The following is a 144179-nucleotide window of genomic DNA, read 5'->3' as shown; positions in this document are numbered from 1 at the left end:
ACTCAATCCTTTTCAGGTAGGTTTTGCAAAGCTCTCTGTGCTTAAAGTATAACTGTTTGTGAATTATTGACCAGAATAACTCTGGATGTTTGAGGCTCCCCACCATCTGTCGGCCGTTAGCATAATTGCTGCTGCGTTGGGTACTTGTTGTTGATGTGAATGTAAATACAGACCGAGGCTCCTGGTCCACCGCCCCCCCCCCCCCCCCCACTTCCACCAGTTACCCACCGAGCTGGGGCCTTGTGGTGGGAGGGGAGAGAGGGAGCAACATGAAGTAGTGGTCGGTCCCATGGTGCACCACGTGTGGGCCGGCTCCCAGCCTGTGCATTCCCACTTGTTTAACCCCTCATTACGGTAATTGCTCCTTTCTTATTTTGAGCCCAATCCATAACGCCTCGGTAGACGTGCCCTCAAGTACGTCGTCTCTGAGTACCGCCGTTACATTCTCCCTCATTAGTAAAGCAACTCCTCTTTTACCCCACCTGTAACATCGAAACCCAGGCACATCGAGCTGCTGGTTGTGTTCTTCTCACAACCAAGTTTCCATAATGGCCACAACATCTTCATTACAAACACTAATCCAGACTCTACTTTCATCAGCTTTATCCACAATACTCCTTGCATTGAAATAAATACATGTTAATCAGCCCTTAATTATCCCCCATATTCATGAACCTGGCCTTCCTTTGAAGCTTACTTGTCATAAGCACTTTCTCATCATGACCTGTTGCTCTGCTTCCCACCCCCTGCCATTCCCACCCTGCTGCCTGCAGAGAAGGCTCCGCTCCTTCAACCTCCGCAGTAAGATGCTGCAGATGTTCTACCAATTGGAGGTAGCCAGTGCCATCTTCCTTGCTGCCGTGTGCCGGTGCAGCAGGGCGGACAACAATAGAATCATCAAACTCATCAGGAAGGCTGGCTCCATCCTGGGGGTGGAGTTAGATTCATGGGGGGGTGGTCTTGGAGGGGAGGATGCTCCTCAAACTGCGGAGCATCTTGCCTCACCACCTCCATGACACACTGGTCAACCTGAGGAGTACCTTCACCAACACTGGTTCCACCAAGATGCAGCACAGAACGCCACAGGAGATCCTTCTTCCCTGTGGCGACAACTCCCACTTCCATCGTGGGGTAGACTGAGACTGAGATTGAGACTGACCCCCTCCCCCCCCACCTCCCCAATCTTTGCACATCCCCCAAGCCTTTCCACTCGTCACTTTAATTTCATGTTTCATGTATTTTGTATTTGTAATGACTGTGGGCAGATCAATTTCCCTCCTGCGATAAATAAAGTTCTATTGTATCATATTCTAGTTTAAACCCTCTCAAGTAGCACTAGCACACCTCCCTGCAAGGATGTTGGTGCCCCTAAAGATCAAGTGTGACCCATCCTTTGCGTACAGGCCACCTCTGCCCCAGATGCCACATTCCTCTGCATCTTTCTTATCCATGCCCTGTCTGAATGCTTTGTTAACATCATGATGGTCCTCACTTCAACAGTTTTCTCTGGCAACGTTCCATATAACCACCATCCTCTGCAAACGTTATCCCTCACATCTCTGAAATGTTCCTCTCAGTTTAAATGTATGCCCTCTAGTTTTAGACTCCCCACCCAGCAATAAAAGAGGTGACCACATGATAACATCCTGGTGAATCTCTTCTACATGTTTCTCCAGCTTAATCCCATCAGCGTGACTACAACTGCAGTGCCCCTCAATGACTTGTACAATTGCAGTCTGACATCGCACCTCGCAACTCAATAAGGGAAGCATGCCAAATGCCTTCTTCACCTTCTTGTCTACTTGTGCCGTTACATTCAACTAACTATATGCTTATACCCCTCTGTGCTTCTGCTTTGCAACACATCAGAGCCCTCCCATTTACACTGTGAGTCCTGCTGATTGTAATTTACCAAATTGTAACACCCAGCACTTGTCCAGGTTAAATTCCATCTGCTGTTCCCTCCTACCTTAGTACATCTAAATCTCGTTGTAATTTTCGAGATCCTTAGAAAGAGATAGAAACATAGAAAAATAGGTGCAGGAGTAGGCCATACAGCCCTTCGAGCCAGCACCTTCATTCAATATGATCATGGCTGATCATCCAGAATCAGTACCCTGTTCATTGGCCGCTACACTAAACCCTTTGGTGTCATCCGTGAACTTACTAACAACGTTGTCATCTTGATGATGGGCAGCACGGTGACACAGCGGTTGAGTTTAGTTTAGAGATACAGCGTGGAAACAAACCCTTCGGCCCACCGGGTCTACGCAGACCAGCGATCCCCGCATATTAACACAATTAACCCACTAGAGACAATTTTTACATTTACCAAGCCAATTTACCTACAAACTTGTACATCTTTGAAGTGTGGGAGGAAACCGAATATCTCGGAGAAAACCATTCAGATGCTGTCTGTACGGGGGAGAACGTACAAACTCCGTACAGACAGCATCTGTAGTCTGATTCGAACCCGGGTCTCCGGCGCTGTAGAAACATAGAAAATAGGTGCAGGAGGAGGTCATTCGGCCATTCGGCCCTTCGAGCCAGCACCGCCATTCATTGTGATCATGGCTGTATGTCCCCAATCAATAACCCGTGCCTGCCTTATCCCCATATCCCTTGATTCCACTAGCCCCTAGAACTCTATCTACCTCTCTCTTAAATCCATCCAGTGACTTGGCCTCCACTGCCCTCTGTGGCAGGGAATTCCACTAATTCACAACTCTCTGGGTGAAAAGTTTTTTCTCACCTCTGTCTTAAATGACCGCCCCTTTATTCTACGACTGTGGCCCCTGGTTCTGGACTCGCCCAACATTGGGAACATTTTTCCTGCATCTAGCTTGTCGAGTCTTTTTATAATTTTATATGTTTCTATAAGATACCCCCTCATCCTAAACTCCAGTGAATACAAGCCTAGTCTTTTCAATCTTTCCTCATATGACAGTCCCGCCATCCCAGGGATCAATCTCGTGAACCTACGCTGCAATCTCAAGGATGTCCCTCCTCAAATTAGGAGACCAAAACTGTACACAATACTCCAGATGTGGTCTTACCAGAGCCCTGTCCAACTGCAGAAGAACCTCTTTACTCCTGTACTGAAATCCTCTTGTTATGAAGGCCAACATTCCATTAGTTTTCTTCACTGCCAGCTGTACCTGTAAGCCAACTTTCAGTGACCTGTGTACAAGGATGCCCAGGTCTTGCTGTACCTCCCCCTTACCTAACCTAACCCCATTGAGATAATAATCTGCCCCCTTGTTTTTGTCGCCAAAGTGGATAATCTCACATTTATCTATATTATACTGCATCTGCCATGCATGTGCCCACTCACTCAACCTGTCCAGGTCACCCTGCAACCTCCTAACATCCTCTTCACAGTTCACACTGCCACCCAGCTTTGTGTCATCTGCAAACTTGCTAGTGTTGCTCCTAATTCCCTCTTCGCTGTATTCGCTGTAAGGCAGCAACTCTACTGCTGCGCCACCGTGACCCCACTGCCTTATAGCACCAGAGACCCGAGTTCGATCCTGACTACGGGTGCTGTCCGTGTGGAGTTTATACATTCTCCCCATGACTTGGCGTGGATTTTCTCCGAGATCTTTGGTTTCCTCCCACACTCCAGAGACGTACGTTTGTAGGTTAATTAGCCTGGTATAAATGTAAAATGTTTTTAAAAAATCCCTGGTGTGTGTAGGATAGTGTTAATGTGTGGGAATCGCTGATTGGTGTAGGCTCGGTAGGTCAAAGGACCATTTAGAGCTGTATCTCTAAACTAAACTAAACTAAACTAAAATAACAGAGGACCAAGGAACTGATCCCTGTGGCACACCACTAGTCACAGTCTTCAATCTGAATGACATCTTTCCACTCACTACCGTCCGACCACCAAGCCCATTGCCTAGCACATCGTGAATCCCAATGTAATTAACCTTCTGGACTAGCCTACCATGTTGAACTTGATCAAAGTCTACCTCTTCCACAGCCCACAATGGCCCATTGTGGGCTCCACCATTCCGTAGTCATCGGTGCCGGCTCTGATTTGTTTTGTACATTTTCATGCCTCCAGTTTCCCTCACCCCTGACTCTCAGTCTGGAGAAAGGTCTCGACATGAAGCATCAACTATTCCTTTTCTTCAGAGATGCTGCCTTACCCTCACTTTGTGGCTATCGTCTGTTGACAATATCAACTGCCCTGCCCTCCAGATCACTTCTTCAAAAAACTCAATCAAATTTGCGATTTACATACAAAGCCATTCTGGCTTTCCCTAATCCTTCCTCGTCTTTCCAAGTGCAGGTACTTATGTCCCTCACGATTCCCTCCAGTAACCTTCCCACCAATTTTGCTCCAGCAAGAATTGTACTGTCTAATTAACAATCTTCCCATTCTAGTGAGCATACTGTCTACTTGCATCAGGCAAGGCAATAACTCAACTCTCTGCAGCACCAGGAGTTCCATCATCTGGATGTTATACTTGTACCCTCCTAGCCAAAGCTTCCCCGAAGATCAACTATAAGTGCTGGAGTAACTCAATGGGTCAGGCAGCATCTCTGGAGATAAAGTGATGGGTGACTATTTGGGTCAAGACCCTTCTTCAAACTGAAAGTAGGGGGTGGGGAAAGAGGGGGGCGGGGTGAAGAGCTGGAGCCGAGGAAAGCCCACGAGATTACCTCAGGCTGGGTGGACCCATTGTTAGAGAAGTGGCTAGAGAAGGTATGATCTCAAGAGGAAAACAATGTGGAGCATTGTAGGACTGGTAAAGTGACGAGAGTGGAGGCAGGTGGCAAGGGATGAGAGGAGAAATTACAAGTTACTTCAAATTAAATACTTAATACTTGTGCCCCCCTTTATCACCTACTTTCAGTCTGAAGAACAGTCCTGATCTGAAACATCATCCAACATTTTTCTCCAGAGATGCTGTGTGACTTGCTAGGTGACTCCAGCATTTTGTGTCTATCTTTGGTATAGACCAGCATCTGAAGTTCCTTGTTTCTATATTTCAACTACAAGAGTGTTGTTGGTGGTTGAAGAATGATGTAGCTTTCAGTAAATGCTGAACAATGTTAAGGCTTACCCATTATTTATCTCCCCATGGAACTAACGGGTCTTGTATTTCACACACTGTTCTTTTCACTGCCCACAGGAAGCTGTGCCCGGTCAGTGCCGCCTGCTCCCTGCCCAGACTTGGCTCAAGTGAAACAAAATGCTGGAGTAACTCAGTGGGTCAGGCAATATCTCTGGAGAAAAGAAATAGGTGACATTTTGGGTCGAGACCCTTCTTGAGTCTGAAGAAAGGTTTCAACCCAAAACTTCACCTATTAATTTTTTCTGGAGATGCTGCCTGTCCCGCTGAGTTACTCCAGCATCTTGTGTCTATCTTCGGTGTAAACCAGCATCTGCAGTTCCTTCCTACACATTTTGGCTCGTGAGAGCTGATTAAGCTGACCTGGCAAAGCTTACGTCTGCTTGTTGGTAGACACAAGCTGGAGTAACTCAGCGGGTCAGACAACATCTCTGGTGAAAAGGAATAGGGACGAAAAAAGGAATAGAGAAAAAAAAGTGACGATGATAAAGGAAACAGGCCATTGCTAGCTGTGGGCCAGGTGGGAATGAGTATGAACAATGAGACTCAACAAGACAACTTTGAAGCTAGTACAACAACTTGGGTGGGGGAGGGATGGAGAGAGAGGGGATGCAAGTGAGAGAAATCAACTAATCACACCACTGGGCTGTAAGCTGCCCAAGCAAAAATATGAGATGCTGTTCCTCCAATTTGCGTTTGGCCTCACATTGACAATGGAGACCTAGGACAGAAAGGTCAGTGTGGGAATGGGAAGGGAAATTGAAGTGTTTGGCACTCATTGTTTCATTAACTGTACTCGTTCTCACCTAAGCCACAGCGAACAATGGCCTGTTTCCTTTATCATTGTCACTATTTTTGCATATCTTTCATTCATTTCTTCTATATCTCTCTACATCACTTGTTTATATCTCTTGTTTCCCTTTCCCCTGACTTGCAGTCTGCAGAAGGATCTTGACCTGAAACGTCACCTATTCCTTTCCTCCAGAGATGCTGCCTGTCCTGCTGAGTTACTCCAGCATTTTGTGTTTATCTTCGGTTTAAACCAGCACCTGCAGTTCCTACACATTTCGCCTGTTTGTTGGTTCTCAGTCTTACCTTTCAACATCCACTCATGGCTAACAATCCTGTTATTTGTTATTATTGATCTACTTCATTGAGCAGACAGTAAGTGTGCACAGTGTTTATATTGCAGGGTGGTGGTTTGAGCCGTGCCATAGTGTTAATGAACTACCATTGATACGTGTCAAATTAGCGCGTGGCTTGCTTAAGCCAAATTCATTGATGAGGTATGTGAATCTAGCTGGCAAGTCCACAATACTTGTGTAAGAAGGAACTGCAGATGCTGGTTTAAACCGAAGATAGACACAAAAAGCTGGAGTAACACAGAAGAATGAGTGACATTTCAGTCTGAAGAAGGGTCGAGACCCGGAATGTCACCCATTTCTTCTCTCCAGAGATGCTGCCTGTCCCGCTGAGTTACTCCAGCTTTTTGTGTCTATCTAAGTCCACAATACTTTATGGACAAGATCGAGCCACAGCTCGAAGTCCTGTTCAGCAGTTACAGCAGTGTGATGCCATGTGGCATAAAGGGTTCAAGGTTCACTAAAGGAGAGCAACAGAACTGAACACAGGGGTCAGCCATCGAGAGAGGTGGATCGGAGGCCACCAACATCACACAACTTCACAATGAACTCAAAGATAAGACAAATATCTCACAAGCGAGTGCAAGATAGCCACAAGCCATTTATGGCCAGGGAGGAACACTCATTCACGTGAAACAGTTTTGAGGCTGTGGTAGTACAGGAATTGCAAGGCAAGATAATGTAAATTAAATTCCACATGCCACAATGGCAAAGGGAATGTAAGGGCCTGTCCTTAATTCACACTTTTTTTATATTTAAAGGCAATATTTGTACAAAATAGGACAGAGTGCAACACAATTGAAGAGACCCTGAAGAGATCTTTATTGATTTATTTGGGAGGGAGCCTCTCAAAGGCCTTGGGATGCAGTTTGGAGGGGTATGTATCACGTTACTTAAATACTTCATGATATCTTACATCAACATGTCCATATGCACTGTGTTGAGTGCATAATACTGCATGAAGTCACAGTAGCCTAACTGCATAGCTGTGCTTATATACCATACCACGTCATCTGCTATCTTCATAGAACCTGGAGATCGAGGTGGATTCATGTTTCTAATCATCTACACCTCCATTGAACGACAGCACAGACACTAGCCCTTCCAGACAAGAGGCTGGTGTCAGAGGGGCATAGAATTGGAGGCAAACCATTGACTTGGATAGGGAATTAGTTGTCTGGTAGGCGGAGAGAACAGGATATATTCCATGTATATGTGGGAAGAATGGAACTTCCTGGAATCTCACTCCGAGACAGAGCTTTTCATGGGAATTATCAATAATTTAGATGAAGAAATCAAGAACTATCCCTCTGTGTTTGTGTCACTATGCTTGGCTGGCATTATACAATAGTTACATTTCATTACATTATGCAAGGTTGATAGTTGGTCCATTGAATGCTTGCCATTGCATTGTCCCATTCTCTCTCATTGCATAGAGACAGAGAGGGCAATGCAGCATCGACACAAATCCTTTGGACCACCAGGTGCTGAGCATCAATCCTAATTTGCACTAATTACACACTAATCCTGTTTTATTCTCCCTCGTTCTCATCCACTCACCTACATACTACAGGAGCACCTGTGGACACCCATGCATTCACGGAGAATGTGCAAACCCCACACAGACAGTACCCGAGATCAGGATCGGGTATCTGGGTCGCCGGAGCATGCAGGCAGTGGCTCAGACTGCTCTATGATTGTGTTACTGATGGTTGAAAGTGTAAAACTGTGGTTAATGGAATTTGGAGGAGAATGAAGTCGTGCATTCTGAGGGCAAGAAAGACCAGAATATTTTTAAATGGTGGAGGAGCAACAAGATTTTGAGGTTAAATATAAAATCCATTAAAACCAGGTAGACAGGTATTAAGTAAAAAACACAAGTGCTGGAAGAACTCAGTGGGTCAGGCAATATATCAGAGTCATCGAGATTCATTCTGTGGAAAGAAATGGGCAGATGCTGTTTTGAGTTGGGACCCTTGTTCAGACGGTTTAAAATGCAGATGCAATGCTGGCCTTGCCTGCAGGCCAGTGTAGAACAAATAGTTGACAAGACTTGAAGCACACACGCTTGGTACAACAGCCTGCAAAACTGTAGATAGACACAAAATGCTGAAGTAACTCAGCAGAACAGGCAGCATCTCGGCAGAGAAGGAATGGGTGATGTTTCGGATCGAGACCCGTCTTCAGAAAGCTGTGTTCGATTTGAAGGGGTGCAGAACAATGTCTAGCTGTATAATAGTGCAGCTGAATGAACAGGCAAGCAAGCTTCAACCACATATTCTGTGTGTGTGTGTTCACCTTCACTGAATAACTTCAAAGATAATAGACAATAGGTGCAGGAGTAGGCCATTCAGCCCATCAAGCCAGCACAGCCATTCAATGTGATCATGGCTGATGTGTGCAAGTTTGTGAGCACCTGCTTAACTAGGGTGGCACGGTGGCGTAGCAGTAGAGTTGCTGCCCTGCAGTGCAAGAGACCCGAGTTTAATCCTGACTACGGGTGCTGTCTGTACGCAGTTTGTACGTTCTCTCCATGACTCGGGTGCTCCGGTTTCCTCCCACACTCCAAAGACGTACAGGTTTGTAGGTTAATTGGCGTTGATAGTGCTGTGGGATTGTTGTTCAGAGTTGACTCGGTTGGGCCAAAGGGCCTGTTTCCACGCTGTGTCTCTAAACTAAACAAAACTTCTCATCCTGGCACCTCATCACCCACACAAAAGCCACTGATTTAAAGAAATGGAAGGATGTGATACATGCCAACATGAGAGAGAGAAGAACTGGTCAGGATCATTGCTGATCTTCTTCCTCAGTAGTTTAGTTTTGTTTAGAGGTTCAGCGTAGAACAGACCTTTCGGCCCACCGAGTCCGCGCCGACTATGATCACATGTACACCTGTTCTATTCTACACATTTGGGACAATTTAAAGAACCTACAGAAACTTCAATTCAGATGCAGATAGATTGTTAGAAATCAACAAATATGTGGATTGTGCAGGTAAAGGATTGTGAGATAGAAGGTTAGCCATGATGTTATTGAAAAATGGAGTGGGCAAGATGGTCTGACTGGCGACCTGCTGCTTCTATTGCTAGTGCACGACATTACAAAGGCTTAGCAAGAGAAGCAGAAACATTGATACAGCGTGGAAACAGACCCTTCAGCTCAATTCTCCAATAACAACCAACATGTCCCATCTACACGTCCCACTTGCCTGCAATTGACCTATATCTAAATCTGTCCTATCCATGTACCTGTTTAATTGTTTCTTAAGTGTTGCTGCCTACTACCTCCTCTGGCAGCTTGTTCCATACACCCACCACCAATTGTGTGAAAAGGTTACCCAGATTCCTATTAAATATTTTCCCCTTAAACTTAAACCTATGTCCTCTGGTTCTCGATTTCCTTAATCTGGGCAAGAGACTCTACGTCTACCCAATCTATTCCTCTTATTATTTAATACACCTCTATAAGATCACCCCTTATCCTCCTGCACTGCAAGCTGATCATCAACTTTAGAAGGTCACAGGATGATGAGTACGCTCCAGTCTACATCAACGGGTGGAGGGAGTGTCCAGCTGCAGGTTTCAGGGCACACACATTTCATAGGACCTCACGTGGTCCAGTAACACCACTGCACTGGTCAAGAAAGCACAGCAACGGCTGGTTTTCTTGAGGATGCTGAAAAAAGATGGTGTGCCCCAACAGATGCTGGTGACTTTCTACCGCTGCACCACAGAGAGCATCCTAACATACTGCATCTCTGTGTGGTATCTTAGCTGCACAGCAGCGGATAGGTGAGCTCTTCAGCGGGTCGTCTCCAGAGCACAGAAGATCATTGGGATACAGCTCCCAGCCCTGGAGGACATCTACAACGAACGCTGCCTCACAAAAGCCATCAGCATCTGTAAGGACTCCACCCACCCATGCCACTGTCTGTTTGAACTTCTTCCATCTGGAAGACGTTACAAGGCCTTTTACACCCGCACCTCCAGACTGAGAAATAGCTTTTTGCCCAGAGCTACAACTGCACTGAATCAGTCTGCTAAACACCCCCCCATAATCTGTCTTTTCCCTCTGCAATCAACTGGCACAACTGACTTATCTCAACACAGTGACAGCTGCTGTAATTTTTAACCTCAGTGTAAATGGACCTATTTGTACTTTAACTTTATTTCTTCATTTTATAGCATCGCAACGGAGGTTGCAATCTTAATCTCGTTGTTCTTGTACAATGACAATAAAGATATTATTATTAAAGTGCTAGCCTGCTCAACCTGTCCCCATAGCTCAGACCCTCGAGTCCTGGCAATATCCTTGTCAATTTCCTCTGTGCCCTTTCCAACTTAACAACATCTTTCCTATAACATGGTGCTCAGAATGGAACACAGTACTCTAAATGCAGCCTCACCAACCTCATATATAATCGCAACATGTCCTCCCAACTTCTGTACTCAATACTCTGACTGATGAAGGCCAACGGGCCAAATGCTATTTTAACTACCCTATCTACCTGTGACACCACCTTGAAGGAACTATGTACCCTGCACTTCTGGATCACTCTGCTCTATAACACTCCCAAGACCCCTAACATTCGCTGTGTAAGTCCTGCGCATGTAATGTCCTGGCCATGTTAGACTTTGCAAAATGCAACAACTTCCATTTCTCTTTATTAAATTCCATCAACCATTCCTCAGCCCACCTGGCGAACCGATCAAGATCCTGCTACAATTAGGCTGCGGCTGGTCTGTGGCATTTATCATGGTCATCTTAAGGGGGGGGGGGTGGGTGGGGGGGGGGGGGGGTGGGTGGGTGGGGGGGGGGGGGGGTGGGGAGGAGCATAAGAAGCATGTGTGTCTGAAGCAACAGGTCTGAGCAAAGATCAGAACAAATGAAACTCTTCAGCTTTGAGAAGGCGGCTGGCTGCCTGTGCAGCTGCAGATGTTATCGTGGCCTCTTCCAATCACACTAATGATTGCAGGTCACAGTGGTCATTGGCAGAGACAGATAAAATAAGAACCGAGATTGCCATCAGCTATAATTTCTTCAGAGTGACCAGCATCTGTGGTGATTTTCCAGGCTGGGATAACAGAGAGAGGAATGAGCTCAGTAGCATTTCGGAATAGAAACATAGAAAATAGGTTCAGGGGTAGGCCATTCGGCCCTTCGAGCCATTCAATATGATCATGGCTGATCATCCAACTCAGTATCCTGTACCTGCCTTCTCTCCATACCCCCTGATCCCTTTAGCCACAAGGGCCACATCTAACTCCCTCTTAAGTGGTGGCATGGTGGTGCAGCAGTAGAGCTGCTGCCTTACAGTGCCAAAGACCCGGGTTCGATGCTGACTATGGGTGCTCTCTGTATGGAGTTTGTATGTTCTCCCTGTGACCGCATGGTACTCCAGGGTACTCTGGTTTCCTCCCACACTACACAGATGTGCGGGTATGTAGGTTAATTGGCTTCTGTAAATTGTCCCTAATATGTAGAATAGAACTAGTGTAAGGTGATCGCTGGTCACCACGGGCTCTGTGGGCTGAAGGGCCAGTTTCCACAATGTATCTCTAAAACTAAACAGAGATATGTGATTCCCTCATCCATTCTAGCCATCTTTGCAGAGAGATTGGATTGCAATATCACCACATTGACTAAAACATGTAGGCCTTTAGGGACCCCAGAGAGCATCTGCAACCTTTCATTCTATCGTTACCTTTATTTTGAAACCCCAGTACTCTTTATAGAAGAAATGTGTCATCCATGTTGTTATTCTTTACAGAAATGAGTGCACCTTCACCCAGTGCCCCAACGCAACCCAACTCCAGGAGTGACGTCTTTCAGACCCAACACTACTTTACCAGTGCTCTAGCTGGGAACCTTCAAGCCGTTGCCCAGGCTGAAGACCCATCAATGGCCCACAGGCTGGAGGCTGCCGTCACTGCGCACAACTCGGAGCGGCTACTGCAACCTCCGGCTGTCATCTCACAGGACTACCATGATGGTGATGGGACAAGGAACCGAATACGAGCTGTGGAGAATCAGTATTCTTTTTACTAACACAAAGGAGTGCAATAAGGCAAACCTGGGAACAAACTCGAGGACAGGGTTCCCTGCTTAGCAAGGAAGTGATATGTTGAGGATCAGTCTCCCTCTTTGACTACTGGTGTTGAAAGTCAACATTCTGCTCAGACCAAGTGTTTAATGTGAATTGCAAGGTGATTTATGCCATTTCTGGTTCAGGCCCAGACGGCAAAGATTAACTTGATTAAATCCGTTCTTTCTATATATTGGTTTCAACGTTGACTGTAAAGAAGCAGCTTTGATGGACTGTGTACACAATGGATAGGGTTGAAATGTTTTATATCATAATTTGTGTCTGATGTTGATCTTTCCTGTGAGCTGATAAATTATTGCTAGTGCTGCAACTGGTGAAATCCTCCATTGGTATGACATTGTTCCCTTTGTTTCATTTTAGTGGTGCTGCTGATGGGTTTTGAACCCAGTGGTCATTTTCAAATCGAGCAGTAACTCCAGCTGTTTGACCATGCCATTTGAGATTGAAAATTACTTGTTTAAATATGAATAACTATTTAAATATTGATGTGCATTGATACACTGAATTGCATAGCTATCTCTGTACTTGGATTACTGGACTCCCTGCAGTCAGCTGTGCAGTCCATCGTTCTGCAACACTGTGGCAGGCATGCAGAGCAGGATGGTTGCTGGTTGGTGTCATTCCCAGTGGAGGAGGCGATCGATACATCGAGCTCAACGATCAGGGTGCAATGAAGAGGAAATGGCTTTGAGAGAAGTGGTTACAAATCTGCACAATCCAGCTTGGGATATGAGCTGCTTGTGGCATTGATTGGAAGAGAAACTAGAATCAAAAAGAGAAGTCAAACAGCAGGGGATGATTGATTGCGAGATGCATCAATAAATATATGATATAACCATATAACAATTACAGCACGGAAACAGGCCATCTCGGCCCTTCTAGTCCGTGCCGAACACTTACTCTCCCCTAGTCCCATCTACCTGCACTCAGACCATAACCCTCCATTTCTTTCCCGTACATATACCTAGCCAATTTATTTTTAAATGATAAAATCGAACCTGCCTCCACCACTTCCACTGGAAGCTCATTCCACACAGCCACCACTCTCTGAGTAAAGAAGTTCCCCCTCATGTTACCCCTAAACTTTTGTCCCTTAATTCTCAAATCATGTCCTCTTGTTTGAATCTTCCCTACTCTCAATGGAAAAAGCTTATCCACGTCAACTCTGTCTATCCTTCTCATAATTTTAAAGACCTCTTTTGGTCTTGCCGATGTAGAGAAATTGACACCTGGAACAGCGGATACAGTAGATGAGGTTGGAGGAGGTGTAAGTGAACCTCTGCCTCACCTGGAAAGACTGTTTGGGTCCTTGGATGGAGTCGAGGGGGGAGGTAAAGGGACAGGTGTTGCATCTCCTGCGGTTTCAGGGGAAAGTACCTGGGGAGGAGGCGGTTTAGGTGGGAAGGGACGAGTTGACCAGGGAGTTTCGGAGAGAACGGTCTCTGCGGAAAGCAGAAAGGGGTGGAGATGGGAAGATGTGGCCAGTAGTGGGATCCCATTGGAGGTGGTGAAAATGTTGGATTATATACTGTATGTCACGGCTGATGGGGTTGGAAGGTGAGGACAAGGGGGACTCTGTCCTTGTTGCAAATGCGGTAAGGGGTTGCAACTTCCAGGAGTCAACTTCTCTACAACGGCAAGACCAAGCGCAGGCTCGGCGATCGTTTCGCTGAACACCTCCTATCAGTCCGTCTGTACCTACCTGCTCTCCCGGTGGCCCGGCACTTCAACTCTCCCTCCCATTCCCAATCTGACCTTTCTGTCCTGGGCCTCTTTCATTGTCAGAGTGAGGCCCAGTGCAAATTGGAGGAACAGCACCTCATATTTTGTTTGGGTAGTTTACACCACAGCGGTATGAACATTGACTTCAATACCTTCAGATAGCCCTTGATTTCCCTCTTTCTCCATCGTCTCCCCCTTCCCAGTTCTCCCACTAGTCTTACTGTCTCCGACTACATTCTATCTTTGTCCTGCCCCCTCCCCTGACATCAGTCTGAAGAAGGGTCTCGACCCGAAACGTCACCCATTCCTTCTCTCCAGAGATACTGCCTGATCCACTGAGTTACTCTAGCATTTTGTGTCTACCTTCGATTTAAACCAGCATCTGCAGTTCTTTCCTCACCATTCAGATAATAATCTGCCTTCCTGTTCTTGCCACCTCACATTTATCCATATTACACTGCATCTGCCCACTCTCCCAACCTATCTTAGTCACCCAATATCCTAATAGCATCCTCATCGCAGCTCGCACTGCCACCCAGCTTTGTGTCCTCCGCAAACTTGATGTCACATTTAATTCCCTTGTCTAAATCATTAATATATATTGTAAATAACTGGGGTCCCAGCACCGAGCCTTGCGGCCCCCCACTAGTCCCTGCCTGCCATTCTGAAAACGACCCGTTAATTCCTATTCTTTGCTTTCTGACTGCTGTTGTGGTTTAAATTGCTCAAATTAATTCAGATCACGTGGAGAATTCTTCAAGAAGTTCAAACCTTTATTTGCAAATAAGAGCTCGTTCCCCACGCATCAAATCACGTGGAGCTCTCTCCCGCGCTCTCCCCAAGACAAAGGATCATCGCTTTTTATACCATTTTCAAATCAGCATGCCCCACCCCTGTTACATTTCCACATCCAATCATTTGCTAACATTCCCTTATTACCAGCCAATCACTTGCTCCCACTTCCCAGCACATTCCCACATTTGGAACTGATGTAGGTGTCACATGACTCCTTGTGGCCCCTTCCCTTGCCATGTGCGTTTAACTCCTTTGTTCAGATTTCATTCCAACAAAGTGAAATTCACAAAAAATAGACACTTCCCAGAACCCACTTCTCAAAATACCAAAGATACAGTGATCACACAATTTATATATACAAGACATTGTTCGAATTAAACCTATACATCTTGGGAAATAATGTAACTTCTTAAACTACAGATCCAAACACAAAGATCTAATGTAAAATGAAAATACCATATATTTCCCTAATTAAAAGACAATATATATCCCAGATGATCTTCTTTATAAATCATGTTTAAACTAACATTATCTTACGTTACACACTTTAAAATAGAAATTTACTCTGTCTTTGCAAACTCACATCTCCTATTTCGCCAGCATAGCCAGGATCATAAAAATGTCTAACTTGACTAATGATAATTGTCTCTTGGCTATCTTACACGCCCTCCCCCCTTCTTGTTATCTCTAGGGACGGCATTCCAGCTCCATCCTTGGGCCTCTTTACGACTTTGCATTCACACTGACAACATTATTCAAAGGATTGTTACATTTCCAGACCACCATCTCTTTCCCAACATCTTAGTCCCCTCAGTTTGTATAAACAAAAGAAATCCAACATACAAGTCACATACTCCCCACCCAACGAACTTCTACCCATCTCTGTCTTTCCTCTTATCCCAACATGAGTATAATTAAACGTAGCTAGACTAGTTCACAGATCCTGAGACGCCTTGCTATCTAAGACTAATATAAACAGTTGCCAGTCGTAAACGCTGAGCCCTTTGTGTTACAGAAAAGCTGAGGAATGTGTCCTCATGAAAAAGCATGTGGTCTGTGACCAAATGGCCTGTAACCTGAGAACGGCCACACTAACAAAACTACTTTTAACTACAGATTATATAAGATACATTTACTACAGAAAATAATATCTACTACACTGCCAACCAGTCCGATACGATAAAACTTTATTCATCCCCGGAGGGAAATTGTTCTGCCGAGTCACAACACACAAGGTACACAAAAATTTGAAATTAAAAGTGAAAACAAAAAGACAAAGACAAGCGACTGTTGTCTGGCTGCCGTGTGCACAGCGCCTTCACTGGCTTCCCCAGGGCAGAGGATTCTAAACAAGAGTGCCCCCCCCTACCCCACACCGGGTCCCCTATGTTCTCCCACCGTCCCCCGTCCCCACGCCGATTCCCCCATTGTCTTCCCCTTCCCCCTCACGTTCATCAACCACGAGGCCCCACCGCCACCGAGGCTCTTACTGCTTTCCAAATGCACTGCTATAACATCTTTAATAATCAGTTCAAGCATCTTCCCCACTGTCCATGTAAGGCTAACTGGTCTATAATTCCCAGTTTTCTCTCTCCCTCTTATCTTAAAAAGTGGGGTTACATTGGCTACCCTCCAGTCCACAGGAACTGAACCAGAGTCGAGAGAACATTGGAAAATGATCACCAATATATCCTTCTCTCCAAAGATGCTGCCTCATCCGCTGAGTTCCTCCAGCATTTTTGTCTACCAATATATCCACGATTTCTTGGGCCACCTCCTTGAGTACTCTGGGATGCAGACCATCAGGTCCTGGGGATTTATCTTCCCTCAGTCCAAATAGTTTACCCAACACCATTTCCTGACTAATGTGGATTTCCTTCAGTTCCTCCCTCCCACTAGATCCTCGGCCCATAGTTTTTCTGGGACTTTGTGTCTTCCTTAGTGAAGACAAAACCAAAGTACTTGTTTAACTGTTCTGCAATTTCTTTGTTTCCCATTATAAATTCACCTGTCCCTGATTGTAAGGGACCTACATTTGTCTTCATTAATCTTTTCCTTTTTAGATATCCAAAGAAGCTTTTCAAGTCACTTTTTATATTCCCCATTAGCTTTTTTTCATGCTCTTTCCCCCCCTCGTAATGACCTCTTTATCCTCTATTGAGTTCTAAATTTCACCCAGTCTAAATTTCTCCCAGTCTTTGCCATTGCATCTCCACTGTCAACCCTTTAAGTTTAATTTGCCAGTCTATCCTAGCCAATATCCATCTCATGGATATTGGCTAGGATATTGGATATTGGCTAGGATATTGGAAAGATATTGGAAAGTCTCCTTTCTTTAAGTTGTCTCTGAATTAACCGTGTCACTTCCCATTCTGATGCAGAATTCCACCATGTTATGGTCACTGTTGCCCAAGGGGCTTTGCACAACAAGATTGCTAACTAATCCTCATTGCACCAATGGGGTACAGGAGCTTCAAGAGTGAGACAGGGGTGAGGGAAAGAAAGGAGGGAGGTTGCATTGTTGGTTAAGGAGAATGTCATGGCTGTGTTCAGAGGTGACATTACGGACGGTTCTTCTAGTGAGGCTATATGGGTGGAGCTGAGGAACAAGAAAGGGGTGATCAGCTTGTTGGGGGTGTACTACAGACCCCCGAATAGTCAACGGGAATTAGATGAACAAATGTACTAGGACATTGCAGACAGTTGCAGGTCAAATAAGGTTGTTGTAGTTGGAGATTTTAACTTTCCCAATATAGACTGGGAAAATCATAGTGTGAAGAGTTTAGATGGGGGGCAATTCCTCAAAAGTGTTCAGGATTAGATTAGATTAGATATGATTTATTGCCACACAGCCAGGCTGGTGGAAATTTGGGTTGTCTGCAGCGATACAATAATAAAGAACACACAACCACAATAAAACTGTAACACAAACATCCACCACAGGATTCATCACTGTGGTGGAAGGCACAAAATTTGGCCAGTCCTCCTCCATTTCCCCCCCGTGGTCAGGACCAGAGTCCAGAGTCAGTCCAGGATCGGCTCTTCCTCACCGGAGACCGCGGCTTTAAGTTGTTGTAGGCCGCAGGCCGGCGGTCAAGATTTAAAGTCCCCGCCGCAGCCAGAAGCACCGCAGACTACAGGGCCGCCCGTAGAAGCTCCCCTCCAGGGGTGATGGTAAGTCTATGCCGGACCCGCGGTAGAAGTCGGCCGCGGGCCGGCAGTGATGGCTTCTTCTTCCCCCGGGTCCCCAACGTGAGATCCCGGGCTGTAGACGCCGCACCAGCTGGAGCTCTGCCGGCTGCCCCGGGCCAGCGAAACGGAGCGCTCCCCTCCAGCGAGGGCTCACCCGCTCCACGACGAGAGTCCACGCTGCGCCCGCCGCTGAAGCCCCGGGCGCGTCTCCGGGAAAGGCCGCGTCGATCTTTGATGTTAGGCCACGGGGGAGGCGACCTGGAAAAAGTCGCCTCTCCGTGGAGGAGGCGACCAAAGCGGTTTCCCCCTTACCCCCCCACACCACCCCCCACACAAAACACACAAAGAAACATTAAATACAGACTTTAAAACATACTAAAAAAAGTTGAAAAACTGACGAGCTGCATGACATGGCTGCTGCCAGAGCAGCGCCCCCTCCGTTTGGAGAGTTTTCTGAAGCAGTATTTGGAAGCCCCCCACACGTGAGAGGGCAACGCTGGATCTAGTATTGGGAAATTGAGAAGGGCAAGTGTGTGCGGAGGAGTCTTTTGGGACATGTGACCACAGTCGATTAGGTTTAAGATAGTTATGGATCGGGACGGTGAGGGTCCACGTGTTAAAATGCCCAACTGGGGTAAGGCCAACTTTGAGAGTACGCGAGAAGGTCTCTCAAGTTAACTGGAGCAGGTTATTTGAGGGGAAAGGAACTTCGGCCAAGTGGGATGTTTTTAAAAGTGTACTGACGAAAGCTCAGGATATGTACGTCCCCGTTAGAGTGCAGGGCAAAGCAGGCAAACGTCAGGAAGCTTGGCTGACGAGGGAAATTGAGACGTTAGTCAAAAATAAGAAAGATGTATGGGACAGGTATAGGGAGCTGGGATCAAGTGCATCCCTGGAGGAGTTTCAGGAACTAAGGAGTAAACTAAAAAAGGAAATCAGAAGGGCAAAAAGGGGCCAGGAGATAGCTCTGGCGGGTAGCATTAAGGACAATCCCAAAAGATTTTATAAATACATAAGGGGGAAACGGGTAACTAGAGAGATAATGGGACCTCTCAGGAATCAAAGCTGTCACCTCTGTCAGGAGATGGGCAAGGTCCTCAATGAGTATTTCTTCTCTGTATTTACCGAGGAGAAAGACAGTAGGACGGAGGAAATTGGAGCAGTCACTGGAAGTGTCATGAGAGCAGTCAGGGTTACTGTAGAAGAAGTACTGAAGGTACTGTCGTGTTTGAAGGTAGACAAATCTCCGGGGCCTGATCAGATAGATCCGAGGACATTGCGGGAAACTAGAGAGGAAATTGCGGGAGCACTGATTGAAATTTACGAGTCGTCCTTAAATACAGGTGAGGTGCCGGAAGACTGGAGGGTGGCAAATGTTGTGCCTCTTTTCAAGAAGGGCTGCAGGGAAAATACTGGCAACTATAGGCCAGTGAGCTTATCATCTTTAGTTAGAAAGTTACTGGAGAGTATTTTGAGGGATAGGATATACAGGCATTTGGATGGGCAAGGGCTGATTAGGGACAGTCAGCATGGTGTTGTACGTGGGAGGTCATGTCTCATAAATCTGATTGGATTGGATTGGATTGGATTCAATTTATTGTCATTGCACTTTTCAGTGCAACGAAATGGTTTAGCCTGCAGTAATAACATAGAATAAATAACAAACACTCAACACAGTTTAACGTCCCAAAGTCATTGTCTCTTCCCTCCTTGCTCTCCCTCTGCGCTGAGGCAATCCAAGCCTCCGATGTTGTGACCCCGCCGGGTGATGGTAAGTAAGTCCCGCGGCTGAATCCGTGCTCCGCAAACGGGCCGGTTCAAACTCCGCGGCCCGGGGCGGTCGAAGCTGCCGCCCTCCAGTCCAGCGGACGCAGCTGTAGTTGCGGGAGCTCCGAAAAACAGGTCACCACCTGTGACCTGCGAGCTCCCGATGATGTCGTCCACTGGCCCGCGGCAGAGCCTCTGAGGCTCCAAAGTCGGGTCGGAAGTTAGGTCGCACCGCAACCACAGCCCCGAAGTCGGCCAGCCTCGCGTTGGTAAGTCCTGGCTCTGCCTCCGCAGCCTCGAGGTCGGTCGCAGTTGGAGGCCGCCAGCTCCGCGATAGGCCTCAGCGCAGACGGACACGGAGACGGGGGATACGGCAGGAATGGTCGCATCTCCCCGAAGGAAGAGTAAAAAAACATGTTACACCCACCCCCCCACACATACACAGCTAAATAAACCGAAATAAACTGTAAAAACGGGACAAGAGAAAACAAAAAAACAGAAAAGACAAACGGACTGCAGGCGAGCCACAGCTGCAAGGCAGCGCAGCCACTCCCGGAACAACTGATTGATTTATTTGAAGACGTGACCAAAAAGGTTGATGAGGGCAGAGCTGTAGATGTTGTGTACATGGACTTCAGTAAGGCGTTCGACAAGGTTTCACATTGTAGGCTACTCTGGAAGGTTAGATCTCATGGGGTCCAAGGAGAGATAGCTGAATGGATAGCAAATTAGCTCCATGAAAGGAAGCAGAGGGTGATGATGGAAGGTTGCTTCTCAGAATGGAGGCCTGCGACTTGTGGTGTGCCTCAGGGTTCAGTGCTGGGCCCGTTACTGTTTGTCATCTACATCAATGATTTGGATGAGAACATACAGGGCAAGATTAGCAAGTTTGTTGATGATACAAAAGTTAGTGGTTTTGCAGAAAGTGAAGATGGTTGTGAACGATTGCAGCAGGATCTGGATCCATTGGCCAGGTGGGCGGAGGAATAGTTGATGTAATTTAATACAGAGAAGTGTGAGGTGTGGCATTTTGGGATGTCGAACAAGGGCAGGATCTACACAGTAAATGGTAGGCCTCTGGGTAGTGTTGTAGAGCAGAGGGATCTAGGAGTACAAGTGCATGGCTCCTTGAACGTCGAGTCACAGGTAGATAAGGTGGTCAAAAAAGCTTTTGGCACTTTGGCCTTCATCAGTCAGAGTATTGAGTATAGAAGTTGGGTGGACATGTTGCAGTTGTATAAGATGTTGGTGAGGTCACATTTAAAATATTGTGTTCAGTTCTTCCACCATGTTATAGGAAAGATATTGTCAAGCTTGAAAGGGTTCAGAAAAGATTTACGAGGATGTTGTCAAGTCAAGTTTATTCATCACATACACATACGAGATGTGCAGTGAAATGAAAAGTGGCAATGCCCGCGAATTGTGCAAAAAGACAAACAAACAAACAACCAAACAAACTACAAACAGAATGCAACAGAATCACATATTCTTTTTCGTATTAAATATTGTGGGCCGAAGGAAAAAGAGGAAAAAACAGCAATTTTTAAAAAAAGCTGTAGAGTGGCACAGTCAAGTTAGTCCCTGGTGAGATAGGAGTTTACAGTCCTAATGGCTTCTTCTCAACCTCTCCGTTCTCACAGCATGGCAACGGAGGCGTTTGCCTGACCATAGCAGCTGGAACAGTCTGTTGCAGGGGTGGAAGGGGTCTCCCATGATTTTATTGGCTCTGGAGTTGCACCTCCTGATGTATAGTTCCTGCAGGGGGGCGAGTGAAGTTCCCATAGTACATTTGGCCGAACGCACTACTCTCTGCAAAGCCTTCTTGTCCTGGGCAGAGCAATTCCCAAACCAGATTGTAATATTTCCGGACAAGATGCTTTTCACAGCCACTGAGTAGAAGCACTGGAGGATCCTCGGAGACACTCTGAATTTCCTCAAGTGCCTGAGGTGGTAAAGGCGCTGCCTTGCCTTGCTCACGAGTGCGGCGGCGTGTGATGTCCATGTCATATCCTCAGAGATGTGGACTCCCAATGTGGATGTTGTCAGAACTAGAGGGTGTGAGCTATATGGAGAGGTTGAGTAGGCTGGGTCTCTATTCCATGGAGCACAGGAGGACGAAGGGAGATCTTCAAGAAGTATACAAAATCATGAGAGGAATAGTTCGGGTAGCACAGTCTTTTACCCAAAGTAGAGGAATTGAGGACCAGAGGACATAGGTCAAGGGGAAAAGATTTAATAGGAATCCGAGAGGTAACTTTTTCACACAAAGGGTGGTGGATGTATGGAATAAGCTGCCAGAGGAGGTAGTTGTGGCTGGGACTATCCCATCGTTTAAGAAACAATTAGACAGGTGCATGGATAGAACAGGTTTGAAGGGTTATGGACCAAGCGCAAGCAAGTGGGACTAGTGTAGCTGGGACATTGTTGGCCGGTGTGGGCGAGTTGGGCCGAAGGGCCTGTTTCCACAATGTATCACTCTATGACTATGACTTTAATAGCCTCGGATGATAGTCTAGGATGGCCTGTCCTCTAGTCGGTTCCTCTACATATTGGTGAAAAGGACCATCCCGTATACACTCCAGGAAATCATCCTCCTCAGCACTGTTACCTATTTGGTTGGCCCAATCTATATGTAGTCATCCATATTCCTGCTTGATGTTGTCCCCAACCTCTCTACTGCTGTCTGGTGGTCTGTACACAACTCCAACAAGCGTTTTCTGCCCTTGTCTATTTTGCAGTTCTACCCGTACAGATTCTACAGCATCCAAACTAATGTCTACAACTGTGCAAGTGTGTCCAGGTTCAGCTCCTGAAGGACCGTGTTGGGACACTGGAGAAAAAGCTGGATGACCTCAGGGCCATCCGGGAAAACGAGAGTTTCCTGGATAGGAACTACAGTGAGGTTGTCACGCCAAGGATACGGGAAGAACAAAGGTGTGTGACTGAGAGAAGGGGTGGTAACCGTGGAGTGCAGGGGACCCAGGTGGCTGTGCCTAATGAAACCAGGTACACCCTCTTGGGAACTGTCGGGGGAGATGACGCTTCCAGTCCGAGCGGCGGACATCGGTGACTCCCATCCTAGAGATGGGACTCGACCGGCGAGACCAACGTCGGGCAGAGCCATAGTGGTGGGTGACTGGAGATTCTGTGGCGGCAGGCGAGACGCGAGGATGGTCTGTTGCCTCCCTGGTGCCAGGGTTCAAGTCATGAACCGAATTCAGAACATTCTCGAGAGGGAAGGTGAACAGACGGCAGTAGTAGTACACGTAGGCACAAACGACATTGGGAAGAAGAGGAAGGAGGTTCTGCAACGTGAGTTCAGAGAGTTAGGAAGTAGACTGAAAAGCAGGACTTCTAGGTTGGTTATCTCTGGATTGCTTCCAGTACCTCGTGCTAGTGAGGACAGGAACAGGGAGATAGGGGATTTGAATGTGTGGCTGGGGGGCTGGTGCAGGGAGCAAGGATTTAGATGTATAGACCACTGGGATCACTTCTGGGGTAGGGGTGGCCTGTACAAAAGGGACAGGTTGCACCTTAACTGGAGGGGAACCGACGTTCTGGCAGGCAAGTTTGCTAGGGCTACACGTGTGGGTTTAAACTAAATAGTGGGGGGGAGGGATTGACAAATTGGGAGTATAAAGATGGAGTTGAAGAGGAAGTGAGTACAAGAAAAGTTACAAAAGACTCCCGAATTAATGGGAAGGAAAGTTCGAGAAGGGATAACAGAGTAAGGTTCGGGCAAATTGTGAGCGGTGTGAGAGGGGAGGTGAATACCGAGGTCAAAGTGTCGTAAATGAATGCGCAAATTATAAGAAATAAAGTGGATGAGCTTGAGGCTCAGTTAAAAATTGGCAAGTATGATGTTGTGGGAATTACAGAGACATGGGTGCAAGAAGGCCAGGGCTGGGAACTGAATATTCAAGGGTATACCTCCTATCGAAAAGACAGACAGGTGGGCAGAGGGGGTGGGGTAGCTCTGTTGGTGAGGAATGAAATTCAGTCCCTTGCAAGGGGTGACATTGAAACCGGAGATGTGGAGTCAATATGGATAGAACTAAGGAATTGTAAGGGTAAAAATACCCCAATGGGACTTATCTACAGGCCCCCAAAGAGTAGCCTGGATGTAGGGTGCAAGTTGAATCGGGAGTTAAAATTGGCATGTCGCAAAGGTAATGCTACGATTGTTATGGGATGTCTACGATGCCCTACCATGCCCAGCAAACTTCCACGTCTGGGGCAAGAGCGAGACACCTTCCTGCCCACTTTGCTCTGGAAGATGATCATTAGAACATCTCCTCAGCAGCTGCCCAAAGTCCCTTGGGGAAGGTCGCCATCGGTGGTTCCATGACCAGGTGCTCAAGGTGGTTGCTGAGAGCATAGCCACTGCCATCGGTAACAGCAAACACCACCATGCCCCAAAGAAATCAATCACTTTTGTCAAAGCTGGAGAGAAGCCCGGACCACAACCAAAAACAAGGACGGGCCTCCTCTACACAGGCACTCACTGGCAGCTGCACGTCGATCTGGGCAAACAGCTGAAATTTCCACAGCACATCACAGCAACATCACTCCGGCCAGACATGATCATCACCTCCGAAGTGACAAAACAGCGGATCACTCTGGAGCTGACAGTGCCCTGGGAAGAGCGTATTGAAGAGGCTAACGAGAGGAAACGCGTAAAGTACCAGGAACTGGTGGAGATGTGCCAGGGCAGCGGCTGGAAAACATACTATGAGCTCATGGAGGTGGGCAGTAGAGGTTTTGCAGGACGCCCACTCTGCAAAGTCCTCAACCAGTTGGCAAAGAAGAGGGCCATTCAATCCGCAAGCCAAGCCGCAGAGAAAGCCACTAGGTGGCTTTGGATTAAGAGGCTGATCCGTGGGCTGCTGGGACACGTCGGGGCTTGATCAATCCCGGCAGGATCGCCTGGGCGAGGGTGTCTGATGTTGTGAGACCCAAAACACCCGATGACCCCAGGTCACATCACTGAGGATGCGTCCCAGCGCATCTAAAAGATGGCTCTTTCACACTGGAGATTTCAACATGCAGGTAGACTGGGAGAATCAGGTTGGTACTGGACCCCAAGAAAGGGAGGTTGTAGAGTGCCTCCGTGATGGATTATTGGAGCCTATCAGGAGGAAAGCAATTCTGGATTTAGTGTTATGTAATGAACTGGATTTGATAAAGGAACTTGAAGTTAAGGAGCCATTAGGAGGCAGTGACCACAAGATAACTAAAAAGGCAATACGGGGAGAAAAGATGAGGTACGAAGGTAAGCTAGCCAAAAATATAAAGGAGGATAGTAAAAGCTTCTTTAGGTATGTGCAGAGGAAAAAATTAGTTAAGACCAAAGTTGAACCCTTGAAGACTGAAAAAGGTGAATTTATTATGGGGAACAAGGAAATGGCAGATGAGTTGAACAGGTACTTTGGATCCGTCTTCACTAAGGAGGACACAAACAATCTTCATGATATAGTAGTGGCCAGAGGATCTAGGGTGACGGAGGAACTGAAGACAATCCACATTAGGCAGGAAATGGTGTTGGGTAGACTGATGGCACTGAAGGCTGATAAATCCCCTGGGCCTGATGGTCTGCATCCCAGAGTACTTAACCCCGGAAGTGACTATTTTGATGAATAACATCGACCGTGGAGAGTGTGTTTTCCTTGGGGGAGGTTTTAATTGTACCTTCGAGGCGAGAGATCGCTCTGGCGTTCAGCGTGACCCGGCAGCAGTCAAGACTCTAAGAGAGCTGGTAGACTTTTCTGAGCTGGTTGATGCGTGGTAAAATTTCCATCCTGACTCTAGTGCCTTCTCGTACAGGCTTGAGGTGGTGGTTCCCGTATTGACCACTTGTACGTTTCCAAGGCCGATGTCTCTTGTGTCTTGGCGGCCTCCATGTGGCTGGTGCCTTGCTCGGAACACTGCCTGGTGCGAGTGGACATTATCCCAGCGCGCACATGGGCAGGGTCCGCGTACTGGCATTTTAATAGCCGGCTGCTAGAGGATCGCCGATTCCGGGATTCATTCAGGAAGTTCTGGGTGAAGTGGAGAGAGGCAGGGGCGTTTCCATTCCCTAAGGCAGTTGTGGGATGTGGGGAAGGACTACGTCTGTTTGTTTTGCCAGGACTATGCGAGGGTGTCGCCCAAGTGGCGGGACTGAGCTCAGTTGGCTTGAGAGAGAGTTGCTCGACTCAGAGTCTCGCCTGGATTGGACTGGTGGGGACTCGTGCGAGTGGCGGAGTACCAGGAGAAGAAGGGAGCACTGAGGAACTTGCAGCTTAGGAGGTCCCGGGGCACGTATGTGAGGTCACGAGTCCAGATGTTGCACCATTTTCTTCTCTCTGGAGAAGTGGCGAGGAGCCCGCAGGCAGCTCGTTGAGTTGCTTGCGGATGATGGCTCCTCTGCCACGGATCCAGAGCATCGGTGCCTCGGTTCGGTCTTTCTACAGGACTCTGTTCTCCGCAGGTACATCTAGTGGGGATGCACAGGGGGTTCTGTCGGAGAGCTTACCCGTAGTGTGCAAAGAGGCGGCTGAGCGCCTCGATGATCCCTTAACTCTGGAGGAGCTGACTGCTACCCTGCATCAGCTCGGGGGGGGGGGGGGGCAAGTCTCCAGGACTGGATGGGCTGACAGTGGAGTTTCTTCGAGCCTTCTGGGATGTCCTGGGGGGTGACTACATGAAGGTCCTTGGGGAGAGCCTGGAGACTGGGGAGATGCCTTTCTGTCGTTGTCCTGCTGCCCAAGATGGGTGATCTCCAACTTTTGAAGAACTGGCGCTTGGTCTCTCTCCTCAGCTCAGAATACAAAGTCTTTGCACGGGCAATGGCGAATCGCCTGGGTTCCGTACTGGCCCAAGTGATCCACCTGGTTCGATCCTACACGGTCCCGGGACGGTCCATCCAGGACAATATCCATCTGGTGCGGGACCTGATCCATCTGTGCCAGGGGGATGGACAGTCAGTCGCCTTTCTCTCCCTTGACCAGGAGAAGGCGTTTGACAGGGTGGATCACGACTACCTTCTTGGGACTTGGCAGGCGTTTGGATTTGGACCGCACTTTGTGGTCCGAGTCCGGCTTTTGTACGCTGCTGCGGAATGCCTTGTTAAGGTCAATGGCTCTTTGTAGGCCCCCATTCACTTTAGGAGGGGAGTACGTCAGGGATATCCCATGTCCGGCCAGCTGTATTCAATCTGCGTGAAGCCATTCCTGTGTCTTCTCCGGAGGTGGTTGGCAGGCCTGGCTTTGGGTCTGGGTGGAGGTGGTTCTCTCGGCCTAGGCCGATGATGTCCTTCTGATGTTCACCGACCCTGTTGACCTGCGGAGGATGCGTGAGTGCCAGCAGGTTTTCTCAGCTGTATCCTCTGCCAGGATCAACTGGGGGAAGTGTTCTGGTCTCTTGGTGGGTCAGTGGCAGGTGGACTCCCTGCCGGAGGAGATGGCAGTTTATGCGTGGAGCACCACATACCTCCTCCAGCTGGGGGTCTACCCGAGTCCCACTGAGGGGGCTTGGCCAGCGAACTGGCAGGAGCTAGAGACGAAAGTCATCGCATGACTAGGGCGTTGGTGAGAGGTGAGAGCATTGGTCATAAACCAGTTGGTGGCCTCTATGTTGTGGTACCGGCTGGCCACTCTGGTCCTACCCTCTTTATTTGTCACCATGATCCAGAGGAGGTTGGTGCACTTCTTCTGGGGAGAGAGGAATCACTGGGTCTCTGCTGGAGTTCTGAGTCTCCAGTTGGAGGAGGGTGTTCAGGCGCTGGTTTGCGTCCATACCCAGGCGGCGGCTCTCCGTCTCAGAACCCAGCGGAGGTATATGTATTCCGAGATGGCACGCGCTGGCAACGTACTTTTTCTGCCTGGGGCGCTGCCTCCTGGAGGGCACACAGTCCCGGCAGCGGGCATTAGTCGAGACGCTGGGCGGGAGTTGCCTGGCTTTTATTGAGATATACTTAAAGCCAGGAATCTGGTCACCTTCAGCTAAGGCGTTGCTCCACAGAGTGAGGGGGGTGTTGTGACTGCGAGGGTTACTGGTCCTCACCCTGCCAAGGTGGGTATCGGCGTCCGTGCCCGGGTGCGGATGGAAAGGGAATACGCCCTGTCTACGGGCACCCTGAGGGAGTTCCGGGACCGCTGTGCACCGAGGGGGGTTGAATGTATCCTTGACAAGGATTGCAATATAATTGTTTAGCAGTTGCTGAGCATATTTGTTCGTCTTGTATTATGGTGGTGTTTTGTTTTATTGTAGTGTCAATACTATTTTAATATTTGAATAAATATTTTTGATTTAAAAAAAAAAAAAAAAAAAAAAAAGTGGGTATCGAGGATGGTACGTGGAGCGATTCCGGCCGAGGTCACCCCTGCTTCATCGGAATTGCTCATAGGACCTACGGCCCGGGTCCCTTCCAGAGAACCGGCCCCACGCAACATGAGCCGCCTTTTCGAAATACCCAGCGTAACATATAAGATCGTGAGGGGCCTTGATTGGGTGGATGCACCGAGGATGTTCCCAATGATCGGGGAAACTAGAACTAGGGGACATAGTTGCAGAATAAGGGGGGGCTCTTTTAAAACTGAGATGAGGAAGAACTTCTTCACCAAGAGGGTGGTTAATTTATGGAATTCACTGCCCCAGGGAGCAGTGGAAGCAGAAACGTTAAATATATTTAAGTCTAGAATAGATGGTTTTTTAGCTGCCGAGGGGATAAGGGGCTACGGGGAGAGGGCAGGGATATGGACCTAGGTATGGTTAGTATAGTAAGACCTGAGTGATCTCCTGGACAAGTGTCGATTGCCTGGATTGGGGTCGGAGAGGAATTTCCCGGATTTTTTTCCCCGAATTGGACCTGGGTTTTTATCCGGTTTTTTGCCTCCCCCAGGAGATCACGCGGTTCTTGGGGTGGAGAGGGGTGATAGCGGTATGAAGGGGAGGGTAGTGTCTTGTGTTCTGTGTCTTGTGTCTACTGTTTGTGGGTAAGTGTGTCTGTTTAGTGTTCAGCCATGAGCGAATGGCGGTGCGGGCTCGACGGACCTGGTGGTCTACTCTCGCACCTACTTTCTATGTTTCTATGTTTAACGCTGAGAGCTGCGTACTGTACAGGCTGCTCCTGCACACCTTACAGCGGGTTCATTGTTTCGACTTTTTTGTTTTTTTTAGTATGTCCAAAAGTATGTTTTCGTGTTTCTCTGTATGTCTTATGTGGGGGGGAATAGGGGGAAACCGTTTTCAGGCATCCACCTCGACAGAGAGGTGACTTTCTTCCTTGTCGCTTCTTCGCCCCCCTCCTTGCGGCCTTACAGCTGGTTTGGTGTGGCCTTTCCCGGAGTCGGGCCCGGAGTCGGGCCCAGAGCTTCAGCGGCGGCGTAGCGGGACTTTAACATCGCGGACCCCCTTCGCGGAGTTCGCCTACGGCCTACAACATCCTGGAGCCTCTGTCTGTGGAGCTTCTGGCTGCAGGCGTGGAGCGGACCTTTCATCGTGGAATGGGCGATCCCTCGCTGGGGGTCGCCAGAGAAGAGCTCCGACCGCCGGCCTGCGGCCTACAACATCTGGAAGCCGCGGTCTCCGGTAAGGAGATCGGCGATTTGACCTGTCCCGACGTCGGCGATCCGACCGTCCCGACCAGAGGGCCCGAACATCGGGCCGTCCATAGCGGCGACTATGGATGGTCAGGGTCCCGACCATGGGTGAACAAGGATAGAGGAGGAGGACTGTCTGAACTGTATTGTCTTCCACCACAGTGAAGAATGCTGTGAATTATGATGTATATTATGTCCTTTCTATTTGTAACGCTGCATGGTAAATTCATTTCACTGCACCTGATGGTGCATGTGGCAAATACATTTGAACTTGAACTTGCTTACCCTCGTCATCTGTCCTGTCACGCCCTGGCGGTCCGTGTTACCACCTGACGACGGGAGCGGACCCCAGTGGAGGTCTCTCTATAAGGGAGCCCTCCCCCTTTACATCGGGGACCTGGGGTGGAGAGTGTAACTGTGGCCTGTAACAGGTACTTGAGCCGGTTCATGGACTCGCCAGCCGCCTGTCACTTCTGCGGCGAGGAAGAGACCGTGTTCCACGCGTACATGCAGTGTGAGACGTTGCAGCCCCTGTTCGACTATCTGAAGGGGCTGCTCCTCAAGTATTGGCTGCATTTTAGCCCCACGCATCTGATATTTGAGCACCGGTACAGAGGGGAGAGGGTCGGGATGGAGAGGGGGGGTCTCCCTGTTGGTCTGCTCCTGGGCCTGGCCAAGATGGCCATGGCTGCAACGGGGTTGGCTGTCTGCCCCTTTTCCTGGACTATGTCTGTGCTCGCGTATCCCTGGAGAGGGAACATGCGATGTCCATGGTGACTTTGGAGGCCTTCCATGAACGCTGGTCACCGCGGGAGGTCGAGTGCATTGTTGATAGAGTTGGCAAAATATTAATTTGATGACCGTTTGTTTGTAAACTGTCAATATAGGCAGCCTTTGATTGTGTTAATAGTCCGTATGTTTATTTTAATTTTTTTGAATAAAAGTATTTGTATGATTAAAAAAAGGAGTGGGGGAGTACATTGTGACGTCATTCCTTTTTAAAAAAAAATTTAAAAAATGTGTAAACTGCCGTTGGAGCGCTGGAGTGCCCTTCCCTCCCGGATTAGGGAATGCATCGGGACGTAATTCAGATTTTTTTTCCCGAAATGGGTTAGTTTTTGGGGCTGTTTTTCAAATTTCAAGGAGTAATAACTTCGGAAATATAGGTGGGAATGCAACGGGAAGATGTTTATCGCCACCAGGGGAAAAATGTAAGTAGGGTGTGTGAAAATGGGAAGGCTGTGGCCTCGCGTTGGGAAGAAGATAGGAAAACCAGATTGACACAGAGACACGTCGTGGCACAAACACAAATAATAGAGAGACTTTTAGTATTATAGAGATTGGGTCAGGTACATGAATTAGATGGAGCGCGGAAACAGGCCCTTCGGCCCACGGAGTCTGCACCGACTAGCCTTGCCCCGTACATTAACACTATGTTACACACATAAGTGTCAATTTACACACACACCGCCAATTAACCTACATACCTGTATGCTTTTGGAGTGTTGGAGGAAACCGAAGATATCGGAGAAAACCCATGCAGTCAAGGGGAGAAAGTACTATTTCCGTAAAGACAGCACCCGCAGTCGGGATCGAACCCGGGTCTCTGGCGCTGGATGTGCTGTAAGGCAGCAACTCTACCACTGCACCACCGTGGCCCCCCCTTTGATCATATTGAATGGCGGTGCTGACGATCCCGTAAATTGGCTTTGAGCTTTATGCCCCGTGGACACCTCCTGCAACAGACCTGGAGTGCATGAAAGGTAAGACCCCCAGTTCTCCTTACCGGTCCTTTGTCCAGCGTTTGCTGCCGTTGTTGATTCCCTCCACATTTCTCTCTGGTTCATGGACATGGGGTCGAGCAAGGGAGGAGCCTCGGACAAGTCTCCCACACCAGGCAGGTTCCCAGGCCTGATGCCGAGGTATGGCAGCGGCCTTCGGGAGATTCTGCCGAAGTGTGAAGTAAAGGTCCCGACCCGAAACGTCACCTCCCCAACTTCTCCAGGGATGCTGCCTGACCTGCTGCTTTACTCCAGCACTTTGTGTCTTTCATACATGTCCAGTAAGTGTAAGGTACGATGAAATGTTAATAATCGAAGAGATCTTCTCACTATCACTGAAAGTAATAACAACTGGGTGAAGCTGGCATATGACATGCTTGTTTTAATAGGTTGGGTTATCAAATGAATGAGGAGGGATTTCATAGAACCTTACCGATTAGTGAAATGCGTGGATAGAGTGGATGAGGAAAGGATGTTTCCAAGCGGGAGAGTCCAGGACCAGAGGGCACAGCCTCAGAATAAAACAATGTACTTTTAGAAATGAGATGTTGGAATTTCTTTAGTCAAGAGGTTGGTGAATCTGTGAAAGTCATTGCTACAGGCGGCTCTGGAGGCTAAGTCATTGGGTATTTTTAAAGCGGAGATTGATATGTTCTTGATTAGTAAGGGTGTCAAAGGTTATGGGGAGAAGGCAGGAAAATGGGGTTGAGAGGGAAAGAGAGGGTAATGCCTCCCACGCCTTCAACTGCAGGACACAATGATGGATGGACGAGAAACGGGAAATTGGTTGGTGGGAGATGCACCAGTACATCGAGCACATGGGCCCACCGGACATTGGAAATGGCGCTAAAACATGGCGGCGCCTTCATGTGTTTTATATGCAAAAATAAATTCACTGTGCAGTTGCATAGGTGACAAATAAAGCACCATTGAACCCAAGAATGGAACTCACTATCAAAACATGGAGAGGACGCAGGACACAATTTTCTGGAGTCCGCGCGCGCATGCGCACACTCGCGAGGCTTCGGAGGCTCAATCCAGCACTAAATGCAGCTCAACTGCCTGCCTCACCGGGTTAACTAACAGCCCTGCCTGGACTGATGGGATACCAGCGCTGCTTCTCCGTACTGGACATATTTCCCGCAAGCCCAGGCAGGTTAACCTGGCGGGGATGTCGCCCACCTCTCAAAACATGGGGGGGACGTGTCACCTCTGGCCCCCCCCGGGTTTTCCGCCCCTGATTGAACCATGTGCAGGAAGTAACTGCAGATGCTGGTTTACACTGACGATAGACACAAAATATTGGAGTACCTCAGCGGGACAGGCAGCATCTCTGGAGAGAAGGAATGGGTGGCGTTTCGGGTTGAGACGCTTCATCAGACTGAGGGTCCGGGGAGAGACAAACAAGAGATATAGAAGATACATAGAACAAATGAATGGAAGATATGCAAAAGACAATGAAGAAGGCGACATGACATTGCACCTTGACAGAACCCTGGTGCATTTGCAGGGCTGCCCACATTGGGTGAGAGTTGAGTGAGAAATTGCGAGGGAGCGCAACGACCAAGCCCGAGGGAGCATAGCGACTGAGGGGGGAGGGTGTGGGAGGCTACGGTAGGGAGCTTTTGCATTTTTCAGCTTAAAACTGTGCAATCTGGTACATACTATAGCGAGTCTTTTAACTTACACTTGAATGCAACATTTATGCTTTAAATTGGATTAGGTATGAATAAGGTTAGGCTAAATTACATTCCTAATTACATTCCACAGTAGAGCCAGGCTCTGATCAACAGGTGCAGCACATGAATGACCTTAGTATATTCATGTATGGAAATCAGATTATAATTCATGCTGTTATGCATATATATAGAGAAAGAAAACATAGAAACAAGGCAAGAGGAGTCAGACTTCCATCACTGTTCTGCACAAATAAATTAATTAACCTTACCCTTTGACTATAGAAATAAGATGAAAATAATGCCAAATATTCAAACAAGTATATGGTTCAATGAAATTAATATATATGGAAACAGGCCCTTCTGCCCACAAAGTCCACACCGACCAGCAGTCTAACATACACCAGTTGTATCCTACACGCCAGGGACAATTTAAATAAGCTGATTAGCCTACAAACCTGCACTTCTTTCAAATGTGGGAGAAACTGGAATATCTGGAGAAAACCCATGTTGTCACAGGGCGAATGTACAAATTCTGTACAGACAGCACCCGTAGTCAGGATCAAATCTGGGTCTGTGGTGCTGTAAAGCTCTAAAGCAACTCTACAGCTGCGCCATCGTGCCACCCCATTAAATTATTTTTTCTGTAATATATTTATTATGGTGTCACATCAATAAAGATGAACACATGATTCCGATTTCTTCCCATTAGTTGGATAACACACATCTCCAGTCATTGTGTTTTATGGCTGGTTTTCAACCTCCTCAGTCTGAAGGTCTCGACCCGAAACATCACCCACTCTTTCTCTCCAGAGATGCTGCCTGACCCCCTGAGTTATTCCAGCTTTTTGTGTCTATCTTCAGTTTAAACCAGTACCTGCAGTACCTTCCTACATTCTTTGTTGAGCGAAACAGGTCCTATTCTCATAATATTATTCACCTCAACTAAGTATTTTCTTCACCTCTGTTGCTGCAGAGAATACAATCCCAGTTATCAAATCTTTCTTCAAAGTGAAAAAAAATTCCAGTCCTGCCAACATCTTAATAAATCGCCCCTGGATTCTCTCCAGAGCAATTGCACCCTTTCTACAATGTGTCATAGACTTACAGCATGGTAACAGGCCCTTCATCCCAACGTGTACATGCAGATCAAGATGCCTCATCTAAATTAGTCCCATTTATCCGCATTTGGCCCATATCCCTTTAAACTTGTATGTGTTAGGTTGTGTGTTAGGTTGTGTGTGAGTGCGTGTCAGTGAAGCGGCAACAACACCCGGAGTGAGCGGAAATCCGGAGACTTGGCGACGTCCGGGGAACGTTTCCCTCTCCCCCACCTCCCCCCCCCCCAACCCCCATCTCTTCCCCCCGCCCCCCCGCCAGCCCAGGTGCACTGTGTCCAGCTGGTGTCAGGGAAAGGTGAGGGTCAGTGACCCGAGGGTCGGACATCGGAACGGAGCCTTAGCCCGAGATTCCGGAGGCGGTACCGACCCCTCCTCTCAATGGGTCCGCTCCTGGCTCCGGGCAGGGGTTAAAACTCCATGTGGTGTGGGCAGAGCGGCCGACGGACACAGAGCCGCGGAGGTGAGGGTGGGAGGTGTGAGCGGTGCCTCAGGGGTCGGTGCTGGGACCACCGCCGTGTCTGGGTCTGGGTCTCACCTATCACACCATCTGCACGGGAATGTAAACTACTTTTTTTCCCCCAAATCATCCCATGGGCCGGATTGGATTGGCTGGATGCGGCCGGTAGTTTGACACCCCTGCTTTAAACCAATGCCCATGAATCACATATCCCGGGAAAGACTATGCATTCACCTTATGTTTAAGGAAGAACTGCAGATGCTGGAAAAATCGAAGGTAGACAAAAATGCTGGAGAAACTCAACGGGTGAGGCAGCATCTATGGAGCGTTTCGGGTCGAGACCCTTTTCAGACTGATGTAGGGGTGGGGGGGGGGGGAAGAAGAAGAGGCGGAGACAGTGGGCTGTGGGAGAGCTAAGAAGGGAAGGGGAAAGAGGGAGAAAGCAAGGACTACCTGAAATTGGAGAAGTGAATGTTCATACCGCTGGGGTGTAAACTACCCAAGCGAAATATGAGGTGCTGCTCCTCCAATTTGCGGTGGGACTCACTCTGGCCATGGAGGAGGCCCAGGACAGAAAGATTGGATTCGGAATGGGAGGGGGAGTTGAAGTGCTGAGCCACCGGGAGATCAGGTTGGTTATTGCGAACTGAGCGGAGGTGTTGGGCGAAGCAATCGCCAAACCTACACTTGGTCTCACTGATGTAGAGCAGCTGACACCTAGAGAAGCGGATGCAATAGATGAGGTTGGAGATGATGCAGGTGAACCTCTGCCGAACCTGGAAAATTCACATGCACATGCATTCACCTTATATATTCCCCTCGTGGTTTTTACTCACCTCTAAAACATTTTTTTGCTTTATTTTGAATTTCCAGCACCTGCAGATTTTGGTTCCATGAATGTCAAATGGCATCATTAGTACTGCAGTTACATTGCCATTTTAAATAGTGTGCATCAATACAATCAAATTGCTTGTTCTTTACAGGAAACCTGCCGACATAAACCTATTATCATTAGTGAGTGTGGAGGAGATCTGGAAGCTTTGGGCGAATTGAATTGTTCGTGACTTTCTTTATTATGATTATTTTTTGATCAGCGTGAGAATTGCGCGAGTCTCACGCTCAATGCGTGAGAGTTGACAACCCTGCATTTGGAGGGTTGTTGACCGGTGTGGGCGCCCCCGAGGAGGGGCGTTGTCTGGCCTGAGGGCGGAGAGGAGAGGCCGGGCCCAGGGTGGGTGCTGACCAAAGATCGCTCTATGATCTTTGGTGGTGACGGACAGAGGGGTGCGAGCGAGGCCGCGGGGATGCGCGTACCTGAGGGCCGCCTCCACCGCCGTGCGCACTCCCGCCTCCGTCCCGCCTCCACCGCTGTGCGCGTTCCCGCCTCCACCGCCGTGCGCATTCCCGCCTCCACCGACGTGCACGCTCCCGCCTCAGTCCACGCGCCGTCGGCCGTGCGCCCTCCCCGCGGCGCCATGACGTCCTCATGTGCCGCCGCCGCAGCTTGCCACTGACGTCACTGTCTATGGGCGGGCAGCAAGATGGCGGAGCGGGGCGCGCGGGCCGGCCGTGGGGCGCAGCCGCTCGTCATCCCCCGCAACGCGGCCGAGGAACAGCGGCTGAAGCTCGAGCGCCTGATGAGGCACCCGGTGAGGGCCCACCCTCCCTCCCCCCCCGAGAGAACCGTGGTTCACAACCCCTTCCCCAGAAAAGGGAGAGACGATCCTCGCCCCTCCCCGTCTAAGGGGGTCTACTCTCCCCTCACCATGTCTGAGAGACAGTTGGTCGACCCACTACCCCCGCGCCCCCTATGTTGGGGGTCAACCCACCCGGGGGGGGGGAACTATCACCCCTCGCCAAGGGGTGAGTGGGATTGGGGTTAAGGGCAGACCTAGCTGGTGCTAGAGCAGACCCAGGCCAGCTGTGAGGTTACTTTGGGTTAAGATATTCAGCTTAAGTTTTGCTTATTTGTTGTAGGAGAAACAAGTATCCATCGCTGAAAAACCCAAGGAATGGGCTCCACGGCCACCCCCAGAATTTGTTCGAGATGTTATGGGTAGGTGGTGCTTTTACATTAAAAACTCTGCTTTGGTATTGGGTAATGAATGGTCCTGCTGTTAACTGTATACTTTTTCTGTTGCATTTGACAAACCCAAAGCAACACTTCACACTTGTCTGGGTTAAACTCCATTTGCCATATCCAGCTGGGCCAAGTCCTGCTGAATCCATTGACAATCACCTCAATCTGAAATTTATATTTTAGTTTAGTTTTCGTCTAGAGATACAAAGCGGAAACAGGCCCTTCGGCCCACTGAGTCCGCACATTAACACTATCCTACACGTACTAGGGACAATTTACACATACACCAAGCCAATTGACCTACATAGCTGTACATCTTGGAGTATGGGAGGAAACCGAGGAAAGAAAATCTCGGCGAAAACCCACGCGGTCACGGGGGGGACAGTGCAAACTCCATGGGATATGAACGTAGACTCCAAGATCCCCCTGCACATGCTGTTCAGAGTCTTGGCATTGACTACCATACAACAGCACCTGTAGTCAGGATCGAACCCGGGTCTCCGGCGCTGTGAGCCAGCAACTCTATCGCTGTGCCACCGATAGTTTGATAGTTCCAGTTAATACACACCCCCAATAAGCCAGCTGGACTTTTTATTTTTACTTTTATTTTACTTTTTCAATAGTCTGAAGAAGAGTCTTGTCCCAAAACGTCATCCTTTCCATCTCTCCAGAGGTGCTCCCGCTGAGTTACTCCAGCTTTTTGTGTCTATGGCCTTTTCTTTATTTGTACTTGGGAGCAATGATTCCTAAACTTAGTTTCCCACCTGCTAGTCTCCCTCCCCCAATGATTTCCGCCTGTGGTTCCCTGTAGCTCGCTTTCGCAACTTCCCATTGGGAGGATTGCCTGAGATAAGTTTATACTTATTTGAGAAAGCAATGACAAGCCAATGTAAATTCTGCCCCGTTTTATCCTATTGGGGTACAAATGATGACGTACTGCTCATTCATGGTGCAGTAAGCCTGACAGCAGAAGTTCTGCAATTTGCAAATGAGCAGATAGCACAGGAACAATGTTTGTGCCGATCATGATGCTGTTAAACTGATTTCACGTGCCTGCTAATCTCATCTGCCTGTACATGATCCATATCACTCTTTTCCTGCACTTCCATGTGTCTATCCAAAGTCTCTTAAACACCATTATTGTATCTGCGTCCACAACCACCCTTGGCAGTGCATCCCAGGCCCCCATCACTCTTTAAAAAGCTTGCCCCTTACATCCCCATTAAACTTTCCCCCTCTCACCTTATTGCTACGCCCCCTAGTGTTCCCCTCTCACCTTATTGCTACGCCCTCATTTCCACCCTGGGGAAAAAAGGTTCTACCTGCCTACCCTATCTATGCCTCTCATAATTTTATATACTTCAATCAAGTCTCCCCTCAACCTCTGACGTTTCAGAGAAAACAATCTAAGTCTATCTAACCTCTCCTTGTAGCTGAAACCCTCTAATCTAGTCAGCCTTCTGCACCAGGTCCCAAGCCTCCAAATTATTTTCTGTAATGGGGCGACCAGAACTGAACATACTTAAAATGCGGCCTAACCAAAGTCCTGTAGAGCTGCATCATAGCTTCCCGACTCTTATATTCGATGCCACTAACAATGAAGCTAAGCATACCATATGGTTTCTTTACCACCCTATCTATTTTTGCTGCCACCTTTAGTGGGCTATGGACTTGGAGAGGTTTTGCCTTTTCTCAAACGCTGAGTGCTATCTTGACTGTACAAACCCGATGTCCAGCAAATTGAGTGTGACATTTGTGCCGTGGTTGCAGGGTCAAGTGCCGGTGCAGGGAGTGGAGAGTTCCATGTCTACAGACACCTACGTCGCAGGGAGTACATGAGGGAGGAGTTCATGGAGAAGCAAGCAATCCAGGTAATGGAAAAATGAGAAACAGACGTGTGTCATTGACATTTAGTAGGAAAAGTGGGACCCAGTGAATGTGTATTTCAGAAGTCAGGTAGGTTAACATTCCAAAATATAGCATTTGGGATTGGGGGTAATATACTGGCATGGACTGAGAATTAGTTGGGAGACTGGAAACGGTAGGAATAGACAGGTTATTTTTCTTAGGAACAGTCAGAGTGGAATTGATTGGGTAAACAGTCAGAACCCTTTTCCCCAAGATGGAAATGTCCAACACTGGAGGGCATAGCTATAAGGTGAGTGATGAAACTTTGATGGAAATGTGTGGGACAAGTTTCTAAACAGGCAGTGACTCCTGTGCGGGGCAAGTTTTTTACAGGCAATGCCTACAGTGATACTGCAGGGAGGCAACAGTGCTGGGCCCAGCTTGTCACTATTTGCTAGATTTGGATGACAGGAGCTAAATGTAACAACTTGCAAATTTTAGGGTACTGTCAAGAGGTTGCAAAGAGGTTCCCAACTGATTTAGACAAGTTTTTTGTTGTTGGCAAATGCATGGCAGATGTAATTTAATGTGGACAATGTGAGGTTGTCCACTATGGTTCTAAAATCAGAAAGAGCTTCTATTCGGAATGGTGATTTGAGAAAATGGGACATTCACCAAGAGCTGGATGTACTTTATACCATTTGTTAAAAGCAAGCTTTAGTTGCTGCAAACATTTAGACATTCAGACGATGGTCAGGTGGCCTTCATTGCAAGAGGCTTCGAGTACAGGTGTATGCACACCTTGCTGCAGTTGTACAAGGGTTTGGGGAGATCTTGTCTTGAGTGTTGTGTGCAGTTTTGATCCTCATGTTATGAAGGATGTCCTTTGCATCAAGAAAATGGAACGCGGGTTTATTGGACTGATTCCTGAGTTGGAAGTACCGATGCATGAAGGGAGTTTAATTCACCTATATAGGATTATGTATTTGTAATCAATACAGTGACATTATAAGATGACGTTTTGCCACCTAGTGCATTAGCCCATTTAAACTAATTGCTATTTTAGCTGCATGTTATTAGTTTCCTTTTTTTTTAGAGATACAGTGCCGAAACAGGCCCTTTGGCTCATCCAGTCCGCACCGACCATCTGCAGAACCGGCTTATTCATAGAATACAGAGGGTTGTGGTGGAAGATAGATGGATGTGTGTGACCATCCTGGGATATATATAAATGACCTAGACAGAAATGTAGATGGGTTAATGACACGAAAATTGGAGGAGTTGCAGACAGTTATGAAGATTGTCGGAAGAAGGGTTTCGGCCCGAAACGTTGCCTACTTCCTTCGCTCCATAGATGCTGCTGCACCCGCTGAGTTTCTCCAGCATTTTTGTGTACCGTCAGAAGATACAGCAGGATATACTGTGGAAATGAGCGAAAAATGGCAGATGGACTTTAATCATGTGGTTAAATGGCATGAGGTGTTGCACTTTGGGAGGTTAACTGTAAAGGGAAAGTATACAGTTAATGCCAAGACCCGTAACAGCATTGATGCGCAGAGGGATCTTGGTCTGAGTTCATAGCTCACTGAAGGTGGCAGCACAAATAGATAAAGTGGTAAACAAGGTGTATGGTATGCTTGCCTTCGTTGCTAGGGGCATTGAGTATAAGAGTTAGGAAGTCTCTAGGTAACGTTGTTACAATCCTTGTAAAACTGCCCTTGTGACAAGGCTTGTCCTCGATCACAGCTTTTGATTTTAGTCAATAGGGAACAAGATGCTAATTTCCTAGTATGAAAATGACCATAACATTTTTAATACTGAAGATATGAAAGGTAAATATTAACGTTTTTTTAATGCTTTATCTGATGGGATAAATTACAGGCTTGATTTTTTAAATCTCAAAATTTTGTGACATTCCAACTAGCGTTTTGATTAGGCCGCATTTGGAGTATTGAATGCCGTTTTTGTTGCCACATTACAGGAAAGATATGGAGGCTTTAGAGAGGGCGCAGAGGAGGTTTACCAGAATGCTGCCTGGATAGAGAGTTTCAACTACATAGAAAGGTTGGATAGACTTGGATTGTTTTCTCTAGCATCAGAGGTTGAGGAGAGACTTATTAGAAGTATATATATATTACTAAACTAAGTGGGACCCGTTGGGTCCCATGTTCACACGGGAGGGCTGGTCCCCCGACGCAATATTCCACCTCTCCACCAATTCCAATATTGGTGGCCAGTGGGGGGGCTTTCTGGAGCGCTGGTATGGGTTCTTGGGGTGGCAGCTCAGTCCCTCAACCCTGATCTGCTGGCACCTCACTCACAGCTGGTGGGTTGGCAGTTGACTCATGGCTATTCCTTGAAATTCCATTTCAAGCAGGGTGCAAGGTCACCAAATTCAAATCCATTTACCTACCATTTCAAGTAGGGTGCAAGGACACCAAATTCAAGTGCAGTTTCCTACCACTTCAAGCAGGGTGCAAGGCCACCAAATTCAAGTGCGGTTTCCAACCACTTCAAGCAGGGTGCAAGGCCACCGAATTCAAGTGCAGTTTCATACTACTTCAAGCAGGGAGCAAGGCCACCAAATTCATGTGCAGTTTCATACCACTTCAAGCTGGATCCAAGGCCACCAAATTCAAGTGCAGTTTCATACCACTTCTAGCAGGATGCAAGACCACCAAATTCAGTGCAGTTTCATACCACTTCAAGCAGGATGCAAGGTCGCCAAATTCAAGTGCAGTTTCATTCCGCTTCAAGCAGGGTGCAAGGCCACCAAATTCAAGTGCAGTTTCATTCCATTTGAAGCAGGGTGCAAGGCCACCAAATTCAAATGCAGTTTCATACCATTTCATGCAGGGTGAAACCACCATAAAACCACACAAAACACCAAACTCACAGTTCAGTAGACATTCAGTGTGTTCAGTTGATTCACAGCTCAGACAGTCGTGACCTCTCCCTCACCCATCATGCAGAGACTGAGCCACACCCACACTTCCGGGTTTTATAACCCCTCCCCCTCCCACCGGAAAAGGTGTGGCCTTCATGGCGTGATTGACAGGAGAGAGATTCTCAACATTTTTTAAACACTAATAACACTTTTATTTTTCATTGATGGGAAGAATTCTCTGCCCCTGCTCAGCAGAGGGGGACTGAGTAAGATGGCCAAAAATCACAGACGTAAGTGGTAGCGTTTTATCTAAAATCAATATACAGTGCAAACAGGAAGTAAGTGCATTTGCAGTAGGGCCTTTTAACTTCAAGCCAAAGCACCCAAGCCACCATTTGCAGTAAGTAGTGCCTTTCAACTTCAAGCCAAAGCACCCAAGCCACCATTTGCAGTAAGTAGTGCCTTTCAACTTCAAGCCAAAGCACCCAAACAACCATTAGCAGGCAGTGCCTTTTTACTTCAAACAAACCATATTTTCATTTTCAAACCACATTAAGGGGACTCACAGTTGAGTAGGATATTTGTTCAGTGTTATTCAGAGCTCACAGAGATGTGACCCTTTGGCTTCATCCATCTTGTAGAGACTGAGTGAGGCACACCACTTCCTGGTTTTATAGTCCCTCCCCCTCCCTCCAGCAGGGGCAGCAGAGAGAATGGTGAATTTTTAAAAAACATTAATATCTCTCTGATTTGTCATCGATGGGAAAAATCCTCCGGTCCCGGAAGGGGGAGGGGGGCTCTGGGCGAGGTGGCCAAAAATGACGGCCGTAGGTGGCGGCGTTCTCTCAGAAATCGCAGCACAGCGAGCCAAAAGTGGTCAAGATCAGACTTTTAGTAATATAATAGATGTAAATAAATGTTGAGTAATTTCCCTTGGGCATATTGCTGTATAATGTATATTCTGTTGAATAAAAAAATAGTCATCGTTGTTTGCAGCAAGCATTGATATTTTGAGACTGAGGAGCAATTTTCATACAGAAGGTGGTGTGTACATGGAACGAGCTGCCAGGGGAGATAGTGAGAACAGGTAGCATGACGGCATTTAAAAGACATTTGTACAGGTTCACGGTTCGGAAAGGTTTAGAAGGCAAATGGGACTAGCTTAGATGGGCCATTTTTGAGGGCATAAACCAATTGGGCCAAAGAGTATGTTTCCGTGCTGTCTGAGTATATGGAACGAGCTGCGAGAGCAGGTAGGCGAGGCAGGTACTGTAACAGCATTTAAAAGACACTTAGACAGGTGCATAGATAAAAAAAGTTTGGAGGGATATGGGCCAAACATAGAGGAATGGGACTAACTTAGATGTGATGTCTTGGTTAGCATGAATGAGTTGGGCTGAAAGGTATTTTCCATGCTGCATGACTGTCTATGATGTGACTGCTGATTCAGTGATAACCCTCTGCTGGAAGGGCTGCAGGGGAGGCACAGTGGTGCAGCGGTAGAGTTGCTGCCGTACAGTATCAAAGTCCCTGGTCCGATCCTAACTACTGGTGCTGTCTGTACAGAGTTCGTACATTCTCCCTGTGACTCCGGGTGCTCCGGTTCCCTCACATACTCCAAAGACGTGCAGGTTTGTAGGTTAATTGGCTTTGGTAAAATTGTAAATTGTTCCTCATGTGTAGGGTAGTGTTAGTGTACAGGGTGATCGCTGGACGGCGTAGACTCAGTGGGCTGAAGGGCTTGTTTCCGATCTGTATCTGTAACCAAAGCCTGGTTCCCAGAATTAGAAAGATGGTAAATACTGGCACTATGTGATGATGGTGATTGTAATGGGTGCCTTGAGCACTTTACTGTCCACCGTGGGGCCATCTGTAATGCATTGCTATGGCAATGGACAATTGCTAGCCATTGTTGCCTACTGTAAATCTGCCTACTATTCAGTGTGTATTTGATGTTGTCCCGTGTGGCTTCACTTCATGGTCAGATCTTTTACTTCTTAGCATCGTCTGGACAAAGAATTCCAGAGGAAAGTAGACCAGAACAAGAGAGCAGCAGAAGAGAGGACAGATAAACGCAGGAAGAAACGGTAAGAGCAGCATAAGTTCCAGGGGACATTGTTAGTGATTGGCCATGACAGCTAGTGACATGTTGTTATTTTATCCCCACTGAAATCAAAGGAGTTGCTGCATACCGATATCCCTTAATTTGTGAACATTCAGAGTACAGATTTTTGGGAAAATGCAGCATAGGTCTCTTTCCTAATTGTAGTGATTACCTGAGATGTTTGAGTCAACTGTGAGCGCTTGAATTTCAGGATGTTTTTTCTCATTACAGTCAGAAGTTAAAAGAAAAGAAAATATTGGCAAAGAAAGTAAAGGAGGAAGAAAAGAAAGACATTGATGGTGAGTTATGAATTTGTATCAACCTTGCCACTGTTTTAACGATATCGAACTGACATCCAATGCTGCGTGAGTAGAAATTTCCTTCAATTCAGTGTTGGGTCTTTAGTTTTCCATCACCAATTTGGTTTCTTAGTGCTGAATTCACCTTTGTCATTGTTTGAAACGGGATCAAACTGTTTGTAATCTGGGCTTTATTTGAACATGATGAACTTTGGACCTCATATCAACACCACCACTAATTCGAGAAAAAAAAATAATGCTAGAGGCACTTGCAAGGCAGGCAGCATGTGTGGAAAGTTGGGAATACTTCAGCCCTTTGGTCCATATTAGAACTGAACTGATAATGATGGTACAGGGCACAGCGGTAGAGTTGTTGCCTCACAGCGCCAGACACCCGGGTTCGATCCTGACTATGGGTGCTGTCTGTGCGGAGTGTGTAAGTGTTCTCCCTGTGACCGCGTGGGTTTTTACCGGGTGCTCCAGTTTCCTCCCACACTCCAAAAGCGTACAGGTTTGTAGGTTAATTGGCTTCTGTAAAATTTGTAAATTGTCCCTAGTGTGTTGGATAGTGCTCGTGTATGGGCTGATCACTGGTCGGCGTGGACTCAGTGGGCTGAAGGATCGAATCTGATTCTGTAAGGCAGCGACTACAGCTGCACCATTGTGCTGTAAATATGTGATATTTATCTGTATATTTCAATGTGTCATGGTGCTAATATTTATTAGTAGTAGATAAGGAAAACACTGAATTATTTGCATGAAGGAAAATGTAAAATTATTCTAGGAACTTTGTACTTTAATTGCAAGAAGGAAAATAATAGAAGGCAGGATATTTCAGATTAATCCATGTATCAGTGAAATATTTTCCAATCTGTGCATTAGAGTGAAATATTTTCCAATCTGTGCATTAGGGTCTGAAACCTCAAGCAGTGGTGAAGAGGAGGTGGAGGTGGAAGTTCCAGAGGAGAAGCCAGATGATTCTGAAGCACCAAGTTTTATTATGGGTGGTCGGTAACCCGATTCCTGATGGGCGTTGCGGTCTGTGCTGGAACCCCATTGTCAATTGATGAGTGATAATGGTGTTTGCTCATCAGGGACTTTGAACGAAGGTTCCCTTTCTATGCAAAGGCAAGCAAACCCTCTGACGTTCACTTCATGTAATTATTTGCTACATTTGATATTCAAATAGGAGATGATTTGCTATGCTCTGACTGTTGTACAATTTAATGAACATAGAAAGTTAGTAAACATTTTATACAAACTTTTCTGTTTTAAGTGTGTATATTGAGCTCAGTAAAATAACTCAAACTCAGTAATGCAAAAGTAAATTGGATCAGAAGGAAAGTTTTGTTTGCACTGCCCCCACTCCTATAAAACCATTAGACAGGAACAGAATTAGACCATTCAGCCCATCGAGTCTGCTCCGCCATTTAATCACGGCTGAAATATTTTTCCCTCTCAACTCCATTCTCCTGCCTTCTCCCCCTAACCTTTCATGCATCTTTCTCGCCACTCTCCCTCTTTAAGTATTGCCATTTTGCATCAAGCCATCTGGATCCAGCCCCTGTTCCACTTCATGTAGAAAAGAACTGCAGATGCTGGTTTAAATCGAAGGTAGACATAAAATGCTGGAGTAACAGGCAGCACCTCTGGAGAGGAATGGGTGACGTTTCGGGTCAAGAAGGGTCTCGACCAAAAATGTCATCCGTTCCTTCTCTTCAGCCTGCCCCGCTGAGTTACTCCAGCATTTTGTGTCTACCCTGTTCCACTTCCCTGGTTATTGAGGGGAGGGAAAGGCAGATCCCAAGCGAAGAGTAGGTCATAAGTGATTGGAACTGAAATAGGCCATTCGACCCATCAAGTCTAGAAGACAGAAAGGTCAGTTTGGGAATGGGAAGGGGAATTGAAGTGTTTATCAACTGGGAGATCGGGTAGGCCAAGGCAAACTGAGTGAAGGTGTTCAGCGAAACGATCGTCCAGTCTGCGTTTGGTCTTGCCAGTGTATAGAGTCTAGGGTTGTGGATTCCATACCGTCATACTTGAAGAGAATTAAGGTGGATTTACACCCATTTTAAGATATTACAGATTGACCTTGTTATTCCCTTTGTTACTTTATATTTCTCTTGTTCGCTTGGAAAGTTCCTCTTAATGCAAAGGTGCGAAGAGGTGGAATGAGAGAGGAAAGAAAGGATCCGAGATTTTAAAGGAGACTAGACCAAGTGCAGACCCGTTGGGTCTGCTCCCCCAATGCAGCCGTTCCCTACCCGTAGCCCCCACGGGAGACGTGGTCCTCCAACTCAAGCGGCTCAGGAATCAGCAGTGCGGCTGTTTTTAAATGGCGTCTTTGAGGCGAGATGCGGGCGCCAGCAGCCGTTATGGTCGCTGGCCAGCAGGAGGCGGCAAAATGAGTGAGTGGGGGGGGGGGGGGGGGGGTGAAGGATTTTATTTAAAATGTGTACATAAACACGACGAAATTTAATGAGGAGTGGATACTTTGAATGAAAAGTGAAATCTCTACCGAAATGGAAAAAAACTCGGCGTTTCTGGGTCTGACGTTGGCGTAGCAACGCATCAAAGGCTGGCAGCCACAAGTCAGAAACACACACAGCCAGCCAGCCACAGAGTTTTAATATTATATGGATAGATATAGATAGATAGATAGAGAAAGAGACCGGGCTTTGCATATTGAGAGAGAAAGAAGGGGAAATACTTTTATGTTGTGTCCTTTAGGATGTCGCAAGGATATACTTTTGAGTTGTGTTCGCTGTTGTAATGTAGGAAGTCATTTCTAATCATCAGGAAAAGTGTAGTAAATGTTTATGGTTTCGCTATCTCACTAGGTGTCAGTCTGGTGAATGATATTGGACCGGTTCCAATGTCAACACATCCTTTCTGAGAAGAATAACCCAAGTCTGAACTCTGCACCCAATTGTCCTTGATCGGCGTCCTGTAACCACAATCATGTTTTTGACTTGTATTTTAAACCATTTATGTACCCAATGTCCAATTCCTAATTACCCTATTTTAAATTGCATTTTGGCAACCATGAGCTATCTTTAAATGTCCCATAGTCGAACTGTTAATTCATCATCCCTTCAGTCTTCTTCCTCCATTTACATTGTGTTCCCATTCCTGTGTTTAACCTTGCTCATCCTAAATCACATTCAGCGTATGTGTTATCTGTGTAATACCCAGGTTCACTTATCAAAGTTCCAGGCCTAATCTGAATTTTCTGCAACTTCTGGAGATTGGATATCCAGCCTGGATATTGACCACTGTCTGTTGATGCACAAATAATCCTTCATCACATTTTCGAAGCGTGCCTCCCACCCAACTGTTCTCCTGAATGTTAGTATTAGCAATGGGCTTGGTTCTCATTATAAAGCAAAATTAGTTGAAGGCTAAGATGTTACTCCTTGGAGCACAAGAGGCTATGGGGGTGATCTTATAGATGTATATAAAATCATGTGGGGAATAGATGTGGGCGAGGAGGGGAACGTTGAATCGCGGGCCGATTCGGTCGAGGGCGTGGAGGAAGGCCCTGCATGAGCCTGGGGCTTACCCAGATCAGGAACTGCTCCAGTAGATCGAGTGTGCGGGTAGGACAGACTTTGGAAATGGCATCAGAACATGCTGTGCCTCCTTGTGTGAATGCGCAAAAATAATTTCACTGCAGTTGCACATGTGACAAATAAAGAGCCATAGATAGAGTAAATGCAGAGAATGTTTTTCCCAGGCCAGGGGAATCAAAAACTGGCCTGCACTTTAGGTGAGAGGGGAATGGTTTAATAAGAAACCGAGGGCAACTTTTTCACAGAGAAGGTGCTGGGTGTATGGGATGAGCTGCCAGAGGAAGCAGATGAGACAAGAACAATAACATTTAAAGGTCATTTGGACAGGTACATGGATAGGAAAGGTTTAGAGGAATATTGGCTAAATGGAGCAGATGGGACTGACTCAGTTAAACATCTGGCTGGCATGGACAAATTGGACTGAAGGTCCTGTTTGTGTGTTATATGAGACCACCTGGGAAATTGGGGCGTAGAGTAACTTGACACCGTACATCCAGTTTGCATGGGAAGCAGCTGTGATCTCTCACCCTTGTCTATGAGCATACTCATATTTTGTTTGGGTAGCTTACAACCCAACGGTATAAATATTGACCTCCAATTTCAAGTAATAATGCCTCTCTCCCCATGCCTTGCTTTCGTATCCTCCCTGCCCAACCCCAGTGCGTATACATAAACTAAACCTCCTGTCCCTGGGTTCCCCGTTTTACTGAAACCCATATAAAAACTTATCTCCCGCATTTCATTTCACTCCTCTTCTTACCTGACACCCTTTTGTTTTATTTCACTTCTAGCCCTTGTCACTTTCTCCACCCATCTACCAACAACCTCCCCCACCCCCTCCCTCCTGCTTCTATCCACCTATCACTTGCCAGGCTTTTGTCCTGCCCCCATCTCTCTTCCCGCTTTCTCCCCACGCCAGGCTGAAGAAGGGTCCCAACCGAAACGTCTGTCTATTCTCGCCACATACGGTACCTCACTCCTGAGTTCCAGCACGTTGTATTTTGCGTGCACATAGGAAGAAGGATATAGTTAGAGCCATGGAGTCTTACAGCATGGGAACAGGCCCTTTGGCCCAACTTGTCCGCACCATCCATCCGTCTGTTTGATGTTAATCATCTCAGCCCCAAGAAATCACTGCAGGTTTGCATGGGGCGTCACCATGGCAGGAAGAAGCCGAGGACAGACGAGTCGGTATTGGAATGGGGAGGGGAACTGGCGTGGTAAGCAGCTGGGAGCTCCAGATGGCCATGACGGATAGGGGGCAGGTGCTTGACAAAGCAGCTGCCTGGGCTGTGCTGATGTAGACAATGGCCACATCGATAGAACATAATACTATAGCAGAGATAGACGTTGCACATGAATCTTTATTGGATCCTTGACTTCCTCATCAACAATCCACAATCTGTACAAATTGTCAACAACACTTCCTCCTTGATAACTATCAGCATGGGAGCACCTGAAGGCTGTGTTCAGTCCCCTGCTCTACTCACTCTATACTCACGTCTGTGTAGCCGGACACAGTTACAACTCCATATTCAAGTTTGACGATGACATGACTGTTAGACGAGTTACGCTTGATAATGAGTCAGAGTATAGGAGGGAGATCGATCAGCTGAGCAAATGGTGCCACAACAACAACCTTGCTCTCAACGTTAGTAAGACCAAGGAAATGATTGTGGATTTTGCAAAAAGGAAGGACGAGGATCCACAGACCTGCCCTTATCGACAGGACTGTGATGGAGAGAGTCAAAAGCTTCAAATTCTTTGGCGTGCATATCTCTGAAGATCTGTGCTGGATCTAGCACAATTATGTAATCATAAAGAAAGCCCATCAATGCCTCTACTTCTCTAGAAGATTGAGGAGATTTGGTATGTCATTGAATACTCTCTTAAATTTCTACAGGTGTACAGTATAGAGCATATTAATTGGTTGCATCACAGTCTGGTTCGGCAATTTGAATGCCCAGGAGCAAAGAAGACTGCCATCACGTATACAGACCTTCCCACCATCGAAGGGATCAATAAGTGTCTCTGCTTCAAAAAGGCAGCCAGCATCATCAGAGACCCGCACCACCCCGACCACACTCTCATATCACTCCTGCCATTGGGGAAAAAAGGCCTTATAACTGTAACATTCAGGTTCAAGAACAGCTTATTTCCTACAGCCATCAGGCTATTAAATCAGCATCTCTGGAGAAGGAATAGTTGACGTTTCGGGTGGAGACCTGAGAGTCACGGCAAAGAGATATGAAAAGGTACATAGAAAAAAAGAACGAAGAAAGAATTAATGCGAAGGGGAGTTTGGAGAAGCTGGAGTAACTCAGCGGTACAGGCAGCATCTCGGGAAGGGGCTGGAGAGAAAGCAAGGGCTATCTGAAATTAGGCAAGTCAATGTCAAACTGGGGGTTGGCACCTTTTCTGAAGGGGCGGTACAACGACAGGCCCCTTCGCTACCTACCCCTCTAGTGATTGGATGGCGTCGCGGGCGCTGAGTGGCTGCAGGGTGTGTCAATTACCGGGGGGCGGGACAAGGCTGCGGAGGGCCGTTGCTGTGTGGCTCCGGGTCGTGGTGGGGGGCGGGGCCATATAGGGTTGGGGACTGCTGAGTGGTTGCGGATCCTGTCCATCAGCAGTGAAGGCGGGACGTATCGGAGGCAGCGCAGGCGCTGAATGGCTGCGGGGCGGGGTCGTGGAGGGGCGGGTCGGTGCTGAGTGGCTGCGGGTGACGTCCATCAGCAGTCGGGGCGGGACGTATCGGAGGCGACGCAGCGCTGAGTGGCTGCGGGTCGTGTCTGTCAGCGGTGGGGGCGGGGCGGGGCGGGGCGGTGTGAGGCACCGGCCGGCCGGTGTGAGAGCGGTTCCCGGGCCGCGCCGGAGCGGACGATGCAGTCGGTGTTGGCCTACGGCCGCCTGCTGGCCCGCGCCTTGCTGGGCAGCGGTCTCCGGCGCTCCGACCGCCGCGAGTACCGGCTCATCACTGCGGGCTGCGGCTTCGGCAAGGACCGCGGCAAGGGCACGGGCTACGGCGACGACGCCTGCTTCGTAGCCGCTCACAGGCTGGCCGACGTGATCGGTAAGACCCGGGCTTCGATGAGATGCCGGGGACTGGCGCCCGTCCCCCAGATCTCACCCCATTCACCCCTTACACCCTTCATACCCTTCATACCTCACCCCAGTCACCACCCCAACCCCCACGCCTGTGTCCTGCCGTCAGTCCCTCACTCACCACTCCATCGCCCACCCCTCCCATCCAGTGGCCATTAACCACCTGTCACCCTGATGGTCTGCATCCCACCCCTCACCCGACACCCAACCATCCCTTCACGCCCCCTGCCCTCGTGTCCGTCCCCCACCTGTCAACCTCCACTTCCCCAGTCACCCAACCCCTCCAAGGTGGTGTGTCTCCCACCTGTCACCCCCCCCCCCCCCCCCGGTCCGTCTACCACATGTCACCTCCGACCCGCACCAGTCGCACCCCTCCCCCCTCTGTCCCCCACCTTTCGTTCAACCCCGCCTGGCCCCAGCTATCGCCCCTGATCCGTCGACCTGTCCCCCGTATCCAACCCCCACTGGTCACCCCCTACTTGCCTGGAAATCACCCTGCTCTCCATTTCCCCCTCCCCCTTATCTCTCACTCCCGTGATCAAAACCAAAACCTTCTGACTTGCCTGTGACCTTCAGTCAGTCAGTCACCTTGAGTGAAGCCAAGGGGAAAGAGGAAGTACAGGGGTAATTAAGAACTGACGGTTTAAACACTTTTCTACTTTTGATTTTTATCCTTTTGAGAAATAAATTAGAATGCTCTTTTTGATGCCTTGTTAACCTGTAGAATTTCTGCACGTTTGTTTTTCCTTTTATTCTGAAAATATAATAAATGACTGAAGTGGGGAATCAGGAAATGGTAGTGGGAGAAGTTATTTGTTTCTTAATTCATTGTAAAAGGCAAAACAAAACACAGAGTGTTGAAAATTCAAAGAGAAACTAATTAGTATTTGTTTTTAAAAAGTACTCAAGGCTGATGATACACGCTAAGAATTTGATGACCCATAGGTCCTTGAAAGAAATTGCTGTGAAAATAGTGGATGATTTAGCTTTTTTCCAAAGCAGTGTAGATCCTGGAAGTTAGAGAGTAGCAAACATGACCCCACTGTTTAAGAAAGGAGGGTGACAAAATTAAACTACTGACTTGTGAGCCTGTGCCAATGGCAGGGACAAAAGCTGGAATCTATAATAAAGAATTTAATGTTAAACTTAGAAAATGATAATGTGATTGAGGAAGGTAGACAAAAATGCTGGAGAATCTCAGCGGGTGAGGCAGCATCTATGGAGTGAAAGAAATAGGCAACGTTTCGGGTCGAGACCCTTTTTCAGACTGAAGGGTCTCAACCCGAAACAGCGCCTATTTCCTTCACTCCATAGATGCTGCCTCACCAGCTGAGTTTCTCCAGCTCTTTTGTCCACCTTCAATTTTCCAGCATCTGCAGTTCCTTCTTAAACATGTGATTGAGGAAAGTCACTATGGATTTATGAAGGGAATATCATGTTTGATTAAACACTGCAGTTCTTCAGAAAACTCCTTTGTTGCTTAAGCAGTATGTTTGGGATCATTGTCTGCTGTAGAATGAGCTGCCGGATAATGAGTTTAGAGGCATTTGTTTGCACTTGAGCAGATAGGATGTGTCTATACACTTCAGAATTCATTATGCTACTACCATCAGCAGTTGTATCATCAATGAAGATAAATGAGCCAGTACCTTCAGCAGCCATACATGCCCAGGCCATAACACCCCCACCATCGTGTTTCACAGATGAGGTGGTATGCTTTGGATCTTGGGCAGTTCCTTCTATTCTCCATACTTTGCTCTTGCCATCACTCTGATACAAGTTAATCTTCGTCTCATCTGTCCACAAGACCTTTTTCCAGAACTGTGGATGCTCTTTTAAGTACTTCTTAGTAAACTGTAACCCAGCCATCCTATTTTTGCGGTTAACCAGTGGTTTGTATCTTGCAGTGCAGCCTCTGTATTTCTGTTCATGAAGTCTTCTGCGGACAGTGGTCATTGACAAATCCACACCTGACTCCTGAAGAGTGTTTCTGATCTGTCAGACAGGTGTTTGGTTTTTTTCCCCTTTATTATAGAGAGAATTCTTCTGTCATCAGCTTTGGAGGTCTTCCTTGGCCTGCCAGTCCCTTTGCGATTAGTAAGCTCACCAGTGCTCTCTTTTTTCCTAATGATGTTCCAAACAGTTGATTTTGGTAAGCCTAAGGTTTGACTGATGTCTCTAACAGTTTTATTCGTGTTTCTCAGTCTCATAATGGCTTCTTTGACTTTCATTGGCACAACTTTGGTCCTCATGTTGATAAACAGCAATAAAAGTTTACAACTGTGATGGAAAGACTGGAGGAAAGACCAGGTGCTGAGAGCTCTCTGATATCTGCATTAAGGAGGCAATTAAACACATCTGAGCACTTACAAACACCTGTTAAGTCATGTGTCCAAAACATTATGGTGCCCTGAAATTGGGAGGGGAAACATCCTCAGACTTAATTGGGTAACCACTTGCCGATTGTCCCCAGGTTAAAGCAAGGTTCTGTTGTTAAGAAATGTTCGTAACCCAAACTATTTGCAAGTAGACAATGAACAGAATCAGTGTGAGGGCGAGGATCACAGATGCAGCGGTGACAGGAGAGCGAGCAGGGACGGGGAGAGTGGCTGCCAGTCGGCCTCACTGACAATGTTAGTCTGCTCAGCTCTCCCATCTCTGCTTGGCTCCACTCAGCCCCCGACTTGCAACCCTGCATCAGACGGATAAGCTGGGAGAGAAGTTGTGCAGCATTAGGGGGCAGAAGGGTGGTGCCCAGAGACCCCGGTTCGATCCTGAGTATGGGTGCTGTCGGTACGGAGTTTGTACGTTCTCCCTGTGACCCCATGGGTTTTCTCCAGGTACTCTGGTTTACTCCAAAATTTCCAAAGATGTGCAGGTTTGTAGCATAATTAGCTTCTGATCTGGTGTGTGGGATAATGTATGTCCCTGGTGTGTAGGATAATGTATGGGTGAAGACTCATGGTTGGTGCAGACTCGCCTAGTAATCGCTTAGATTGGAAGGTATTGGCTCCAAAGAGTTTTGGAGTATTTGGATTGTTTTCTCTGGACTGTTAGAGGTTGATGAGGTGCCTGTAAAAGTGTATAAAATAATGAGAGGCATAAACAGGATGGATAGTCTGTCTTTTTCCCAGGGTGGAAATGCCAAGGTGAGAGATGGACTGTTTAAAGAAGATGTGTACCGCAAGATTTTTAATTGGAGAATAGTGGCTATCTGCAATGTACTGCCAGGGAGGTGGTCAAAAAGAAATACGGTAGTGATGTTTATGCGGCTTTTAGGCAGGCATGGGCCATTTGCAGGCAGATAGGGTTAGTTTAAATCTGTTGCCGGCCCTGATTTCTCCTGGCCTTTTCTTGCTTCCAGTTCCACCTCTCTTTCACCCCCCCCCCCCCCCCCTCTCGTATATCACCTATACATTTTCTCCAGAGATGCTGCCTGACCCGCTGAGTTACTTCATCATTTGTTGTCCATCTTTGGTATAAACCAGCATGTGCATTTCCTTTTTATTACATCAGGATTAGTTTAAGTTGGCATGTGGTCATCACTGGCATCGTGGGCTGGCAGGCCAATTCCTGTTGTAGAAACATAGAAAGTAGGTGCAAGAGTAGACCACCAGGTCCGTCGAGCCCGCACCGCCATTCGCTCATGGCTGAACACTAAACAGACACACTTACCCACAAACAGTAGACACAAGACACAGAACACAAGACACTACCCTCCCCTTTATACCGCTATCACCCCTCTCCACCCCAAGAACCTCGTGATCTCCTGGGGGAGGCAAAAAACCGGATAAAAACCCAGGTCCAATTCGGGAAAAAAATCCGGGAAATTCCTCTCCGACCCCAATCCAGGCGATCGACACTTGTCCAGGAGATCACTCAGGTCTTACTATACTAACCATACCTAGGTCCATATCCCTGCCCTCTCCCCGTAGCCCCTTATCCCCTTGGCAGCTAAAAAACCATCTATTTTAGTCTTAAATATATTTAACGTTTCTGCTTCCACTGCTCCCTGGGGCAGTGAATTCCATAAATTAACCACCCTCTGGGTGAAGAAGTTCTTCCTCATCTCAGTTTTAAAAGAGCCCCCCCTTATTCTGCAACTATGTCCCCTAGTTCTAGTTTCCCCGATCATTGGGAACATCCTCGGTGCATCCACCCGATCAAGGCCCCTCACGATCTTATATGTTTCAATGAGATCGCCTCTCATTCTTCTAAACTCCAAAGAGTAGAGTTCCAGCCTACTTAACCTTTCCTCATATGTCAATCCTCTCATTGCAGAAATTAATCTTGTAAACCTTCGCTGCACTGCCTCCAGGGCTAGTACATCCTTTCTTAAGTATGGACCCCAGAACTGTACACAGTATTCCAAATGTGGTCTCACTAATACTGTGTACAGCTGCAGCAAGACCTCCGTGTTTTTATACTCAATCCCCCTAGCAATAAAGGCCAAAACTCCATTGGCCTTCCTGATTGCTTGCTGCACCTGCATACTAACTTTTAGTGATTCATGTACTAATACCCCTAGATCCCTTTGCGTTGCATTACAACGCAGCTCCTCCTCATTTAGAAAATAACTTGCCCTATCATTTTTTTTCCCAAAGTGAATGACTTCACATTTATTAGTATTAAATTTCATCTGCCAAGTTGTTGCCCACTCACCTAGCTTATCTATATCCTTTTGCAGACTCTTCCTATCCTCCTCATCCCCTACTTTTCCTCCCATTTTTGTATCGTCCGCAAATTTTGATATATTACACTTGGTTCCCTCCTCCAAATCATTTATATAAATTGTGAACAACTGGGGTCCCAGCACCGACCCTTGCGGAACCCCGCTAGTTACCGGTTGCCATCCCGAGTATGAACCATTTATCCCCACTCTCTGCTTCCTATTTGTTAGCCAATCCTCTACCCATGCTAATATATTACCCCCAATCCCATAATTTTTTATTTTTAGCAATAGTCTCTTATGTGGCACCTTGTCAATAGCCTTTTGGAAGTCCAAGTATACCACATCCACCGGTTCCCCTTTATCCACCCGGGTTGTTACTTCCTCAAAGAATTCGAGCAGATTCGTTAAACAGGACTTCCCCTTCACAAAACCATGCTGGTTCTGTCCGATGAAGTCATGTTTATCCAAGTGCCCCGTTAGTGTTTCTTTAATAATTGTCTCTAACATTTTACCCACCACCGATGTTGGACTAACCGGTCTATAGTTACCCGCCTTCTGTTTACTTCCTTTTTTAAATATAGGTGTTACATTGGCCATTTTCCAATCCACTGGGACCGTTCCTGCCTCCAGGGAGTTTTGGAAAATTATCACCAATGCATCCACAATCCCCACCGCTATCTCCCTCAAGACCCTTGGATGTAATCCATCAGGCCCAGGGGATTTATCCTCCTTCAGTCTCATTAATTTCCCTAATACCACCTCCTTGGTGATCTTAATAGTATTTAGCTCCTCCATTCCTACCGCCCCCTGTTTATCCAGCGTTGGAATATTTTTTGTGTCTTCTATGGTGAAGACTGATACAAAATACTCGTTTAATGCCTTTGCCATTTCCATGTTCCCCACCAACAACTCTCCAGTCTCACCCTCCAATGGACCAACGTTCACCTTAGCCACCCTTTTTCTTTTTATATAGCTATAAAAACTCTTACTATTAGTTTTTATGTTGTTCGCTAAATTCCTTTCATAGTCTATTTTCCCCGTCTTAATTAATCTCTTAGTTATTTTTTGCTGACCTTTAAATGCTTCCCAATCCTCTACCCTCCCACTATCTCTGGCTACCTTATATGCCCTTGCCTTCAGCCGAATACTATCCTTTATAGTTTTACTGAGCCATGGCTGACTGTTCTTACCCTTACCCCTTTTTTTCTTCATAGGAATAAATTTTTCTTGAAGGTTATACAGTAGACCCTTAAACGTACACCACTGCTCATGTACCGTCTTATTCTTGAGTCTGCTATCCCAGTCAACTTTGATCAGCTCAGTCCTCATACCTTCATAATCCCCCTTATTTAGACTAAGCACCCTAGCCTGAGTTTCAACCTGCTCCCCTTCTATTTGAATATGGAATTCGACCATATTGTGGTCACTTGTTCCCAACGAGTCCCTAACTATGACATTTTTAATTAATCCTGCTTCATTACACAGGACCAGATCCAAGATTGCCTCCCCCCTTGTCGGTTCTGTGACATACTGTTCTAGGAACCCGTCTCTAATACATTCTATAAACTCTTCCTCTAGTCTACCCTGCCCAGTTTGGTTTGCCCAATTAATATGAAAATTGAAGACCCCCATGATTACAGCAGTTCCCTTTTTACATGCGTCAACTATTTGCAGATTTATGTTCTGACTAACAGCGTCACAGCTATTTGGAGGTCTATAAATTACACCCACTAGTGTTTTTTTCCCCTTGTTATTCTCTATCTGTACCCAAGCTGTTTCACTATCCTGATCCTTCAACGCAATATCCTTCCTCTCTATTGCCGTTATTCCCTCCCTTATTAAAAGGGCCACCCCTCCTCCCTTTCTTTCCTGTCTATCTTTCCTAATTGTCGAGTACCCCTCTATATTTAACTCCCAGTCCTGATCCCCTTGCAGCCATGTCTCCGTAATGGCCACGATATCATAACTATATATACTTAATTGCACCGTTAATTCATTTATCTTATTTCGAATACTCCGTGCATTTAGATAAAGCACTTTCAGATGATTTTTACTACCCTTCCTTTCCGTTTTTGCCCCTTTTACATCTAGAGCTTTATCTTCACACATTCTATCTCCTGTCACATTTTGACTTTCCGCTTCCCCACTGATACCCTGCTCTATTTCCTCTACCCCTGCCGTTATTACCCCCCTTGATACCTCCCCCCCGCTACTTAGTTTAAAGACCTCTCTACTGCCCTAGTTATATGATTTGCCAGGACCCCAGTCCCAGCACCGTTCAGGTGAAGTCCGTCCTTACAGAACAGATCCCCCCTGTCCCAGTACTGGTGCCAGTGGCCCAAGAAACCAAACCCATTTTTCCCACACCAGTCTTTGAGCCACGCATTCAGCTTTTTAATTTTACGTACCCTCGCCGATTTGGCCCGTGGCTCAGGTAGCAATCCGGAGATCAGTACCCTCGAGGTTCTGCTTTTTAATTTATTCCCTAACTGCTCAAACTCCTTCAGCAGATCCTCCTTCCTCGTCCTTCCTATGTCATTGGTCCCCACATGGACCACGACCACTGTTGTGTACTGGTCTACTAATTAGAGTTTGTGCAGAAATTAGGTAGAAAACAGCAACACTGAATATTTTTAATTACTAGGAGACTGGTAATGTTGACATTCAGAAGGACCTGAGTTTTCTTGTATTTCAAGTCACTAAAAGCTACCATGCAGAAATAGAAGCTTGCTGAAATCACACCTGGCAGATTGTGTAGAGCTCTGGTGTCCATAAGTCATAGAGCGTTATCGTATGGAATTTTCGTCCTTTCGCCCATTTTGTCCATGATGGCATTCTGGGCTAGCACGACTGATTTTCTGCCATCCTTGGTTCCCGAGCCTTTCTGGATTATCCATTTTGCCGGAATAACAGCGATCACGGCCTCGGGGAGGAGTCCAATGTTACTGGAACGGTCCGCCTCAGCAGCAGAGGGGCCGAGATACCGGTCCGTAAAGTCGGCCTCAGAAGTCCAGAGCCTTGGACGCAGGGAGCAAATTCGTAAGCCGTCCTCGTGCTTGTCCATAATGTTTCCATTCCTTGCAGATAACGAGATGGAAACCCTTGGTATTGATTCTCACCGCATCCTTTCATGGGATGTCGAGTGGTTTCAGACCAGCATCCCACCTCCAAAAAAACGGTTGCCACAGAAAAACGTCTGCAAGGATTTCCTTACAAAAAAGGTTAATTAAACAATAACTCTTTCTTATTAGTACCATTGCTCCCTTTTTGCATATCATCTGATTCTTTCATACCCTTTTAACGAGCAATACTTCCTTAACACCAATATGCTAGTTCGTGTAATGTAGAGTCATATAGAAATAGGCCTTCAGCCCAACTTGCCCACACTGACAAATGTGTCCCATCTACACTAGTCCCACCTGCCTGCATTTGGCCCACATCCCTCAGAACCTATCCTATCCATGTACCTATCCAAATGTCTCTTAAATGTTGCAGTAGTACCTGCCTCAACTACCTCCTTCGGCAGCTGGTTCCATACACCCACCACCCTGTGTAAAAAAAGTGATTTCTCAAATTTATATTAAATTTTTCTCCTCTCACTTTAAACCTACGTCCTCCCTTAGTCGATTCCCTAACTCTGGGCAAGAGACTCTGTGCGGTACCTGATCTATTCCTCCCATGATTTTGAACATGCCTATAAGATCGCCCCTCATCCTCCTGCACTCCAAGGAATGGAGTTCTAGCCTGCTCAACTTCTCCCTATAGTTCAGATCCTCGAGTCCTAGCAACATCCGTGTAAATCTTCTCTGCACCCTTTCCAGTTTGGAAATGTAGTGTGTAGAAAACAAAGCTTTTGTAGCCCCGAACCAATTAACAACTTGCATGGAGTGCTTGTTTTAAGAAGTTATTAAAAGCCCATTTCAGAAGGGCTAGAAACCTGCTTGCATTTATCGTTTTGGTGTCCTCTACGTTTTGCCCGATAATCAGAATCCATAGATGGCCCATTCTTTGGAAAGTGAACCAAAACGTCACACACATGACCAATCATATTTGGCCTCTGACACTAAACAAACATTGTCAGCATAACATATTAAAATTTCACTTGATAAACTGAAAAAAATATGAATCATAGATGCAGTACAAAACAATGTACCTGTAATGCTTCCAGAATTAGAAGAGATGTATTCCACAATGTTTCATCTTTTTGGTCAGACACTAAGAATGGGCCAGATCAACCATGTTAGTAATGTGTAGGAAGCAACTGCAGATGCTGGTTTAAATCGTAGATAGACACGATAAGCTGGAGTAACTCAGCGGGACAGGCAGCATTTCTGGAGAGCAGGAATAGGTGATGTTTCCGGTCGAGACCTTTCTTCAGGGTAAATGGTTAAACTCTCTTGTTGGAGATGGTTTTTGCTTGTCATTTTTATGTCGCAAATGTTCCTACCTACCTTTCAGCTCATGACTCGGTGTTGTCTAGGTCTTGTTGCATGTCGGCATGAACTGCTTTGTTTTTTGAGGTATTGCAAATGGCATTTAACATTGCAATCGTCAGTAAAGATCCTCACATAACCTCACAATTGAAAGAAAGGTCTTTGATGAAGCAGTTCAAAATGGCGGGGCCTTAGACAAGGTCCTGTTAAGATAGGAAAGGGTGAGAAGGATATGGGCAAATGCTGGCAGGTAGGACTAATGTAAGTTCATAGGTTCTATGAGCAGGATTGGGCCATTCAGCCAATCAAGTCAATAATGGCTGATCTATCTTTCCTTTTCAACCCCAGTCCTGCCTTTGCCCCATAACCCCTGACAATCTTCCTAAACAAGAACCTGCCCATCTCCGCCTTAAAAATATCCATTGAAGGCCTCCACAGCCATTCCTGGCAATGAATTGCACAGATTCACTGCCCTCTGACTGAAGAAATTCCTCCTCAACTCCTTTCTAAAGGTACGTCCTTTTATTCTCTGGCCCGAGACCCTCCTACTTGTGGAAACACCCTCTCCACATTCATTCTATCCAGGTCTTTCACTATTCAGTAAGTTTCAATGAGGTTCCCTCTCATCCTAAACTCCAGCGTGTACAGGCCCAGTGCAGTGTAAATTAGACATCTTGGTTGGCATGGGTAAGTTGGGTCGAAGGGCCTGCATCCATTTTGTATGACTGATCCTAACTCCTGTGGAAATATCGTGTGGGGAGGGTTGATTGAAGTCCAACAATCGCATTTCTTGGATTCCAAAATGGTGTTTTATGCACAGTGAAATTATTTTTGCATATCTACACATGCAGGCGCCTCCATGTTTTGGCGCTATTTCCAAAGTCCAAACTCTGGTTTATTCGTGCGCTCGGTCTACTGGAGCGATTCCCCATCCAGGTAAGCCCCAGTCTCCTGCAGGGAGCATATCCGTATCCCGGGGGCACCTTCTGCAGCTGACTTTGAAAATGCTGGAGGTTTTACCCCAGTTCACCCTCTTACCAGCCCTTGCTCCATGCATCCAATGGATTCCTCCTCATCGATGTTAAGGGCAGTCGTTCACTTCTCGCCTCTGGTTCATATTTAAACTAAGGTTGGGATGAAGTCTGCATCCATTTTGTTTTGGTTCAACACAAACTGCATTGGTGTGTAGTTTACTGGTGAGTAAGTGTCACTTGATAGCCCTGTCTCCGACACCAGCTCATTGATGATGTTTGAGAATAGTCTGGCTGGTAATTAAGCCACATTTTATTTGTCTGGCTCTTAATGAATCGGGTATATCTTGGCAACTTTCCATCTTGTTGGATGTATGCCAATGCTCTGAATAGTAGTGCAGCGTTGCTAGAGGCACAGCTGGCCTGTAGCACAGGTTTTCAATACTATAGCAGGAAAGTTGTTTGGTCCCATTGACTTTGCTGTATTTAGTTGTGTCAGCTATTTCTTGATTCCTCATGGAGTGAATGGAATTGGCTGCAATCTTGTTTTATGATGAAGTGGGTGTCAGGAGGCAGACAGAGATGGGTTATCTATTGAGCACTTCTTGCTGAGCGCTTTGTCTTTAGCACTCGCCATGTTGTGCAAGATGGAAATGGTGTTGAGAGTCATAGTCATACAGCATGGAAATAGGCCTCTTGCCCACGCCGACCAACATGCCCATCTTCACCAGTCCCACCGTGTTTGACCCATAACCTTCTAAACCTATCCTATCCATATAACTGTCCAAATGTCTCTTAAACGTTAAGATAGTACCTCCTTCGGCAGCTCGTTCCATATACACACCACCCTTTGTGTAAAAAAAAAATAGTTACCCCTCGGGTTCTTATTAAATCTTTCCCCCCTCACCTTATATCTATGTCTTGTTCACAATTCTCCTACTCAGGACAAAAGACTCCAATTTCCCTGATATATTCCTCTCATCAGAGATACAGTATGGAAACAGTCCCTTTGGACTACCAAGTCCACGCTACTCATCAATCGTCCGTTCATACGCTAGTTTTACTAATTCCCTGCTCACTAATTATTGATACTTCATCACAAATCACGGCTAGAAGTGTCAGGGCTGCAGAGCTTTGATTTAATTCATCGGCTGTGAAATCATTCAGCTCAAGTTCAAGTTACATTCATTGTCACATGCACTAATTGGTACAGTGAGATTTGAGTTACCATACAACCATACGAATAAAATGAACACAATACACAATAGAATTTAACATGAACATCCCCACACAGCAGAATCAACGGTTCCCACTGTGAGGGAAGGCAATAAAGTTCAGTCATCTTCCTCTTTGTTCACCCGTGGTCGGGGCCTTTGAGCCATTTGCAGTCCCCGGTACGGACGGCCCGATGTTCAGGCCGTCTCGCCGGGATAATCAAAGCTCCGGTGTCGGAATGGAAGACCACGCTCAGCAGCTTGGAATTTCCGAATCGGCCGCTTCCTACCGGAGACCGCAGCTCCCGAGTCCACAGGCCCTGCTGGGCGGAGCCCCAACACTGGTGATCTCCGGCAAGGTATCGCAGGACTCAACGATGTTACAGTCAGCGCTAGAAGCTCCTCAAACCACAGCTCCACGGTGTTAAAGTCAGCAGGCCCAACACTCCGGAGCTTCAACACAGGCGATCCCCGGCAAGGCATTCTTCTTGCTACGCGATGGAATTCAGTGCTGCGCCGCTGCTGAAGTTCTGGCCTGTTGGTAGGCTGCGGGGGGGCAAAGATGCGGCTCGGAGAAAAGACGCATCCCCATCCAGATAAGTGACTGGGAAACGGTTTCCCCTTATTTCCCCCCCCCATCACCCACATAAAAAGGACTAGAAACCTTTAGAACATACGTCTTGACATACTGAAAAAACAAATAGGATGAAAGGACGAACAGCTGCTGGCGAGGCTGCCATACCCGATGGCACCACCCGATAAGACGCTGTCTGATGCTTCATCAGATTAACCCTTCCTTTTGTACTTACTGACCAAAGGCTTGATAATTATAAGGGATATGCTGATCCTTGATGTCACAAAATGTGCTGTTGCTGATGGTCCATGGTACCTCGTGTTGCCACGTTTAGAGTTGCCAGTTTTGTTCTGAATCAATCCGATTCAATCCATTTTAGAGAATAGACACAAAGTGCTGGAGTACTCAGTGGGTCAGGCAGCATCTCTGGAGAAAAATAATTCGGTGATGCATGGGGGGGGGGGGGGGGGGGGGGGGGGGGGAGGAACTGGAAGCAAGAAATTTGGCAGTTGGGATGGGATAAAAAAAGTTGGATAATATTTGACTTTTGATTTGTCTCCAGTTTCTAAAATGTTGATGAATGAGAAGCCATATTTGTAAAAGTATATTTCCAGTGCTAACAGGATATTTGGCAGCCTATCATACTATTAAATATCCACTTAATTGATACACAGATGGTTATAGATGTGTTTACTGGTTAATTAGTAAATGTAGCAAGATTCTGCTAAGATAAAAGCTGTCAAAGAGCAGAGAAGTTGGACACCATATTGCTAATTTGTGAATGTAACCCACTGTAGCAGATGCTGAAGTTGCTGTGCAATTTGCTTCATCATAATGAGCTCCATGGGTCTCAATTATAATTAACACAATCTGAGCGTATGTTATATCAAGCTTTGGGAAAGCTGAAGAGTGTTAAAGCACTCCGAATGCAAATCTACCTTTCTACAAAGTATGTTTTTATGCAGTTCTCTTTGTTTGTATTTTTGTTGCTGATACACTATTACTGGTTTTGTTGAAGTTTTGGAGCTGAGGTCCTATTAACTATAGAGTCAGACGGCGTGGAAACAGGCCAATTTTCCCACACCGCCCAACATGTCCCATCCACACTAGTCCCACCTGCCTACATTTGGCCTGTATCCCTCTAAACCTGTCTTATCCATGTTCCTGTCTAAATGTTTCTTGATCGTTGCGATAATCCTTGCCTCAACTACCTCCCCAGGCAGCTTTTTTTGTACACCCACCACCCTTTGTCTGGAAAAATTATCTCTCAGATTCTTATTGAATCTTTCCCCTTTCACCTTAAACCTATGTCCTCGGGTTCTCGATTCCTTTACTTTGGGCAAGAGAAAATATATATATTGGTAAGACCAATCTTCCCAGTTTTTAATCATATCATCTCTCTCTTTCATAAAGTGTTTTGTGAGAAACACTTGGATAGCAATGAACCTGCCTGCCAGGATATTTGGTAGGAAGGAACTGCAAATGCTGATTTAAATCGAAAATAGACACAAAAAGCCTGTGTAACTCAGCAGGACAGGCAGCATCTCTGGAGAGAAAGAATGGGTGATATTTTGGGTCGAGACTCTTCTTCAGACTGATTGATGTAGGTCGTCAGGTCCTGAGATCATCCAGCTGCTGCTCCAGTTCACTAACACGGTCTTAAAGAAGCTGCACCTGGATATAATTCCTTCAGGTGAATTCATCAGTGGCACCAGCAGTTTCCCTGACTTCCCACATCCTGCAGGAGGAGCATTGTACCAACTTACCTGCCATCACCACTTGCAACTAAAGCAAGTATTAAATAACAAGACTCATATAAAAGAGCTGATTGAACTTTATTCTCCTATCTGACTCTGATAGCCTGGTTACCGAAGACATAGAAACATAGAAAATAGGTGCAGGAGTAGGCCATTCGGCCCTTCGAGCCTGCACCGCCATTCAATATGATCATGGCTGATCATCCAACTCGGTATCCTGTACCTGCCTTCTCTCCATACCCCCTGATCCCTTTAGCCACAAGGGCCACATCTAACTCCCTCTTAAATATAGCCAATGAACTGGCCTCAACTACCTTCTGTGGCAGAGAATTCCAGAGATTCACCTCTCTCTGTGTGAAAAATGTTTTTCTCATTTCGGTCCTAAAAGATTTCCCCCTTATCCTTAAACTGTGACCCCTTGTTCTGGACTTCCCCAACATCGGTAACAATCTTCCTGCATCTAGCCTGTCCAACCCCTTAAGAATTTTGTAAGTTTCTATAAGATCGCCCCTCAATCTTCTAAATTCTAGCGAGTACAAGCCAAGTCTATCCAGTCTTTCTTCATATGAAAGTCCTGACATCCCAGGAATCAGTCTGGTGAACCTTCTCTGTCCTCCCTCTATGGCAAGAATGTCTTTCCTCAGATTAGGAGACCAAAACTGTACGCAATACTCCAGGTGTGGTCTCACCAAGACACTGTACAACTGCAGTAGAACCTCCCTGCTCTTATACTCAAATCCTTTTGCTATGAATGCTAACATACCATTCGCTTTCTTCGCTGCCTGCTGCACCTGCATGCCTAGTTTCAATGACTGGTGTACCATGACACCCAGGTCTCGTTGCATCTCCCCTTTTCCTAATCGGCCACCATTCAGATATAAGTCTACTTTCCTGTTTTTGCCACCAAAGTGGATAATCTCACATTTATCCACATTATACGGCATCTGCCATGCATTTGCCCACTCACCCAGCCTATCCAAGTCACCTTGCAGCCTCCTAGCATCCTCCTCACAGCTAACACTGCCCCCCAGCTTTGTGTCATCCGCAAACTTGGAGATGTTGCATTCAATTCCCTCGTCCAAATTATTAATATATATTGTAAATAGCTGGAGTCCCAGCACTGAGCCTTACGGTACCCCACTAGTCACTGCCTGCCATTCTGAATAGGACCCGTTTACTCCTACTCTTTGCTTCCTGTCTGCCAGCCAGTTCTCTATCCACATCAATACTGAACGCCCAATACCGTGTAATAGTAATAGTAATAGGTTCTTTATTGTCATTATAACATGTAAACATGTACAACAAAATTAAAAATGCCAACCAGTCAGTGCACCATTCACACATTATCTAAAAGCTAACGATACGTAAAGAGAAATATCTGAAATAAACAACTAAAATAAATAACATGAAAAAACCAAGCATAAACACACAACCATACATTCTTCTGTCGATTACACAATCCCTTTGGTATGTAGCGCACCTGCGCTCATTTGGTGGATATATTAAGTGTAGTTATTGCTGTGGATAAAAACTGTTTTTGAGCCTGTTTGTCCTTGTCCTCATTGATCTGTACCGTCTGCCTGACGGCAACAGTTCAAACAGGGAGTGTCCGGGGTGGGAAATGTCCTTTATAATGTTCTGGGATTTCTTGAGACAGTGGGAACTGTGTAGGTCCTCCAAGGTGAGGAGAGGGCAGCCGACAATCTTCTGGGCGTTGTCAATAGCCCTCTGGAGCGCTTTCCTCTTAGCCGCTGTGCAGCTGGTGTACCACACGCATACACAGTATGTTAGGATGCTCTCTATGGAGCACCGATAAAAGGACAGCAGCAGTCTCTGGGTGATGTTGTTCTTCCTGAGGTGTTCACGCTCCATGTCAGGTCCTCCTCAATGTGGATTCCCAGGAAGCGGAAATCCGCCACCCTCTCCACACAGTCCCCTCTGATGATTAATGGTGTAATGTCCGTTTTCTTCTTCCTGTAGTCTATTATGAGCTCCTTGGTCTTTGAGGTGTTGAGGAGCAGGTTATTCTCTCCACACCAGACTGTCAGCTGTTCCACCTCATCCCTGTAGGCGTACTCATCCCCCCCAGAGATGAGCCCCACCACCGTGGTGTCATCCGCGAATTTGACAATGGTGTTACTGTGGTGGGCGGGGGTGTGCTTTAAGTCTGTATACTAATCTCTTATGTGGGACCTTGTCGAAAGCCTTCTGAAAGTCCAGATATAACACATCCACTGGTTCTCCCTTATCCACTCTACTAGTTACATCCTCGAAAAATTCTATAAGATTCGTCAGACATGATTTACCTTTCATAAATCCATGCTGACTTTGTCCAATCATTTAACCACTAACCAAATGTGCTGCTATCCCATCTTTAATAACTGACTCTAACAGTTTCCCCACTACCGATGTTAGACTAACTGGTCTGTAATTCCCCGTTTTCTCTCTCCCTCCCTTTTTAAAAAGTGGGGTTACATTAGCTACCCTCCAATCCTCAGGAACTACTCCAGAATCTAAAGAGTTTTGAAAAATTATCACTAATGCATCCACTATTTCTGGGGCTACTTCCTTAAATACTCTGGGATGCAGCCTATCTGGCCCTGGGGATTTATCGGCCTTTAATCCATTCAATTTACCTAACACCACTTCCCGGCTAACCTGGATTTCACTCAGTTCCTCCATCTCATTTGACCCCCGGTCCCCTGCTATTTCCGGCAGATTATTTATGTCTTCCTTAGTGAAGACAGAACCTAAGTAGATATTCAATTGGTCTGCCATGACCTTGTTCACCATGATCAATTCACCTGTTTCTGACTGCAAGGGACCTACATTTGTTTTAACTAATCTTTTTCTCTTCACATATCTATAAAAACTTTTGCAGTCAGTTTTTATGTCCCCTGCCAGTTTTCTTTCATAATCTATTTTCCCTTTCCTAATTAAGCCCTTTGTCCTCCTCTGCTGAACTCTGAATTTCTCCCAGTCCTCTGGTAGGCTGCTTTTCTGGCTAATTTGTATGCTTCATCTTTTGTTTTGATACTATCCCTGATTTCCCTTGTTATCCATAGATGCACTACCTTCCCTGATTTATTCTTTTGCCGAACTGGGATGAACAATTTTTGTAGTTCATCCATGCAGTCTTTAAATGCCTTCCATTGCCTATCCACCGTCAACCCTTTAAGAATCAATTGCCAGCCAATCTTGGCCAATTCACGTCTCATACCCTCAAAGTTACCTTTCTTTAAGTTCAGAACCCTTGTTTCTGAATTAATTATGTCACTCTCCATCCTAATGAAGAACTCAACCATATTATGATCACTCTTGCCCAAGGGGCCATGCACAACAAGACTGTTAACTAACCCTTCCTCATTACTCAATACCCAGTCTAGAATAGCCTGCTCTCTCGTTGGTTCCTCTACATGTTGGTTTAGAAAACTATCCCGCATACATTCCAAGAAATCCTCTTCCTCAGCACCCCTGCCAATTTGATTCACCCAATCTATATGTAGATTGAAGTCACCTATTTTAACTGTTTTACCTTTGTAGCACGCATTTCTAATTTCCTGTTTGATGCCACCCCAACTCCACTACTACTGTTATGTGGCCTGTACACAACTCCCACTAGCATTTTCTGCCCCATATAGATTCCACATCCTCCAAGCTAATGTCCTTCCTTTCTATTGCGTTAATCTCCTCTCTAACCAGCAAAGCTACCCCACCTCCTTTTCCTTTCTGTCTATCCCTCCTGAATATTGAATATCCCTGGATGTTCAGCTCACAGCCTTGGTCACCCTGGAGCCATGTCTCTGTGATCCCAACTATATCATAGTCATTAATAGCTATCTGCACATTCAACTCATCCACCTTATTATAAATGCTCCTTGCATTGAGACACAAAGCCTTCAGGCTTGATTTTACAACACCCTTATACAATTATGTTGAAAAGTGGCCCTTTTTGATTTTTGCCCTGGATGTGTCTGCCTGCCACTTTTACTTGTCACCTTGCTACCTATTGCTTCTACCCTCATTTTACACCCCTCTGTCTCTCCGCTCACACATTTAAGAAACCCTTTCCCTTTAACTCCATCCTCGACTATCCCATTTGACACCCCACCCCCCTTATTCAGTTTAAAACCACCCGTGTAGCAGTGGCAAACCTGCCTGCCAGAATGCTGGTCGCCCACCTGTTAAGTTGCAATCCATTCCTTTTGTACAGTTCCCCCTTACTCCAAAACAGATCGCAGTGATCTAAGAATCTAAATCCCTGCCCCGTGCACCAGTTCCTCAGCCACACATTCGGGTCCCATATCTTCCTTTTTTTCTTACAATATAGGTTATATTGTAGTACGGGCGCGTTTTGGTGCGATATAGACCAAATACGCCGCTATGGACTACTAATACTACCGGCTGCGAAGCCAAACATATCGGCCACAGATCCGAATACGACCGGAGAGAGGAGGAGACGCAAGCGGTGTGAGAGGAGGCGGAGACGGGGGAAAAGAGCAGGCATTCACGCTAGGCTAACAGCTAACCCCACCCGACCGGCAGTGCCCTCGCTTCTCCTCTCTAATGTCCGCTCCCTGGACAACAAACTTGACGAGCTGTGTCCTCTCAAAACAACATACCGGGATATAAGAGACTGCTGTGTGTTTTCACGGAATCATGGCTCCACGGTAACATCCCGGACTCGGCGATACAGCTGGAGGGAATGACATCGTTCCGTGCGGACAGAGGGGCAGCTAGCTCTGGTAAGAGCCGAGGTGGAGGCCTGTGCTTGTACATAAACAAGGACTGGTGTGTAAACGCTACGATAGCCGGTAAACATTGCTCTCCGCTGATAGAATTCATCATCGTGAAATGTCGGCCTTTCTATCTGCCGAGGGAAATCTCCGTTGTTTTTGTTGTGGCTGTATATGTTGCTCCAAGTGCTAATGCAAATTCTAAGGCCAACGAAGCACTGGGAGCCCTGCATGACGCCGTCAGTGAGTTCCAGACCAAATATCCTGACAGCTTTATTGTGGTGGCTGGGGATTTTAATCACACCAGCCTTAAGACTGTGCTCCTAAAATTCAAGCAATATGTGGATTTTGAGACCACGGGAGAGAACATCTTGGACTTGGTTTACATCAACACCCCAGAGGCCTATAAGGCAGCCCCACGCCCTCATCTGGGCCACTCTGACCACATTTCAGTGTTAACACCAGCCTACAGACCACTGCAAAAACAAGTCAGAGCGGAGAGAAAACACACCATGGTCTGGCCAGAGGGAGCAGCCTCAGCACTGCAGGATTGCTTCCTGCACACTGACTGGGATGTGTTCAGGACAGCAGCATCCTATAATGACCTCATCAACATCGAGGAGTACGCAGAGACTGTAACAAGCTACATTGCCAAGTGCACCGAGGATGTCACTGTCATTAAAACCTTCGCTGCACGTGGAAATTAAAAGCCATGGATGACAGCAGAGGTGCGCTCGCTGCTGAGGGCCCGTGATGCAGCCTACAGAGCTGGTAACACAGCCGCTCTTCGGTCTACCAGGACTGCACTGGAAAAAGAAATCAGGGCAGCGAAACGTGCCTATGCAGGGAAAATCCAGGGACACCTCTGTGACACAGGAGACACCAGGAGGATGTGGAAGGGAATCCAAACACTGACGGGGGGTACAAGGCAAGGCAGCAGGTAACTGACACCGACACTTCTCTTCCAGATAAACTGAACAACTTCTTTGCACGTTTTGATGCAGCAAACACCACACCCAAGGGGAGAGCCAGCCCCTGCTTACAAACCGACCAGCCAGTCCTGACCATAGACTCAATGGACACAAGGAGAATCCTGTCTAAGGTCAACCCGTGGAAAGCAGTCGGACCCGACAACATCCCAGGACGTGTGCTCAAGGAATGTGCTGAGGAGTTAGCAGATGTGCTAACAGACATCTTCAACATCTCACTTAGTCAAGCCATTGTCCCCACATGCCTCAAAACTTCCACAATAATCCCAATAGCAACGAAACCAGTTGTTGCCTGCCTAAATGACTACCGCCCTGTCGCCCTGACCCCAATATTAATGAAGTGCTTTGAACGCCTGGTGAAACCCCACATTACTGCCAGCCTCCCCTCATCGTTAGACCCCCTCCAGTTTGCCTGTCGCCCCAACCGTTCTACAGAAGATGCCATCTCTACCACGCTGCACACAGTACTCACGCATCTGGAAAACAAAAACACGCCAGAATCCTGTACATTGACCAGCTCAGCTTTTAATACCATCATCCCACAGAGACTTGTGGAGAAACTAACCCTGCTGGGCCTCAACACCACCCTGTGTCACTGGATCTTGGACTTTCTGACAGAGAGACCGCAGTCAGTCCGTGTTGGCAAGAACACCTCAGGCTCGATCACGCTGAGCACCGGCTCCCCTCAAGGCTGTGTGCTCAGCCCGCTGTTGTTCACACTGCTCACACATGACTGTGCTGCCAGATTCAGGGACAATAAGATCATAAAATTTGCGGGTGACACAACAGTGGTGGGACTCATCAGCGGAGATGACGAATCAATGTACAGGGAGGAAGTAAAACAACTAGTGGACTGGTGCGGCAACAACAATCTAGCATTAAATGTCGACAAAACAAAGGAGATGATTGTCGACTTCAGGAGGGCGCAGCCAAAACATACACCCCTCAACATCAGTGGCACCACAGTGGAGAGAGTGGAGAGCATTAAGTTCCTCGGAGTGCAAATTACAGACACTCACCTGGTCCAGGAACAACACTGGGATTGTCAAACGGGCCCATCAGCGACTGCACTTCCTGAGGAAACTCAAACAGGTCTCACTCCCCACCAACATCCTCAGGACTTTTTACAGGGGCACGGTGGAGTCTGTACACACGTACTGCATAAACACGTGGTACTCCAACTGCAACTGCTCAGACAGGAAGGCTCTGCAGAGGGTAGTGAGGGGAGCAGAGAGGATCATTGGCGTCTCCCTACCCTCGGTACAAGAACTGTTCCATAGCCGCTGTCTGAAAAAAGCTGTGAGAATAGCTAAGGACAAACTGCACCCCCTCCACACACACCTGGATCTCCTGCCATCAGGCAAGAGATACTGTAGCATCAAAGTCTGGACTACCAGATTGCGAAACAGCTTCCTGCCACAGGCTGTGAGGCTGCTAAGCAGTCACTCTGTGCTCGCAGTCACCTGATTCTGCGGCTTTGCACTGACATTTTAATAACTCTGGCACTGGCCACACAAATCAGCTGCGCTGGACATTGTAATGATTGTTTTTACTGTATTTTAATGTTGCTGTTTTACCTGCTTTAAACTATTTATACTGTTTCATCAGAGACTGGATTGTTTTTACTGTTATTATGTGTGAAATGTTTTAAGTTTCTTGTGCGATGCTCCGGTATTCCCTGGGAAACGTCTTCTCATTTTGCACTGTACAGCTGTTGCTTTGCAAGATGACAATAAAGGTTGATTGATTGATTGATTGATTGATATATAATACAATATGCAATACAGACCTCATATAGGTCTCCTTTTTCCCCCAGCAGGGGACCCACAGTCTCCTTTAGCTCATTAAACAACTCGGGTGTGATTCGTAGAAAGTTTTAAAATGCAGACAAATCCTCCTCTTGCAGCACATTCATCAGGTTATCATACTGTCCAAGCATCAATCTTCTTTGCAAGAAGGGCTTCACCCACTGACACCTCTTCTTCCTCTTCACCCTTGTGCTTTCCCTTCTGCCTTTCTTGAAAGTCTGATGAAGCAAAAGGGCTGCTGCTGACAGCAGTAGATGTACTTTTAGTAACATCCACCTAACTTGTTCCTTCCCTGCTCTCATGGTTCAGAATGATTTAAAAAAAAAACCTGGGAGGCTTTTATTGTAAGAAAAAAAAAACCTTTCTCTGCTAAAAGAACTCTGCAACTATGATTGAGCACGTCCAGGAGTGACAGAGGTCACATGCTTATGTTAATATTAACCCTTTTTTCACCCAGTTTTATTCCACCACGGAGGTCTTACCTTCCTCTACCTGCAACCACCTTCAACATCGCAACCGGCTTCGACTAAAAATTTACCGATTTTAAAAACAGCAACCTATTTTTAGTCGAGGCCGGTTTTGAATTTGTTTGAAATAATCGCCGGAACATAGAAGAAGCTCGACTACGCGGAAACCACTTTCGACCATTAGGGAGAGTGACACATACCTCCGGGAACCTCACAGAAACCTTGGGTGGGGCGAAAGGTCTCCAGAGGTTTCCGTTCAGACTTCCTAAGTGGGACAGGGGCTTAACGGTGGTAACTTGCGGGAAGAACTGGCACAATTCCCAGCATGAAAGGGGATGTTGTTTTCAGATAAATTACCTTTCTTCATGTAACTTTCAATTTCTGCATCAAGGTGATAATTTATGTTATTTCTATTCTAAGAAGTTTTCGAAAAAAATTGTTCCAAGGTCAGGGAGCAGAACAAGTCCCATATGGCTCATCCAAAAGTGAATGTAATGAGAGTGGGGTGAGGGGTAGGAGTGGAGAACGCTGATTCTGTCCTGTGGTGTAACTGCCTATTTGTGCCTGAGTGATATAGTTTCCCAGTGTAAGTACAGGAGATCTGTAATTGAAATATAATAATTCAGCAGGAATTATTACTGATATTAGAAGCAGCCACTGTACCCTTAGTCACCTGTTCTCACAAAATATTCCTCCAAGGAGGGGGGAACTGAGAGTGTGAATTCCTGAGAATTGTGGAATTAAATATAAAAATTGCTAAAGAAGTCAGGCAGCATCTATGTAGAGACACACTTTCTCTGTTACAGAAGAGGTTTTCTTCTGGGTGCTGTGGTTTCTCCCTCATGCAGTGTGTCATAGAGTCATGCAGCACAATAACAGGGCCATCAGCCCAATTCGTTCCTGCTGGCCAAGATGCCCCATCTAAGCTAGTCATTTCACTTTTGTCTAGAGGTACATCATGGAAACAGGTTCTTCAGTCCACTGGGTCCACGCTGACCATTGATCACCCATTCACACTAGTTCTACGATATCCCAATTTCACACCCACGCCTTATACCCTAGCATGGGCAATTAACTTAGAAACCAGCTGTCTGGGTTATGGAAGGAAATAGCCGCACTTGGAGGAAACTCACATGGTCACAGGGAGAACGTGAAAACTCCATACAGATAGCAACCAAGGTCAGGATCAAACTCGGGTCTGTGATACCGAGAGGCAGCAGCTCACACAGTTCCAGCGACCATGATCTCCAGAACATTCTGTGTGAAGTTTGCAAATTTTCCCAGTGACAGTGTGGGTTTCTCCCACGCTCCCCCAGTTTTCTCCCACATCCCAAAGAGATGGAATGGTAGGTTGCAAAAAACTAACTGCTGGAGGAACTCAGTGGATTGAGCAGCATCCATGGATGGCAAAGGGGTGGTCAATGATTTAGGTTGGCATCCTGCATCAAGACTTGGCCATCTCTTGTTGGTGAGTTTCTCCAACAGTTTGTTTTTGCTCCAGGTTCCAGATCTTTTCAGTCTTTTATGTTTCCTGGTTTGGTAGGTTAATGAGTTATTGGAAATGGTCCCTCATATAAGTGAAGGTAAAAATCAGGGTAAAGGGAGTTGATGGAAAATTGAGAGATTTAAAAAAAAATAGTAATTAATATAAATGGATGCTTGGTGATTGGTATGACCTCAGTGAGCCAAAGGCCCTATTTCTGCGTTGTATGACTTAAAACAACTCAGGCAGGGTGTACTGGATTCGGTGCCATAGGAATGGCATTAGGTTGATGCAGTGGTAGAGCTGCTACCTTACAGTGCCAGAGACCCTGGTTCGATCCTGACTACGGGTGCTGTCTGTACGGAGTTTATATGTTCTACCTTCTGAACATTGTGAAGGGTCTTGACCCAAAATGTCACTTATTCCTTTGCTCCATAGATGCTGTCTCACCCGCTGAGTTTCTCCAGCATTTTTGTCAACTTCCCTGTGACCACGTTGGTTTTCTCCAGGTACTCCGGATTCCTCCCACATTCCAAATATGTACAGGTCCACAGTACGTGTAGGATAGTGCCAGCGTATGGGGTGATCACCGATTGGCACAGACTCGGTGGGCTGTTTCCAAGTTGTACCTTTAAAGTCTAAAAGTCTAAAGAATCTGTAGCAGTTTGTGACAATGCCTTAAAGGGGAATCCATTATGTTGACATTTTCCAATGAAGCAAAGCAGAATGCTGCGAAAGGTTAAGACTTACACACAGTTAAATTATAAGGAGGTCAAAAAATATTACAGAGAAAGAAAGCAGATAATTGCTGCTGAGGCCAAGTTGGATTCTCCCTTATTGGCCAGCAGACTCAAAAGGTCAACTGGTCTGTTCTCCTGAAGATAGACACAAAGTGCTGGAGTAACTCAGCGGGTCAGGCAGCTTCTCTGGAAAAAATGCATGGTGATGTTATGTGTGAGGACCCTTCTTCAGACTGCTGATCTATCTGTTGTGTTCTGGTCTGTTCTCCATCTTGCCTATGCTTTTGGCGTGACAAAACAAAATCATTATTGTCAGCTCTCAACATGGGGACACGATCTATAGAAGTTTTTACAGCTGCACACTGAAGAGAATATTATTCTTGAAATATTTATACTCCAATTTGTATTTGACTTTTTCTTACCTTCTGTTTTCCTTCTCACTTTTCCTATCATGTTAGTAGTGTACTCGGATGTTCAGAAGGAGGTTGCTGAGCGAGATTAAAGCACGTGGAATTGCTGATAAGAACATTGAACATGCACAGTACAGGAACGGGGTCCTTCGGCCCACAATGTTTGTGCCAAACACAATGCCAAGTTAACCAATCTCATCTGCCTGTACATGATCCACGTCCCTCTATTTCCTGCACTTCCATGTGGCACTAAAAGACTCTTAAATGCCACTATCGTATGCTTCCACCAGCACCCCGGTAGTACGCTCCAGGCTCCCACCACTCACTGCAAAACAACGTGCCCTGAACATCTCCATTAAACCTTCTCTCTCTCACCTTATAACTATGCCCTCTAGTGTTGGATTGTCTACCTCTCATACTGTATATTACAACTGTATTCCTCATAATGTTGTATACTTTAATCAAGTCTCCCCTCAACCTCTGTTCGAGAGAAAACATTTCAAGTCAATCCAACCTCTGCCTATAACAAACCCTCTGCAGCCTCTCCAAAGGCACCACATCTTTTCTGTAATGGGGTGACAAGAACTGCACACAATACTCCAAATTTAGTCTGACCAAAGTCCTACAGGGATGCAGAAATTGGCAAACGGGTTGAACGTTATGTTTAGTTAAGAGATTCAGCATGAAACAGGCCCTTCACTCTAGTTCTATGTTATCCCACTTTTGCATCTACTCCCTTCACCCAAAGGGCCAATTAGTTTATTGTCATGTGTACCAAGGTACAGTGAAAAACATTTATTGTTGCTTGCTATCCAGTCAGCGAAAAGACTATATGTGATACAATCAAGCCATCCAGTGTACAGATCTCACGATAAAGTGAATAAAGTTTAGTACAAGATAAAGTCCAGTAAAGTCTGATTAAAGATAGTCCGAGGGTTTTCAATGAGGTTAATGGTAGGTTTGGGCCACTCTTTAGTTGGTGATGGGATAGTTCATTTGTCCAATAACATTCCTTGAATCTGGTGGTATGTGTTTTCACACTTCTGTACATCTTTCAATTCAGTTTAGTTTATTGTCATGAGTACAATAGGTACAGTGTCACAGGTACAGTGAAAAGCTTTTTGGTGCGTGGGAGAGGGGAGAAGAGGGAGTGTCCAGGGTGAGACTCGTCCTTGATTAATCTGCTGACCTTGCTAAGGCAGTGAGAAGTGTAGATGGAGTCAATGGAAGGGAGGTTGGTTTGCGTGATGGTCTGTGTTTCATCCACAATTCTCTACAATTTCTTGTGGTCTTGGATGGAGTTGTTCCCAAACCATGCTGTGATGCATCCCAATGAAATGGCTTCTATGGCTCATCTGTAGAAGTTGGTGAGAGTTGTTGGGGACATGCCGAACTTCCTAGCCTTCTAAGGAATTAGAGGCATCAGTGTGCTTCCTTGGCCTACACACACACACACGTCTTTGGGATGTGGGAGGAAACTGGAGCACCTGGAGGATCCCACACCATCACAGAGAACGTGGAAACTGCATAGAGACAGCACCCGGGGTCAGGATCAAACCCGAGTCACTGGTACACAAAAATGCTGGAGAATCTCAGCGGGTGCAGCAGCATCTATGGAGCGAAGGAAATAGGTGACGTTTCGGGCCGAAACCCTTCTTCAGACTGGCTGAAGAAGGGTTTTGGCCCGAAACGTCACCTATTTCCTTCGCTCCATAGATGCTGCTGCACCCGCTGAGTTTCTCCAGCATTTTTGTGTACCTTCGATTTTCCAGCATCTGCAGTTCCTTCTTGAACACCGAGTCACTGGTTATGTAAGGCAGCAGCTCTACCAGCTGTGCCAATCTGCTATCATAAGAGTAGGAATAAAAGATCCATCTCACGCTGGCAGGACGTGACTAGTGATATACCACCGGGAACATTGCTTTGATCCTAACAATTTACAGTCTATCATGATTGGGCTGAGGATACCATGTGCAATATTTTTAAGTTTGCTGATGAGCCAAACTTACACTGGATTATGGGTCACAATGAGGATGATGAGGCTTCAAGGAAGTACATGGCTGATGGAGTCCTTTATAAAGAAAAGGACAATAGACAATAGGTGCAGGAGTAGGCCATTCGGTTCTTCGAGCCGGCACCGCCATTCACTATGATCATCCACAATTCTGCCTTATCCTCATATCCCTTGACTCCACTATCTTTTAGAGCTCTATACAACTCTCTCTTGAAAGCATCCAGAGAATTGTCCTCCACTGCCTTCTGAGGCAGAGAATTCCACAGATTCACAACTCTCTGGGTGAAAATGTTTTTCACACAGAGCTGGTGTAACCCAGCACGCCAGTATCTGTGGAGAACATCAATCGAGATGGCCATCAACGTCACCTATCCATGTTTTCCAGAAGTGCTGCTTGACCTGTTGAGTAACTCCAGCATTTTGTGCCCTTTCATGTATTAACCAGCACTTGCAAACCTTTGTTTCTGCTTTATGAATAAAGGTCAACCTCTGTTCCAGAGAAAACAATCCAAGTCTATCTCCCGTTTCCCTTAACTCTAACCTGTCTGAAGAAGGGTCTCGACCCGAAACGTCACCCATTCCTTCTCTCCAGACATGCTACCAGTCCTGCTGAGTTACTCCAGCTTTTTGTGTCTATCCAAGTCTATCTAACCTCTTCCTGTAGCTGAATCCTTCTAATAGACAATAGGTGCAGGAGTAGGCCATTCGGCCCTTCGAGCCAGCACCGCCATTCAATGTGATCATGGCTGATCATCCCCAATCAGTACCCCGTTCCTGCCTTCTCCCCATATCCCCTGACTCCGCTATATTTAAGAGCCCTATCTAGCTCTCTCTTGAAAGCATCCAGAGAACCTGCCTCCATTGCCCTCTGAGGCAGAGAATTCCACAGACTTACCACTCTCTGTGAGAAAAAATGTTTCTTCGTCTCTGTTCTAAATGGCTTAGTCCTTATTCTTAAACTGTGGCCCCTGGTTCTGGACTCCCCCAACATCGGGAGCATGTTTCCTGCCTCTAGCGTGTCCAAGCCCTTAGCAATCTTATATGTTTCAATGAGATATCCTCTCATCCTTCTAAACTCCAGAGTGTACAAGCCCAGCTGCTCCATTCTCTCAGCATATGACAGTCCCTCCATCCCGGGAATTAACCGTGTAAACCTACGCTGCACTCCCTCAATAGCAAGAATGTCCTTCCTCAAATTAGGGGACCAAAACTGCACACAATACTCCAGGTGTGGTCTCACTAGGGCTCTGTACAACTGCAGAAGGACCTCTTTGCTCCTCTATTCGATTCCTCTTGTTATAAAGGCCAACCTGCATGCTTAATTTCATAGTCTGAAGAAAGGTTTCGGCGCGAAACGTTGCCTATTTCCTTCGCTCCATAGATGTTGCTATACCCACTGAGTTTCTCCAGCATTTTTGTGTACCTGCTTACTTTCATAGACTGATGTTAATTCAGAAACAAGGGTCCTGAACTTAAAGAAAGGTAACTTTGAAGGTATGAGACGTGAATTGGCCAAGATAGACTGGCAATTGATTGTTAAAGGGTTGACAGTGGATATGCAATGGAAGGCATTTAAAGACTGCATGGATGAGCTACAACAATTGTTCATCCAAGTTTGGCAAAAGAATAAATCGGGGAAGGTAGTGCATCCGTGGCTAACAAGGGAAATCAGGGATAGTATCAAAATAAAAGATGAAGCATACAAATTAGCCAGAAAAAGCAGCCTACCAGAGGACTGGGAGAAATTCAGTTCAGCAGAGGAGGACAAAGGGCTTAATTAGGAAAGGGAAAATAGATTATGAAAGAAAACTGGCAGGGAACATAAAAACTGACTGCAAAAGTTTTTATAGATATGTGAAGAGAAAAAGATTAGTTAAAACAAATGTAGGTCCCTTGCGGTCAGAAACAGGTGAATTGATCATGGGGAACAAGGACATGGCAGACCAATTGAATAACTACTTTGGTTCTGTCTTCACTAAGGAAGACATAAATAATCTGCCGGAAATAGCAGGGGACCGGGGGTCAAATGAGATGGAGGAACTGAGTGAAATCCAGGTTAGCCGGGAAGTGGTGTTAGGTAAATTGAATGGACTAAAGGCCGATAAATCCCCAGGGCCAGATAGGCTGCTTCCCAGAGTACTTAAGGAAGTAGCCCCAGAAATAGTGGCTGCATTAGTGATAATTTTTCAAAACTCCTTAGATTCTGGAGTAGTTCCTGAGGATTGGAGGGTAGCTAATGTAACCCCACTTTTTAATAAGGGAGGGAGAGAGAAAAAGGGGAATTACAGACCAGTTAGTCTAACATCGGTAGTGGGGAAACTGGTAGAATCAGTTATTAAAGATGGGATAGCAGCACATTTGGAAAGTGGTGAAATCATTGGACAAAGTCAGCATGGATTTATGAAAGGTAAATCATGTCTGACGAATCTTATAGAATTTTTCGGGGATGTAACTAGTAGAGTGGATAATGGAGAACCAGTGGATGTGGTGTATCTGGACTTTTAGAAGGCTTTCGACAAGGTCCCACATTAGAGATTAGTATACAAACTTAAAGCACACGGTATTGCGGGTTCAGTATTGATGTGGATAGAGAACTGGCTGGCAGACAGGAAGCAAAGAGTAGGAATAAACAGGTCCTTTTCACAATGGCAGGCAGTGACTAGTGTGGTACCGCAAGGCTCAGTGCTGGGACCCCAGCTATTTACAATATAAATGATTTCGACGAGGGAATTAAATGCAACATCTCCAAGTTTGCGGATGACACGAAGCTGGGAGGCAGTGTTAGCTAGGAGGCTGCAAGGTGACTTGGATAGGCTGGGTGAGTGGGCAAATGCATGGCAGATGCAGTATAATGTGGATAAATGTGAGGTTATCCACTTTGGCGGCAAAAACAGGAAAGTAGATTATTATCTGAATGGTGGCCGATTAGGAAAAGGGGAGATGCAACGAGACCTGGGTGTCATGGTACACCAGTCATTAAAAGTAGGCATGCAGGTGCAGCAGGCAGTGAAGAAAGCGAATGGTATGTTAGCATTCATAGCAAAAGGATTTGAGTATAGGAGCAGGGAGGTTCTACTGCAGTTGTACAGGGTCTTGGTGAGACCACTCCTGGAGTATTGCGTACAGTTTTGGTCTCCTAATCTGAGGAAATACATTCTTGCCATAGAGGGAGTACAGAGAAGGTTCACCAGACTGATTACTGGGATGTCAGGACTTTCATATGAAGAAAGACTGGATAGACTCGGCTTGTACTCGCTAGAATTTAGAAAATTGAGGGGGGATCTTATAGAAACTTACAAAATTCTTAAGGAGTTGGACAGGCTAGATGCAGGAAGATTGTTCCCGATGTTGGGGAAGTCCAGAACAAGGGGTCACAGTTTAAGGATAAGGTGGAAATCTTTTAGGACCGAGATGAGGAAAACATTTTTCACACAGAGAGTGGTGAATCTCTGGAATTCTCTGCCACAGAAGGTAGTTGAGGCCAGTTCATTGGCTATATTTAAGGGGGAGTTAAATGTGGCTCTTGTGGCTAAAGGGATCAGGGGGTATGGAGAGAAAGCAGGTACAGGATACTGAGTTGGATGATCAGCCATGATCATATTGACATGACTTGACATGACTTCAGAATTAAGGGACAGAAGTTTAGGGGTAACATGAGGGGGAACTTCTTTACTCAGAGAGTGGTAGCGGTGTGGAATGAGCTTCCAGTGGAAGTGGTGGCGGCAGGTTCGTTGGTATAATTTAAAAATAAATTGGATAGGCATATGGATGAGAAGGGAATGGAGGGTTATGGTATGAGTGCAGGCAGGTGGGACTAAGGGAAAAAAGCACGGACTTGTAGGGCCGAGATGGCCTGTTTCCGTGCTGTAATTGTTATATGGTTATTATATGGTTATATGAATGGCGGTGCAGGCTCGAAGGGCCGAATGGCCTACTACTGCACCTATTTTCTATGTTTCTATGTACAGGGACCCCCAGATCCCGTTGTACTTCCCCTTTTCCCAACTTGAAGCCATTTAGATAATTATCTGATTTCCTGTTTTTGCTACCAAAGTGGATAACCTCACATTTATCTGCATTAAACATCATCTGCCATGCATCTGCCCACTCCCCCAACCTGTCCAAGTCACCCTGCATTCTCATAGCATCCTCCTCACAGTTCACACTGCCACCCAGCTTTGTGTCATCTGCAAATTTGCCAATGTTACTTTGAATCCCTTCATCCAAATCATTGATGTATATTGTAAATAGCTGCGGTCTGAGCACCGAGCCTTGCGGTACCCCACTAGTCACTGCCTGCCATTCTGAAAGGGACCCGTTAATCCCTACTCTTTGTTTCCTGTCTGCCAACCACTTCTCTATCCATGTCAGCATTCTACCCCCAATACCATGTGCCCTAATTTTGCCCACTAATCTCCTATGTGGGACCTTATCAAATGCTTTCTGAAAGTTCAGGTATACTACATCCACTGGCTCTCCCTTGTCCATTTTCCTAGTTACATCTTCAAAAGAATTCCAGAAGATTTAGTCAAGCATGATTTCCCCCTCGTAAATCCATGCTGACTCGGACCGATCCTGTTACTGCTATCCAAATGTTCGGCTATCTCATCTTTTATAATCTAAGTAGCACTCTGGTAAACTACCTCTACATCCTTTCTAAAGCCTCCGTATCTCTCCTATACTGGGGTAGCAAGGACGGCATGCAATAATCCAAATGCAGCCTAACCAAAGTCCTATAGAGCTGCAGACGATGGTAATCTCACATTAATCCCATTTCATTTCCCCACATTCTACCACTCTTTTATATTTAGATGCCATCGAGCTGGAAAATGCACAGAAACAATTTAGGAAGATTTTGCCAGGTCTTGAGAGATGGAGTTGTAGGGAGTAATTGAGCAGGCTAGGAGCGTAGGAGACTGAGGGTGATTTATAGTGGTGTATAAAAGCATGAGATGCACAGGCAGTGAATGCACACAGTCTTTTTCACAGTATTGGGGAATGAAGGATTTGAGGGCATATCCAAAAGTGTCCCGAATGCCACTATTGTATCTACTTCCATCATCACCCATTGCAGCACATTCCAGGGTGTTGGAATCTTCCAGCAATCCACCAATCTCTGCGTTAAAAGAAAACTTACTCCTTTAAACTTTGCCCTACAATTCAATACTATACCCTTTAGATTGTACTGTTTCTCCTTATAGCTATACTTTCTAATTCTGGTAGCATTCTGGTAAGCCTCTTCTGCACCTTTGCATAGCCTTCACTTCCTTCCTTTAATGGAATGATTACATGCATTGCTCCAAACTACATGCAATGCTCCAAACGTCGCCGAACCAAATTCCTATAAAGCTGCAACACGACTTGCTGACTGCCCTGACCGACAGCGCCCTACATAATGTTTGGGACAAAGACCCATCATTTATTTATTTGCCTCTGCACTCCGCAATTTGAGATTTGTAATAGAAATAATCACATGTGGTTAAAGTGCACATTGTCAGATTTTATACATTTTGGTTTCACCATGTAGAAATTACAGCAGTGTTTATACCTAGCCCCCCCCCACCCCAATTTCAGGGCACCATAATGTTTGGGACACAGCAATGTCATGTAAATGAAAGTAGTCATGTTTAGTATTTTGTTGCATATCCTTTGCATGCAATGACTGCTTGAAGTCTGCGATTCATGGACATCATCAGTTGCTGGGTGTCTTCTCTGGTGATGCTCTGCCTGTATTGCAGCCAACTTGAACTTATGCTTGTTTTGGGGGCTAGTCCCCTTCAGTTTTCTCTTCAGCATATAAAAGGCATGCTCAATTGGGTTCAGATCGGGTGATTGACTTGGCCACTCAAGAATTGACCATTTTTTAGCTTTGAAAAACTCCTTTGCTGCTTTAGCAGTATGCTTGGGATCATTGTCTTGCTGTAGAATGAACCGCCGGCCAATGAATTTTGAGCCCTTTGTTTGAACTTGAGCAGATAGGATGTGTCTATACACTTCAACATTCATTATGCTACTGCCATCAGCAGTTGTATCATCAATTAAGATAAAGTCAACCAGTACCTACAGCAGCCATACATGCCCAGGCCATAACACCCCCACCACTGTGTTTCATAGATGAGGTGGTATGCTTTGGATCTTGGGCAGCTCCTTCTTTCCTCCATACTTTACTCTTGCCATCACTCTGATAAAAGGTAATCTTCATCTCATCTGTCCACAAGACCTTTTTCTAGAACTGTGGTTGCTCTTTTAAGTACTTCTTGGCAAACTGTAACCTGGCCATCCTATTTTTGCAGCTAACCAGTGGTTTGTATCTTGCAGTGTAGTCTCTGTATTTCTGTTCATGAAGTCTTCTGCGGACAGTGGTCTTTGACAAATCCACACCTGACTCCTGAAGAGTGTTTGGGGATTTTTCTTTATTATAGAGAGAATTCTTCTGCCATCAGCTGTGGAGGTCTTCCTTGGCCTGCCAGTCCCTTTACGATTAGTAAGCTCACCAGTGTTCTCTTTCTTCTTCATGATGTTCCAAACAGTAGATTTTGGTAAGCCTAAGGTTTGGCTGAGGTTTCTAACAGTTTTATTCTTGTTTCTCAGTCTCATAATGGCTTCTTTGACTTTCATTGGCACAACTTTGGTCCTCATGTTGATTATCAGCAATAAAAGTTTGCAAAGGTGATGGAAAGACTGGAGGACAGACAAGGTGCTGAGAGTTCTCTTATACCTGCGTTAAGGAGGCAATTAAACACATCTGAGCAAATACAAATGCCTGTGAAGCCATGTGTCCCAAACATTATGGTGCCCTGAAATGGGGGGACTATGTATAAACACAGCTGTAATTTCTACATGGTGAAACCAAAATGTATAAAAATACCCTTTAATAAAATCTGACAATGTGCACTTTAACCACATGTGATTTTTTTCTATTACAAATCTCAAATTGTGGAGTACAGAGGCAAATAAATAAACGATGGGTCTTTGTCCCAAACATTATGGAGGGCACTGTATGAAAGCAGGCATACCAAATGCTTTCTTTACCACTTTTTCTAGTTCCGTTGCCACCTTCTGGGAACTATGGACTTGGACCCCTACATCCATCAATACGTTGAGGATCTTGCCATCAACTGTATACTTTCCCCTTACATTCGGCCTCCGAAAGTACACCTTACATTGACTTGGTTCAAACTCCATCTACTGTTTTAAGATGTGTGGGTTGGTAGGATAATTGACCATTATAACAATCATCCCTAGTTTGTCAGTGAAATGGTAGTACCTGGGGGGAGTAATTGAGAATGTGGAGTAGTAAAAAATGATGAATATAGGATTTGTGTGATTAATGTCCCATGCAGCCTTGCTGGGCTCCAGGGCCTGTTTTCATGCTGTGTCTGTCCATGACATTTGTGCATTTAGATTTCAATGCTCAATATTAAAAATCCTCTGCCCCTTCCTCCCCCTCAAATCTTTTTTCCACTTTATCTTTTCGAAACCCCCTTGTAGCTGATATATTTGGACAAGCTTTCGGTCATATATTTTGTGGCCCAGTCTTATGACAGCATAATTCTATGTAAGTCCAATAGAGATTTCCAGTTTTATTTGCACACCCTTCCTCTGTTTAAGTTGCATTTAGTTTGTAGAATAACGGCTTACAAAATGCCTATAGTTTGATCAGTAACTGACTTTAAGGCAGTTACTGATGGCATTGTCCTGAGTGGATTCCAGTCCATCAGATTGCAGTGCTCTGTGGCTCTGTCTTCTTTCCCAATGATATTGGTCTTGTTACAATACTAAGTAAATCAGAATTTTACAATGTTCCACTGTTTGTTTTGTTGCAGGAGTTGCAGATGGCGTTGGAGGATGGTGGGATTATGGCGTAGATCCATCTCAATTTTCCACGACTTTGATGAAAACTTGTGAACGGCTGGTTCACGAAGGACTGTTTGTTCCCAGTAACCCAGTGGGCATCCTGGTGGCCAGTTACAAAGAAATGCTTCAGAATAAGGTTCCTTTGTTGGGTGAGTGGAAGATTTGTTTCTTGATAGAGTGAAGGAAACCTGGCAGACTAAATTCCCAAATGCTTGCAAGTTACTACATAAATTTGCACAATAATAACAGGAGGGTTTTACTTGGACACATTTAGTCGTACAAATCAGCTCCACTGTGTTCTGCTTCAACAACATATGAAAATTCGGATATAGTTTAGTTCAGAGATACAACATGAAAACAGGCCCTATGACCTACTGAGTCCGCAATGACCAGCGATCCACGCACAGTAACACTATCCTACACATTAGGGGACATTTTACATTAATACCAAGCCAATTAACATACAAACCTGTACGTCTTTGGAGTGTGGGAGGAAACAAAAGATCAAAAAACCAAAGAAAACTCTCGCAGGTCCCGGGGAGAATGTTCAATCTGTGTACAGACAAGCACCCATAGTCAGGATCGAACCCGGGTCTCTGGCGCTGAAAGGCGGTAGCTCTACTGCTGCACCACCCGTTGTTGAGTTTTTCGAAGTTTTGTTGAGTTTTGGTAGTTGAGCTTTTGTTAGAATTGAAAGTTTGGTAAATATTATTTACTTCATATAGTTTATTTAACATCATTAAACATTTAAGTAGGCTCCTTGTATATTGATGTTACACAGTTGGCTGGTGAACGAGAATTGTTTACCAAGTAAATACAATTAGCAGTAGCTCACTTGGATCATTGGTATTAACACAGTAGGGTTTTACAAATGCTTGCATCCAGTAAGTTCTACGACTTCCGTTGTGTGCTAAACGTGGATTTTTATTGTGTACATTTGCAGCACTCGGGAGCATTAGTAGGGCAGAGAACATCGTACGCAGGATGGTACAGGAACAGGCCCTTTGGCCTACCATTTCTGTGTCCACCAGGATGTCAATTTAAACTAATCCAGGTCTAAAATGGTCTACCTAAGTGCGGCAAATGTGTTACTCCTGTATATCTTCCTAATTTATGACAGGTGTAAAAGCATAAAGACACAAGGGGATAGATATAATTTGCCTAAATAATAACAGAACAATAGCCAGAATAAAATATGCATAAATCACAAAATTCATAAGCTTCATTCAGGAAACATTTTCAACAAGTCCAACAAGGTGCCAATGCTATGTTTAGCTCCAGGGATTGAAGCTGGGCAGTTTAAAGAGAGCATTTTGGTGACATATGGAGCTGCAACTGCTGAAATCATGAGCAAAACATAAAGTGCTGGAGTAACTCAACGGGTCAGGCAGCATCTGTGGAGGAACTGGCTAAGGAACGTTTCAGGTACGGATCCTGCTTCAGACTGAATCGAGAAGAAAGGACAAAGCTGTAAACGAGTGGGGGTGGGACAAAACCTGACAAGTGATAGGTGGATACAGGTGGGATTGATTGGCAAATGGGATGAAAAGCAGTCAAAATGGAAGACACAAAATGCTGGAGTAATAAAGCTTTGTGCTGGCTTCCACACCTGCAATGTGTCTGAAGAAGAGCCCAGACCCGAAACATCACCTTTCTATGGGCTCCAGGGATGCTGCCTGACCTGCCGAGTTACTTCAGTATTTTGTGCCTTTCCTTGATGTCAAATAAGGAGAGTAGAGGAGTGAAATATAAAGCCAGAGGGAGGGATATAGGTGGAAAAGGATGGTGGGGTGGGATAGTAGGAGAGATGGGTTCACACTGGAGTGGCTGTGGGATTGGCACAGGAAAGAAAGGAGCAAGGAGTAAGGGTGTCAAAGGTTATGGGGAGAAGGCAGAATGGGGTTGAGAGAGATTGATAGATTTGCCATAATTGAATGATGAAGTAGACTCGAATGGCCGAATTCAGCTCCTATGACTTATGAATGTGAAATTGCCGAGGCGATCCAGGCTTCGGATGTAGTGACGCCGCCGGGTGATGGTAAGTAAGTCAGTCCTGCGGCTGAATCCAAGCGCTGCGAACGGGCCGGTTCAAACTCCGCGGCCCAGGGTGGTCAAAACTGCCACCCTCCAGTCCAGCGGACGAAGCTGTTGTTGCGGGAGCTCCGGAAAAACAGGTCACCAACCTGTAACCTGCGAGCTCCCGATGATGTCGTCCACCGAGCCTCCGAAGTTGGGTCCGCCGCCGGAACGCTGCCACAGCTCCGAGGTCGGGTCGCCGCTGCCGCCGGAACGCTGCCAAAGGCCCGAGACTGCCAGCTCCGCCATTAGGCCTCGGCGCAGACGGAGACGGACACGGGGGATACGACAAGAGAAGTCGCATCCCCCCCGAAGGAAGAGACCAAAAAGATAGTTCAAAGGTCTCTAGTGAGGTATATGGGAGGTCAGGCCGCAGTCTAGTCAGTGAAAGGACAGTTCAGTTGCCTGATAACAGTTGGGAAGAAACTGTCTGAATCTGGAGGTATGCATTTTCAAACTGCTGTACTTCTTACCTGATGGGGGAGGGGAGAAGAGGGAGTGGCCGGGGTGACACTCATCCTTGATTAAGCTGGTGGCCTTACTGAGCTTGAAGTGTAGATGGAGTCAATGGAAGAGAGGTTGGTTTACGAGATGGTCTGGGCTAGGCCCACAACTCTGCAATTTCTTGCAGTCTTGATTGGAGTTGTGGACTGAGCGGAAATCCCAGTGCAGATCAACATGTCCCTTTACCTCCTCCCTCGACTCAGTACAAGGACCCCGGCAGTCCTTTCAGGTGAGGCAGAGGTTTACTAGCATCTCCTCCAACCACCTCTGTGGACTCCTATATATCAGCGAGACTAAGCACAGGCTTGACGATCGTTCCGCTGAACACCTCCGCTCAGTCCGCCTAAGCCTACCTATTCTCCCAGTTTTGTGTCCTGGGCCTCCTCCACTGTCAGTGGGGCCCAACACAAATTGTACACCTCATATGTCGCAGCTTACAACCCAGCAGTATCATTATTGATTTCTCTAACTTCAAGTAACCCTACATTAGGACTGTAAACTCCCATCTCACCAGGGACTAACTTTAACTTTACTGTACCATTCTACGGGGTTTTTTTGAAATTTCTGATTTTTGTTTTTTTCCCCTTTTTCCTTCCGCACACAATATTTAATATGTAAAATAATATGTGATTCTGTTCCATTCTGTTTGTAGTTTATTTGTTTGTTTTTTTGCACAAAGTCCGCGAGCATTGCCACTTTTCATTTCACTGCACATCTCGTATGTATGTGTGACGAATAAACTTGACTGGACTTGACTTTCCCTCTCTCTCTCCATCCACCCCCAATCCGAGTGACCAGTTTCACTGTCCTCCTGATTAAATATTACTAATTGTATGCCTCTTTGTCACCTTCGCTTCAGAAAACAATGTACCATTCTTCATTTCCTTGATCATCGTCTCCTTTGACCTGTGTTCTCAAGAAGGGTCTCAAACCAAAATGTCACCCATTTCTTCTCTCCAGAGATGCTGCCTGTCCCACTGAGTTACTCCGACATTTTGTGTCTACCATGCGCTACTCCACTGGTCACAGGCCTCCAGCCAGATTATCTACCTTCCACCACAACCCTCTGTCTTCTATGAATAAACTAGTTCTGAATCCGGTATAAAAATAATGTGGGATTTGCTTTCATCTGATGCACAAAATCAATTTCATGCCCCCTTTTGACGCTTCTAATCGCCTGCTTGAGTTCTTTGCCCTTACTTTATATTACGCAAAGGTTCTGTCTGATTAAACCTTGCATGCGTAATAAAAAGGAACTTCAGATGCTGGTTCACACCAAGAATAGACACAAAATGCTGGAGTAACTCAGCAGATCAAGCAGCATCTTTAGAGAAAATCGATAGGCGACATTTTGGGTCAGGACCTTCCTCAGACTACAGAAACCTTGCATGCGTTTCCTCTTTCCTTCTGACCGAATTTACAACCACTTTGGTTATCTAAAGTTCCCTTCACTTAGCCATTCTTATCCTTTCTCCTTACAGGAAAATGTTGGTTCTGAATTTGGATCAATTGCCTTTGATCAACTTTCACGTCTTAGATTTAGACTTTAGAGATTTAGCGCAAAAACAGGCCCTTCGGCCTACTCAGTCCATGCTGACCATCTATCACCCTGTACACTAACACTATCCCACACTGAGGACAAATTTCAAAAAGCCAATTAACCTACAAACCTGTACATCTTTGGACTGTGGGCGCAAACCGGAGCACTCTGAGAGAACCCATGCGGTCACAGGGAGAGCGTACAAACTCCGTACAGGCAGCACCCATAGTCAGTTCTCTGGTGCTGTAAGGCAGCAACTCTAGCGCTGTGATACCGTGGTGCCTCCCGACTCCTCAGAATATTTTCCCTCAGAATCCAGTAACTTACCTATCACAGTTGTTAGGCTCACTGGTCTATAGTTTACAGACTTTTCTTTGCAGATCTTCTTAAATAGCGGCACGACATTAGCCACCCTCCAGTCTATACCCTCACCGGAACATATTGGTGACAATCATTTGTCATTTATTTCTTCTGCCTTCCACCCTAAGGTATTTCTTGCTTTTCCTAGTTAATTTCCATTTTCTAGTGTTTGTATATTGTATAACTGACAATGTTCAGTGTTTGAAGAAGTCCATGAAATTGTCTTTTCGGGCTGAATCTGATGTCTTTACAAAACAATACTTGGGCAGCATGGTGAGGCAGCGGTGGAATTGTTGCCTTACAGCGCCAGGGATCCAGGTTCGATCCTGACTACGAGTGCTTGTCTGTATGAAGCTTGTATGTTCTCCCTGTGACCTGCATGGGTTTTCTCCAGGTCCTCCTGTTTCCTCCCACACTCCAAAGACATACAGGTTTGTAGGCTAACTGGCTTGCTACAATTGTAAATTATCTCTAGTGTGTGTAGGATAATGGTTGTGTGCGGAAATCGCTGGTTAGTGCGGACTCGGTGGGCCGAATGGCCTGTTTCCGCGCAGTATAACTAAACTAAATTCTTATGGTATAAAGCATGTTCTGTAACTGGCATTTTCCATTGTTGTGTAACGTTAATTTTTTCAAACATGTATTTCATGTAGGTCTGGTTTATTTTAACATATAATTAGATGTGATGCACCTAATTGCCTTGTGGTATTCATGCCAAGCTCACAAAACTCCTATTAAATTTTCCACAGGAAGCAGTACTGCCTGCCTTGTAATTCTTGACAGAGAGGAGCATTGTTTATACACAGCTAACTTGGGAGACTCTGGCTTTCTCATCGTACGCGATGGGAGGATCATTCATCGATCAGATGAGCAGCAGCATTACTTCAACACTCCTTTCCAGCTGGCAATTGCACCCCCCGAAGCCCAAGGTTCTGTTCTCAATGACAGGTATGAAGCACACATCTATGAGCAGCACAGGACTCGTAGAATGTTTCATCATTGTGTGTATTGTGTGATCAGGTATGCTCAGATTGATTAAGATGCATGCCGTGTTTCCCTAGATGATATCTATTCCCATCTTTGGACACATCCTTAATTATCTGGCTGTACCACTGCTACTTGATATGGCTCACATGGTTATTTATAGTAAGGTGGTACTTGGCATGAAGAGAAATATTGTCTTCATTCTCCAATCCAGAATAAATTAATCCTTTATGAAATTCTTTATTTAGTGAAATTCTTCACTTAAATAATGAAGGCATGAAAGATGTGGCCCTATGTGGGAAAATCAGGTCAGTATCAGGTCAGGCCTATTTCTGCACTGCACAACTCTTTTTACTGCATGACTTGAGTTTTCTAACACACTCAAAAATATGCCCTTTAAACTGGCCACTTAGTAGAAATACAGCCATTATTTTGCCATTACATACAAGGAATTTCATTGGCCAGGTCAGTCATACAATTAAAAGTAACAAATCACTTCAAAAACACATTTTAACATGAACATCCACCACAGTGAAAGCTCTGTCCCACGGTACGAGTTCATTCCAAGAGCTCTCCCGAGTTTGCCCTGATTTGAACTCGGAGATTTACGGTAATGGCCACGCGTCGGTACTCGGGGCTCTCATGGACATTTTTCAACATGTTGAAAAATCTTCACGAGTCTTCCTGTGCTTATCTGCCGTTAGCGAGTCTTCCCGAGTACCTGCCGTTAGCGTTACGAGCCGCTAAGAGATGTCCCCGAGCTCCGACGACCTGTTACGCTAATTCTCCGTGCTTACCACGAGTTTGATTTTTTTTAAACTCGGGAGAGCTCTTGGAATGAACTCATACCGTGGGACAGGGCTTTGACCTACACATTCCTCACTGTGATGGATGGCAAAATAAAGTTTGTCCTTCCCTTAGTTCTTCCTCGGTCGTGGGCCTCGAGCCTTCCTTTGATGGGACGATCTTGACTCCCGTAGCTGGCGGTGTTCGGGTCCTCCGCGTTGAGGCGATCCGCTCCCGCATCAGGAGGGATGTCAGCTACCCCGCTCAGGGCGATCGAACCTCGCATTGGGGCTGGTCGAACCGTCCGTTGGAGCTCCCGACTAGCCTCACCCGAGACTGCAAGCCCTTGGTGTTAAAGTCCACGGTGGTTGCGGTGGGAGCGATCCCAGGCAAGAGATCAGCTCCGATGTTATGTCCGCGCCCCGCGGTGGGGCTCACGGCTGTCCGAGGAGGCTTCCAGCTCCGGCGATGGTAGGCGTCAGAGCCCGGAGAATGTGATCCGAAAAATAATCACATCTCCGGCAAGGTAAGAACTTGAAAAAAAGTTTCCCCCGATCCCCTCCCCCCTCCCCCCACATAAAACAAACCGAAGAGCATTACAACAAAACTTTTAACAAACTAATAAATAACAAAAGAGTGAAAAGACGAAAAGACTGCCGGCAGGGCTGCCATCTCCCAGGTGGTCCCTGACTGCATTAGTCATGCAGTACATAGACAAGCCCTTCGATATAACTTGTCTATGCTGACCAGGTAGTACAGCTAAGCTAGTCCCATTTGCCTGCACTTAACAGAGTTCCATTTCCAAACTATTATACACCATTGCATATACTGATTACTCAACATCACATTATTACATTTAACTTCCATTACTCAGCTCAGATATTACCTGCACAACTGAGGGGTTTTCTTGAAACAGTACCACGAGAATTACATTTGCTTGGTCATTGGTCTCCTGATTGGTCGATTTTAGAACTTCATGTCATAAAAACATAGAAACATAGAAAATAGGTGCAGGAGTAGGTCATTCGGCCCTTCGAGCCTGCACCGCCATTCAATATGGTCATGGCTGATCATCCAACTCAGTATCCTGTACCTGCTTTCTCTCCATACCCCCTGATCCCTTTAGCCACAAGGGCCACATCTAACTCCCTCTTAAATATAGCCAATGAACTGGCCTCAACTACCTTCTGTGGCAGAGAATTCCAGAGATGTCAGGAGCAGAATTAGGCCATTTGGCCCATTAAGACTTCTCTGCCATTTAATCGTGTTTGATCTATCTTTCCCTCTCAACCCCATTCTCCTGCCTTCTCCCCATAACCCTTGACACCCTTACTAATCAATAATTTGTCAATCTCCACCTTAAAAATACCCAATGGCTTGGCCTCCACAGATTCACCACCCTCTGGCTAGTGAAATTCCTCCTCATCACCTTTCTAACGGTACGTCCTTTTATTCTCAGGATGTGTCCTCTTGTTCTAGATTCTCCCACTAGTGGAAACATCCTCTCTACATCCAATCTATCCAGACTGTAGATTGATGATGCATGTGAACCAATCACACATAAGCCAGCATCTCTAACTCCACCCCACTATAACACTTATACTAACACTCGTTCCCGGCACTGCCAGTTTGAGCAGCTAGGATGACCCGCTGAGTGAATTCTCTGATCTATTCGACAACAACCTAGGCAAGTTGCCTGTGACCTACAAGATTATTACTGACCCCGATGTGACGCCCGTCATCCGAACCCCGCACCGATTGTCATTTGCCATGACTGACAGGGTTCACTCTATGCTGAAGGATATGGCCTCCATAGGCGTAATTGAAGCAGTCGGCGACCCCACCGACTGGGTCTCGACCATGATTGCCACAGTCAAGATGGGAATGAACAAAATCCGCCTGCTGGTCCCTATGTTCCGCTGCTCCAGTTCCAGCTGCCTTCTGCGATGTCTCCCACCCGTCCCCGCATGCCTTACACCGTCCCTCGATCTCCACTAACCACGGGGCCTCACCTTCCAGCTGCCTTCTGCGATGTCTCCCACCCGTCCCCGCATGCCTTACACCCCTCCTCGTCCCTCGGTCTCCACTAACCACGGGGCCTCACCTACCGCATGTTTCCCCTTTCGATCCCCACAAACCTCTCCCGCACCATTCTCGCCTCCTGGCTCTCCGTCCCATCATTCAGGAGAGGGAGGGGAGGGTTGGTCCGCACACGCTCGGGCCGTGTTAGCAGACCACCAGACAGATATGGCGAGTATGTTTAACTCCGTGGCATGGGTGCCCTTTCCACACTTAATCCCAAAGGGGAAGGATGTAGATTGATGATGCATGTGAACCAATCACACATAAGCCAGCATCACTAACTCCACCCCACTATAACACTTATACTAACACTCGTTCCCGGCACTGCCAGTTCGAGCAGCTAGGATGCACTGACAACCTGTCGTCCTCAACGCTGCTAAGTTTCAAGTGCTCATTAAAGATGTGTTTAAATCACACACTGTCTCTGGCTCTTGTTTACACAGACCTTTCACTATTTGGTAAGTTTCGATGAGGTTCCCCCTGATCCTTCTAAACTCCAGCGAGTACAGGCCCAGAGCCATCAAATGCTCATCATACATTTACTGATCTTTGATTTCTTTGATCTTTCTTTCAATTCCATTAATTCTTTTCTTCTGTCTAGTCCTGTTACTGAAGTTCTTCAACAAGTCCGTTTACGCTATTGATTTTATATTTCTTCATCTGGCACCGGTCCACTGATAATGCTATTGGTCAGACAGACACTATATCCTTTACATGGAAAGCTACTCTATTTACTCTATTATTGTCACGTGTACCTTCTTCTTCTGTCGTGCATCTTTTAGACCTGCATCTCCTTTGAGGCGAGCCAGGCCAACGTGTCATCGTCCAGGTCAATCAGACCTCGTTCACCATTCGGTGGCGGGTGTTTGGGGCAACTGGTGACTATGTGCTCCACTGTCTGTGTTGGATCCCCACACTCGCAGGAGGCGTTGTCCACGAGGCCCCACCTCTTCATCGCTACTCCATAGCGTCCGATGCCTGTCCTCAAGCAGTTGAGGATTGTCTACTGCTTTCAGGGGCAGGTCCTGGCCAGGGTCGTCCATGGGGTCATTGATGTAATGGTGTAGCCTAGATGGTTCCACTGACTTCCACTGGTCTCTCCATCTCGTCTTGTCCCAGGCAGCCTTAGAAGCGTCAGCCGGTGTTGTGCAGAGCAGCTCTTGGGCTTGCGTGACAAAGGGGCGCCGTGACTTGAGGCGCTCTCGTCGTGGTGTCTGTGTGACGATCTGATGGAGGAGGTGGAATTCACTGGTCTGTGCCTTTCGAGAGAGGGCCAGCGTGGCTGCTTCTCGTCTGATGTTGGCTGGGGCGATGCCAGTTAGGACGGGCAGTTGGTTTACTGGGGTGGCTTGTAGGCATCTGGAGACAGTCCGCAGGGCGCTGTTGAGGGCAGCATCCAGCTTCTTGGCGTGAGGGCTACGGCACCAGACCGGGGCGCAGTACTCGGCGGCTGAGAACACTAGGGCCACTGTGGACATGCGCACCGGGCTCACGTGTACCGAGATCAGTGAAAAGTTTTTTTTTGCGTGCTATGTAGTCAGTGGAAAGACTATACGTGATTACAATCAAGCAGTCCACCATATATGGATACAGAATGAAGGGAATAACGTTTAGTGCAAGGAAAAGTCCGATTGAAGATAGTCCGAGGGTCTCCAATGAGATACAGATGGTGGGTCAGGACTGCTCTCTAGTTGGTGATAGGATGGTTCAGTTGCCTGTTAACAGCTGGGGAGAAACTGTCCCTGAATCTGGAGGTGTGCGTTTTCACATTTCTGCACCTCATGCCTGTTGGGAGAGAGGAGAAGAGGGAGTGATGGTGAGACTGGTCCATTATTATGCTGGTGGCCTTACCGAGGCAGCATGAAGTGCAGACGGAATGATTTAATGATTGCATATTCTCTCCATTTTCCAAGTCCTTGATCCAGAACATCTAATCAGCCAGCTCTTTGGCAATAAAAAGCTCGGCTCCCGAGCCTGATGGGATACTTGGCCTCTCATCTTTGGCCACATCCATCAGGTCGTTCCTCACATTCTATGGTTGAAGGGAAGCAAGGTCAGCCTAACAACTTGCTCCCCATAACATCAGCACTCCAATTCAGGCAACATCCTAGTCAATCTCTGCACCCTCTGAGGAGAAATTTCTTTCGCCAGAGGGTGGTGAATCTGTCGAATTCATTACAACAGACGGCTGTGAAGGACAAGTCATTAGGTATTTTTAAAGTGGAGATTTATAGGTTTTTGATAAGGAAGGACGTCAAAGGTTAGGTGAGAGATGCAGGGCTGCCAACATTGGGTGAGAGTTGGGAGTGAGAAATTTGCGAGAGACCAAGCCCCAGGGACCATCGCGACCGGGGGAGGGGAGGGGGAGGGGGGGAGGGGGGGGTGGGTGGGAGGAGGGGGGGGGGTGGAGGAGGTGGGGGGGGGGTGGGGAGGCGGGGTGGGGTGGTTGGGAGGAGTGGGGGGGGGTGGGAGGAGGGTGCCCCCCCTCCCATTGGTACGGAACATTTGCATTTTTCAGCTTGAAATTGTGCAATATGGTGCATACTGTAGCAAGTCTTATAACTTACACTTAATTTATAACTTAAAGCAATATATATGCTTTAAATTGGATTGGAGCGTTTTTGAAATGGGGGAGGCTGAGCGAGCACTGATCACTGGCCTTGGGGGTACCCGGTGAGGGAATGGAGCAACTGAGTGGGGAGAGGGGGTGGAAGAAGGGTGTCCCCCCCCCCTCCCAGGGTAGGAAATCATGTTTTAGTGCACGGTAGAAGTACGATTTCAATGTTTTTTGTATGAAGTATTTTTAAGAGGTAACTTTTTAAGGGGTAACTTTATCCACACAAAGGGTGATGGGTGTATGGAACAAGCTGCCAGAGGAGGTAGTTGAGGCAGGGACCATCCCAACATTTAAGAAAAAGTTAGACTGCTACATGGATAGGACAGGTTTGGAGGTATGGACCAAAAGCAGGTAGCATAGCTGGGACATGTTGGCGGGTGTGGGCAAGTTGCACCGAAGGGCCTGTTTTCACACTGTATCACTCTATGACTACATTATACCTCCACCATGCATGAATGCTTCAAAATCAAGTGATCGAGTTTTATTGCCATATACTCAAGCATAGAAACATAGAAAATAGGTGCAGGAATAGGCCATTCGGCCCTTCGATACCAGCACTGCCATTTAATATGATCATGGCTATTCATCTAAAATCAGTACCTCTTTCCTGTTTTTTCCCCATATCCCTTGATGTTGTTAGCCCCAAGAACTAAATGTAACTCTCTCTTGAAAACATCCAGTGAATTGGCCTGCACTGCCTTCTGTGGCAGAGAATTCCACAGATTCACAACTCTCTGCGTGAAGAAAGTTTGTCCTCATCTCAGTCCTAACTGCCCCCCCCCCTTTATTCTTAAACTGGTTCTGAACTCCCCCAACATTGGGAACATTTTTCCTGCAGTTACAGTAAGTGAAAATCTAGCAGGCAAACAGGATGCTTTCTCCAACCACCCCAATTTGAAGTTCACTATCTTCCACCGTTTCTACCCAGTGCTTGGTACTTACTTCCAGCAGCCACTGGTTGTCCTCCAGGATGCACCGAGCCGCAACCTGATCCATGCCGGTCACCTGGGCAAATTTGGCACAGAGACTCTCTCTCTCTCTCTCTCTCCCCCCTCTCTTCCGCTCTCTCTCCTCACAACCCCCCTCTCTCTCTCCCCCTCTATCTCTCCCCTCCCCCTCTCTTCCCCTGCTCTCTCTCTCTCTCTCTCTCTCTCTCCTCTCTCCCTCTGTCTCTCCTCTCACCCCCTCTCTCTCCCCCTCTCACTCTCTACCCTTCCCTCTCTCTCCCCCCCTCTTTCCCCCCTCTCTCCCTCCCACCTTACTCTTCCCCCTCTCTCTTGTCCCCTCTCTCCTCTCTCCCCCTCTCCCTCTCTCTCCCGTCTCTTTCCCCTAACTCTCTCCCCTCTCTTTCCCCTAACTCTCTCTCCCCCTAACTCTCTCTTTCCCCCTCTCTCTTTCCCCTCTCTCTTTCCCCTCTCTCTTTCCCCTCTCTCTTTCCCCTCTCTCTTTCCCCTCTCTCTTTCCCCTCTCTCTTCCCCCTCTCCCTTCCCCCTCTCCCTTTCCCCTCTCCCTTTCCCCTCTCCCTTTCCCCTCTCCCTTTCCCCTCTCCCTTTCCCCTCTCCCTTTCCCCTCTCCCTTTCCCCTCTCTCTTTCCCCTCTCTCTTTCCCCTCTCTCTTCCCCCTCTCCCTTTCCCCTCTCCCTTTCCCCTCTCTCTTCCCCCTCTCTCTTCCCCCTCTCTCTTCCCCCTCTCTCTTCCCCCTCTCTCTTCCCCCCCCTCTCTTCCCCCTCTCTCTCTCTTCCCCCTCTCTCTCTTCCCCCTCATCTGCTCTCTTCCCCCCTCTCTCTTCCCCCTCTCTCTGCCTTCCCCTTTCTCTCTCCCCCCCTCTCTCTTTCCCCTCTCTTCCTCTTCCCCCTCTCCCTTTCCCTCCTCCCTTTCCCCCTCTCGCTTTCCCCTCTCCTTTCTCCTCCTCTCCCTTCCCCCTCTCTGCCCTTCGGCCCCTTCTCCCTTTCCCCTCTCTCTTCCCCTCTCCCCTCCCCTCCTCTCTCTTCCCCTCTCTCTTTACTCCTTCCCCCTCTCCCTTTCCCTCTCTCTTTCCCCTCTCTCTTTCCCCCTCTCTCTCTTTCCCCTCGTCTCTTTTCCCCTCTCTCTTTTGTTCCCTCTCTCCCCCCTCTCTTTTCCCCTCTCTCCTCTTTCCCCGTCGTCTTCTTTCCCCTCTCTCTCGTCCCCCTCGTCTCTCTCTTTCCCCCTCCTCTCTTTCCCCTCTCTCTTTCCCCTCTCTTTCCCCCCCTCTCCTTTTCCCCCTCTCCCTTCCCCCTCTCTCGTCCTCCTCCCTTCCGCTCCCTCTCCCTTCCCCCTCTCTCCTTCCCCTTCCTCTTTCCCCCTCTCTTCCCCCTCTCCCCTCCTCTCCCTTTCCCCTCCTCTTCCCCTTTCCCCTCTCCTTTCCCCCCTCTCCCTTTCCCCCTCGTCCCCTTTCCCCCTCTCCCTTTCCCCTCTGTCCCTTTCCCCCCTCTCTCTTTCCCCTCCCTCTCCCTTTCCCCTCTCCCCTTTCCCCTCTCCTCTTTCCTTCCCCTCTCCCTTCCCCCTCAATCTCCCTTCCCCCTCTCCCTTTCCCCTCTCCCTTCCCCTCTCCTTCCCCCTCTCTCTTCCCCTCTCTCGTTTTCTTTCCCCTCTCGTCTCTTTTTCCCCTCTCTCTTTCGCCCCTCTCTCTTTCCCCTCCTCTCCTTTCCCCTCTCTCTCGCCCCTTTCCCCTCTCTCGTCCCCCTCTCCTTCGTCCCCCTCTCTTGTCCTTCCCCTCTCTCGTTTCCCCTCTCTCTTTCCCCCTCTCTCTTCCCCCTCTCCCTTCCCCTTCTCTCTCCTCCCCTTCTCTCCCTCCTCCTCCCTCCCTCCCTCCTCCCATCCCCCCTCCCTCTTCTTCCCCCTCTTTCTTCCCTCTCTCCCCTCTCCTCTCTCCCTTCCCCCCTCTCTCCCCCCTCTCCCCCTCCCCCATCCCTTCTCTTCCCCTACCTCTCTCCCCCCCTCTTCTTTCTCTCCATTCACTCCCCCCTCTGTCTCTCTCCTCTCATCCCCCTCTCTCTCTCCCCATTGTCTCCCTGACTCCTTCCCCTCTCTCTCTCTCTCCACCTCTATTTGAGAGTCTGTCCCTTTAGCACAGACTCTCGCGGCAGCGACAGCGGCGCAATGCCTCCGATGCCCCCGACGCCCGGGACTTGCACTGTCCGGAGTGCTCCATGGCCAGAGCTGCAGCGAGCGACTCGCAGCCCGGCAAACATTCGCCAGTCCCGGCTCCCCGCATCTGTTCCCGCCGCTGGTTCTGCTCCCATTCCTCCCTCAGCCCCGGCTCTCCAACACCCGCGGACCATGCAGTTTATCCGAGTTTTGAAATTTTCGTTGATCACGGAATTTCTCACCACAGAGCGTGAGAAATTTCTGATCAGCGTGAGGGCGTGAGAGCTTGCTTCAGGGCATGATTCTCACGCTCAAAGCGTGAGAGTTGGCAGCCCTGGAGATGGCAGGTGAATGGGGTTGAGAAGAAAAAAGAGATCAGCCATGATCGAATGGCGGAGTAGACTCAATGGGTGGCCTAATTCTGCTCTTGTCCCTTATGGCCTCTCTAATACAGCCGCACCTTCCTGTAGTGTGGTGACTGGAACTGCACATGCTCCAAATGCAGTGTAACCGATGTTTTGTGAAGCTGCAGCATAATGTCCCAACTCTTGTGTTCTATGCTCTGACCTATGAATTCAAGCATGCTCGTTGCATTCCTCAGCACACGGTCTGCCTGTTACCATTTTTAAGGTTCTATGGACTTGAACGCTTTGGTCCATCCAATCGTCAACATTCCTCGTGCCCTATCAGTTACTGTCTATGTCCTCCCCTGATTTGACTTCCCTCAGTACATCACCATCTAGAATCAAAGAAAGTCGCTGAGTTAAAACATGCACGGGTGGTTTTAAACTGAATAAGGGGGGTGGGGTGTCGAATGGGCTAGTGGAGGATGGAGTTAAAGGGAAAGGGTTTCTTAAATGTGTGAGCGTAGAGACAGAGGGGTGTAAAATGAGGGTAGAAGCAATAGGTAGCAAGGTGAAAAGTAAAAGTGGCAGGCCGGAAAATCCAGGGCAAAAATCAAAAAGGGCCACTTTTCAACAAAATTGTATAAGGGGTAAGAGTGTTGTAAAAACAAGCCTGAAGGCTTTGTGTCTCAATGCAAGGAGCATTCGTAATAAGGTGGATGAGTTGAATGTGCAGATAGCTATTAATGACTATGATATAGTTGGGATCACGGAGACATGGCTCCAGGGTGACCAAGGCTGGGAGCTGAACATCCAGGGATATTCAATATTCAGGAGGGATAGAGAGAAGGAAAAGGAGGTGGGGTAGCGTTGCTGATTAGAGAGGAGATTAACGCAATGGAAAGGAAGGACATTAGTTTGCAGGATGTGGAATCGGTATGGGTAGAGCTGCGAAACACTAAGGGGCAGAAAACGCTGGTGGGTGTTGTGTACAGGCCACCTAACAGGCAAAAACAGGCAAAAACATGAAAGCAGACTATTATCTAAATGGTGGCCAACTAGGAAAAGGGGAGATGCAGCGAGACCTGGGTGTCATGGTACACCAGTCATTGAAAGTGGGCATGCAGGTGCAGCAGGCAGTGAAGAAAGCGAATGGTATGTTAGCTTTCATAGCAAAAGGATTTGAGTATAGGAGCAGGGAGGTTCTACTGCAGTTGTACAGGGTCTTGGTGAGACCACACCTGGAGTATTGCGTACAGTTTTGGTCTCCAAATCTGAGGAAGGACATTGTTGCCATAGAGGGAGTGCAGAGAAGGTTCACCAGACTGATTCCTGGGATGTCAGGACTGTCTTATGAAGAAAGACTGGATAGACTTGGTTTATACTCTCTAGAATTTAGGAGATTGAGAGGGGATCTTATAGAAACTTACAAAATTCTTAAGGGGTTGGACAGGCTAGATGCAGGAAGATTGCTCCCGATGTTGGGGAAGTCCAGGACAAGGGGTCACAGCTTAAGGATAAGGGGGAAATCCTTTAAAACCGAGATGAGAAGAACTTTTTTCACACAGAGAGTGGTGAATCTCTGGAACTCCCTGCCACAGAGGGTAGTCGAGGCCAGTTCATTGGCTATATTTAAGAGGGAGTTAGATGTGGCCCTTGTGGCTAAGGGGATCAGAGGGTATGGAGAGAAGGCAGGTACGGGATACTGAGTTGGATGATCAGCCATGATCATATTGAATGGCGGTGCAGGCTCGAAGGGCCGATGGCCTACTCCTGCACCTAATTTCTATGTTTCTATGTTTCTATGTTTAATCAGCCACAAATAAACTCTTGAGATTAAAGTAAAATGAAAGATCAGAGAAGGAGCATATAGTATTTCGATGGATTAACTGCCTTTCATCTGAGGGAACAAGTGGCCCTGAGACTGTATTCCAATCTGCTCTTTCACTTTTATTTAATGTGACAATCTTTCTGCTTCAACTGTGGTGTTAAATAACCTGAAAGAGACACTTTCAACTAAATAACTTCTGTAATGCATCAACATAATAATAATAATAATAAATTTTATTTAATGGGCGCCTTTCAAACATCTCAAGGACACCTTACATAGTAATCGGAATAACATATAATCGGAATATAACAATAAAGACATCACAGAGACACAAATTAAAAACAGGATTCAATCCAAAAACAGAAAATCAAAAACACAGTGTGAAGAGGGAGCAGCGGCAGCCAAAGCGCGCCAGCGTTCACTCTCTCTTCACGGCAGCCATCTTGGACACAGACCTACAAGACTACAAATAGACAAAAAAATCATCCCCCCACAGTGGATAGCACTGTGGAGGAAGGCACAATGTCCAGTCCCCACCCCATGTTCACCCCAAAGTCAGGCCTATTGAGGCCACCGCAATTGCCTGTACGGAGGCCCGATGTCCCTGGCCGTTCTCACCGGGTGGTCTTGCCCCGGCGTCGGGAGAGTCCTTTCGGCGGCTGGGCCACCTGGTACGGCCGCTTCCTGGTTGGAGCCCGCGGCTGCCAAAGCCGACAAGGCCGCGCCGGTTTGGAGCTCCCAGGCTCCCGATGACAAAGTCGGCGCCGCCGCTCCGCTCCGCAGACCCGCAGCCCGGAGTTGTTGCTCTCGGCGGTCCAGCTCGCCAGAGCTCCAGCGCGTCGCTCCAGCGCGGCGACCCAGGCAAGGGATCGCCCGCTCCGCTCCAGCGCTCCAATGCTGTGCCGCCGCCGAGGCCGAGGTGCTGGGCGGTTCCCGCCAGGAAACGGCGCTCGAAGCCCGCAGGTAGGCCACGAGGACGGATCGACGGGCAGCCCGGAGAAGAAGCTGCCTCACCGACCAGGTAGGGACCTAGAAATTAAGTTTACACCTACCCCCCACATTAAAAAGACCATATCCCCTACAAACAAAAAACAGGACTCACTAAAAACTATTAAAAAAAACCGGATTTAAAACGGACGGCTGCTGGCTAGCAGCCGTTCATGGAGCCAGCTGGATTCTGCTGAATGTCCTGAGGCCTGGCTGTGGCTGTGTGAATTATAATGGGCGTTCTGGAGAGATGCTCATGGCCAGCAACTACTCTGTGCCTTCATTCTCAGTCTGTGATACCCTGGTTCATATCTAACATTTCCCCCACTTGGCTCACTGCTAGTAGTGAGCACCACTACTAGGAAAGATAATCCACGTGCAGGGTGTTTGCAGTTTTGAACTGTAAATTCTGGAGTTCAATTTGAATCCTACTAATCATTAATAGAATTTCTGCTAAGAGGTCCCTCAACAAATAAACATGGTTGTGGTGTTGAATGTTTTCTCAGTGGTAATATCCAGGCATGGTCAATTTTACTAAAATAAAATTACAAAAATCATAGTGAAGCTCACTCTTGCATTTATTGCAGAATAAACAGGCAATGCTCAGTGGTTTATTTATTTTTTAATAATTATGGAATTATGCATCGCAAGAGTATTGTTTAGAAAGGAACTGCAAAGAGGAGTACCAATGAAAGATACAAAGTGTTAGAGTAAAAGTGGGTCAGTCAGCATCGCTGGAGAAAAAGATGGGTGACATTACGAATCGGGATCCTCTGAGAAGCTTGCCTAATAAAAATGAACATTCACCTTTTCATCTTTCTTGATACTTTCCCTTAAGCGGCCTGGTCCAATTTTACTTTTCACATTTATAATCCTCCCATGGATTCCATTTAAAATGTTTTGGTAACTATATTTGGATAATTCCAAAAAATCAAGGATATGGTCCATCATTAGTTTTCGAGTAAGACCACAACATCTAATTTTTTGAGCTGCAATATGTAGAAAGGTGGCCGATTAGACCAATCTGAGTTTGAACGTTCCCTCCCCATGGGTGATTGAGGTGTAGTGATGCTGTAGAATTAATCATTCTTGATTTTCAAGATTTTTTTTCCTTGTTTCCTCCATTTACGTTTCCTCATATGAACAAACACCAAGCATGGCTCCACAGTCGTGGGTGTACAAGGAATAAAGAAGAGGGTTGATGGGGCAGAGCACCGGTGTTGAGGATTATCGTAGAGGATGATTTGTCCCTAATGCTCACTTCTGCAGGGATACTCTGTTAAACAATATAGCATTCGACATTCAGTATTTTTAGCTTGCAGTAATAAAAATAGACATGTTTATGAAAATCGTGCTGCAATGAAAAGTAACTTTTATTGTGGGTCTGAAACACTTTAGCCCCATCCCCTTTCCCCCATTGCCCCGTTGTTTTGAAAACCCTGCTGTAGGGAAATCCTGCTCAGCTGTTGGGGTTTCCCTGCCTGAATGGGAGCAAGTTAAAAAGGCAAGCCTCACGGTACGTGATATCAGCTGTACGGATTTTGCTGCAATTAGAAAAAGGCAAGTCTCAATAATGGCTAATTAACAGCTGCCAATAAAAGGAAGGTACGCGGCCATAGAGGGAGTAGACAGACTACGAGGGGGACATTGAGGCTTAGGCTCGAGACTTCAGTGAGAGGATGCTTTGGTGCGGGTGATTTTAGGGTATGGTTTAGTCTGTGACTTTCTGTTTGTTTTGGAGTGCAACTTAGTCCTGTTGCAGTTGAGATGGAAGCTTGTTTAGTTGAGTGCTTGGCCTGTGGGATGTGAGAACTCAGGAAGCCCTCCGGTGTTCCTGAGGACTACGTCTGCGTCCAGGTGCAGCTCCTTAAAGACCATGCTAATGCACCGTAGCTGCAGCTATGCGACCTCTGGCTCATCCGGGAGAGAGGAATTCATAGATGAGAGTTATCGAGAAGTGGTCACACTTAAGGTGCAGACAGAGAATAGATTGCCAACCGCTGGGAAAACGAGTAGGCAGAGAGTTCAGGAATTTCCTGTGGAGATCCCAGTAGGAGAAGGAACCAGGGTCTGGCCTCAAGGTCGTCTGCAGGAAGCGCCCCCAGGGCACAAAGGTGGATGGGTGAGGAGAGGGACATCTGTTTGCTGGTCGATCCACACTTTCAAGGAAGGTTTAGTTTAGATACAGTGTGGAAACAGGCCCTTCGGCCCACCAAGTCCGCACTGTCCAGCTACACACTAGAGACAATCTACACTTACACCAAGCCAATTAACCTACAAACCTGTACGCCTTTGGAGTGTGGGAGGAAACTGAAGATCTTGGAGAAAACCCATGTGGTCACGGGGAGAACATAAAACTCTGTACAGGCAGTACCCGTAGTCGGGATCAAACCCGGGTCTCCGGCGCTGCAAGCGGTGTAAGGCAGCAACTCTACCGCTGCGCCACTGTGCCACCCCCAAATCCACCAAGGTGATGGCTGGCGGACCGCAGCAGTCTAGGGCATGCTTGTACCGGGAACACTCATTACACCTAGAGCGAAGACTGAACTTTAAAACAGGCACCAAACCTGGTGCCTCTTGCTTGCGGGATCAGTAGACTATTTCTGCACACTTTGCTAATTGTGGATGTGCTTAGGCATAGCAATACTGGACTGTACGTAAGAAAATAATTTTACTGTGCGTTTGCACGTAACGATAAAAGCTCCTTTGAACCTTTGAAATTATGAGAGGCATAGATAGGGTAGACAGTTAGAACCGTTTTCCCAGTGCAAATATCCAAGCTGTGTGAGAAGGGGAAAGTTCAATGGAGATATGTGACGTAAGTTTTATTTTACACAGAGAGTGGTGGGTGCCTGGAACGCATTGCCAGGAGTGGTGGTAGAGGCAGATACGATTGCAGTGTTTAGGAGGCTTTTAGATGGGCAGATGGAAGTGCAGGGAATGGATGGATATGGATCGTATACAGGCAGATGGGATCGGTTCAATTAGGCATCTTATTTGGCACAAACATCCTGGGCTGAATGGCCCATTCCTGTGCTGTACTGTTACGTGATCTCTGTTCTATTTTTTTATACCTTGATTTTTATAACACAAGATTTCTAAGGAATTGAACTGTTATGTTATAGAACTGCCTCTAATGAGCCTGCGATGTCTCAAATACTCTGCACCACATATAACTTTGATCCAAAAGATGTTGGTACGATTTGGTTGACGAAAGATGGTGTTGGCTGTGATCATGTCATGCCTGTTTCAACAGGTCTTTACTGCTGCCCCTTTCATCGCTGGTTTTGCCAACGGCTCCCTACCAGGCTTAGTAGTCTTTTCCAACTCTTGAATTGAAGTTTCCAGGAATAATGAGTTTCTTTTAATTTAGTATATTGTCATGTGTACCACAATATCGTGTAAACCAGCGAGATGTTTCGTCTTGGCGACAAATCCAATACTTGCCTCTCCACGCTCTTCATCACCAGGACCACTCCAGAAGCATGTTCACCCATAACCATTCTCTGTTGCCCCTCGTTTGCCAGGCAAGTGTCGCTCAGTGCAGTATTGCCAGTGTTATATCGAGCTAGCTCCCTTCTAACCAAAGCTGTTCTTTACTTTAGAGATACAGTGCGGAAACAGGCCCTTCATCCCACCGAGTCCATGCCGACTTGTGATTATCCCGTACACTAGCACTATCCTACATAGTAGGGACAATTTACAATTATTTTTTACCAATACCAATTACCGGTAACCTACACACCTGTACATCTTTGTAGTGTGGGAGGAAACTGGAGCACTCAGAGAAAACCCTGTGGTCACAGGAGAACCTACAAACGTACCGTTAGCACCCATAGTCAGGGTCGAACCTGGCGCTGTAAGGCAGTAACTGCCACCGTGCCTCCCTCTCTGGTTTATCAGCATCAGAGTGGACCGTCAAGGTACGCACGTTACATGCGCCAACAGTAAGAGAAGTCACTCGCTTTTTCATTGTTCTGTCCAAGCGTTGGTATGGGGAGCTGGGCATGGAATAAACGCTGAAGGCACATTTTGGGGTTACCTTTTCTCGCTCCCCCCTCGTCATTCCATGTAAGTGAGCAGTCACAGAGAGGGCTGCCAAATTTCTCAAATGCTGCTGCCGGGTATTTTCATCAGAGAAGAGGGAGGGGTGGAGAGAACTGAGAGAAATGGCACAAAAGTTGGTAGTACTGGCTAAGATAGTGCGGTGAAGAGTTTGCCGTTCTTGAGAGTTGATGCACCGACGTGAACTCTGTAATTGTAGATGTTTTACAGCTGGAGGCATTTACGACCGTGAGGCATTTTCCTCCAGTGCTGTAAAATAATTGCTGAATGAGCTTCATAATTTTTGTACTTGGCCAGTTTAAAAAAAATTAATTTTTGCTTCTCTCTGCTCCTTGACAATTAATTGTGGGGTTTGTTTTGTATTCTCTAGCCCTGAAACAGCAGAAGGCTTCACATTCAACATGGAAGTGGGTGATATAATTCTTACAGCAACAGATGGGCTCTTTGACAACATGACTGACTACATGATCTTGCAACAGTTAAGGCTGATGAAGGTATTGTTTTGACTGAGTATGCGTCAAGTGTTACCGTCTTCTGCTTAAGATGGCAGATTAGGTGCCCAGGATATCTTAAACTTTATTACATTAGGAATAAAGTTCTCTCAAGATGAATCTTGGTGAAGTAGTTAAATTGTTGAATTATAATGTAGAACCATATTCAAATCTCACAATGGTAGCAAGTCACTGGTTCAATGGTACTTTATTGTCACGTGTACCTAAGTACAGTGATTTTGTTTTGCATAGCGTTCAGTGTCAATCCTACTTTACATTAGGCACAATCATACTTAGTATAAGAAGGTAAGATAGTGGACCACACTCGGTCAGTGGACAAGAGTTGCCACATGTTAGGTGCCATCTAGTACCCTCCAAGTCTGAAATTTAAAAAAAAAAAGTGTTGTCTTAACTTGGCCACAATGGCCTGTTGCCCTGGTGGCAGCACTGGGTTGGAGTTGCAGGGATAGGCCTGGCCAGACAATGTGTCAATGTCCTCCACCGCTGATCCAAGGCTTAATGCTGCTGCAGGACATGGCCGTTCCGCTCGCCCAGCCACTTGGAGCAGTGATCAATCTAATTAAGACCCAGGCTGATTCAGGACCTCCAGAGGCCCATTCCACTGACTCGCCAACTCAACCGCTCTGAAGCCTCTTCAACATCGGCCTGTGAACGTGCTGCCTTTCTCCTTCAATGGTCTACGCTCAGCCTGTGTGTCCTGGAACCGACCCAGAACACTTTCAAGCGCCTCCGCATAGAGGTTGGCAAGAGCTGTGGGGGACATGCCTCAGTTTTCTGAGGACGTAGAGGTGCTGGTATAGTTCAGAGGAAGGAATTTTAAGCTCACAAGCATTTCCACTTCGGCACAATTGATGCTGATTGTGGCATGTACTCCACCGTCCTTTCTGCAGTCGATAACTATCTCTTGAGTCTTGCTGATATTGAGGGAGAAGTTATTGTCCTGACACGATGATGCTAAGCTCGCGATTTCCTTCCTGTACTCCATTGTTCAAGTTCTGGCCCACTATGGTGGTGTCATCTGCAAACTTGTAGATGGAATTGTAGAGCAGAATATGCCGCAGAGGCCGAGACGCATCCTTGCAAACCATCGATGTAGAGAGTTATTGTGGGGGATGTTTCGCCGTCTATCCTCACTGATTGTGGTCAAAACATTGAGGATCAAATGGCAAACTCCTGACTCCAAGATTTTGAAAAATAGTTTAGATGGGATAATGCTGTGGAAAGTGGAGCTTTTGGCTATAAATACAAGTATGACCTTGGTGTGGAGTGGAGGTTTAGGTTTATTATTGCAACGTATACTTCTTCTTGCGCATGGCGTGCACAGCCTAAAGTTGTAGGACAACTTGTTCTATTTGATGTTATTTGATTGTGCACGCCGGGTTGATTGCATTTGTCGAAACAGGGCAGACCACGTGAAGGTTGCAATCTTACACCCCGTAACGTATACTGAAGAACATTGAAAAGCTTTGTTTGCATGCAATCAATCAGATAATACTATGCTTGAATACAAACAAGCTAATTTCAAGTACAACAGGTGGAGTGATGGGAGGGATAGAATGCAAAACACACATTCTCAGCATCATAGCGTAACAGTTCCAGAGACAAAGTCCAAAGTCCGCAGTGTACCTCAATCAGGCCATTCAGAAGCCTGGTAACAGAGGGGAAGAAGCCGCTCCCGAGTCTGGTGGAGCGCACTTTCTGTATCTTTTCTCTGACGGGTGTAAGGAGAGAGAGGAAGAAACAGCCAAGGTGGGAAAAGTCTTTGATTAGACAAAATTGCTGGAGAAACTCAGCGGGTGCAGCAGCACCCGCTGAGTTTCTCCAGCAATTTTATCTACCATCGATTCTCCAGCATCTGCAATTCCGTCTTGAACAAAGTCTGATTATATTGGTTACTTTTCTGAGGCAGCGTGAAGTATAGATTGGGTCAACAGTGGGGGGTCTGGTTTATGTAATCGACTGGGCTACATCACAACTCTAACATTCATTGCGGTCTTGGACAGAGACGTTTCAAACCAAACTGTGTTGCAACTTGACAGTATTTTTTCTATCGTGCACCTGTAGAAGTTTGCAAGAGTTATTGAAGACATGCCAGATTTCCTCAGTCTCCACAGGACGTGGGGCATTGGTTTGCTTCTTGGCTGTTTCCTCACAGGAACCTGATGTTCTCAACCATTTCCAGTTCTGCAACATTGATGCTGATTGGGTCATGTCCTCCACCACGCTTCCTGAAGTCAATAACTATTTCCTTCGTCTTGCGGGAGGGGTTATTGAGGGAGGCGTTATTGTCCTGATTCCATGTTACTCCAAGTTATCCATCTCCTTCCTCTGTTCCGTCTGATAGGTGTTCATGATCTACCCCACCACAGTGGTGTCTTCTGCAAACTTGTCGATGGGACTAGTCCAATTTGGCTGCATAGTTGTGAGTGTAGGGAGTATAGTTGGGGGCTGACAATGCGACCCTGCAGGGCAGGTGTCGAGAATTATCGTGGAGGAAGTGTTGTCACCTATTGATGGGTGTCCAGGTATTGTTGGGACTTTAAGTGTACAGGAAAGAACTGCGGATGCTTGTTTAAATCGAAGGTAGACACAAAATGTTGGAGTAACTCAGCGGGATAGGCAGCATCCCTGGAGAGAAGGAATGGGTGACATTTCGGGTCGAGACCCTTCTTCAGACTAGTCTGGAATTCCCTATTGGCAGTCTGGATGGCTTTGTGAAGGTCGTAATAGATTCCTCGTATGGCTTGGGATTGTTTAACTTGAACGCTGCAGACTTGGAGTGGACCTCGCTGTTCGTCGGTGGTTTCCAGTTGTGAAATGCGTATATCGTTTCTTTTTCACGCATTCCCCGACACACCTACTGATGAAATCTATGATATATTCCTTCATGTTTGCCGCAGAGTCCTTGAGGACCAGTCCACCGATTCAATGGTGCTTTTTTGTCACTTGTGCAAATCATAATCAAAATCATAATCATACTTTATTAGCCAAGTATGTTTGCAACATACGAGGAATTTGATTTGCCATACAGTCATACCAATAAAAAGCAACAAAACACAGAAAATACATTTTAACTCCTCCACATTCCTCACTGTGATGGAAAGCGGAAAAAAAGTTCAATCTCTTCCCTTCTTTGGTCTGGGGCCTTTAGCCTTAAGCGGCCTTTTCACGGGGCGAGTTGACGCAAGATGTCACCAGAGTGAAGAGGTCGTGGTCCAGCACGAGTCTCGCACGATATAACGGCAGTAGATAAAGAGTTCCCACGGTACTCGGCATTTCTGCTATTTGTGCGAGTGACTTGTCCGTTTCCCGAGCTTTCCCGTTAAATCTTGAATGAACATCGTGAACTACACGTGACACAAATGATGTAACTTTTTTTTTCACACACTATATATATCCTCCCTTGGTTGAATTGGCTCATTTGGAGACATATTTTACTGTGTATGTGGGAGACACAGATGGACTGAGCACAGTACCTCGGTCTTACTGTGTGTGGGAGAGGGGGAGAAAGAGACGTACACTCACAGAGGCAGAGTCTCTCAGCCTGTGTAAGAGGGAGGGAGAGAGAGAGAGAGGCACACACAAGGTGGATGTGAAATCTCACCTGCCTGTTTCAGTGACAGACACCCGCCGCCAGTAAATGAAGACCCCCCCATCTGTCTCCCCCTCCTCTCCCTCGACTCCCCCACCTTTCCCTCCCAACTCCAGTCCCGTCCCGACCCCCTGGGAAACTGAATAGAGCAACAGTCAACTGCTGCCTGTGCGCTGATATGACAATAAAGGCTACTTTACTTTACTGAGTTAAAGAGTTCCCACGGTAGACTGTAAAAATGGGACCCTGGTTCTGGACTCCCCCAACACCGGAACCCTTCTTCAGACAGCCTAATCGGAATTGAGTCTGAAGATGTGTCTCGTCCCGAAACAGCAGCTTTTTTTCTCCAGAGATGCTGCTTGACTCGCTGAGTTACTCCAGCTTTTTGTGTCTGTCTTCGGTTTAAACCAGCATGTACAGTTCATTCCTTACACGGGTCTCTGTACAACATTGATTGGTAGCGTTCCGGACCCCTGGACCCGAGGACTCCGACCTGTATCTCTCAAAGAAGTACATGTGAAAAATTTCTCACGGACCATAAAAATGCGTAACCTTTCAGTAAAGTCCCTTTAAAGTCCCTTTTAAAGATTATAGTTATTTTCTTGAATCTCATTAACATAACTCATGAATAAGTTGATGTCCATATGCGGATGCAAATCTTTATTTTTATTTATTTTTTAAATTCAATCCCACATAAGATAATTTTTACTCACCTTCTGTTCCCTCTGTCCAGCTTCCGGGTTCACCGTTCGCAGGAGTTCCCACGGTACCCGCAAGAGTTATTACGGATATCGCACTGGCCACTACGTTCATATAATGTTGCAATACTCAACCACAAGTGTACAAGTCAATCTTGGAGAAATTCAAACTTTCTTGAATTTTCTCCCGAGTGACCAAGTTACACGATGACCTGCCGTTAGCGCTACGGTGGTCCACGAATGCCGCACTGTTATCGCACGAGGTTCCCACGATGTTAAACTCCGGTTAACTCTTGCGTCAAGTCGCCCCGTGAAAAGGCCGCTTTACTTTGACGGGACGATCTTGGGTCCTGTAGCCGGAGATCGGGTCTGATCGAACCTCCCGCGACTTTGGAGATTCCCGACATCAGTCTTTACCCGAGACTGCGAGCTCCTGATGTTGAAATCCGCAGGCTGCGGTTGGAGCGTCGATCCCAGGCTAGGGATCGCAGGCTCCGATGGTAAGTCCACGGCCCTGCCCGCGGTGGGGCTCAAAGTCAGTCCCGAGCAAGGCCGTCAGCTCCATGATGTTAGGCCGCAGAGCGACCGGATATACGATCCGGAAAACAATCGGATCTCCGGCAAGGTAAGGGATTGAAAAAATGTTTCCCCGACCCCCTCCCCCACATAAGACAAACCAGAGAAAAATTAACACATTCTTTTAAAACACACTAAAAATAACAAAAAAGACGAAAAGACAGACAGACAGACCGTTGGCGAGGCTGCCACCCGGTGGAATGCATAGTGAAATTATTTTTTTACAAACAGTCCAGTAGAGTATTGCAATACCTAAACACATCCTGATTAGTAAAGTTTACAGAAGTAGCGTAGGGTGGCACGGTGGCACAACGGTAGAGTTTCCACACTCTATGACTCTATGACCTGAGGATCTGCCAGGTTTGCCACACTGTCCAAAAAAAACTTCAAGCTTAATGCCTGCATAAAATAACTGTATCAACTTGGTCTTTGGGTTAAATTAGATTCCATTTAGTATGTAGATTGCTGGGCGAAAACAGAATCTCGAATCACAAAAGTGTTTTATTGCTATGTCATTAGGTCAAAGGGCAGTGGGCAGGTGCTATAGACCTGCACAGGAAGGTAGATGCTCCCGCACCCATGAGTCTCAGGCAGATGGGGCTCGTCAGCCTGGGAAGGCAGTCCATCTAAGAGAGGGAAAACTCTGATTTAAAACCTCCACTGCCTTGTGGCCGTATCCAGTCATGGAAAAGGCTCCTGGAGTAAACCTGAAGAAAATCCGGAGTCGGAGCCCCTTAGGCAGTTCGTCGTTGTCTATAACCTCGCTCTGGCAGCTCCTGCGATGGCACTGGTGCCAAACTGTAACAGCCCTGCTGTTCCTTTGGATCGATCAGCGACGTGGAGAGGTGGGACGTGCTGCATGGGCAACAGCCTGTCCTCCATATGACATCGCCCAGGCTTGCATCCGACCATGATGCATCACCCATGGTCAGTCATGACTGAGGGGGGCCTACTAGGTCAAAGGGTCATAAGTGATAGGAGCAGAATTAGGCCATTCAGCCCATAAAGTATACTCTGCCATTCAATCATGGCTGATCTATCTTTCCATCCTAACCCCATTCTCCTGCCTTTTCCCCATAACCTCTGACACCTGTACTAATCAAGAAACTACCTCTGCCTTAACAATGTCCATTGACTTGGCCTCCACAGCCTTCTGTGGCAAAGAATTCCACAGATTCACCACCCTCTGACTAAACAAAGAACGGTCTCGACCCGAAACGTCACCCAATCCTTCTCTCCAGAGATCTGCCTGTCCTGCTGAGTTACTCCAGCATTTTGTGTCTATCTAAAGAAATTCCTCCTCATTCCACCTTCTTGAAGGAACGTCCTTTAATTCTGAGGCTCTGACCTCCAGTCCTAGACTCTCGCACCAGTGGAAATGTGCACTCTATCGAAGCCTTTCACTATTTGTAAGTAACGAAACAATGAAATTCGTTCTTGCAGCAGCATAACAGATATGCAAGCATAGTTCTCAGTAGACACCATAATAAACAACAAAAATAATCATCAATATACAGGACTGCCAACATTGGGCGAGAGTTGGGAGTGAGAAATTGCGAGAGACCAAGCCCAAGGGAGCGAAGCGACTGGGGGGGGGGGGGTTGGTACGGGGCTTTTGCATTTTTCAGCTTGAAATTGTGCAAAATGGTGCATACTGTAGCGAGTCTTTTAACTTGCACTTGAATGCAATATATATGCTTTAAATTGGATTAGCAATGAATAAGGTTAGACTAAATTACATTCCTAGTTACATTCCACAGTAGAGCCCAGTCTCTGATCAACACGTGCAGCACATGACTGATCTTAGTATATTCATGTATGGAAATCAGATTATAATCAAACATGGCCCATTTTGACCAACCTGGGTCTCACTGCACACCTGGTACTACTCCTGACCCTGACTCCAGTTGCATACCTTCTCTCATTCCTGACCCTGAGTCCAGCCTTACACCTGCCCCCCTGTTCTACCCTGATCATAGCTGCTTACCTGCTTATGTTCCCAGTGCTGAACATTCCCCTGGTCCCAGCTTTGACTGCACACCTAGTACTATTCCAGACCTTGACTCTGGATGCACACTTGGCCTTGCTCCTAGCTCCTCTCCACTGACAATATATCTGACCCACACATAAAGCCCCATATCTGACCCCCTGGACTTAACCTATTACGTTCAAGTCCACAGGTGCTTATCTAATGCAGTAATCTTTTATGGGGCACTACACAGACCAAATTATCTATAGCAAAATTTACTACATCCATTGGCTTCCTTGTTATCTAACATGCTAGTTACTTTGTCAAAGAAGTCATCAATTGGTGGAACACAATTTATCATCCATAAAATTATACTCACTCAGCTGTATAAGTATTCTGTTACCATTTCTTTCATTTTCCTAACAAACTGTCCTGAAGTCATTTTCACCCCCAATATTTTCAGTATTTTGCTGTCTCAGCTGGGACTTTTCCGAAATACAAAGTCCAATAACTATATATTTAAGCAATATTATTCTATTAAATGTGATCTTGAGAGTACATCATATTTTCTGTGTGATTCATAACACAACAATGATAAAAAGATCTTTGTTTTGATTGCACCTACCAACATGCATGCATTATTATATTACAGTTAATATGTACCGAGGGCAAATTTTTGTTCCAATGCTCCCCATTCCCAATTACTTTTACATTGAAGTGATTGAAATCCAAGTGAAGTTTAAATGGCATCATAAAAGTCAAACCTCCAGAATGGATGATATTCATCACGTGCTTGGTTGGGGTCAGTATCAGCACAATTACTATATTAAACTTTGAATCTTCAGATGTCCTAGTTCAAGCTAAAACTAAAGACAAATAATAATCTCCTCACACATTCCCCTGCAAGTATCTCTGTCACTCCTTTAAAATATTCCCCTTCTTTGAACAAGCTCTAAATCAGTTTCCATCTGATTACACTCCTTGAGGATGTTCATCTATGTGTTCAATTAATAAAACAACGAGATTGGGGACATTTCTATTCAACCTGTCAAAGGAATTGGGGGGGGGGGGGGGGAGTTTAGAAATAGTCAGTGAGGTAAACAAAAATAATAGTTGTGTGGCAAATGACAATAGTGCTACCTTCCCAATATTTAACTGAAGGAAATAATGGGTTATCGGGGCTGTATGTTGTGACAGACAGCCTGACACCTTGCATGTCATTTTAATATTACACTTATCCCATCCCCCTGGATATTCCAGATTAATAAATTAAGGTTTTGTCAACTAATTACAAATCAGGCTAATTACAAATCAATAACTTTAGCCAACTCCTAAACATGAAGCGCTGAGCATTGGCATCCAGACATCACGGACAACTGGCCTCAGTTCCCCGCTCACATCTGGCAGTGTTCTCCGTCTGAACAAGGGGACATGGAGCGTTTTTGAAAGTGGGGAAGCTGAGCCATCACTGATCACTGGCTTTCGGGGTACCCGGTGAGGGAGTGGATCAACCGAGTGTGGAGAGGGTGTGGAAGTAGGGTGTCCCCCCTCTCAGGGTAGGGACTTTTTGAAATTTGATGTATTAAAATCATGTTTTAGTGCATTGTAGAAGTATGATTTCAATGTTTTTGGTATGAATTATTTTTAAGGGGTAACTTTTTCCACACAAAGGGTGGTGGGTGTATGGAGGTAGTTGAGGCAGGGACCATCCCAACATTTAAGAAACAGTTAGACTGATACATGGATAGGGCAGGTTTGGAGGTATGGACCAAAAGCAGGTAGCATAGCTGGGACATGTTGGCGGTGTGGGCAAGTTGTGCCAAAGGGCCTGTTTTCACACTGTATCACTCTATGACTACATTATACCTCCACCATGCATGAATGCTTCAAAATCGTGATTGAGTTTTATTGCCATATACTCAAGCATAGAAACATAGAAAATAGGTGCAGGAATAGGCCATTCGGCCCTTCGAGCCAGCACTGCCATTCAATACGATCATGGTTATTCATCTAAAATCAGTACCTCTTTCAGGGATTTTTCCCCATATCCCTTGATTTCATTAGCCCCAAGAACTAAATGTAACTCTCTCTTCCAGTGAATTGGCCTGCACTGCCTTCTGTGGAAGAGAATTCCACAACTCTCTGCGTGAAGAAAGTTTGTTTTCATCTCAGTCCTAACTGACCTACCCTTTATTCTTAAACTGTGACCCCTAGTTCTGAACTCCCCCAACATTGGGAACATTGTTCCTGCAGTTACAGTAAGTGAAAATCTAGCAGGCAAGCAGGATGCTTCTCCAACCACTCCCATTTGAAGTCCACTATCTTCCACCGTTTCTACCCAGTGCTTGGTACTTACTTCCAGCAGCCACTGGTTGTCCTCCAGTCCTCCCCCGCAGCTTGATCCATGCCGGTCACCTGGGCAAATTTGGCACAGAGACTCTCACGGCAGCGGCGCAACGCCTCCGACAGCCCGGGGCTCTTGCACTGAGGCTGCTCCATGGCCAGAGTTGCAGTGAGCGACTCGCCAGCCCAGCAAACACTCGCCAGCCCAGCAAACACTCGCCAGCCCAGCAAACACTCGCCAGCCCAGCAAACACTCGCCAGCCCAGCAAACACTCGCCAGCCCAGCAAACACTCGCCAGCCCAGCAAACACTCGCCGGCCCAGCAAACACTCGCCAGCCCAGCAAACACTCGCCAGCCCAGCAAACACTCGCCAGCCCAGTAAACACTCGCCAGCCCAGCAAACACTCGCCAGCCCAGCAAACACTCGCCAGCCCAGCAAACACTCGCCAGCCCAGCAAACACTCGCCAGCCCAGCAAACACTCGCCAGCCCAGTAAACACTCGCCAGCCAGGCAAACACTCGCCAGCCCAGCAAACACTCGCCAGCCCAGCAAACACTCGCCAGCCCAGCAAACACTCGTGAGAATTTGGCAAAATGCGTGATTCTCACGTTCAATGCATGGGATTTGGTAGCCCTGCCTCTATAATCTCCCTCTCCCCCCCTCTCTGTCTCTCCCCCCCTCTCTGTCTCTCCCCCTCTCTCTCTCCCCCACTCTCTGTCCCCCCCACGTCCTCTCTCCTCGTCGTTCCTCACTCCTCTCTCCTCTCTTTCTCCTCCTCTCTCCTCTCTTTCTCCTCTCTCTCCTCTCTCCCCCCCTCTCTCTCCCTCTCTTTCTCTTCCCTCTCTCTCTCTCTCTCTCTCCCCCTCCGACCTCACTCTCCCCTCTCTTCCACTTTCTCTCACACCCTCTCCCCTCCCTCCCTCCTCTCATCTCTCTCCACTCTCTCTCCTTCATCATCTCGTCTCTCTCTCTCTCTCCACTACTCACCCCCCTCTCTCCGTCTTCCCCTCTCTCTGCTCCCTCCCCTTCCGCTCTTCTCTCTCCCCTCTCGTCTTCTCCCTTCTCGTTTCCTCACTCTCCCCTCTCTCTCTTCCCCTCTCGTCGCACCTCACCTCCCCCCCTCTCTCTCGCCTCCTCTCTCGTCTCTCTCTCTCCACCCTCCCCTCTCCCCCTCTCTCCTCTCTCGCTCCCCCTCTTTCCCCTAACTCTCTTTCCCCAAACTCTCTTCCCCCCCTCTCTCTCCTCTCCCCCCTCTTTCTCCCTCCTTCTCTATCTTCCCCCCTCTCTCACCTCTCTCTTCCCTCTCTCTCCTCCTCTCCCCCCCATCTCACCCCCCCATCTCTCCCCCACATCTCTCCCCCATTTCTCCCTCCCACGTCACTCTCCCCCTTGCTCTCTCTCCCCTCTCTTTCTCCTCTGCCTCTATCTCCTCTTTCTCTTTGCTCACCTCTCCCTCTTTCCCCCGTTTCTCTCTTTCCCCGTTTCTCTCTTTCCCTGTTTCTCTCTTTCCCCCCTCTCTCCCTTCCCCCTCTCTCTCCCCCTCTCTCTCCCCCTCCCTCTCCCCTTCTCTCCTCCGCCTCCCTCTCCACCCCCTCTCTCTCTTCCTTTCTCCACCCCTCTCTTTCTCCCCTCTCTCTCTGCCCCTCTCTCTGCCCCTCTCTCTCCCCCCCCTCTCTCCCCCCTCTCTCTCCCCCTCTCTCTCCTCCCGCTCTCTCCCCCTCACTCTCCCCCTCTCTCCCTCCCTCTAACCCCTTCTCTCTCTTCCCCCTCTCTCCCACCTCACTCTCCCCCCTCTACACTCTCTCTTCCCCCTCTCCCTCCTCTCTCTCTCTACCCATTCTCTCCCCCTCTGTCTCACCCCTCTCTCTCTCTCCCCACTCTCTCTCTCCCCACTCTCTCTCTCCCCACTGTCTTCCTGTCTCCTTCCCCTCTGTCTCTCCCCCTCCCTTTGAGCGTCTCTGTCCCTTCGGCACAGAGACTCTCACGGCAGCGGCGCAACGCTTCCGACGGCCCGGGACTCTTGCACTGGGGCTGCTCCATGGCCGGAGCTGCAGTGAGCAACTCGCCAGCCCCGCAAACACTCGCCAGCCCAGGCTCCCCGCATCTGTCCCCGTCCGCTGCTTCCATCCCTCCCTCAGCCCCGGCTCTCCAACACCCGCGGCCCATGCAGTTTATGAGTTTTGACATTTTCGTTGATCACAACAGCGTGAGAAATTTGTGATCAGCGTGAGGGCGTGAGAATTTGTCGAAATGCGTTATTCTCACGCTCAAAGCGTGAGAGTTGGCAGCCCTACAATATATAAAAACAAACAAACAATACAGTGCAAAGGCAAAAACACTGCCCCCGAGTCCCTTGTGCAATCAAGGCAGTTTGTGGTTTTGAGTTCAGTTGGAGTTCACAGTATTCAATAGCCTGATTGTTGTTGGGAAGAAGCTGCTCCCCAATCTGGACATTAGATTTTTTTGGCTCCTGTACCACCTACGCAAGCTGGCAAACACGTCGTGGGGTACCAATGCATCCACACTGCGGTCAACTGCTCTTGCGCTGTGCTACTCTGCTGCAGAGTATGCTTGTCCTGTTTGGGAGAGATTATCTCATACAAAGAAAGTTTATGCCGCCCTTAATGACAGCTGCAGATGCATCACTGGCTGCCTAAAACCAACGGATGAGGATAGCTTGCATGCCTTGTCCGGTATTGCTCCACCAGGAATCCGCAGATCAGTCGCCGGTAGAACTGAACGTAGTGGACAAGTTGGGGAAACCTGCCATTCCTGTCACTCCCATCACCCAGCCCCAAAACGGCTGAAGTCGAGGAAGAGCCTCCTTCACACAGTCCAGCCACTGTCACAGTCTCCTCAAGTGACCAGACTAACCTTGTGGGAAAAGAAACGCAGTGAATATCACCACCACACAAAGATGCCAATCCCAACCAAGGAGCAGCTACCACCTGGTCACAGGTGTGACTGGAAGACCTAGAAGTCCCTCAATAGGCTTCATACAGGAATGGGCCGATGCAAGACCAATATGAGCAAATGGGGCTATGCAGATGTGGCAGACACAGAATGTGAATATGGAACATCTGTACAATCCATGCCCCACCTACTCAGATGCCCACTCCTTGGTGAACAATGCTGCCTGGAACATCTAGCGGTGGCAAACGAGAAGGCTGTCCACTATGCAAAAGTCTGGCCGAACATCTGAAACATATATGATGGATATAAAAGAAGATGGTAGGAGTGAAATGAGAACATGGCCAGGATGGTGTCGGTCCCTGGTGATGCTGGCTGCCTTTTTGAGGCAGGGACTCCTGCAGGTTTCTTCTCAACCCTTTGATGCTGGGGAGAACTGTACCCGCGCTGGACTTGGCAGTGTTCGCCACTTTTTGTAATCTTCTTCCTACCCGAGTTGCTGCACCAGGCCATGATACAACCAGTCAATATGCTCTCTACCGTACACCTGTCGAAGTTCAAAAAAGTATTAGTTGGAGTACTGAATCTCCTCAATCTTCCATGAAAGCAGAGGTGTTGATAGGCTTTCTTTATGATTGCATCAATGTGCTGGGTCCAGGACAGATCTTCAGAGGTATGCACACTCAGAAATTTGATGTTTTTGACGTTTTCCACCGCTGACCCTTCGATGAAGACGGAACTGTGAATCCTCAGCCTTCCTTTTTTAAAGTCAACAATCAGTTTCTCGGTTTTGCTAACGTTAACATTAAGATGGTTGTTCTGGCACCATTCAGTCAGACAACTGATCTCCCTCCTATACTCTGATTTATCATCGGTAATTTGTCCAACAAAGGTTGCATCATCGGCACATTTGCCGGGTTGTTATGCTGAGGTTTTATAAGACACTGGTCAGGCCGTATTTGGAGTATTGTGAACAGTTTTGGTCCCGTATCTGAGGAGAGATGTCACGGGTCCAGAGGAGTTTTACAAGAATGATCCCGTGGATGATTCCTTTTTATCTCTCCATTCTTTACCACTTTCTTGTTGCCTTCCAACTATATCGCTCCCTCTGGATTAACTTTTCACTCCTCTTATCCCCTTTTCTGGCACCCTTTTGTCTTCGAGTCATCGAGTCATACAACATGGAAACAGGCCCTTGGGCCCAACCTACCCACACCGACCAGAGTGTTCCATTTACCCTAGTCTCATTTGCCTGTGCTTCGCCCATATCGCTCTAAACCTATCCTATCCATGTACCTGTCTAAATGTTTCCTGAACATTTCAATAGTAGCTGCCTCAACTACCACCTCTGGCAGCTTATTCCATACACCTACCAGTCTTTGTGTAACAAAGTTACCCCTCAGGTTCCTATTAAATCTTTCCCCCCTCACTTTAAACCCATATTCTCTGGTTCTCGATTTCCCTACTCTGGGCAAGAGACTTTGTATGTTTACTTGATCTAGTCCTCTCATAATTTTGTACACCTCTATAAGATCACACACCATCCTCCGGTGCTCCAAGCAATAGAATTCTAACGTGCTCAACCTCTCCCTATAGCTCAGGCCTTCGACTCCACGTAAACCTTCTCTGCACCCTTTCCAACTTGACAACAACTTTCCTATTAATGAATGAATCATTAATAACATGGTGCCCAAAATTGAACACGATATGTTGCAACACTGACATCTTATGTAACTGCCACATGACCTCCCAACTTTTATACTCAGTACCCTGACTAATGAAGGCCAATGTGCCTTTTTGACCAGCTTATCTGCCTGTCATACCAATTTCAAGGAAAGTGTTTTTTGCTTTACTCCACTGATCCACCCCCCCTCCCCCCTCCCCAATCTTGCCAGGCTTTGTCCCACCCTACCTTGGTTTTCTAACTTTCTCCAGCTCCACACCCCCCCGGCCCAACTAAAATCAGTTTGAAGGGTCCCGACCCAAAACGTCATCCATACATTCCCTCCCCAAATACTACCTGTGTTCCTTCAGCACCTTGTGTTTTACACAGGATTACAACATCTGTTCCTTTGCCCACTTTCTACACCGATGGAACCAAATTCCATTTAGTTTGCATGGTTGGTTGCCAGTGTAATGCTCCTTTCATTCTGTGTACAGCTCCCTATCTTTTCTGTCTCTTTCTCAGGGCGTTTTGATCAGTTACCTCTTTCTCTGCAGCTGTGCATGTCTTTATCTGATTTTCACTTGTGCCCACCTCTGGTATTTATCTGTTTTCTACTTTGTGTCTCTCACCCGACCACTCATGACTAGCTGAGCCATTGACTCTGCTTTTGCTATTATCACCATTCAGCTGCAGAGACTCTAGGTCCAACCTTGCCTTGGGTGCTGAGAGTGGGTGGAATGGTGGTGCAGTGGTAGAGTTGCTGCTCACCGCACCAGAGACCTGGGTTCGATCCTGACTACGGGTGCTTGCCTGTACGGAGTTTGTATGTTCTCCCTGTGACCTGTGTGGGTTTTCTCAGGGATCTCTAGTTTCCTCCCACACTCCAAAGTCATAGGTGTAGATGTAGTCCAAAAACTCCAAAGTTGTAGCATAATTGGCTTGGTATAATTGTAAATTGTCCCTAAAGTGTGTAGGATTGTGTTAGTGTGCGGAGATCGCTGGACTCTGGATCGAAGGGCCTATTTCTGTGCTGTATCTGTAAACTATTTAAACTAATATACATTCAGACCACATTGCTAGGTTTCACCCTGGTGCTCCAGTTACTTTCACTTCCTCTAGTGGGTTAATTGGCTGCTGTAAATTGCCTCCACTAAGCTGCTTCAAGTTTCAAAGCTAGTGGGCATGTGTGAGCAAATGGGTGCTAAGGCGCATGGGAACGAAGTAGAAGCGTGTTCATGTGATTGCTTTGCTAGATGCTAGTATGGGCCAAATGGGCCAAATGATCTTCTGCGTGGAAATAATTAAGTCTATTAGGAAAATGTGAAGTTATCATGACTAATAAAACAGATGTTGCTTTGCCTAGTTAATACAAAGAATCTGTTAACCTTGAAAAATGGCTCATAACCATATAACCATATAACCATATAACAATTACAGCACGGAAACAGGCCATCTCGGCCCTACAAGTCCGTGCCGAACAACTTTTTTCCCTTAGTCCCACCTGCCTGCACTCATACCATAACCCTCCATTCCCTTCTCATCCATATGCCTATCCAATTTATTTTGCTCATATTGAGAGAGATTGTTGGGCAGCTTACCTTTGGTAAAAGAACCCCACTCCCCATATAGTTCCTGCAGAGGGAAAGTAATTATTGTTAATATAGGCAGAAATCATTAAATTATACCAGCCCAGTCATTTTCACAGGAGGCAAAGGCACCAAAGAGTTCATGAAGATATTTTTGTTGCGGATATGCTATGAAGGTCATTCTATTCAACTTGATGGCAATGATTTGTTACAGGATTGTAATTACGACAGTTTGAAGCAAACAGTGAAAAACATAGCTGAACAGGCTCAGCAACTGGCGTATGATCCAAACTACATGTCACCCTTCGCACAACGTGCCTGTGCCAATGGGCTGAATGTTCAAGGTAAATTGTGCTTCTGTGAATGAGATATCCGTAGTTGGTCTGCAGAGCTTTCTGGCTCTGAATTTTAAAACTGCAAAGTAATGCACCATCTGTATTAAGGGCCTGGCCCACTTAAGCAATTTTTTCAGCGACTTGCCGGCATCCGTCATAGTCGCAGCAGGTGGCCGAAAATGTTCAACATGTTGAAAATCCAGTGGCGACCGGAGAAAAGCACGACTCTTTGGGCGACTACTCACGACCATACAGGCGACTACTCACGACCGTGACATGTCTTTGCCTCTGAGTGTCAGTGCAGTCCATCATCTGTGGGCAGGAAGAGGCACTGGCGGCTCAGAGTTGCCCCGGCCACTTGGTCTTACCTCGCCCACACCGGCCAACAATGTCCCAACTACCCTAGTCGCACTTGCCTGTGCTTGGTCCATAACCCTCCAAACCTGTCCTATCCATGTACCTGTCCAACTGTTTCTTAAACAATGGGATTGTCCCAGCCTCAACTACCTCCTCTGGCAGCTTGTTCCATACACCCACCTGTGTGAAAAAGTTACCTCTCGGATTCCTATTAAATCTTTTCCCCTTGACCTACTCTGGGTAAAAGACTCTGTGCATCTACCCGATCTATTCCTCTCATGATTTTGTAAGACCTCCCCTCATCGTCTTACGCTCCGTGGAATGGAGACCCAGCCTACTCAACCTGTCCCTATAGCTCACAACCTCTGGTCCTGGCAACATCCTCGTAAAATGTTTCTGAACTCTTTCAAGCTTGACAATATCTTTCCTTTAACATGGTGCGCAGAACTGAACACAATATTCTAAATGCGGTCTCACCAACATCTTATACAGCTGCAACATGACCTCCCAACTTCTATACTCAATGCTTTGACTGATGAAGGCCAAAGTGCCAAAAGCCTTATCTACCTGCCACTCGACCTTCATGGAACAATGCACTTGTACTGCTAGATCCCTCTGCTCTACAACACTACCCAGAGGCCTACCATTTACTGTGTTCGACATCCCAAAATGCAACACCACACACTTATCTGTATTAAATTCCAAAAAACATTCCTCCGCCCACCTGGCCAATCGATCCAGATCCTGCTGCAATCATTCATAACATTCATAGGCCTCCAGTCTGAGAAGCAACCTTCCATCATCACACTCTGCTTCCTTTCATGGAGCCAATTTGCTATCCATTCAGGTAGCTCTCCTTGGATCCCATGTGATCTAAACTTTCAGAGCAGCCTACCATGCGGCACCTTGTCGAACGCCTTACTGAAGTCCATGTACACAACATCTACAGCTCTGCCTTCATCAACCTTTTTGCTCAGCAGAGATTCAAGGCTCACTGGTTTTTAGTTCCCAGGCTTTGCTTCGCAGTCTTTCTTAAATAGAGGTACAACATTAGCCACCCTGCAGTCTTCCAGAACTTAACCCCTGTGATATATATATCTCAGCCAGGGCCCCTGCAATTTCTTCTTTAGCGTCGTATAGTGTCCTCAGATATACCTGATCAGGCCCAGGAGTTTTATTTATCTTCATACGTATGACGCCCAGCATCTCCTCGACCGTAATACGTACTGTCTTCAAGACAAGTCAAGAATTAACTGTCCCAAGTTCCTCATTTATATTCCTCTCCAAAGTAAAAACAATATTCATTGGGAACCTTGTCCATCTCCTGTGGTTCCACACAGAGGTGTTCATTTTAGTTTCTGAGAGGCCTATTCTCTCTCTAGTGATCTTTCTTAAATAAAATCTCATGGGATTTTTCTTAATATGGGGAGAAGGCATGAGAATGAGGTGAGGAGGGAGAGATAGAACAGCCATGATTGAATGGCAGGGTAGACTTGATAGGCTGAATGGCCTAATTTTGCTTCTATCACTTATGACCTCACTGGACGAACCAGCAGTAATGTCACCTTCGACTACTGCCATGAAATTCTCCTTAATCAATAAAGCAACACCTCTTCCTCTTTTACCCCAACTCCTATCTTGCCTGTAGCACCTGTACTCAGAAACATTAAGCTGCCAGTCCTGTCCCTCTCATAGCCAGTCTCCGAGTTCATCTGTCCTGCCCATCAAGCCTCTCGCATTAAAATAGTTAGAAAATGGCAGAACAAGCAGACCTTGGTGAGTAGAGTGAATCGGTCACTTAATCTGCACCTGGTCTTGCTGATGTAAAGGAGACTACACCAGGTGAACCCAATGCTGTGGACTAATTTTGAAGAGTTGAGTGTGAGTGCCTGTTTCACTTGGAAGGGCTTCTGAAGTCCTCGGAGTGATGAAGTAAGTGTACGGGCAAGTTTTACATCTCCTGTGGTTGTTGGGGGGGGGGAAGGTGTGAACCATGGAATGCAGAGGGAGTGTGCAAAGGGGTGGGGAATGTAATTTATGATGACATCACATCGAAAGTTGTCTAAATGTCGGAGAATTATCTGTTGGATGCGAAGGCTGGTGGGGTGAAAGGTGAAGACCATGTGAACTCTGTCTTTGTTCCGTCTGGGAGGAGGGGAGTGAAAGCAGAACTGAGGGACCAGAGGAGAGTCAGGTGTCATGCCTATCCACACCCTCCACAGATGTTGCCCGACACTCTGAGTTACTCTGGCTCTGTTGTTTACTCAGGATTCCACCATCTGCAGCTCCTTATGTCTCTCACTAGACACTTACCAATGGGGGACACGGTGGCATGACGGTAGAGCTGCTGCCTTACCGCGCCAGAGACCCAGGTTTGATCCTGACTACGGGTACTGCCTGTATGGAGTTTGTACGTTCTCCCTGTGACTGTGTGGGTTTTCTCTGGGTTCTCCAGTTTCCTCCCACACACCAAAGACGTACAGGTTTGTACGCAGAACAGAATTTCCCTCTACTAACACTCTACTCCGCCTAGCGGAACTGGTCCTCACCCTTAACAACTTCTTCCACTCCTCCATTCTCCTCCAAATCAATGACGTAGCTATAGGCACCCGTATGGGCCCCAGCTATGCCTGCCTCTTTATAGGGTACATTGGACAATCCCTGTTCCAGGTATACACTGGCCCTATCCCCGAACTCTATTTCCGTTACATTGACGACTGCATTGGCGCTACCTCCTGCGCCCATGCAGAACTCATGGACTTCATTAACTTCATCACCAATTTTCATCCTGCTCAAATTCACTTGGATCATCTCTGACACCTCTGTCCCCTTTCTTCATCTCGCAGTCTCAATCCCAGGAGATACACTATCGACTGACGTCTATTGCAAACCCACTGACTCCCACAACTATCTCGACTACACTTCTTCCCACCCTGCTTCCTGCAAAGACTATCCCCTACTCCCAAGTCCTTTGTCTATGCCGCACCTGCGCCCAAGATGAGGTGTTCCATACCAGGACATCAGAGATGTCCTCATTCTTTAGGGAAAGGGGGTTCCCCTCTCCCATCATAGATGAAGGCCCCACATTTGGCTCCTCGGTACCCTGCAGTTCAGCCCTTGCTCCCCCTTCCCCCTAGTCACAACAGAGACCGCCCCCCTAGTCCTTACCTTCCACCCCATCAGCTGTCGCATACAACACATATTCCTCTGACATTTTCACCACCTCCAACGGGATCCCACCGCTAGTCACATCTTCCCATCTCCACCCCTTTCCACCTTCCGCAGAGACCGTTTGCTCCGTAACTCCCTGGTTAACTCATCCCTTCCCACCCAAACCACCCCCTCCCCAGGTACCTTCCCCTGCAACCGCAGAAGATGCAACACCTGTCCCTATACCTCCTCCTCAACTCTATCCAGGGATCCCGACGATCGTTTCATGTTAGGCAGAGGCTCATTTGCACCTTCTCCAACCTCATCTACTGTATCCGTTGTTCAAGATGTGGACTCTTGTACATCAGCGAGACCAAATGTAGACTGGATAATCGTTTTGTGGAACACCTTCGCTCAGTCCGCGTGAACCAGCCTGATCTGCCGGTTGCTGGACACTTTAATTCTCCTTCCCATTCCTACATAGACCTCTCTGTCCTCGGTCTCCTCCATTGTCAGAGTGAGGCTAAACACAAAATGGAGGAACAGCATCACATATTTTGCTTGGGCAGCTTACAGCCCAGTGGTATGACTATTAATTTCTCTAACCAAGTAATCCCAGTATTCCCTCTCTCTCTCCATTGTACATAGGATAGTGTTAATGTGTGGGGATCGCTGGTCGGCGCGGACTCGGTGGGCCGAAGGGCCTGTAGCTCTAAACTAAACTAATAATTCTGCATTTTGAATATGACTTATTTTGCAGGTGGCAAACCAGATGACATCACTGTGCTATTATCAGTCGTGACGGAGAACAAAGAATGAGGAGAGGAAACCTTTGTCTCTTTGGCCAGAAGTGGCCAGTTGACACACCTGAAGAAGTGGCATCCCCTCATCTCCACTGTGAGAATCCCACTTATCTCAACCAGGCAAGCCAATGGGGGCCATTTGAGATGGCCAAGTGCAAGGATTCCCAGTGGCTGAAGTACTGGGTGAACAATCACTCTTTTCAGTTCCTGTAGTTTGAAAAACATTACACCTCGCTCTTTGCTGCTTTTTGCATCCTATGAAATGTGTAAAATAGTTTGTCTTTGAAGTCTGTACTCCCTGCATTTGTCCACAACTGTATATTAACCTCTTTTAAACGTTTGTCATATTTGAAACACAATGATAAAGCCATTCACGAAAATGATTTCTGACAATCTAGCCTACTAAAAGATGGATGCTTTTTCAAAAAAAAATTGTCCATGAAATACTTTGCATTCTTGAACTTAAACTTACTAGAAGCAATACCATAATAACCAAAATGTATTTACATTTAAAATATGCATTTCAATGTGTTTTAGCCATGTGTTTATGATTCCTGCTATACACATTCTATTTTGCCAACATCCTTTCTCCTGAATATGGCTAGAGTATTGTTTTTTGTCTCAGACTATGGGAAAGGAGCTCTGAATTGGTTAAGTACAGATCCAGTCTCAGTTCTATGTACGAAAACAAGTGGAGTCAGTGTGGAGACAAATTTTAGCATGAGTCACATCAACTTGGAAATAGGCCCTTAGGCCCAACTTGCCCACACCACCCAACATGCTCCATCTACAATAATCCTGCCTGCATTTTGCCCATATCCCTCTAAATCTGTCCTATCCATGTTTCTGTCTAAATATTTCTTAAAACGTTGCGATAACACCTGCCTCAACTACCTTCTCCGGCAGCTCGTTCCATACACCCACCAACCTTTGTATGAAAAAGTTACTCTTCAGGTTCCTGTTAAATATTTTCCCCTATCACCTTAAACCAATGTCTTCTGGATTCCCCTACTTTGGGCAAGAGACTAAGTGTGACCACCCGTTCTATTCCTCTCATGAGGTGGTTTTGATGCTCTGGTGTCTTATGGAGCATGTAAATTGTTTCCAATCAGAACTCATCAAATCTTGACCGTCAGTGCCTAGCAACCCAAAGTACTGAGGAACAGCCAACCTTCTCAGTTCTCCTTGTATACCAGCATGACTGCCACCCCATTATTTCTCCACTTAAACGTACTGGCTTTGCCAGAAATAATTATTGTTCTGATCCAAAGTTGTTTTGAGAATTGTTTGCGAGCAGTCTATACATTTAAGTAGTGAGACCTCTGCAAATCGATAATTGTTGATAAATGGTTTAAGTTGCAAAACCTTCACACGAACAGGCTGAAGAGCAATGGATAAAATTGCCACATCGAGCACATCTGGAATTGGTACTGTTGCCGCCACAAGAAACCTTCACTTGAACCATCCTTCTGGGTTTGCCATGATTTGTGCAGCAGGCCAAAGGCTCCGTGCCATTGTATGCAGCTACAGCTGGAACAATGGACTTTGAAGTACGATGCTTGGTTAGTTTAACTAGAACTGAACTAGACCAGTCTTTGGCTCTAATGCTTAATCTAGTGTTTTAATTGTATTCTTAAAACTAAAAATGATTCATTTTTGTTCCAGATGTTTTATTTGGAGAGTTGGTAAAAGTTATTACATTTTAAATCCCTTCCATAGCTGATTGTTTGCCCTGATAATCTTTTTTTTTAAAGACATAAAATGGGTAGCTGCTTGATGGGACTTATAGCCAACATCATATTCTTGATGTCGAAATAAGTTTCAATTTGTTCTGAATTCTTTCAACACTGTGCTGAGTTTAGACGCTCTTCTGTATCAGGGTAGCAGTTAACTGAATGTGTTATGATGATGGGGTTCTGTTGATTAGACTGTTTGAGTTCAATGTTCCCTCCAAAATGGATGTAGAATAATCGACTAATTGCTGAAGATTGCTGATGGGACGTGGTCACTTCTTTGGCTGCTCGCTGTGTAGGCACCAAGATTATCTGCTTTTCATTCATGGTGCAGCCTGTCCTGTCTGCAGTGCCTTCGGTCATAGGGTTTGTGTTGGTCCACCAGCAATTACTCTGGACACGAAGATTGGAGAAATTAGAAACTACAACTTAGAGAAGATTTTGAAATCATGAATTTTTGCAAAACAGGACAAGGCCATGGATGATGGTGTTTGGACAGAGGTGCTTATTTGTATCAGCAGCTTAGTGATTCTTGGTGCAAGATGGAGTAATCTAACCCCAGTCAAACAAAGTGCTTCATCTTGAAGTTGTACCATAGAAGTTAACATATTGCGGCTTTTCAAGAGTACTGATATGCACATTTTAAATTGTGATGGAGCTGCTTGCAGATTCCTGGCATTTTAAGAATCTGCATTTCACCTGTAATCTGAAGGATGCTGGCTGGTAGAGTCTCTATGCACCATTGGGAACGGGAAGGCTTGCTTCACTTTATATGGTATTTAACCCTTCTTGTGATAGCAAAGTGTGCGTTTGCTTTGTTAGCTCAGCAACTTCATGTATTGTTTCTGACTCCTCAGTTGGATGTATTACAAAAGTTTGGGAAGGGAAACATTGTACGTGAGGGCGAGAAAAGTACAATGAAAGTAACTTATCATTAATATTTCGATATGAGTATTTAGAACTGCAGTTTTATTTAGTGGGATAAATTGCAAGATCCAAGCTTGAGGGAGAACCAGACAAGCTTTGTGTTACACTAGCATTGCGACTGTTTCACTTATTTCTCCATTTGAGCGGGATGCATGTTATAACTTATCTTACGATTTGTTTTCTGGGAAGGAAGAGTTACTACTGTCGAATTGAGCCATTGATATTGCTACAGCAATATGTGTGCAATTCTCTGTATATAATTTGTTTGTATATATCAGATAAATGTACTATTTACATGGACTTGTGCTGGTGCTTTTCAGGTTTGGTTATGCTACAGTCTTGAGTTTTCTTTGATTAATGTATTTAATCTTTCATGGCAGATCATAAGAATTGGATATCTTATACTATTATGAGAACTTTGCACTTGAAACCTTTAGGACATGCCTTGATCTTTTTTACATAGAGTTCAAATATAGAAACTGAAGTGCATGATACTGTGCGGTTTATTGATCCCCAGTTTATTTGTGGTGTTTCCAGACATTCTCGGTCGACACTACCTATCATCCTTGAAGATTGGACCATCTAATGCAAGAGTGTAGTTTTGCTATGTTTTGATGTAATATTGTAACATGCACCTTCCAAAAAATGTCAATGCCATTCCAGGATGTGGGGAAAGGGAGTTTACTGTCTCTGAAGACAGATGTACTGAAAGCTTTTATTTCATAGTGATTTGCAGCACAGAGGTCATTTGGTCCTTAGAACTTGTGTGAACATAGTCATTAATCCTACCGCAAGTGTTCCCTTTTCTGATAATCAAGTACCTTTTGGAATTTTGTGTTGCTTTTTTATTGCACCACTTTTTCAGGTAATACATTATCTTCCTATGTGTTTCAAAAACGTTCCCCATGTCAGTGAACGCTGATTGTTAGCTTCCCCACCAGTGTAAATGTTAAGTACACTTTATCAAAACATCTATTCGTCCCTTTGCCTGCACAATGAGATGAGGACAAACGTAATTAAAAGCTGACTTAATTTCTGCCTTCAGGATCTGAAGTATAAAATGGTCAGAAGCCGGGTGATGCTTCCTTTCAGATGTTTTAAAAAGAAGCCCTTACTGGGATTTCTGAGAATCCACAATTTAATTTAGGTCAATCATGCACTTCTGTCTGGCTTCTTCAAGACCACAGAACGCTGCCAAGGCTTCATAAACCTTTTTATAACTATATACACCTTGATTTAATCCCTGGTTTAAATAGCAAATTCAGTTGCTCCTGGAACTCCTATTATGGGTGTTGTCTGTATATAGTTTGTCCTTTCTCCCTGTGACCACGTGGGTTTTACCAGGTGGTCACATCTCGCATCCCAAAGGCGTGCAGGCTTGTAGGTTAATTGGCTTCTGTAAATTGTCTCTAGTGTGCAGGATGCGAAACTGGGATAACTAGTGTATGGGTGATCATTGGTCAGCATGGGTGGGCTGGAGGGCCTGTTTCCACGCTGTATCTAAACCTGCTGATCTATTGTCGGGCAGCCTGGCCCCCAGCCCTGGTTTATTGGATTCACAAGCCCTCCATCTAGTTTGCAATCAATTCATTTGTTTAAAGTGGATATCTACTGAAAGATGTATTTCTTGCCCTGTTTAAAAAAACGAACAAATCTTCACCACACTGGCAATGCAGGATTGAGGAGTTTTGTTAAACCTGTTTTAGACGAAATTGGAGAAGAAAAATATATTTGCAGTGAATAATGTTAAAATTGTAGAATTTGTTGATAGAAATTGAATTATCCAGTAAAATGATTTAAGTAATGTATATTGAAATGGTATTTTGTGCACTAGAAAAATTCAAATCATATAGTCAAATGATATCAGTGTATTTAAGAAAAGACTAACAATACAAGGATAGCTATGAACTACAATGATGTGACAAGTGGAAACTTGCCACTGAGTTCTACTTTTTACGCAGGTCAGCTACAGGGTAACTTAGCTTCGAGAGGTTAAACAGACAAAGAAAAATAAAAAGTTGTCCAGTATCCAGATTGGACCATTAGGTGCCATATACTATTGATATAACTATATCAAATTTTCTTTAATATGGTCAGTGGTACACATCAAGATGCTTTTCCATAGCTGCTCTGTTGACCTGGCTACTTGCCACTAATAACGTCATCTCATGTGTTGAGGTACAGACACAAAAGCAAAATCTATCTTTTTACATTAATGAATACAATGTAAATAATAAAATCCTCGCCACATTCACAATAGTAGTATGGCACAATACTAATACATTATAGTGCCATAAAAATGTTGAATTTCAATAATCCAAGACAAAGCTGATCTTCCAACGAGAGCAGAAAATGATTTTAACCATTGCAACCCAAGAAAGCTAATTATTGAGTCATTTCCAGGAGCCATCTCCATTATGGCTCCATCCACAAATCCAAATGCTGCAACCTCATTGACTTGGCAGAAATCCTTTACTCCTTCTTTAAGAAGGACATTTTTTGAGCCTGCTCAATGCATGTTTTTCCATGATCCATCATTGTCTTTAAATCTAACAGTGACATCGATGTTAGATGTAACCACATCCCTTTAAACACTTTATCCAAAATTCAGCATCCACCAATTTTGTTCCTCAGATGTAGACCATTCAACTATTCATGTGTTTGCACAGAAGATCACCAATCCGATGATGTCTCTTCATAGGGGGTAATTTATCAGCAGGACAGCAATCCCAGGGCAATCCCCAATATTTATGAGTCAAGCTGCAACACCTGCAGGATTTAAGCTGCCTTTTACAGGATGAGCGTTAGTACTTAATTAACACTCATTAATTAATTTATTGGTTGGCTTCTAAAAAATAACTAATGCCCTTTATCCATTTCTTAGCCGGAATCACACCTAAAATAAGCTATAAAACTTTTCCTTCATCCAGCTTCTGTTCACATTTCTACTGATATTGCCGAAGACATTTGAGGCACAACAAAATTCCTATCCATGATAATCCTTAAAACACAAGATTACAAACCTTCAGGACCTTGGTCTCCAGCTTTCATGAAGGATGTAGGGACAAGGGTTCCTCTATCCCTTCGCAATACTCCATGAGTGTTACTAATGATCTCACTGGTGATCTGGTCACCAACTTTGGATTCCCCAGACCACCATCACGAGCCTTCAAATGCAACAACCTTTGTTCATGCAGATAGGTAAATGTAAAACCTACCAACAATATTTTTGACAATCTCATCCATACATGTAAATACATTTTGTAATCCCTCATTTAATACATTGTGTGATATCTAGTTTAATATATTTTATGATACCTCATTTCATGGTTTGTGGTACCATGAGAGTGTAGTAAAGATGAGATACCTTAAACAACTCCAGCTCTGAGTAGGTCTCAGCCTAGCTTTGTCAGCATTAATTGACCACCTAGCTAATCTCTGTTTGAGGCCTTCTCTAAAACTTCCAAAGGTCAACCCTTCCACGTAAATACTTTTGCAAAGAGTTGGGATCAATAAAATCCAAATCTGTTTCATTAATTTTCCATTTTGTCTTATTATCAATGATAGTTTTAGTTTTAGTGGACATATATATAAAAGCCAGCTGACATTTTGACATTAATTTGTAAACCAGTCTTTAGCCTGAATTTCTCCACAATCCTGTGGTTGACGCTCATACCTTTAAATGAATCATTGATAATCGCTATGTCATCACAAGGGCAAGAGCAGCACACAAAACGTTAAACTCATTGGGTTAAAACCACTCCCATCTGTCTCCAAAGAACATAAAAACATTGATTGCACAAATAAACGACGAGAGAGTGGGTCAGCATATTTAATGCCTCTCTTAATAGGAGTGAGAGCAGTTTTCCCCATCTACTCTCAATTGTAAAATTATCTGTAAAGATCCAAAGTAATTTCCATAAAATCTTAAGGAATCTTCTAAGAAACAACGATAGCCTGGAAAAGTAAAGAAAAGGAAAATGGGTTCAACAAGTGATGAAATCAAAACATGTATTGGATAAGTCTGATCTTGTTCATGTTAACAAGAACGATCAAATATACCACACTTATTATTTGTGCTTCACTTATTTTGTTCTTTGTCCTCGCATCATTATTTCATTCTATGTATCTTTTTTCCAACTGAGGTATTTGTCCCATTGTTTCTTTTACAATTATATATTTGTCTTCAGTCTCACTCTCCTCCATAAACCTGCTCCTGCCATGGTATCTGAACTTCCTCCCTCCTTTGTCTTCTCTTCTGTTTGCCTCCTTTCTTTCTGTGTTCCTCATCCCCACACTGTCTTTCATGCTTTCAACCAATGGCAATAGATGTTTACCATATTTCTTTCCCACAAAAAACTGTTGTTTCAGAACATGGTGGAAGTTGTGTCTTTCAGTGGAAATGACGGACAATTTTCAAACCCCATATCTGCACGTCCTAAAATGAAGTTGAACGTCACAAAACTATTTCAGAGCTGTGCATTGTCCATTCATTCAAGATGCCATTTATGTGGGTTTGTTAAACTGTCTTGCTTTCTGTAGAGTAGAGAGATTCTTTAATTTTGATGTTTTTAAATTATGTTTTAATTTTGATGTTACCTTTTTTAGATGTTGAAAATCTGGCATTGATGTTACTATTTGAGGAAGTTTCCTCTATTTCTATTTTGATACCAGAAAGAAATCTACTACTGCATTGATGGCTTCTGATTGCTCTACAACCAACATCATCAGATGGGTAACTGACTGTCATGTGTCTGAAGGTTGAGCTTTTAGCTCCAAGACATCGATAGCTTCAGTTAGAATTCATTAATATAACAATCAAAAGAATAAAACCTATGTTTAATTTTATTTATTGTGCCATATTAGTTTAATTGAGTGCTGGTTGTAGATTGTTGGCATCCATTAGCAACTTTGGGACCAAACCCTGGCTTTTCGTTGCACTTTTCTCTTCCTTCCCCCAACAACCCAATGGAAAGAACTAAGTTTTAATCATGTGTCGGAAGGAACTGGAGATGCTGGTTTACACCGAAGATAGACACAAAATGCTGGAATAACTCAGTGGAACAGGCAGCATCTCTGGATAGAAGGAATGGGTGAAGTCACCCATTCCTTCTATCCAGAGATGCTGCCTGTTCCGCTGCTTTACTCCAGCATTTTGTCTAAACCAGCATCTGCAGTTTCCTCATTCAGTGAAAAGTTTAGCAAACTCACATCTCACTGGCTTTGCACATGTTGCTTGGATCAGATTAACTTGGACTGTTGCGACTCTAGGTAACTAATTTGTGCTCAGCTAGTTGCCAGTGATGGGGGAGGGCCCAGCTATGTCATGTCCAGCTATCTGGGGACAGGGCCCTCTCTATCTGCTGTGAAAACTGCAATCGTAATACTTAATATCTCCAATATTCAGATATTTAAGAACTACCAACATTAAACTTAAAATAAATTTCTAGGGAGAAAGGAAGCATTGATGTTTCGGGTGGAAATCCTGCATCAGGATCGGGTCTTAACCAAAATATCAACAGGTACCTCTCCGCCCAGAACTGCTGTTTGACTTTACAGCAAATTGTTTGTTGCTCAGGTTTCCAGAATTTGCAGACTCTTGTGTTTCTAAAATTCATTAAAGTTCTGTTAAAATTAAATTTGTCTGCAAACAAAAAATACTTAAAATAAAAATGTTTATGTGAACTGAAATGGTATAAAAATAAACCTGTGCCTTAGAATCGCCAGTGAAATCCGTAAGTTATAGTCAGATGTGGCACTGAATATAGGAGTTGATTTCCTCAACTGCAACCCAACACCTTTGAATGGCTGCTTTATGATAGAAACACGTGAAATATTCTTTTTGAGATGTAGATAGGATTATTTAAATTTTCTTGGTGGTAGAACACTGGATCAAGGACCAAATATTGCAAGGTGATCAGAAATGTAACCTCCTACCTGACGCTTAAATGTACAAATGTTAATACTTAAAAAGATGATTTTAGTTTGACTTTAGTGAAAGTACGCAGCTTTATCCTTTCAGAGTCTATAAAACCCACAAACTGGTGTGTCAATGTGAAAAGTAACCTTCATTTTTAATTGGTGTGCTTTCATTCAAATTTGAACATTTTCTCCCTCATTTACTCAGCACTAATGTTGGGTTTAAAGAAGGGTCCCAACCCGAAAGGTTCTCTAGTGATGCTGCCTGACCCGCTGAGTTATTCCAGCACTTTGTGTCTATCTAATGTTGGGTTATTGTTTTTCATTTTACGTAGCTGCTACATAACCGAACTCTGAAAAGCACCAGTGTGGTTAAAAAAAGCACTTGTTTGCTGAGGTGCGTAATGTCTCATGGAAAGTGTTCATTGAATTTGAATTTTTTGTCTTTGCCTGTATTCTGAAAATCAAGCTGTTCATTTTTCTTTGTATCTGATATTCTAAAATTTCGGTTTGTTGAAATTGTTGGTTTGACATTATAAGTTATGAACTGTAAATTTATTGAAGAAATTATAATCTTTATTTATTTAAACATGGTGTGTTTTGCTTTTATCTGAATTAATCACAATTCACTCATGGCTGATTTATCTCTCCTTCTTAACCCCATTCTCCTGCCTTCTCCCCCAATACCTGACACCCATCACTGATGAGATCATCGCTGATGACAGAGATTACAACAACATGGACACAAGCCCTTTGGTCCAACATGTCCATGTCAACTCAAATCTCTAGCTGTGCTTGTCCCATTTTCTTACATTTGGTCCATCCATATCCCTCCAAACCTTTCGTACCCATGTACTTGTTCAAATGTACATTATAATTGTACTTGCTTCCATCGCTTCCTCTGGCCCCTTTTAAATCTTCCTCCTCTCCCCTTAAATGATTGCCTCTAGTTTTAGACTCCCATACCCTGGGATAAAGGCTGTGCCCATCCCTCCCATTCGCAGTTTGCCGCAGGTCGACTTGCCAACACCCTACTCAATTGTGATCAAATCAGTGGTGGGAAAATTATTGGAAAGATGGGGATTAACTAAAGATGACTCCTATGGCTTTGTTCGTGGGGGATCCAGCTGACCAATTTGATTGATTTATAGATACAGAGATGCATAGTAAATAGGCGCAGGAGTAGGCCATTCGGCCCTTCGAGCCTGCACCGCCATTCAATATGATCATGGCTGATCATCCAACTCAGTATCCCGTACCTGCCTTCTCTCCATACCCCCTGATCCCTTTAGCCACAAGGGCCACATCTAACTCTTAAATATAGCCAATGAACTGGCCTCAACTACCCTCTGTGGCAGAGAGTTCCAGAGATTCATCACTCTCTGCGTGAAAAATGTTTTTCTCATCTTAAAGGATTTCCCCCTTATCCTTAAGCTGTGACCCCAAGTCCTGGACTTCCCCAACATCGGGAACAATCTTCCTGCATCTAGCCTGTCCAACCCCTTAAGAATTTTGTACGTTTCTATAAGATCCCCCCTCAGTCTTCTAAATTCTAGCGAGTATAAGCCGAGTCTATCCAGTCTTTCTTCATATGAAAGTCCTGACATCCCAGGAATCAGTCTGGTGAACCTTCTCTGTACTCCCTCCATGGCAATAATGACCTTCCTCAGGTTTGGAGACCAAAACTACACAATACTCCAGGTGTGGTCTCACCAAGACCCTGTACAACTGCAGTAGAACCTCCCTGCTCCTATACTCAAATTATATAAAAAAATTATCAATGGATTGTTTTCCCAATGACTCTTGACTGACTAGACAGGAAGGTTGATGTGGGAATGGAAGGGCAGTTAAAATGGCAACAGAGAGATCCAGTAGGCTTAGGTAGACTGAGCACAAGTGTTCAACTAAACGGTCACCTAGTGTATGCGTGGTCTTACCGATGTAAAGGAGGCCATGCCGGGTACAGTATATGAGGCTACTGGAGGTGCCTGTGAACCTGGCTCACATGAAAGGATTGCTGGGGTCTTGTGATGGAGGTATGGAGGAGGTATAGGGACAAGTGTTAAATCTGCAGTTACAGGGGAAAGTACTTGGGGAGGCGGTGGTTTGGGTGGGAAGGGAAGAACCTAGGAGTTGCGGAGAGAGCGGTTTCTGCGGAAGATGGAAGGAGGGATGGAAAGATGTGACTAGTGGTGGGATCCCTTTGAAAGTGTTGGCCTCGGCCTCCCCGGATGTCCCAGTTGCTAACCAGTTGAACACTCCTTCTCATTCATGTACCAGCTATACTGTCTGGGTCTCCTCCATTGCCAGAATGAGACCACGCACAAACTGGGGGAACAGCACCTTGCATTCCACGTGTGAAGCTTACAACCCCATGGTATGAACATTGAATTTTTCAGTTATAGGTAACACTACGTCCCCGTTTTTGTCCCCTGTCTTCACCCATAGTCACCTATCACATCCAGACTTTGTCCTACACCCACCTCTTTTTCAGCTTTCTTTTCCCATTTACAGTCAGTCTAAAGAAGGCACCCAACTTGAAGAAGTTGAAGGTCAGACTGAAGAAGGGTTTCGGCCCGAAACGTTGCCTATTTCCTTCGCTCCATAGATGCTGCCTCACCTGCTGAGTTTCTCCAGCATTTTTGTCCACCCAACCTGAAATATCACCTTTCCACATCCTCCATGGATGCTGCCTGACCTGCAGAATTACTTCAGTACTTTGTGTTTGTTTTCGTAAAGCAGCATCTCCAGTTCCTTGTGTCGCCAATGTTGGCAATTATGCCAAAAGTTGTCTTCATTATACTGTCCAGTAGATTCACCAATTTTCAGGAACCATACATCTGCTCCCCCTGATCTCTCTGCCCTGCAACACTCTATAACGCTCAACCATTTACTGTGCAAGTCCAACCCTAGTTTGATGTTCCAAAGTGCAACACCTCAAACTTAGATTGAGTCATAAAGCACGGAAACATGCCCTTCAGCCCAACTTGCCCATGTACACTGTCGCATCTGGCGATTGCCCCATATCCCTCTAAACCTTTCCTTTCCATGTACCGATTTAAATGTCTCTTGAATGTTGTTATGGTACCAGCTTCCACTACCTCTTCCCACTCCCCGTTCCATTTACTCACCGCCCTATGTGGGAATAGGGGAGAAGGCAGAAAATGCTGCCCCTCAAGTTCCCATTAAATCTTTCCTCCCTCATCATTTTTTTGTTTTTATTTTGTTTATTTTATTAGAAGTTAATACAGTACAAAACAGTACAGTGGAACCTAATTTTAGGTGCCAACTATGTCATACCGTAATCCATTCTATGTACAACCTCTAGTTTTATGTTTTGAGAAGGGAAGTAAGACAAGAAAAAGAAAAACAATAGAAAGGGGAAAAAGAGGAAAAATAGATGGTAGAGAATAGAAAAACGTGAAGTGTGTATATAAAAAAAAGAAAAAGTGGAAAGTAGAAATAGGAGAGATGGCCCCTTAAAAGAGAAATTTTCAAATCTTTATTCGGAGATGTAGATCTATCCGCGGCATGAACTGAAATCAGCAATCTTTACAGTACCGCTGCATCACATGATTCCAAAAAGTCGATGAAAGGAAACCAACTCCTTAAGAATTGGTCATAATTAACTATTAGTCGGAGTCTCATTTCTTCAAGGCGTGCTATGTCCATCATATTCCTAATCCACATTTTAACAGTTGGTATGGTTGTATTTTTCCAAAAATTCCTCCCTCATCTTAAACCTTTGTCCTCTGTTTCTTGATTTCCGCACTCTGGGGGAGAAGACTGGGCATTCACACTAGTTATTCCCCTTGTGATTTTATACACCTCTGTAAGATCAACTCTCAGCCTCCTGTGCTCCACCAAACAAGCCCTAGCTTGCCCAACCTCTCCCTGTAGCTCAGGCTTTCCAAGTCCTGGCCCTCGTATATTTTGTTGGCATCCTTTCCAGCTTAGCAACATCCTATAGCAGGGTGACCAAATTTGAGCACAATATACAGTGTGGAAGCAGGCCCTTTGGCCCAACTTGCCTACACCGGCCAACATGTCCCAGCTACACCAGTCCCATCTGCCTCCAGACCTGTCCTATCCATGTACCTATCTAACTGTTTCTTAAACATTGGAATAGTCCCAGCCTCAACTACCTCATCTGGCAGCTTGTTCCATACACCCACCACCCTCTGTGTGGAAAAGTTACCCCTCAGATTCCTATTAAATAATTTCCCCTTCACCTTGAACTTATGTCCGGTGGTCGTCAATTCCCCTACTCTGGGCAAGAGATTCTGTGCAACTACCTGATATATTCCGCTCATGATTTTGTACACCTCCATAAGATCACCCCTCTTCCTGCGCTCCATGGAATAGAGTCCCAGCCTACTCAACCTCTCCCTATAGCTCGCACCATCTAGTCCTGGCAACACCCTTGTAAATCTTTTCTGAACCCTTTCAAGTTTGACAATATCTTTCCTATAACATGGTGCCCTGAACTGAAAACTATTCTAAATACGATCTCTCCAACATCTCATACAACTGCAACATGACAATAGACAATAGATGCAGGAGTAGGCCATTCAGCCCTTTGAGCCAGCACCGCCATTCAATGTGATCATGGCAGATCATCCCCAATCAGTAACCCGTTCCTGCCTTCTCCCCTATTCCCCTGACTCCGCTATCTTTAAGAGAATGACCTCCCAACTCCTATCTTCAATACTGATGAAGGCCAAAGTGCCGAAAGCCTTTTTGACCACGTTATCTACTTGCGACTCGACCTTCAAGGAACCATGCACCTGCACTCCTAGATCCCTCTGCTCTACAACATTCCCCATAAGCCTACCATTTACTGTGTAGATCCTGTCCATAGACGACCCAAAATGCACCACCTCATACTTCTCTGTATTAAATTCCATCAACCATCCCTCAGCCCACCTGACCAATCGATCCAGATCCTGCCGCAATCTTTCACAACTATCTTCACTATCTGCAAAACCACCCACTTTTGTGGCACAACACCTAAGCTTTTGTACACAAAAGGAGTCACAGTGTAGTGTAGTAGTTCAACTGCTTGGGCAGCATCTCAGGAGAATATGGACAGGTAATGTATCAGGTTGGAACCATTCAGACTGATTGAGGGGGGGAGAAAACTGGAAGAGAGGAGGGGCAGGACAAGGCTAGGCAAGTGAGAGGTCAACACAGGTGGGAGGGTTATTTAATAGGCAAATGGTTGGACAAAGGCCAGGGATGAAAAGACAGAAGGTGTGAGACAAAAGGATTGGAGATTTGCGGCTAGAGGCTGGAATGTAGGTGGAGGGGAGAAATAGGTGTCAGTCCAGGTGGGACACAGGAGAGTGTGTGTGTGTGTGGGTGGGGGGGGGGGGCATAGCTATAAAGTGAGAGGGATAAAGTTGAATGTAAAATATGCATTGTTATTTTACACATAGTGGGGGCATAGAATGCATTGGCAGGGGTGGTGGTGGAGGCAGATGCGAGAGGTGCTGAAAAGGCTTTTAGATAAGAACATAGAAGTGCAGAGAATAGAGGGATGTGGAGCATGTACAGGCAGATGAGTTCAGTTTCACTTGGCATCATGCTTAGCACAAACACTGGGCTGTTCTAAGTCCCGTGCTGAACTGTTCTATGATCTTTATCCATGCTGAACATAATGCGTTAAACTATCTCCTCTGACTATGTGATCCATATTCTTCCACTATTTGTATATACCTCTCCAATATTGTGCTTCCATGTTCTTTAGAATCGTAGAATACAGCACGGAAACAGCTCTTCAGCCCAACTTGTCCGTGCCGACCAAGATGGCCCATCTAAGCTTATTCTGTTTGCCTGCGTTTGGCCCCAACCTTTCTAATCCAAGTACTTGGCCAAGTGTCTTTTAAATGCTGTTTATAGTACCTGCTTCAACTACCTCCTCTGGCAACTCGTTCAGTATCTGAGTGAAAATGTTGCCCCTCAGGTCCGTATTAAATCTTGCCCCTTAAATGTATATCTTCTAGTTTTTGATTCCACTAAACTGAGCAAATAATTCTGTGCATTCAAAATATCTATTCACCTCAAGATTTTATACACCTCTATAAGATCACCCCTCCGCTTCCTGTGTTACAAGGAATAAAGTCATAGACTGCCCAACCTCGCATAGTGTCGAACAGCACGGAAACAGGCCATTCAACTTAACTTACCCATGTCAACCAAGTTGCCCCATCGACACGTCCCAGCTGCACGCGTTTGGCTCATATTCCCTCTAACTTTTTCCTATTCATTTACCTTTCCAAATGTTTATATGTTGTTTATCTATTCCTCTCACGGCCCTCTACACCGCTATAAGATTTCCCCTCAACCTCCTGCATCCAAGGAATAAAGCCCTGGCCTGCCCAACCACTGCCTATAAATAGCTCAAGCTCCCAAGTCTTGGCAACATCCTTGTACAGTAAATCCATCGTAGATTTTGATCAACTTCAGAAAGTGAAGTGGTGCATTGACGGCACCAAATTGAAGATGGTTGAAAGGTTCATGTTCTTAGGAGTAAATATCACCAGCAACTTGGCCTGGACCAGCCCTATTGAAACAATGGGCAAGCAAGCACACTAATGCCTCTACTTCCTTTGGAGGCTTGAGAAGTTCGGCATGTCCCCAACACTGCTCACCTATTTCACAGATGCGCCGCAGATAGCTATCTTTCACGGTCCACACAGCATCGTCTGGGAACAGCTCCATCCAAGACCGCAAGTAATTGTGAAGAATTGTGGTCGCAGCCCAGACCATCGTACAATCCATCCTCCCTTTCATCAACTGCATTCACACCACATGCTCCCTTGGCCATTCTATCTACTTGTGTTGCCTCTTTCAGGGAGCTGTGGATTTGAATCCCAAGTTTCCTCAATGATATCAAGGGCCTTGCCATTAACTATATGCTTTCCCCTAACATTTAACTTCCCAAATTGCACCACCTCATACTTGCTCAGACTATTTCATTGACTATTTCTCCTGCCATTTCTGTGGCTAATCTATATCTGTTTTATACCATGACAGTCAACCTCACTATCCCCATCTCCACCAATTTTGGTCTATTCTGCAAATTACTAGCCAACCCGTCTTCATTTACGTCCAGCTCATTTATACATATCACAAACAGCAGAGGTTCCAATACCGATCCCTGCAGAATTCCACAGGTCACAGACCTCCAGCCAGAACAACATCTTTCCTCCACAACCCTCCTCCATCTATCAGTAAGCCAGTTTTGAATCCAATCATTTACAGTGAGTCACTGTAGATCCCACCTCTTAAACTTCTGGTCTATCATGAGGGACTTTATTGAATGCCTTACTAAAATCCACGTAGACAACATCCCCTGCCCTACCCAGATTGATCACCTTTGTCACCGCCTCATAAAATTCAATCAATTCCATTAGATATGATGCCACTGTCGCTATTTACCGCATTCTCTTCTGAAAGATTGAATCCTTTCCCAATGAACCCTCTCCGATAGACTGGCAGGGTGAGTGTATTTCCGTGTCGGAGTAATAGCGGGAGATTTGAAAAGGGAAGCTTTGGATTGGCTAATTGAGTGGCCAATGAATGAACTAATTGAGCAACCAACAAAAAGAAGGCAAGGTGTAGCGGCCAGAATGGCCTCATTGGGAGAGAGGCCGTGTGGAGGTGAAGTGCTGTGTGGAGGGTAAGTGTCAGACTTTCGCTGAAGAGGCTTCAATGGGGATGCTGAGCAAAGACAGTGCAGAGGTTGACAGGAGGTGACAGTACGGTCTGCTGTTTTGTGTGTGTGTGTGTGATCATTTGCTTTTTTGCCTCTTGGTTTTAGTGCAGTAGAGATGGCAGGTAGAATGGTGCAATGTTCCTGTAGGATGTGGGAAGTCAGGGAAACTACCGGTGTCCCTGATGTCTACACCAGTGGGAATTGTGTCCAGGTGCAGCTCCTGAAAGACCGTGTTAGGGGACTGGGGCTGTAGCTGGGCGACCTCAGGATCAACAATGAGAATGAGAGCTTCATAGACAGGAGTTACAGCGAGGTGGTCACGCCTAAGCTACAGGAAGAGAGTCAGTAGGTGACCACGAGGAAATGGAGTAGACCGAGTGGAGGTGACCCCCTGCGGCCGTTGCCATTCAAAACACTTTTGGAAACTTTTGGGGAGGGATGACTATTGAGAGATGAGCAGCAGCAGCAAAGTCTGTGGCACCGAGCCTGGCTCTGAGGCACAGCAGGGAAGGGTAATGTTTGGCAGAACCATCGTGGTGGGAGAGCCGTGTAGGAAAGGACTGCAGATGCTGAGTTAAATCGAAGATTGACACAAAAAGCTGGAGTAACTCAGCGGGACAGGCAGCATCTCTGGAGAGAAGGAATGGATGACGTTTCGGGTCGAGACCCTTCTTCAGGCAGGAAGGAAAGTTGCAGAGTTGTTAGTTAGGGGGGTAGACAGGGGATTCTGAGGAACAATCGAGACTCCAGGATAGTGTGTTGCCACCCTGGTGCCAGGGTCTGGAATGTCTCGGAGCGACTGCATGACATTCTCTAGGGTGAGCAGCCAGAAGTCGTTGTAGGTAGGAAAAGGGATGAGGTCCTACAAAGCGAATATAGGCGGTTAGGCAAAAGATTAAAAGCCCGAACCACCAGGCTAGTGATATCCGGATGACACCCGGTGCCATGTGCTAGTGAGGGTAAGAACGGGAAGAGAGGACAGATGAATGTGTGGCTGAGGAGTTGGTGCAGGGGGCATGGATTCAGGTTTTTGCACTATCTCTTCTGGAAACCTGTATAAGGGGGATGGGTTGCACCTAAGCTGGAGGGGAACCCATATCCCAGCAGGCAGATTTGCTAGTGCTACACAGGTGGGTTTAAACTGGATTGGAAGGAGGGCAGGATCTAATGCAGGACTGAGACATGGGAGAGGCTGGAAGTCGGTGGAGGAACATTCTGAAAGCAAGTTCAGTGTACAGGATAGGTCGGGAACGAGGAAGGACTGTTGAATTGAATTGGATTTACAGTATTTTAATACAAGAGGCCTGATGGGTAAGGCAGATGAGCATGGACAAAAACTTGGCTGAGCGAGGGACAGGTCTGGCAGCTTAATGTTCCAGGGACCAGTTGCTACAGACGAGATAGAAGTGGGGCAAAAGATCTGCTTCATTGATTAAGAAGAAAATCATGGGAGTCGTCTGAGATGACATTACTGATGGTTTGTCCAGTCAGGTTATATGGGTGGAGTTGCGATATAAAAAATGGATGATCGTTGTATGATAGTTTACTATAGGTCCCCAAATAATCAATGGAAATTAGAAGAACAAATAAGCAGTGAAATTGCAGGCAGCTGTAACACTAGTAAGTGTGCCAGAGTAAGGGATTTTATCTTTTC

At 46.2% G+C, this 144179-nt stretch overlaps 3 protein-coding genes across 9 annotated transcripts in view; all 3 read left to right on the top strand.

The window, feature by feature from the left end:
- sh2b2 (SH2B adaptor protein 2) overlaps window positions 1-12656 on the top strand; it is an 87496-nt gene extending 74840 nt beyond the window's left edge. For 6 of the 7 annotated variants that reach the window (XM_033045562.1, XM_033045560.1, XM_033045564.1 and 3 more), the window contains 2 exons: window positions 1-16; window positions 11997-12656. The exon at window positions 1-16 is cut by the window's left edge and continues 156 nt beyond it. In XM_033045562.1, the coding sequence (XP_032901453.1) occupies window positions 1-16; window positions 11997-12274 (294 nt within the window). In that variant the 3' untranslated portion in view covers window positions 12275-12656. Of the gene's footprint in view, window positions 17-6987; window positions 7104-11996 lie in introns of all 7 variants that reach the window. The other variant, XR_004416049.1, reaches the window with a different exon arrangement.
- A 23274-nt stretch (window positions 12657-35930) lies between these two features.
- On the top strand, window positions 35931-44904 carry prkrip1 (PRKR interacting protein 1). The gene is made up of 6 exons (XM_033045557.1): window positions 35931-36073; window positions 36402-36480; window positions 38275-38375; window positions 43241-43326; window positions 43575-43642; window positions 44554-44904. Exons 1-6 carry the CDS (start codon window positions 35966-35968, stop codon window positions 44655-44657), a joined length of 546 nt encoding a protein of 181 aa, XP_032901448.1. The 5' UTR covers window positions 35931-35965; the 3' UTR covers window positions 44658-44904.
- A 5132-nt stretch (window positions 44905-50036) lies between these two features.
- Window positions 50037-132837, top strand: LOC116988716 (protein phosphatase PTC7 homolog). The gene is made up of 6 exons (XM_033045556.1): window positions 50037-50287; window positions 84414-84593; window positions 89674-89872; window positions 106098-106221; window positions 121796-121925; window positions 126184-132837. Exons 1-6 carry the CDS (start codon window positions 50098-50100, stop codon window positions 126240-126242), a joined length of 882 nt encoding a protein of 293 aa, XP_032901447.1. The 5' UTR covers window positions 50037-50097; the 3' UTR covers window positions 126243-132837.
- The last annotated feature ends 11342 nt before the right edge of the window (window positions 132838-144179 follow it).

This window comes from Amblyraja radiata, chromosome 28 (assembly GCF_010909765.2).
Source record: "Amblyraja radiata isolate CabotCenter1 chromosome 28, sAmbRad1.1.pri, whole genome shotgun sequence".
In the NCBI taxonomy this organism is placed as follows: Eukaryota; Metazoa; Chordata; class Chondrichthyes; order Rajiformes; family Rajidae; genus Amblyraja; species Amblyraja radiata.
This window is presented reverse-complemented; position numbering and strand designations above follow the sequence as displayed.

What these genes read in the sequence shown, in the direction of transcription:
- LOC116988716 (XM_033045556.1), top strand. Translation starts at nt 50,098, where the DNA reads ATGCAGTCGGTGTTGGCCTACGGCCGCCTGCTGGCCCGCGCCTTGCTG. An exon ending in GGTTCTGTTCTCAATGACAG is followed by an intron (nt 89,873 to 106,097) that starts GTATGAAGCACA and finishes TGTATTCTCTAG; the next exon opens with CCCTGAAACAGCAGAAGGCT. An exon ending in CAATGGGCTGAATGTTCAAG is followed by an intron (nt 121,926 to 126,183) that starts GTAAATTGTGCT and finishes CTTATTTTGCAG; the next exon opens with GTGGCAAACCAGATGACATC.
- prkrip1 (XM_033045557.1), top strand. Translation starts at nt 35,966, where the DNA reads ATGGCGGAGCGGGGCGCGCGGGCCGGCCGTGGGGCGCAGCCGCTCGTC. An exon ending in ATTTGTTCGAGATGTTATGG is followed by an intron (nt 36,481 to 38,274) that starts GTAGGTGGTGCT and finishes CCGTGGTTGCAG; the next exon opens with GGTCAAGTGCCGGTGCAGGG. An exon ending in AGAAAAGAAAGACATTGATG is followed by an intron (nt 43,643 to 44,553) that starts GTGAGTTATGAA and finishes TCTGTGCATTAG; the next exon opens with GGTCTGAAACCTCAAGCAGT.